The following is a 136,361-nucleotide window of genomic DNA, read 5'->3' as shown; positions in this document are numbered from 1 at the left end:
TGATTTCATTAAACTCTATATATTAGGCAAACTGAAATACACATTGTTCTTTTTTTTTTTTTTTTGAGATTTCTTTTTCTCTCTCTTTGCTTATACTGTCCCACATAACAATTTTTTTTTTTTCTTTTTAGGGCCACACCCATGGCATGTGGAAGTTTCCAGGCTAGGGGTGGAATCAGAGCTGTAGGTGCTGGCTTACGACACAGCTACAGCAATGCAGGATCCAAGCTGCGTCTGCAACCCACACCCTGTGCCATATAGTAAATCATTATTGCTTATCTATTTTATGTGTAGTAGTTTGTATGTTAATCCCATACTCCTAATTTGTCCCTCTGTTCCTCTCCTCTTTGGTAACCGTAAGTTTGCTTTCAATGTTCGTGAGTCTATTTCTATTTTATATATAGATTCATTTGTGTTTTTTAGATTCCACATATGTGATATCATATATTATTTGTTTTTCACTGTCTGACTCCCTTAACTACATGTAATATTCTGTAGATCCATCCATGTTGCTGCAAATGGCAATATTTCATTCCTTTTTATGGTTAATAATCTATTTTTTGCGTGTGTGTGTGTGTGTGTGTGTGTGTGTGTGTGTGTGTACATCACATACATGTTCCATCTTCTTAAGCCAGATATGTGTTGATGAGCACTTGGGTTGCTTCCATCTTGGCTGAAAATATTGCTGCTAAGAATATTGTATATTTTCGAATTAGCATTTTCATCTTTTCTGGATATATGCCCAGAAGTAGAATTGCTGAATCGTATGGTAGTTCTGTTTTTCATTTTTTTTTAGTTTTCCATACTGGCTGCACCAATTTACATTCCCACCAACAGTGGGAATTCCCTTTTTTCCACATCCTCTCTAGAATTTATTATTTGTAGACTTTTTGATGATAGCCATTCTGACCAGTGTGAAGTGATACCTCATTGTGGTTTTGATTTGCATTTCTCTAATAACTAGCAATGTTGAGCATCTTTTCATATGTCTGTTGGCCACCCGTATGCATTCTTTGGAAAATGTCTATTTAGGTCCTATGTTAGGATTTTTAAACATTTTCTCCATTGTATTAGACTATTTATACCCGACTTACATTTTTGCCAGATATATCACCATTTTCTCGTAACCTTTGTGATATCTAATACAGTTACTTATATATATTAAGTACTGATAAATAGCTGATCACATAATGAGAGTTAAATTGAGTTCTGTTAAATTTCAGTAAGGTATTAGAAGTTAGCAGAAACAACTTAAGAATTTTTTTTTTTTTTTTTAGTCTTTTTAGGGCATGGCATGTGGAAGTTCCCATGCTAGGAGTCTAATCAGAGCTGCAGTTGCAGGCCAACACCGCAGCCATAGTAACACAGGCTCTGAGCCACGTCTGTGACCTACATCACAGCTCACGGCAATGCTGGATCTTTTAACCCACTGAGCAAGGCCAGGGAGTCAAACCTGTGTCCTTATGGATACTATTTGGATTCTTAACCTGCTGAGCCACAGTGGGAAGTCCAACTTAAGAATTTAATAAGATGGAGTTCCCGTTGTGGCACAGTGGTTAACGAATCCGACTAGGAACCAGGAGGTTGCGGTTCGGTCCCTCCCCTTGCTCAGTGGGTTAACAATCCGGCGTTGCCGTGAGCTGTGGTGTAGCTTGCAGACGCAGCTCAGATCCTGCGTTGCTGTGGCTCTGGCGTAAGCCGGTGGCTACAGCTCCGATTAGACCCCTAGCCTGGGAACCTCCATATGCTGCAGGAGCGGCCCAAGAAATAGCAAAAAAAGACCAAAAAAAAAAAAAAAAGAATTTAATAAGAGTTTCAAATGTGACATTGATATATCTATTTTTGGTGTTAAGAGATAACAGGCTTTATGCTAAGAACAAAGGGGAACCTTTGGAGGGTTTTAAATAGGGCAAGATTAGAGAATTGATGTAAAGAGGTAAGATTATAGATGGGAAGTTATTGTGAGCCTCTTAGAATAATCTAGGTGATGAACTTTAGTGTCAAAACTAGAGCCCTGGGTGTGAGGATATAAAAAGTACACAGATTAATAGCTGTGTACTTAAAGAGATGGTATTATAGGACTTAGTGTCTGACTAGGTATGAGGGGATGAGGAGTTACAGTGACAACTGAGTAGGTGATGATACCTTCCACTGAGATAGAAAACTGAGGAGGAAAGAGGTTAGCAGGGTTCAGGAAGCAGGGGGAAATAAATTTTGAAAGTGCTGCATTTGAGGTGTCTGTGAAGAGGTTCACATGTCTAATCTAGACAGTAGGATATATGGTTCTGAAGCTCGAGAAAAAAATATAAACTAGAGCAAGAGATTTGAGTGTCTTCCACATTCATCTGGAACATGGGACATTTGATATTTAACGAAATATGGTTTGGAATGGTTTTTTCTTAAGTAGCTAGCACACATGAGTTAGTAGACTAGGCAGTGTATACTTCCTGCCTGCCACTACAGTTATAGGACTGACTATCTATCATCGTGTCAAATTCAAAAGGTTTGGATTAATATATAAGCTATATGCAGTTAAATATGTAATTCCAATCTATTCAAGGTCAAGACTTCTAAACTTACTGTGTGAAACTAAGCCATGAAAAAAATTTTAACAGTGATAACAAAAAATATATCTGAATAAAGCTTCCATGTGTGCTCAACTCACATTTTTATGATATCCAAAAGTTTTAATCCCTTTCTGGGCTTTCTCCACTTGCCATTGTTAATAACATTCCATATTTGGGGAGATACTGATTACATATCAGTCACTATTCTAGTTATCTTAAGTACATTATCTTTTTTTTGGGGGGGGGTCTTTTTCTAGGGCTGCACCTGAGGTAAATGGAGGTTCCCAGCCTAGGGCTAGAATCAGAGCTGTAGCCGCTGGCCTACACCACAGCCACAGCAATGCCAGATCTGAGCCGCATTTGCAGCCTATACCACAGCTTACCACAACGCCAGATCCTTAACGTACTGAGCAAGGCCAGGGATTGAACCTGCAACCTCATGGTTCCTAGTCAGATTCATTAACCACTGAGCCACGACAGGAGCTCCTTAAGTACATTGTCTTATTTAATTTTCACAATATATCTATGAGGAGAGTGCCATTATTATCCTCTTTTAACAGATAAGGCTCAGAGATGTGAAGCAGTTTACTGAGGTTGTATAACTGGTAGTTAAATGCAAGTCTGTCTTACTCTGAAGTTAGTTTTCATAACTATTTTATATTCTCTCTTGGTCTAATTTTTTTTTTTTTGGTCTTTTTATGGCCACAGCTGTGGCATATGGAGGGTTCCAGGCTAGGGGTCCAATCAAAGTTACAGCTGCCGGCCTATGCCATAGCCACAGCAATGCCAGATCCGAGCTGCATCTACGACCTATACCACAGCTCACGGCAGAGTTATGGATTCTGCGTTGCTGTGAGCTGTGGTGTAGGTCATAGACAAGACTCGGATCCCTCGTTGTTGTGGCTGTGGCATAGGCCGGCAGCTGTAGCTCTGATTAGACCCCTAGCCTGGGAATTTACATATGCCGCAAGTGTGGCCCTAAAAAAACAAAACAACTTGTAGGGCTCAGAGACATATGAATTTCTGCTTCAATATATGTACTGGAAAAACTTGAGCCTTCAGATTTATAGATTTAAGATTACTCAGAGATATGGTATCAATTGCAAGTAATATAATGGCAGAAAAATAGAAGTATCATAAGGCATAGGCCATATTATATTTCTCCAGTTTTATTTTGGGGCCTGGGAAAGCAGCAATTTAGTAGATGTGTTCAGAGTGCAGGCCAACAACATGGAGTACAATTAGAGGATATTCACAGATTGATGTATTGTTCCTTCACTGATAATTTTGGGGCTGGTTTATTTTATTTTATTTTTTTTTTCTTTCCTGTGATTTTGGCAAAATTGTTTATTCACTGTAAATTACTTTTTTCAGTTTGTTTTTGTTTACACTGAGTGCCACATCAGAGCATTACTTCAATTGTGATTGCTAACTACTACAATTAATGATCCACGTACAACACTATAATAACAGTGAATACATTACTTGTTTCCTTTCAAATAAATGTACATCACTGATAATATTGTGATGTTGTATTTGTTTTTTTTTTTTGTTTGTTTTTGTCTTTTTTGCCATTTCTAGGGCCGCTCCTGTGGCATATGGAGGTTCCCAGGCTAGGGGCCTAATCGGAGCTGTAGCCACTGGTTGGCACCAGAGCCACAGCAACATGGGATCCGAGCCGCATCTGTGACCTACACCACAGCTCACTGCAATGCTGGATCCTTAACCCACTGAGCAAGGCCAGGAGCAGGGACCAAACCCGCAACCTCATGGTTCCCAGTCAGATTCGTTAACCACTGTGCCACCGTGGGAACTCCAGTGATGTTGTATTTGAAAACTTCTTTCAGGTTGCTAAAGAACTGAACTGAATGAAGATATTTAATAATCAAGTGTAATATAGTTATCTATACAGAATCACTACTCTATAAACATGTTATGTAATAATGTGAAATTTACATCCACATAAACTATTTTAATTTTGCCTAGCACACAACACTGTACTAGGTGCTTAAGGATAAGTGTGTTGACACATGAAATATATGGTCTCTAAACTCATATTGCCATTTTGAACTTTGATTTCCTCCAATAGTTTCATATTCTCTCAGCTCCCAGTTGTTGATAATTTATTCATTCTAGACAATATTTTTTCTTTTTTTTGCCTGAGTTCTACTTATCTTTCAATCTCAGCATAGATATTACTTTGTCTGGAAAGCATTCCTTCATCCTGCCTTCCTCTCTCCCATCTCCTCTGCTCCTATGGCACATTGTACTTGTCATCAGGTAAATCCATTAAAAAAAAAGTCATACCTATTTTGTTCTCTTTATCTCTGCCATGTATAGTAGATGCCAGTAGACAACCTTTTGAGAGAAGGAATAAATGAGTGAATGATCATTTGAATTAAGGGCCAGGTAAATAGCATTAGCTTTGCAGACTACAAATACATATTTGCTATAATGGCAATTTTATTTCAGTGTCTTAAGGAGAAAATAAACTTTAAAAGTATGTATTGCCTCCAATTATATGAGGAAATTATGAGCAAAAAAGATAGCTATATTAATTTCCTTTTGGTGCTATAGTAAATATTGATACTATAAAAAAGTTTGTTGGGAAATAATTATTGCACGCCTTTTAGGCCAGAGAAACTTATTGGAAACTCTGAGAAAGATACAAAAAATTATATAATAGTCCTGAAAGAATGCATCAGATATTTAAAATAATTTTTGACATGATATTCCTCTCCATAGACTTTTGTTTTCTTCTTGTTATTGGGGAAAACAGACTTAGTATGGGACCTACATGTGATATAAAACTCTGAGTGGAAGAATTAGAACAAGAATATTTTTATATCCTCACCCATTTTCCAGAGAATAATTCCCCATCAGTGTTTCCTTATATCCTTTTGCTACAGTTATTTATGAACCCTTCTCTGAATCCAGAAACTGTTAATTTAGTATAAGATAAATTATACATATATGAAGAAAAGTGATAAAAATGTAAAGTAATATGCCAACTTCTATAAGATGATATAGAGATATAAAATTAATTTATTATCAATGAAGAAACAGTAAAGGAGTGAATGCATAGGTTGACGTTAAGCAGGAAAGACTTGCTGAAATTAGTTTTAAAGATTTTAAGATTTTTTCTGAGGATTGTCAGGAAGGAAAAATAAATTTATGGTGAAGAAATAGCAGAGTAAAAAAGATTATGAAACAGTAATTAGCAAATCATATACAGGAAATAGAAAGTAGGCGTATTTGACTAAAGCAGAGGCAAATCAATTAGAATATCCTGAAAATGAATTAGAATTTCCTTAAAGCAGCAAGGGGCCAGATCACTGGAGTTAAAAAATTAGAAGGAGCATATTGTTTGAGGGATTTCCTGGAAACCTTGTTTTTTTATTGTGCCTATAGAGAATTATCATGAACTCTAAATGGTTGTTTATAAAGTAAATTTTTGGAGATAGGCTATTTTAAATTAGAACCAGTCCACAAGGTAGCGTGGTGAGAGGGAAGAGTTGTGTATAATGGTCAAATGACCAATATGTAGTATCCCAAATAGAAATTCTATGAAAAGCTCCTGCAGGTGCAAGTTTATTTAAAAACAGACCACAACACAGGTGCAGGTGCAATTCTCCTTATAAACATTTAACCACAAAACACTACCCTAAAAGTCTATGTGAAAAGCTGTTGAGAAAAAGAGATAATTCAGTTTTTTTTTGTTTAATATTTTAATTTCTAAGGAGTGTTTAGGATAAGGTTTCTTTCTCATATTTTTAATTCTTTTTAAATTTGTTTTTTGCCTCCTGATACCTAATATAAATTTTACATATACTGTGATTGCATGCAGATCAATACTTGAAGAAATTCTGTATTCAAGAACCAAAATGTTTAGGGTTAAAAATATCAATTAGAAGAAATTTCTCCATATAGGTGTGAAAAAAATGATATTGATGGCTTTTGATTTTGTGGAAAGTGAAAGAGATTGAAAGTCAGGAGGCTTATGTTCTACCTTCAGCTTTAGAATAACTAAGATTAATTCAGATATTCAAAATAGGTTCTAAAGTTGCATGATTCAAACGGGAAAAAGGTTACTCTCATAAAGAAGTGCATGGTGTCATTGCTATGGTTCTCCCTCCAATTTGCTGTAGTGCCCGGGGGCCTTCCTTTCCACTACTTGTCTTGTGCAGGTGAAGCTCCTTCCTTTCTTAGGCCCTTTACTCAGTGTTTCCTTTCTTCTTGGGTCAGTGTTTGTCTGAGTGTGTGGAAGGCAGGATAATGTCCCCTCAAAAATGAACATGCCCTAAGCCCTAGCATCTGTGAGTCTGTTACCCATTACATAGCAAACAGACTTTCAAATGTGATTAAAGGTATGGGTCTTACAGTACTGAGATTATCCTTAACTATCTGGATGGGTTCAATCTAATCACATGAGCCCCTAAAGGCAGCGAACATTCACTAGAATGTTCCTGCTCCTGGAAGCAGGAGAGATGTAGCAAAAACCAAGATCAGAGAGATGTGAAGCATGAAACATACTTGACTCACTGTTGCTGACTTTGAAGATCAAGGGGGCCCCTGGCCAGGGCATGCTGTCAGGATCTAGAAGCAGAGACTAACCTCCAGCTGACAGCAGACACAGGGATGGGGACCTCAGCTCTAAAAGCACAACCATCAGAATGAGCTTGAAGTAGATTCTTTACCAGAGCCAAGATGAGAACTCAGGCTGGCTGACACCTCGGTTTCCACATTATGAAACAAGAGCAGGGAAGTTAGCTCACTCAGACTTCTGATTTATAGAACTGTGAGATAATTTGTATTGTTTTAAGCCATTCAATTTGTGGTAATTTGTTATAGTAGCATAGAGCGCTGGTACAGGCTCCTCATTTGCTCCTGTTTCAGCCGAGATGTTACCTCTTCAGAGAGTCCTTTCTGGAGTGTGTCTTCTAAAGTAAGCTACGTCTGGAGCTCTCTTGTGGCACAGTGGGTTAAGGATCTGGATTGGATTGTACTGCCGTGGCTCAGGTCCCTGCTGTCATACAGGTTCGATCCCTGGCCTGAGATCTTCCACATGCCTTGGGCTCGGCTGGAAAAAAAAAAAAAAAAAAAGAAGAAAGAAAAAGTAAGCTGTCTCAACTCCATCCCAGTGTGCTGTCACACTACAGTTGTCTTTTAGTATCCTCAGGGGATTGGTTCCAGGAACCCCCAGGGAAAATCTGTGGATGCTCAAGTCCTTTATATAAAATGGGACCTATACGAAATGGATTTGTGAATTGCAGATGTGGAACCTGTGGGTGCAGAGGGCTGACTGTACTTTATCTGTTTCATTGCATGTATCAAAAATTGTGATTATTTTGTTTTTCTTTTTTAAAAATTTATTTATTTATTTATTTTGTCTTTTTGCCTTTTTCTAGGGCCACTCCCGAGGCATATGGAGATTCCCTGGCTAGGGGTCCAATCTGAGCCTCAGCCTCTGGCCTACTCCAGAGCCACAGCAACACAGGATCTGAGCCGAGTCAGCAACCTACACCACAGCTCACGGCAATGCCGGATCCTTAACCCACTGAGCAAGGCGAGGGATCGAACCTGCAACCTCATGGTTCCTAGTCGGATTCATTAACTACTGTGCCACGACGGGAACTCCTATTTTATTTTTCTTATCTGTCTTCTTCACTACAGTATAGTCTCTGGAAAGGCAGGGCCAAGGTAGTCAGCTTTGTTTTAGCACCAAAGATATGACATACCAGACACATATTAGGCAACATACATTTTTTGAAAATGGCTTTTTATATATAGGCATGCATTGCTTTATTTCACTTTACTTATATTATTTATTTATTTATTTATTTTTATAAATTGAAGGTTTGTGGCAACTCTGCGTTGAGCAAGTATATTGGTGCCATTTTCCCAATAGTATTTACTCACTTTATGACTTTGTGTCTCATTTTTGTAATTCTTGCAATATTTCAAACTCTCCACCAGTATAAAGATTACAACTTAGTGAAGACTCAAATGATATTTAGTACTTTTTTTAATAGTTAAGTACTTTTAAATTAAGGCTAGAACTTTTTCTTAGATATAACGCTATCGCACATTTAATAGACTAGAAGTATAGTATAATATAACTTTTGTATGCTCTGGGAAACCAGATAATTTGTATGACTCACTAAATTGCATTTTTCATTTTGCTGCAGTGGTCTGAAACCAAATCTGCAGTATCTCTGAAGTATGAATGTAATAGTAAATGAAGTAACTCCAAGTGGGGTAGGAGAGACTTTATGGCAAACCATAGTATGTCTGACATGATGGAATAATATATAACTACTTCAAAGGCTAACATTTTTGGAAATTGGTATATAAAGTACACAAGTGTCAAAGAGGAACACAAAATAGTGTACACAAAAATACAGTCATATAAAATGCATTAGTATGTTAAAGATTAGAAGTTAATTTTGGAAATAAAGTTAAGTATTCTTAATTCTGCACTTAATTCTAAGCATTTGCTTAACCTACGATAATATACAAAATGTGATGCCATTATTTAATTCTTAATCTATAAAATAGATCCAAGGTTAAGATTTAAAAGGGAAGGAATAGGCACACACACTCCTTGGAGTGATAATCAGTTTTTCTTTAATAATGACTCAGTTTTTTTTTTTTTTTTTTTTTTTTTTTTTTTTGCTTTTTAGGGCTGCACCTATGGCATATGGAATTTCCCAGGCTAAGGGTCCAATGGGAGCTGTAGCTGCCAGCCTACCCACAGCCACAGCAGCAACGGAGGTTCCAAGCCACATCTGTGACCTACTCCACAGCTCACTGCAACACTGGATCCTTAACCCATTGATGACTGTGTTACTTTTCATTTATTATGAATATGTAAGGTGTAAAGGATAGTATAATAAACACCTATATATTAATACTCGATTCAAGAAATAAAGCATTACAGCAAAAAAAAAAAAAAAAAAAAAAAAAAAAAAGAGTTCCAGTCCTGGTGCAGCGGAAATGAATTGGACTAGGAACCATGAGGTTGCAGGTTCAATCCCTGGCCTCTATCAGTGGGTTAAGGATCTGGCGTTGCCATGAGCTGTAGTGTAGGTCGAGGACGAGGTTCAGATCCTGCATTGCTGTGGATGTGGTGTAGGCTTGCAGCTATAGCTCAGATTCGACCCCTACCTGGGAACCTCCATATGCTGCAGTTGCGGCCCTAAAAAGCAGGAAAAAAAAGAAAAAAAAAAGAAAGTGTTACAATTGTAATTGCTTGTTTACGTCTTAATATTATTAAGCTTATCTTTAAAATTTTGTTAATAATGATTCTCAATAAGTTATGTTTACTTTTGTGGAATTGGAAGAAGAGTGCTCTACAGGAATTGTGAGAATTTTGGAGCAACCCAGCCAGGAAGGATCTTTCCTTCCAGTGGAGAATAGATTACCAGTCAAATCAAGGACTTTAGCTCCCATTTTCATAGAAAATCTCCCTCTGTAGTCTTCGAGAGTAACTTTATGTCCAATGGATTTGTGGAACTTTGAGTGACTGTAGGATATTTTGGGACCTTTAGAATGTTTAAAATTGGACTGGTAGCAAGTGTATATTTATGATATTGTATATAAATATGCGAAGAATTTTTCGCTTTTGAATGCTTCACTTCCCTTGGAGATCATTTTTGCTGTTAGCTTCACTTAGATCTTTCCTCCAGTGCTAGTAGGATATTTCCTCAGTTTTTTTCCTGTGTTGATTCTACAGTTACTTTTGTATTGTCTAGAGTCTCAAAGGTATAGAAAGTAGATATATAGTATACATAGAGAAGATGTAAGGGCTGTGTTCCTGATGACTCTGTAACATATTTCACAAATTGTGTTTTTGGAGCTGATTTGGGTAATATTGTTCATTACCAAAACTTATTTTTTGTAATAAGTTCAAGGACTAAAGGGAACAATGAATTGTTACACTAAAAGTTGAATTTAATCTATTAGAAGGGAAATCAAGAGTTCAGCTACATCTTGGATTTAAAGCCAAGAAACCTATTTAAAAATATCGTCATCTTTTTTTTTTTTAAAAGTGTTTAACTGGCAAGATGCCAGTATATCAAGGATCCTTTTATATTATAGAAAACTTTCAAGGGGAGAAATCACATGATCTTAAAGATACAGGCTAAGGAGAGATTAGGATTTCCCATTGTAGCATAGTATGTTAAGAATCCAAATGCAGTGGCTTGGGTCTCTGTGGAGGTGTGTGTTTGATTCCTAGCCCAGTGTAGTGGGTTGAGGATCTTGCCTTGCCACAGCTATGGTGTAAGTTACAACTGTGACTTGGATTCAGTCCCTGGCCTGGGAACTTCCAAATGCTATGCATGCAGCCAAAGGGAAAAAAAAGATAGAGGCTAAAGAGAGATTGATTATTTATGATAAATATTCAGACTCACCTTATGGATGAAATGGAGAATTACAGACTGTGTGATACTATGGTATGATATTGATATTATGGTATTAACTTGATAGTATGGATTAACTTGAAATTAACTATTATATCCAAAATGTGCTTATTAAGTAATTGTTGTTAGCTTATTGTTAACTTGGTAATATGGATTAACTTGAACTACTGTAACCAAAGTGTGCTTATTAATAAATTATTGCAGTTAGGACTTTAGATGTATGCCGTAGAGGTCTATCTTTAGCACTGTCCCATTGTACATTTTTCCTAATGACATAAATGAGGATTCTGATGGCATGTGTGTCAAGTTTGTAGATACTGTGAAGCTGAGAGAAATAAGTAATGTTCTAGGTTTTAAAATCTGGACTCAAGGAGTTTCCATTGTGGTTCAACTGACTAGTATCCATGAAGATGTGTCTTCAATCCCTGGCCTTGCTCAGTGGGTTAAGGATCCGGTGTTGCCATGAGCTGTGGGGTAGGACACAGATGGGGCTTGGATCTTGAGTTGCTGTGGCTGTGGTGTAGGCTGGTAGCTGCAGCTCTGATTCAACCCCTAGCCTGGGAATTTCCACATTGTAATATTGATCTGAACTCAGTATGAGAAAACTCAGGAACCAATGCTAAATCTCATACACAAAGCCCAACTGTTTAAGTATTAAATGTGGGGAAGTTATTACTATATATATATATATATATATATATATATATATATATATATATATATATATATTTTTTTTTTGCATTTTAGGACCGTACCTGTCATATTTTCTTTATTTGTCTTATGTTGACACTTAGGTTATTTCCATGTCTTGACTATTGTGAATACTGCTTCAATGAACATGGGTGTGTAGATAACTCTTTGAAATAGTGATTTAATTTCTTCAGATACATACCCAAAAGTGGGTTTACTGGATCATATGGTAGTTCCATTTTTTTTTTTTTTTTTTTGCTTTTTAGGGCCTCACCTGTGGCATTTGGACAATCCCAGGCTAGGGGTCGAATCAGACTTGTAGCTGCTGGCCTACACCACAGCCACAGCAACTCAGAATCTGAGTTGCCTCTGTGACCTACACCACAGCTCACAGCAATGGTAGATCCTTAACCTGCTGAGTGAGGCCAGAGATCCAACTCGCATCCTCATGGATCCTAGTCGGATTTGTTAACCACTGAGCCACAAACTCCCGGTAGTTCTATTTTTAATTGTTTTAAAATCTTTATATTATTTTCCATAGTGGCTGTATCAATTTACATTCCCACCAACAGTACACCAGGGTTATGTTTTTCCACATCCTCAACCAGCATTTGTTATCTCTTGTCTTTTTCTTTTTTTTTGGCCATGCCTATGGCATGTGGAAGTTCCCATGCTAGGGACTGAATCTGCACCACAGCAGTGACCCAAGCCATTTCAGTGACAACACAGAATCCTTAACCTGCTGTGCCACAAGGGAAATCCTATCTCTTGTCTTTTTTCTTTTTTTTTTTTCTTTTTTTTGCTACCTGGAGGCATATGGAGGCCTGGGCCAGGGATCAGATCTGAGCCACAGTTTTGACCTAAGTCACAGCTGCAGCAACATCAGATCCTTAACCCACTGTGCCGGGCTGGGGTTCATACCTGCATCCCAGCACTCCCAAGGTGCTGCCAATCCTGTTGCGTCACAGTGAGAACTCTTCTCTTGTCTTTTTGATAGTTGCCATTTCAACAGGTATGATGTGATATCTCACTGTGGTTTGGGTTTGCTTTCCCATATATTAGTGATGTTGAGTACCTTTTCTTGTACTTCTTGGCCACTTATATGCCTTCTTTGGAGGAACGTCTATTTAAGTACTCTGCCCATTTTATTTAATTTATTAAAAATTTTTTTGGCCATGCCTGTGGCATGAAGAAGTTTTGGGGCCAGAGTTCAAACCCAGGCCACAGCAGTGACCCGAGCCATAGCAGTGACAACGCTGGATCCTTAGCCTGCTGAGCCACCAAGGAACTCTATCTCTGCCCATTTTAAAATAAGATATTTTTTTTTTTTGCTATTCAGTTCTATGAATTCCTTTTATATTTTATATATTAACTTCATATTAGACATGTAGTTTGCAAATATTTCCTCCCATTCTGTAAGATGAATTTTCATTTTATTAATTGTTTCTTTTGCTGTGTAGAAACTTTTTAGTTTGATGTGGTACAAGTTTTTGGGTTTTTTTTTCTTTTTTTTTTTTTCGCCTATGCTTTTTGTGTAATATCCAAAAAAAAATTATTGCCAAGACTGATTTCAAGAGTTATTTTCCTGTATGTTTTCTTCTAGGAATTTTATGGTTTTTAGGTCTTACATTTGATTCCTTAATCCATTTCAAAATAATTTTTTTTGGAGGCCCAGTAGGAAGACCTCTGCTGTGGGCTCAACAGGTGGAAAGAGCTGTTCTGAGATATGCCAGTCTGTATTTTTGCTGTGCTATTGAGGATCAGGACAATGAACTAATTACCCTGGAAATAATTCATCATTACGTGGAATTACTTGACAAGTATTTTGACGGTGTGTGTGAACTTGATATCATCTTTAATTTTGAGAAGGATTATTTTATTTTGGATGAGTTTCTTTTGGGAGAAGAAGTTCAGGAAACATCCAAGAAAAATGTCCTTAAAGCAACTGAGCAGGCCGATCTACTGCAGGAGGAAGTTGAAACCCCACGTAGTGTTCTTGAAGAAATTGGACTGACATAACTCTCCTCCCCTGTTGATGACTTCTTGTGGCATTTTACACATGGTAGATGGTCACTGCCTTCATGTCCATATTAGCTAGTGGTGTAAGATGATGTCATATCAGTATTATTCTGCTAAACTGCTTCATTCAGGCCTACATAATTTTTTTTCAAAGGGAACTTTGGTTAATCAGGTGATAACAAGGGAATTAATATAAATTAGAATGAATGCAGAAAAAGAAAGTTAACTTTTCTATTTTAAAGTTTACAGGTCTATTTCTCTTAAATCTGATTATGTGTATCTATGAAAATGACACAGTCAGGCATTATACCTTTATTAATTACTGTCTTTGGCAAAAAAAAAAAACCCCTTAATTATGTGAAGTCTGGTTATACGAAACCAAAAACTAGTGCAGCATTTCAGTATATGTGCAAATAAAGGGAAGTGACAGGTCACATGTCAAATGAATGAAAATTTCACACTATGTTGAAACTTAAAAAACAAAAACCAAATTTATACTAAAGACCATTATTAGAAACTAAATACCTTAAAACAGAGGGAAACACAAAAGCCTAAATTGGAATGATGCTGTTTTACAATAAGAATTTCTTAGGCATTCCAAATCTGTGATGAGGAATAGATCAGCTGTTTCATAATAGAAAGCACATTATTTTTAGGGCCAAGGAACATTTTTTTGACTCTTGGTCATAATCATTTAGTCACTTAGTTGGATTGTTTTTGATGCCCTCAAAATAAAATGGAAATATTGACTTACCAGGGATTCTTAATAATAGTATCTTATGGAAAATGTGTTACTCTCTTCACAAAGTGTTGCATAAGTCATTGTTTAAAGCACTAGTACTCCATCTGGGGTGCTTGTTACAGCCAAATTTCTTTTACTCCCTACTGCTTCCCTCCACTTAGAAGTGCAGTGAACTTTTGGGCAGCTTCCTTTCCTTCCATGGCCCTGCCTACTTATTAGAAGTCAAATATAAAAACAGACACCACCTTTAATATGAAAGTGTGAGCTGAATGAGGTAAAATGGTATTAGTGGGTTCTATATTTTTTAAGGCTGTACAGTTTTTTCAATGTCACCTTTATACATACTTCTACGTATGTAAACATGTCTTCAGGGTTTACACTTTCATTTGTATCTGCTGGGCTGGATTGAGCTTCGTTGTGATTGTGACCAATATTCAGGCCATGCAAGCACTGTCTTATTATCACATCACCAATTAGTTGTAATAAATGTTAAATGTACACCAAAAAAATAATTTTTTTGTGAGTGGTGTAAGATAAATGTCCAATTTCATTATTTTACATGTGAATATCCAGTTTTCCCCAACACATGTATTGAGGAGACTATTTCCATTGAGTATTCTTGTCTGTCTTGTCAAATATTAACTGACTGTATATGTGTGGATTTATTTTTGGGTTCTTGATTCTGTTTCATTGGTCTATATATCTGTTTTCATGCCAGTACTCTACCGTTTTGATTACTATAGCTTTGTTGGATCTTTTTCTCTTTTTCAGGCCGTACCTCAGGCATATGGAAGTTCCCAGGGTAGGGGTTGAATCTGAGCTGCAGCTGCCAGCCTGTGCCACAGCCACAGCAACGTGGGATCTGAGCCTCATCTGAGATCTGCTGGTGCAGCTTGTGGCAATGCCAAATCCTTAACCCACTAAGCAAGACCAGGAATAAATTCACATCCTCATGGATATTAATTGAGTTCTTAACCTGCTGAGCACAACAGGAACTCTGATTTGTTGGATATTTTCATTCTACATTGTAAGGGTCATATATAATGAGCTCATATCAATTTCTATGTTCCTACATGCCTGAAACCCAAGGGATATGTCAAGCTCTCTTAGGCATGTTTTCCTTAAACTTCATTGCAATTGATAACCCAAGGTTAGTTTTGCATTTTCTGCAAACCCAACAAAGATTGACTAACATATTGATGGTGATAAAATGTATGATGATGATAATAATTACTATACCTTTAGAGCACTTACCACATGCCAAGATCTGTTCTAATTTCTTACATGTAGTAATATATGTAAAACTTCACAACAATCCTATGAAATATGTATTATGTATTGTCATTATACCCATTTCATAGAGAGAGGAATTGAAACATGGGGGTTAAATGACTTGGCCAAGGTTTGCCTCATGTTACATTGCTAGTAAGTGGTGGATTTAAAGGTAAACCCAGGCAATCAGACTCAGAACCTTTCTCTTAACTATTATGTATATTTTTTCTCAGTACCCCCTCTTGCAGGGTCCCTGATCTGTTGTTATTTACTTGATTTTCTTCCTCTTTTGACTTTGCAGAGAGAATAGCTTGTCCTTCCCTCTCTCAAAAGTAAAAGGGGGAAAGTCTACTACCACAGAAAGTGCTATTTTTCAAGGCCAACAGTTCCTATCTTAGCATTCCCCCTTTCCCTCCAAAGTTCTCTAAAGACTGGAGGAGAGATCCTGGCAGTGATGGGGTGGTGATTGACTGCAGTAAGTTGAGTTTTATTACTTCTTGTTAAGCCTCAGAAGAAGTATCTAACTTTCTTTAGAGCTTAGGATACTTGGAGTTCCTGTTATGGCACAGGGAAAATGATCTGATTAGTGTCTATGAGGATGCGGGTTTGATCCCTGGCCTCACTCAGTGGGTTAAGGATCCGGTGTTGCTGTGAGCTGTGATGTAGGTTGCAGACGAGTTGGACCTTGAGTTGCTGTGGCTATGGTGTAGGCTGGCAGCTATAGCTCCAATTCGGCCTCTAGCCTGGGAACTTCCGTATGTCGTAGATGCATCCATTAAAAAACAAACAAACAAAAAAAAAAAACAAAAAAAAACAAAAAAAAAAAAAAAGAAGAAGGAGTTCCCGTCGTGGTGCAGTAGTTAACGAATCCGACTAGGAACCATGAGGTTTTGGGTTCGATCCCTGGCCTTACTCAGTGGGTTAAGGATCCAGCGTTGCCATGAGCTGTGGTGTAGGTTGCAGACGCGGCTCAGATCCCGCGTTGCTATGGCTCTGGCGTAGGCTGGTGGCTACAGCTCTGATTAGACCCCTAGCCTGGGAATCTCCATATGCCGAGGAAGTGGCCCTAGAAAAGGCAAAAAGACAAAAAAAGACAAAAAAAAAAAAGGGGGGGAAGAATTTAGGATACTTAGCCATTCTTGTTTGTCAGCTAGTGAACTCTGGGGCAAACGAAAATATTTTTTTATTACTAAAGCTATTGTAGTAGAAAGAGGTTAGAGGCTTGGACTAGGGTGGCAGTGAGAATGGAGAGAATCAGATAAAGTTGGGATATATTTTGAGAATAAAATCAAGAAGACACGATGGTAAATTAAATGTGAAGGGGAAGAATAGAAAGGGATCAAAGAAGAAATTTTGCTTTAAGGTGGACGGAGTTCCATTTACTGAGCTGAGGAAGACTAGAGAAGAAAGGTTGGAATGGAAATATGAAGGTAGCTTGGTCATCAAGAGTATGGTTTTGCCTGGTTGAGTTTTAGATACCTGTTAGATAGCCAGGTGAAGATATCCGATAGAAAGTTGTATACAGGAGTTTGCAACTCAGTGCTCAAGGTAAAGTCTACAGTTACACATTTGAAAGTCACAGCATGTCCTATATTCAAATCCATGGAATCAGATAAAATGAATCAGAGAGAGGATGAGGGAAAAGAAAAGGCTGTGTTAGTCTTAATATTCAGAGGAAAATTCAGCAAGTTGTCAATGAGATAAGAGGAAAAAACAAGGAGAGTGTATTCTCTGTGTCTCAAGAGAATCAAGTCTTTGTCATTATTTGAGTATACTAAATATAATAAGCTATGTACAGAGGAAGTGAAACATCCACCCATTTCAGATGGTTTTCCAAACTCGGGCTGTCTACTGTATAGGAAAAATTTGCAACAAAACTTGAGTGGGAGTAAAGAAGGTGAGACTAAATTACCCTCTTTTTTGGTGAAGAATTTAGAACATGTGGCTAAGCTCACAATTATTTAACTCATTATATACATATATATATATATATATATATATATATATATATATACAGGTTATGAAACAATCCCCCTATAAAACATAAATATAAATAAATAGAAGACTCAGCTAAGTGGTTTTTTCAAAATAAGCTCATTTGTTAAAAAAAAATTACCTTTATTAGCTTCTTGCTCTTCCATAGTTAATGTTGCTAGCTCTTACCCCCTTCCCCACGGGTTTCTAGTCTACTGATTTTCAAATTTTAGTGCACATCAGAGTCAACTGGAAGGCTTTTAAAAGTACATATTTCAAGGTCATATCTCCAGACATTGTGATTTGGTATAGCCAGAAAAATCCACATTTTTGAATAGTGCTCCAAGTGATTCTAGGGAAGATGATCCCTGGACCACACTTGACAAAACGCTGTACCTGATCTGATATTGCATGCATAGGTAGCACTTTTCTGGTGGCAAAAGTGCCGCCTGACACTGTCTATGCTTTATTTTTATTAAATTACTTACTTTTAGATTCATGACTTACATAATGGAATTACAAAACTATAAGGTTTAAAGAATGGAAACGTCAAATGTAGAGCTTTTCTTTAGCTTGGTAATTATATGTCAGTTTTTGCTTTTATAAAAAATAAGTTTTGGAGGATGCTTTAATTTGTCTCCAGGGATATATCTAACTTGCTTTGGGGGTACAATCTACCCTTGAGTTTATTTTCAAGGAGGTAATAGTTAAAAAAATGCATCTGGCTAACTTCTACTTACTTTTTTTTTTTTTGGAGTGGTAGATTAAATCAGTTATTTAGAAATGAGATGAGATGCCTTAAGATCTTAAGTGATTAATATTTGTTTTGACATCCTGATCATACACTAAAATAATGAGCTTTCAGATGTTTCTTTTTCTATCAGATATAATTATTCATGTGAATCCTGTATATTTTTCTTAACCTCAAATAGTTTCTAAGTCTCATGACAGAAGAAATTAAAATGAGGGAAAGTTTGACAGTGTAATGATATTGTATGTTTAGTGCCTGGCACTCGTTTTTGCTAGGTACTCAGTACATGTTGATTGAAGGAATACAGTTATGTGCCAGCCTTTTAATAGCTTTCATTCTGCCTTTTTTTAACTGAGGTCTGCTTGCTTACTCATGGTCCTGAAATATTTCTTTAGTAACTCTCAAAATGCTAAGAGACTATTAAAAACTTAGAGAACTGAGAACCTAAAGTAACGTAAATTTGATGTTGCATGTAACTGTAGCCAGCATATTCTTGGAACCAACCCAGCCTAAGAGACATTCTAGCATGTTGGAGTAGGAGATGATGCTCTTTCCAAAAGCTCATTAATACAAAAAAGTTTACAGGAAATAATTGCAGTGATTCCATTGTCCACAGAGGCATCCCAATTGAGCATCATTTCTTGGGTTTATAATTCTGAAGGTATACCAGGTGAGCAAACACAGGGTCTGCCTTAATACTATCAAATCAAAACATGGCAACTGATAAATCTAACATCCACCTGTTTCTAATTCCAGTTCCATGTTTGAGTTTATAAAATAGCTGAAAGTAGTGAGAATATGTATATATTATATATGTGGTCTATAATATATGTATATGTTAAACCTGGTAGCTTGGTTAATTAAGAACTAGAAGGAAAAGTTGGCATAAGATAAAACTGGAACTGAAGAATTAAGTGGCTTTAATTCTTTCCTCCTCCTTCTCTCTCCATCATTTATTGTTCCAGAAACAACAAATATCATATTATATTTGATTTAATTTAAAAACTTTATTATCTAGATAATAATGTTGAGACTCCTTATTTAAACATTCCTAATGGAATCCTTCCTTGAAATTATTATTGGCCTCCTGATTTAATTCCATAGAATAACCATAAAATAAAAAGTGATTGCACCAAAACATGGCTTTGGGGGATATTTTGGAAGAAAATACGTAAATATGAGCCATACATTTCTTTTCAGTGCAGCATTTAAATTTCAGACTTCAACCGCAGTGGTGATTGTTCTTAATTTGTTGGCTGTCTGGAGTGTTATTTTAAGAAAGCAGAAGCACCGTCATTTGCACAGTCCTCATAGATCACACACCTTAACTCTGACTCTTTAGCTCCAGTTTTTCAAAAGAAGTGAAGTCAAGATGAAGAACTCTTTGCTCTTCTGGGGAGTCCTGGTCATTTTTGTTGAGGCTGTTTTTGTGACAGGTATGTGGTATTTTGAAAATGAACCCAGATAAAGGGAAAAATAGAACACAGATCTGTTCTTCAGATTTAAACATTTATGTTTGTGCTCTGGTTGGACATCTAGCTGTCTACTTCTTTCTAACATGCTGTAAACTTTGTATGGGCAGTGATCTTTACATGGACAAGACTAGCATTGTAATTATTTTTATTCTTTTTTCTCTTCTCATATTTATTGCATATTACAGGCTAGAGAATAAGGAAATAGATATTTCTGGATAAGTTATCGATAGCTATAATTATACAAATAACCATACTGAATCTTGAAAATCAGTAATCCTCTCCTTGAATGTCTCAAATTTATAATCTGGATAAATGAGGTAATAATTACAGTAAATGCAGGTTAGAGTGCGATAGGATTTTATTTCCCCAAAGAGACTGGTATTAGTTCTACCAGCTTTCCTGGATCTGAGCCTGCAGATTTATTATGAACCTTTAACAATGTTTAATGTACAAATTTCATATAACTTAATGGCTGAATTTCAGTTATTTTATTTATTAACTTTTCAACTGCAGTAGCAAATGAATTATTTTCTGAATATAGAAGCACAGTGTTTAATTTATTTTCATCTAGAAGGGCCTTTGAAGTAGAAGTGATATAATTTGGCTGGATTGTTCTAACACTCACTGAGCTTATTTTTTTTTGTTGTTGTTGGGGGCTTATTCTTTTTTTTTTTTTAAGATGGGGTGTAGAGGGAATTTTATTTATTTATTTATTTATTTTGTCTTTTTGCCATTTCTTGGGCCGCTCCCGCGGCATATGGAGGTTCCCAGGCTAGGGGTCGATTGGAGCTATAGCCACTGGCCTACGCCAGAGCCGCAGCAACGTGGGATCCAAGCCACGTCTGTGACCTACACCACAGCCCACGGCAATGCCGGATCGTTAACCCACTGAGCAAGGCCAGGGATCGAACCTGCAACCTCATGGTTCCTAGTCGGATTCGTTAACCACTGCGCCACGACGGGAACTCCTGGGGGCTTATTCTTATTTCAAAACAGAGTATGATATAATTTAGAATAGTCATTTTACATATATTTTATACTAATTTAGAATTAATAATAATGAATTTTAATAATGTTTAAAACATAAAGATAGTAGTAGTAAACCATGTACAATATATGTACTATATATATATATATAAAATATGTTTATGAACATGCTTATATATCTATAAATATGTGTGTAAAACATATATAGCTATATATGTATAACAGAACTATCATTTATTGAGTACATACTATATTCTAGGCATTATGCTTTATGTATACTGCTCCATTTAATTTTCATAATAACCATTTGAGGTTAGGTATTATTATTATTTCTGACATATGATTGAACCTGTTGAAATTGAGAGAGCTGAAATAACTTACCTAAGGTCACACAACAAGCGTGTGGTAGGTAGAACCCAGGACATCTGCTGCTATAGTCCACACTCCTAACTAGTATCCTATTCTGCCTGCCTCACCTGTTAGTAAACTTATTATGTTCATATCTAGTATATGTTGTTAAGTCTATTTTCTTATTTGTTTGAACTGATTAATTAAATTAAATAAATGTTTATTAAGCCCCTACTATGTCTTAGCTGCTTTTGGAATAAAGTAGGGCACAGTCTATGATAACAGGTTTATTAGGAAAAATAGTACCTGTCAATGAAACAGAATGTTAGAATCTTTGTAACTCTTGGTGAGTTGAAAGTATTTGTACATTTTCTGGTAGATGTATAGGGTTGCATAATATTTTTATGTAATAGCAGTAATGATGTTTATTTCCCCTAGGTTTCTGGCAAGAAAATATAATATATACCATAAATAAAATACAGATATTTTCTATTTAAGACTTAATAGTCAAGTCACATACTCAATCTATATTTTGGTCATGCATTTCATGCTCATTTGTACTTTACTGAGAAAAACATTTAAGAGTCATGAATACAGGAGTAGGGAAGAGAACACAATTTAAGTCATCTTGAACTCTTTTTGAAATGTTAATAATTATATCATTATTTTAAACTGGCTTTGTAATGTTTCTTCTCCAATATCCAATAGACTTTTATCAGAAGATTTATTAAGAAATTATGAATAATGGCATAATAATGCATTTTAAAGTACTTCAAACAATTATAAGTACAATAACAATGATATTAAAATGTTTTTATAATGATTATTATCATTAAAACTGAAATTCTGCAATTAGGTCCTCTCTACTCTGGGATCATCTCTGGAATAATTAGAGTTCCAGTTATAATTATGTATCCTTATCACTTAACCTTTATAACTTGAATTCATGTGCTAAGTCTTTATTTTTTTAATTGAGGCTTGATGGAAGGAAATTTGAGAGGTCACTTAGCTAGAATTATAGGAATTGAGAAGATGCTTAACATCATTATTATTGTCTAGTTAGCACTATTAAAGCTTTTTATTGTTAACTCTTCAAGTATCTGTTAACTGATCTAAGTCTAGTCATTTGCGTATTTACTCATTCATTTATTTTTTATTATATTATTATTATTACAATATAATTATATTATATTATTATTTATTATTATTTTTTCTATATACATGCATATTCTATTAAATAAAATTTGCACCTCACAAATTTTCTAAATTGTTCTAGCAAACTTATAGCACTTTATAGTTAGATAAACTGTATCTTTAAAAATAATTCTTATAAGAAATATTAATAAATATAGCACTTGTTATTTTGCTGGATTAAATGATTATACTATGATAATCTGATTGTTATTATTCAAAAGAAGAATATATTTAAGTTTAGGAAAATTATAGTGGAGAATATTTAAAGTCTTACAAAATAAAGTTATCTTGGGGAAAACAGGCATATTCTTATTCAGTCTAAGGAAAAAATATGTACATGGGAGTTTAGGAAGGATGTGGCACTTCAAACTGGGTTTATAAAGGTTAATGTTATTTTTTGTTCGCTTTTGAATGAATTGCTTTGGTCTGGGAGAGATCCAGCCTAGATTTTTGTTTTCTCTATCATTTTGGCATTTGGTGCTGATTTTTACAAAGCTCCATCATGCAGAGCATTGTACTGCTATTAAAAGCATTAGATTAAAACCAGAATTCTTTCAGCTCAGGTTTCCACACACTGGTCAAAAGAAACAGAAAATTCCTTTTGGAGTTCATTTGAATTTCCTTCACTACTCTATGAGGTTCCACTTAGCTATTTTAGATTAGGAAAGAGAATAGTGGAGAATGCTGAAACCTGTCAAACATAAAACATAGAAGATAAATTAACTCAATACAAAGTATAAAGACAGACTTTCATTTCCCTCTCTTCTTAACCTGTTTTATCTTTCAAGCCCAAGATGAAGAAGAAAGTACCGTCCTTGTTGATAACAAATGTAAGTGTGCCCGGATTACTTCCAGGATCATCCGCTCTGCTGAAGACCCTAGTCAAGACATTGTGGAGAGAAACATCAGAATTATGTGCGTGCTGTTTCACATTTCATTTTTTCATGTTGTGAGCAGAGATAATTTCTGGTACAAGTGATTGGTTGTACCTGTATCTGTAATCCTCTTTTTGATGTGTAGCACCTTACACATTCAATCTGGTTAATGGGCTTGACTAAGTATGTAGAAATTACGAGCAGGAACAAAGTTTTCCAGACAACCTAAAGGTAGCCAGCTAGATCAAATAATAACTGAAGATTGGATCTAGTCATCAGCATGCCCTATTTATATGGAGTTATTTCAATTTGAATCAGAACTTTTAGTTGCCCTTGATCAGTTCAAATTGAAACTCCAGATAACACTAAAAGCTTTGTTTTGTACCACATGTGGACTACAGAGTATTTCACCTTGTACTCAACTGTCTAAAGGTGAGGTAAGGTAAATTAATCAAATCGACTAAATTGAACATTGGACTTCAGATATTCATTTCATTTTACACATAGTCTAAGTTATAAGCTGTGAGAGTCATATTCAAGTGAAAAAATGCTACTAGTATTTCAGAAATGAGATTCCTGTTGTATGCAGTCATTAATGTCTTTCTTTTGAACCACTTCTGCCTGGAATAGTCCCCTCCTCCCCAAAGCAAGAACCCTTTGTTGGAATAGAACAAAGCATTCAACCCCATTTAATCAATGGGAGAAGTATAATATATTTGAGAATTTGTTTCGCTGTGTCACTTAATAGCTATGTGCTCTGGTATGCTAGTTACTTTTCCACTCTAAACTTCAACTTTCTCATCTTTACATACTAATAGAAAAGTAATGTGTATCTTATAGGGTTACTGTAAAGATAAATTGGGAAGATCTATTCCTTTTAAAGACTGTGTAGTTCCTGGCACATTTTCTTCCTAAAATCCCTTTGGTGGTTCCCCCAACATTGTTTGTTAGTAGGATGAATTACACGTCTCAGCCTAACCTATAGCACTCAATGTAAGTCTTAAGCTCTTCCAGTACCACTTTTTTTTTTTTTAACCTTATGTTTGAAAATCCAGCAACACTGCAGTCCCTTTATTTCCCCACACTCACAGTCCTTCCTTCCTCTTCTCTTTTTTGCATATGCTAGTTCCTCTGCTTGAAGAACTCCTTCTCCCACCTCTCTTAGCCTGGCTGACTCCTCAACCTGCACATCTTAGCTTAGACATCACTTCCTCTAGCAAGTTTTCTTTGACCACTCAAAGTCCATATAACGTAGCTCCCTGTTAGGCATAGAATAATTAGAGAAGCATGTAACTTGGGGTGATGGCATTCATCACACTGGTGCCTAAACCATGTTGAAGAGGAATGACTATCTTATGTTTAAATCTCCAGGGGGCAGATTTAAAAATGGTACTCTAGAATTCTCTAATTCATTTTTTTTCTTCTGAGACATAATTCTTTTTATGATATATTTTTTATTGAAATCAGGTAATTCAGTTACTTCATGCCATTTCCCTGATGGGTATTGATGCTGCCCTAATCTTATTTTTGAGAGTTCTATTATCATTGCTGTATCATTATGGCATTATTTTCAGCTTCATACTTACTAATGACGTGACTTAGGGCAAGCTACTTAATAATTTGAGCCTGTTTCCTAAACTGAAAAAAAGGAAAAATTATGTAAATATGTATTATGTATGTATACATATATACTTAGGGTTGGGAGGATTAAATATAGTAGTGTATAAACACAGTGAAACACTCATACATATTTATTCCCCCTTCTTTTCTCGTTACTTAAAGCATTTTCTGATGTTACTAGAGATTTTGTAATGTAATAAGGAATAAATCCATTCATTCATTCATTTGACAAAGGTTTTTTTTTTTTTTTTTTTTTTCTTTTCTGTCTTTTTAAGGCCATACCCATGGCATATGGAAGTTCCTGGGCTAGGGATCGAATTGGAGCTTCAGCTGCAGGCCTACACCACAGCAACACAGCAACATGGGATCTGTGCTGCGTCTATGACCCACACCACAGCTCAGGGCAATGCCAGATCCTTAACTCACTGAGCGAGGTCAGGGATCGAACCTGCGTCTTCATGGATGCTAGTCGGGTTCGTTACTGCTGAGCCATGACAGGAACTCCGACAAATATTTATTGAGTGCTTATGAAAGCCACTGAGGATTGGAGCTGGGGATACAATATTTATACAAAACACAGTCCATGCCATCAAAGAATTTACAGTCTAGTAGGAAACTTTAAATAATTGGAAGGGCAATTACAATACAGTATTGTAAATGCTATGACAGCAACTGGCATAAGATGTTATAGGAGCATGAAGGAGGGACCTCCAGTCCAGTCTTTGGGGGAGGTGGGAGTCAGGAAAGGGGTATTTGGAGTAAGTGATGGATGTGGTAGTGGGTGGTGGCTGTTAGCTGGCTGAACTGGAGTTAGTTGGGCAAATGTGTGTGGAAAACGGCAGGGTTGATAGGTAAGGCAGATCATTCTAGGAAAAGGATCATGAGTTCATCAGGTTAACATGCTTAGCACAGTCCCAGGCACACTTAGTACTTAGTAAATGTTAGAACTGTCACAGTTTTTGTTATTTTTAAGCTTTGGAGAAAAGCAAGGTAAGCGTGTGGAATTGTAAGCAGTCTCTTTTTCAGCTGGCCCATGGTATTAAAAAGTGCAGCATGGTGAGAGATGAAGCTGGGATGATAGAGGTCTATCATGTAGTGCCATCTAAGCCATTTTAATGACACCCTGTTTTCTGTGGTGAGACAATGTAGGTTTTAAGTAGAGAAGGAAATCAGGCTTGTATTTTGGAAAGATCATTTTGGCAATAATGTGGCTAATATGTTGGAAGGGTCAAGACTGAAGGAAGGTATTGCTATATAATCTTGGAGAGAAACTATGGTGTCCTGAATTAAGTGGTTGGATTTCACAGATTCAAAGAATTAGAATCAACTGAACTGTGAGATGGACTAGGTATTCATATTCATGACAGGGAAGACTGCGGCATGGTATCCAAGTTTCTGGCTTAAATATCTACGTGGATGGTATTGCCAAATGCAAAGTTAGAAAACACACGTTTTTCTCTGTATCTTTTGGTAGAGAGGGGTGCAAATGAAAAGTAGCGATGACATAGATGAAAAAATGTGAAAGTTAATGAAATCACCTAAATGAATTGATGTGTTATCTAGTTTTTCATGGAACATCTCCAAATCAAGAGGTCTGGATTGCATGTAGTTCCAGCTTTATGCCCCTGATTTATAATTACTGCATTTCTAAAATGTAGATATTAATATATGTCTATTCATTTTACATTGAACATATCCTATATGCCACCCATATAGCAAGGCACTAGGAATACATAAATGTTCTTGCCTCAAGGAATTTATAGAGTCTAGAATCAACTCTGTAGATAAGCAACCCTGATGTGGCTTTGGTTAAAAAAGGCATACGAACTTTAATGACGGTACAGAGGAAGGAGTTTATTGATAGGTGTGGGTGGGATCAAGGTGATCATCACAGAGAAAGTAAAACTTGAGCTTCTTTTTAATGGAAAAGCAGGGATTTGCCAGGTAATCAAAGATAGTTGACAGAGGAGTTGCTGTGAGATGTATTTTGAAGTAACATGTTTAAAATTTAGCAATTACTGTGAACTCTGAATAAAAGTATTACTAAAGAGTGCTTATAGAGTGCTAAATTTCCTAAACGTCCAAATGAAATAGTAAGTATTGCTATTAATGTAGTTAATATTAATAGTAAGCAGTGCTTAATATAGCAATGTATCCATTACCAAAAATAGCAATATTTGTTAGTTTCATCGTTTTTCTTTTTTCCTTCTCTCTCTCTCTTTTTTTTTAGTGTTCCTCTGAACAACAGGGAGAATATCTCTGATCCCACCTCACCACTGAGAACCAATTTTGTGTACCATTTGTCTGACCTGTAAGAAATTTTCCTTCATACTAATGTAGATATTGAAGTCAATCACTTATAATTAAATTTGTTAGTAAGAATGTTTTGACAACATATTGGGGTATAAACATTTACCAATACATTTTGAACTTTTGAATATATTAATTCCTATGTTAATTATTAGATATCATAAATTCTTAAAACTTTATCACAATTAAATGTTAGCTATAAATTTATTCTAAAGAAGAAATCACTGCCATTGGTATAGAAAGGGCTGGTTTGTCTTTATAGTTCAATAGTTGGATTTCAGACATTAACATGTGGGTATTTCTTTGGAAATTATAGAATCCAACATAAAAATTAAAAAAAAAACCCTTCCTTCTTTGTTACTATAAGTAACTCATTTAATCCTAGTTTACAGTTGGGAATAAACCTAACAGAGTAGACGTTGTATGATGTACACAGTCATATAAGCTATTATTAATTATATTGCTTATTTCAACTAAAGATTGAAAAATTACATAAATAATTCTGTATTATAGAGCAGCTGAAGTCTGAAAGGAGTCACCCTTTGTTAGCACCAGTTGATTTTGGATAGAAGTAGTCACTTAGATTCTGACACAACATTTGATGCGGATTGTCTAAAGTGTATATTTGTTTTTCAGCTGTAAGAAATGTGATCTTACAGAAGTGGAGCTGGATAATCAAATCGTTACTGCCACCCAGAGCAATTTATGTGATGACGACATTGAGACCTGCTATGCTTATGACAGAAACAAGTGCTACACAAACACGGTCCCATTTACCTATGATGGACAGACCAAAATGGTGCAAACAGCCTTGACCCCGGATTCCTGCTATCCTGACTAATTTAATCCTTACAGGCTGCACAACTCCTTATCTTGAAAGGCTCTCCATTTCCATTCAGGTAGTTAATCAGTTTACTACCAATGAATTTGAAACTATGATTTTTTTTTTTTAGGGGGATAATGTAAAACTCATTCCTTCTCTCTGCCCAATGATTGAAATAATAACATTGTTATTTTAAAGGTAAATTACTACATTTAAAAAAACAGGCAAAGGGAGAAAATAAAACTCAGAGTAATTTTTCCTTCCTTTTTTTTTTTTTGGCTTTGCCCTGGAGAGCCTGAGCTTTTGCATATTCCATATTAATCTCTTTTAAAAAGTATCACTGTGTAGAGAAAATTTATATGTAAATATAAGTCAATGTATTTGTCTTCATTAGAAGAAGAATAATTGGAAAACATGTTTTAGAAAGATTCATAAAATTATTTAAAATGGGATCTCTAATATTTATGAAACCAATTATCCAAAAGTGACATAATTAAATGTATATTTGAAGGATATATTTTGCCATAACATATTTCGGAGAAAATGATACAGATTTTTTTAAAACAATTTTTATTTGATAATCAGGATAGTGTAAGAAATCCCCATTGGAAATCATCTCTGTTGTAACTTACTCTAACAAATTATGTATACCAAAATATGTGTTCTCTAGCACAGTTTGAACAATTAAATAGATTCATGAGCATATACCTGTGTGAAATAATTTATTGGAAAAAGTTTACTTGTGTTAACATTGCTGTATGTAAGTTGAAATATAATTTATTGCTCAGCAACAGTTTGTAAGTAGAGTGTAATTATGCATTAATCACTGAATTCAAACATATACATATTTGGGCTAGTTCTGTCATTTTATACCTAAAATTAAATAAAAAGGCAAAGTCCTTCGTGACAAATACAGTGCTGGAGTTCCTGTCCTGGCTCAGTGGTTAACAAACCCAACTAGCATCCATGAGGACACAGGTTTGATCCCTTTCCTCGCTCAGTGGGTAAAGGATCCGGTGTTGCCTTGAGCTGTGGTGTAGGTCACATATATGGCTAGGACCCCACATTGCTGTGGCTGTGGCTGTGGTGTAGGCCGGCAGCTATAGCTCTGATTGAACCCCTAGCCTGGGAACTTCCATATGCTGCTGGTGTGGCCCTAAAAAGACCAAAAAAAGGAGACAAATACGGTGTTTATCATGGTACATAAAACTTCTTTGGAAGAAAGCCAAGGCCAATTGAGAAACATATCTAAGGGTACCTTGGAAAGTAAGTGCTGACTGGAGATTTAAAATAATGGAAGGCTGATTAGTGAAAGTAAGTTTCTTGAGGAGATATTGTTCTGTTTTCTTTTTTTTCCCCCAAATGGTAATAGTCATTTATAATAACCTCCACTGTGTTCATACTGATTATTCAGTGTTTTCTTTTAGGAATAAGGCTCCGACACTCTGGTGCTTCAGTAGAAATCATAGTTTTGATATGCTAAAGACAAATCATTCTTGACCATCTTCAATCTGGTATGTGGTTTTAGCCAAGACCTTGAGCTTTGTTTAATCAGTAAACCGTTACTGAGTATTTACCACATACAAGTAACTCTGCTAGACTTTTGGTGATTAAGCTTTGATAGGTGCCCTCAAGAGAGTCACCATTACCATCCCTTCCTAGAACTCTGCCCAACTGGACCCCAGTCCATTTCAGTAATATCTTCTTCATGCAGCTCATCCTGACCACTTAAAAAATGCCACCCCCATTTCCTCGAGGTTTTTAAAGAACCCCCACATACTTAGTGTTCTCTAGCAGACTGTAATTACTTTTACACCGTGTTTATGGCTGGCCTCCCTCATCAAGTGCATAAGCTCCATAAGCACAGCCATTTTAGTTTTGCCCATGATGTGTCCCTGGTACTGGGAAGGGTGTCTGGCATGTGAAGGGGCTGGTGAAATATTTGTTGAATGAATGAATTTGAGTGCAGTTTAGTTGAGGAGATAAAATGTATACATAATTACAATCACTTAGCAGAACTGCTCACAAAGCAAGAAAATAGGTTCCAAAGTGTTATGAGAATTTATGGAAGACTTTCTCCCCAGTTTTATTGAGGTATAACTGACATACAACTTTGTATAAGTTTTAAGGTGTACAGCAGAATGACTTCATATATTTATGTATTGTGAAGTGATCAACACAATAAGTTAACGTCCATCCACTTATATAGTTACAATTTTTTTTCCCTTTGTGTTGAGAACTTTTAGGGGGAGACTTGTTTCTGAAGAAGCTCTTTTACTCTCTTCCCATCTTTACCTTAGTTTCTCTACATACCCAATAGAAAAAGTTTTTGGTACTATGTTGCAGATTCTTGTAGGAGAGAGCCCTAGGCCAGCATTATTGCCTCATTATATGCCAGCTGCAAACTTAAAGTCTCAGAGGTTTTCCTTCTTTCAGAAGTTCAGTTGAACTCTAAGATTATCATATTAATAACAATTTAGCACTTACACTATGTGCTAGGCACCAATCTAAGTGCTTTATTAAGCGTTAACTCAATGTGAATCCACAGTAGCTTGTGACTCTTAAATGAGAGTTACTGAAGAATAATTAAAGCCTCCTATTAGTTTTATTTATACATTTAAGTGGACAATTTAGAAAGGATACATGAGGAATCACCGTAGATAAGACAGCTGTGAAAGAAACCTCTCCTTTGTCTTTGTGTTTGTGTGAGGTCCATGGGCTGCTCCCAGACAATGACGATTGAGTATGGCAAGGATACTAAGACAGGATTTGGGGTGGCAGTGTAGTATAGTAGGTAAATCCATGGCTAACTGGTAAGTCACTATGGGCAAGTTCATCGATATAATGTTTGAAAAATGAGGATAAAAAGAACTATCTCATAAAATATAAAAGTAACTGTTATAAAAATAATAACCCATGCCATAATGTATGTATATCACTTAGTGTAGCTTTTGTAGCATTCAATTACCAGTTGGTATTCTGTGTTGTCTTTTAACTCTTCTCCCTGCCTAGGCAACACATCAGAGAAAAATGTGAAGATGTATTAGATCAGTGATCCTCAAACTTTAGGGTGTGTGAGACTCACTGGGAGGACTCATTGAAACAGGTTGCTGAGCCCCAACCTCAGAGATGCTGATTAGTAGTTCTGGGATTCTACAGAAGAAACTACAGTTCTCAAAAAATTCTCAGGTGCCGCTGTTTGGGAATTGCCCTAGAACCAGTACTTTAAAATTATAAACTGCCATCTCCACCTAGTGGTTGATTTTTGAAGTACTATGCATGTGCATTTTAACATGCTTCATTTAATCTCTCTAAATCCCCTATGAAATGAGTACTATCTTTTTTTTTTTTTTTTTTTTTGTCTTTTCTAGGACCGCACCCGCAGCACATGGAGATTCCCAGGCTAGGGGTCTAATTGGAGCTGTAGCTGGTGGCCTACACCACAGCCACAGCAACGCAGCTGCAACCTACACCACAGCTCATGGCAATGCTGGATCCTTAACCCACTGAGCAAGGCCAGGGGTGGAACCCACAGCCTCATGGTTCCTAGTCGGATTCATTAACCACTGAGCCATGATGAGAACTCCAGTACTATCTTCGTTTTACAAATGATGAAGCTAAGATGCAAAGAGATAAAGTAATCTTATTAAGGTTTGGCAAATAGTATATGGAGAACTGATAATTGGATCCAGACTTTCAGATTCCAAAGCCAGTGCTCTCATTCAGTATATTATCCTGTCTAAAATACATTTTCAGACAATTTCCCCCAGTAATTCCACTTCTGAGGAAGTAATCAGAAATATAGACAAAGAGGCATAAAGATATTTATCAGAACATTATTTATTATAGTGAAAATTCATAAGGAAACTTTAAGCCCATCATCGAAGGGAAATAATATAGTGTATATTTCAGAATATTTTACAGGCAACGGAAATGAAGCTTTAAGTATTTCTAATTGTGTGGAAATTCCTTATTTAATATGAAGAGGGAAATTTAGACTATTTCATAAAATAGTTACTCTCATATACACGTAAAAGGGAAAAATAAACCAAAATGTTAACACTGGATAGTGGGATTATGTTATTTTATTTGTTTCCTTTTACTTTTCATTATTTACCAAATATTCTACAATGAGTATTTTGGTAATTAGAAAAATATTGGTCGTTTTTAAACTTTATTGTATTAAAATTTGGTAAATTCTAAATTTTATTCATTTACAAAATGTATTTAAAGAGTGACGCTTATTTAGCATCTACTCTGCTCAGTACAATGCCAGTTGCTATGAGGGATACATAAGATGAATAAGATCTGGGCCTCGCTTTTTAGGAATTTTCTTCCCTCTTCTGTAGGTCGAACTAACACAGGAAAAAAAAAAATCAACACATGATACAAGACAATGGGTGATTAAGTATAAAAAATGATGTGCTGTGAGCCTTTGAGGATGCTGGGGATCTCAGGGCTGGGGTAATGTTGGAGGAGATCTTAGTGGAATGGGGCCTTCATGGAGAGAAATAGAACTTTCTAGAACTGCATGAGCCAGGCAAAGCGACAGGAAGAAGCATAACATACATATAGGAATATTGACAGAATTAGCTTGCCTGTCTTTCTCTTTGTGTTCTTTATTGAATCTGTTACATGCTTCATTGGTAAAAATCCCCTCAAATTGGTGATATTCAGTTTTTTCAGTGGTTGAGACTTTTCTGTTCCTTTTCTGGTGAGTGTGCAGTTATCTCTTATTTACGGGAAATAGCTTTGTACTTCGCCTCTCCAGGTCCGACCTACCAACTGGCTGATTTATCGTCACCTGGGAACATGTTCATAACAGAATTGCAGGCCCCACTCTAGAATCACAGAATCAAAACCTGCATTTTAACAAGGTGATTCATATATACATTAATGCTTGAGAAATGCGTTATAGCATGCAGTACTGTCAAATATAGCCTGAATCTTAGGGAAAGGAGGCAGCTCCCAGCGTGGTTCAATAGCTGGAGGACTGACAAGATGCCACCCAAAGTTTTTTTTACCATTACCATCTCTAAATATGGCATGATTAGACGGACTCTCTAAGGGCATGGTGGATGATGGGGAGGCCTACATATTCACCAACCCTTGAGGAAGAATATTTTTGCTAGTTTAACCACAGCAAATACCTGACAGTGCCAAAAGGAATGAGGCCTGGTTATTTGGATAGTACAGAGGAAATTACTGCCCCAGTTGCTGAAACACAGAAATAGAGGGTGTTGGGTTCCCATCGAGATGAAACGGGGTTGGGGGGTGGGGTGCTGTGAGAGCAGAGGATCTTGATTTGGGAGGTGAAGGGGTACTGAGGGAAGCTTCATCTATTTCACAATTATGTCTGTGTGGGATTACAGTTTAGCTTCCTCCTGGATCCTTTATTTAAAGAATTCTGCTTTTTCAGCATGGTATTCTGTTTGTTAACAGCTGAATCTTGTTTACTGAATTTAAAGGGGAAGCAGAAAAAAAAAATCCAGTGGCTAATATTGTTGAGCTAGGGATGAGGTACAGAAGCAAGGAAGAACAGGTGGACAAAACCAGTAGCTGTAACCTGTGGTGAAATGATGGTTACCTCTTTTCTATCAAGTGCAGTTTCTTCTGAGTTTTAATTGGGCAGTTGGTCTGAGTCACACTGAAACCTTTGAGATTTGCAAAGGAGGGACAGAACTGTTGACTTCAAGTCCTGCGTGTCTGGTTCTCTTTTTGGTTTTTAGAAATAAAATTTGGCAAAGGAAAAGAAAAAAAAAACCCCAACAGAAAGGGAGTTCCCTTTGTGGCTCAGCAGTAACAAACCCGACTAGTATCTATGAGGATGCAGGTTCAATCCCTGTCCTCGCTCAGTGGGTTAAGGATATGGCGTTGCCAGGAGCTGTGCTATAGGTCACAGACACAGCTTGGATCCTGTGTTTTTGTGGCTGTGGTGTAGGCTGGTGGCTACAGCTCTAATTCTCCCCCCTAGCCTGGGAACTCCATTTGCCGCAGATGTGGCCCTAAAAAGCAGAAAAAAAATTTTTAGTTTCCTGAGAGCAAGATGAATCTACTTTAGGGTTCTTAGAGTCATGACTGGAGGAGACTGGGTTAAGTGAGGGCAGAGATATGTCAAAACAAATGATAACTTACATATCATCTCGTGAGTTTTCTTTAAAGATGTACAAAGTAAAACTTTGATGTGAATGACTAAAGTAAAATATGTCCAAGGCACCCAGAAAGCCAGGGAAGAATCTCTGTGATAATGGCTCCTAAGTCTGTTTTCAGAGGTGACTGGACCCTATATTTCTATCATCTTATTTTGCTTCTTGCTTAAGTGAAAAAATGCAAGATTTCCTCCAGCCAACTGGATCAATGCTGAACTATTCCCTAGAGAAATCTCCTTTAGGCTGTGAGACAGAAAAGCTTACAAGTGTGTGTTAGCCTTTCTGGATTTTCTCTTATTTTCATCCTCAGATATTATATTTTTCTCCTTTCTCAGCTAGAGTCATCACCAGGATCTAACCAGGCATTTTAGAATCAGCAGGCGACGACCACTAGACATAGGAACTCACCATAGAGACATGTGGAGGCATGGGGTTGCCAGAGACAGGAGGGGATTGCTTTCAGGGCCTGCCACCTCACTGCAGGCACCTTAATCTTAGGCTGACTTTAAAGCTTAATCAATAACTTAGCAAGGGCACATAGAATAACTTCTTTACTGTGAGGAGCTCAGCCCAGGTATTCAGGTTTGCACAAGGGTACTGACAGTGATGAGATGAAGAGTTGTTTTCTGCTGGGATGTCCCTTCACCCCCCTTTCACTCTATATTCTCAGTTTCAGTAGCTGGTTTTGTCCCACTGTGCCTTTACATTTTGCATTACAGAGGTCTCGGATGGTAAGGGCCTCTCAGATGAAGGTCTGTCCACAGGCATATCGGCCAAAAGAAATATATGATCTATGCATTTTGATGAAGCATTGAAGTGAATGAGTGTTTTATGAGTATTCATATCTAAATTTTAAAAATCATTTGGAAAAAGTAGTGAAACATAATAATGTACTTTATTTTGACGAGGATAATTCTTGAGACAGTTTTATATAGAATAAGTCAATAATTTTTTGATGTGCAATTAAAATCTGGTGGTGGATTTAAACAACTAGTAGATGACCTAGATAGTGTAGCGCTAAGCTCCTTTCTTACCCTGAGATTCTACAATGCAAATGTTGCTGAAAAGGTAAAGCTTCAGAGTGTGGTGGCTCATTCATCATTCCAGATGCTTTACCCACAGGACAAGCACACTGGTATTTCCATGGGAGCTTTAAGGACTGCTTTAAAATCAGTCAATGAATAAATATTTATTGGCTATCTACTATGTGCAAGACACTCTGCAGGGAACTTGAGAAGACTCAAAGTTCCTTTCCTTAGGAAGTTTTCAACATTGTACTTTCCCAAATGTCGGAGAGCTTCTTACAAAATCTGTCCTAGGAAATTTTCTAAGAAACTCCCAAACTAGAAGGTAACTTTCTAGATAATTCTGAGAATTCTTCCTGTCCAAGAAGGAATATACAGAGAATAGGCCAAGGCACCATTAATAGAAACAAAACAAAACACCTCGATGTATTCTAAGCAAGGCAATATAGAAATATCTACTTTACAAAATAATTTACACAGTTTAATCAAGATATAAAGAAAGTGTGCCTGTGAATAATTTCACCAGGACATGAAGAATAAGTCCTTATGTTAGTAGCACATAATGGTAGGATCGTTTATATGGTACTGCTGAAGAAAATTAACCATGGAGTGCTTCTCTTACTTGTTTAGTTTTGTATTTACCCAACTGTATTCTCTAGGTCCTACGGATTATGAGTTGATGTTGGGGATTGGCAGGTCTTACTCTTTATCTGGATGCTCAGTCACAGACAGGGAGTCCTTCCCTCCCCACCTTCCTAAGCTTCATCACTAGGCTCCTAGTTCTGGGTAACCAGCCCCTCTTTCCCCATTCTTCTTAAATGTGTTCCCCTGGCTGAGCTGTGTCTACCTGGTAAAGATCATAAGAAAATTAAAAATAAAAGTAGGTAGTAGTATCTATTATTTTTGAAATAATATTCTACATTGATGGTTGGCTGGGCCAAGGAAAAAATTAAGACAGGATTTAGGGTAGACACAAAGAGAGAGAGATGTGCCATGTTAGGATATGCTAATGACGTAGCAGGGAAAAAGATACATGGATGGGAAGAAAGGAGTCAGAGAAGAAAGGGATTACAGAGAAGGAAAGTGGGAGATACATTGGGAGAAAGAATGGAAAGGTGAGAAGAGAAAAAGACGTAATGGAGAAGGTAGATGTAAGACTAGTGATGGTTAAAGATAGCTTACTATATAAGAAATAACAGATGGGGAAGGAAAAAATAGAAAACTAAACATGGATGGCTGAGAAAGAAAGAGAAGAAGGAAGATTAAAAAAGGAAATGAGGCGTTCCCGTTGTGGCTCAGCGGGTTAAGAACCCGACATATTGTGAGGATGTGGGTTCGACCCCTGGCCTTGCTCACTGGGCTAAGTGTCCAGTTTTGCTGCAAGCTGAGGTGTAGATCACGGGTGTGGCTCAGATCCCAGCATTGCTGTGGTTGTGGCATAGGCCTGCAGCTGTAGCCCAATTTGACCCCTAACCCGGGAACTTCCATATGCTACAGGTGGTGGCTGTAAAAAGAAAAGAATAAAAGTAAAAAAGGATATGATAAGGAAAAAAAGATAGTGGAAGAAAAAAGTTGAAAAGAAAATATTAACTGGGAAAAAAGAAAAGACAAGGACCAACAAGAACAAAAAAGTACAATGCATGAGGATTATACTAGATCTCCATACATAAAATGGAAAATCCATCTGCCTTTCTGTCTTGTTAAACAAGACAATTTTGCAGGTTTGGAACTTTGAGATTAAAAGGAAGAATCAGCAAGGAAAGGTAAACTAATCCATGTAAGTGGTTTCCAAGTTTTTAGGCAGTGGTGGTTATATAGCCTTCCTGCTTTTTAAAAATATTTATTTATTCATTCATTTTAGGTCTGTGTTAATTAGTAACAGTACAGGATCTAGCAAACCCCAGAGGCCCAACCTACTATTGCCGGAATGGCAAAAAACTTAAGCATCACCAAGAGCGTGAGATACTTAATTGAGTTTTACACGGGAAAATATCTGGAAACCACTGTAGAATAGCAGATATTTTTCCTTCCCCAAAGAATGTTTGGTTGAGATAATCCCTAGGCCTGAAGTAATAAGCAATCTTGCACCTGGTCCTGTGGATTGGTCCCTATTTGAAGAGAATCAAATGGAGTGTGTTCATCTTCATTAAGTGGGTCTACATTTATATTCTGAAACTGTGCCCCAGTAGCTAGCCCTGCCAAAGAGTTAGGAGTTTCAGTAGGCATAATTGGATCCCCATCAAATGAGTCTTGCCTTCCAAGGCTAGATGGGGTTCCAATGCTAGAGGTGTGATAATTTGCTAATTTGGAGCCAAAACATGGTAACTGTAGGATGCTAGATTGTCTTTGTTGCTGCCTTTCACTCTCATTGCCTTGCATTTCATTTGGGATTCCTTCTGGCCTGGGCTCTTCGTCAGGTGTACCAAAAACAAGCTGCTCAGGAGTAAGGTCAACAGTTCTTTCATTGAGCTGGTTGCCTTCAAATATTTGTTCCAAAACATTGTTTCCATCTCCCCCAAGATCACTTGTGAGGCAAGGTGTATTCTTTGATTGAAGGGAATTGGCTTCAGGCAAGGGCATAATTCCCCTTTGACTCAACTGACTCTTTACAGAGCATGGTGTGCTTCTCCTCAGAGTGGACACATCATCCTTGAAAGGACTTGGGTTTTGACTTTCTCCAGGCAGTATTTTTTCTGAGCTGTTTCTTTGGCCAGGTACAATGCTTGTCGGGGAGACAGTCTGTCTTGCATACTTAATATGACTATCTTCTGCATACCCAGTGCTGGTGTCTGGGTTCTCCCCTGGTGCAAGACCAAAGGATTGAGTATAGTCTTGTAGAGCAAGTGGATTGTTCTTGGGCCACATGGAGCCACCAGCACAGCAAGGGCCCCTCTGGCTTAGGTGAAAGACATGTGATTCTTTTTGACCTCCTGGGTAATCTGGAGGAATTAAATCTGGGAAAGCCAAATGATCTCTCTCTGGTGAATTTAACCTAGTGATTTGCATACCATAATTCAAATTCTCACCTTCATGCCATGTTGGATTTTTCTGAAGACCAGCTGGGGAGTTATTGGAATAAGGCTGGTTCTCTTTCTGGTGTGGTGAACTAGTAGGGGTCTTGTATAAATTTGTTGACTGATCCCAGAAATTTCTGTTTAAATATGGTCTCCCTTCTTTCTGCCCTTGGGCTTGAATCCTGGGATCCCAGGAGCTCCAAGAAGGAAACATAGTGCTTTCTTCTTGTCCAACAGCATTGTTGGCATAATAGCCCCTGCTCTCCACAGGTGATGATACAGTGGGAGCTGTATTATATGATGGGAAGTTCTCCTCTGGGTTCCAGGGGTAAAATTCACCATAAAGAAAATCCTCTCTGGGTTTTGATGGATTATCTAAGGAATAGGGAAGGTATTCTTTTGGCTGATTTGAGGTATATTGTTCACCTTCGTAGTGCCTGACTGTTGGGTCTTCTTTAAAGCTCAACTCCTCCATATCCCATCTACTTTGTCCTGGGAAATGTTCATCTCCAGTTGGATCAATTGGGTCTTCTTCATTATACGGGATTGTCTCTTTTGGGTCTGGAGTATTCATGGGGTAGTGTGGATTTTCAGGTTGCCCCATGGTATTGGGAGAATCATCTCTTTCATACCATGTATTGCTTCTAAGGTATGGTGAATTTTCCCTAGGATCATAGGGATTATAGTCAGGGTAGTAAACATGTACTCTAGAGCCATGAGAAAGATGAGGTAAGTGTTCTTCCTGCCTCCCAGGATCTTCTTTAAAAGGTGGAGAGATTTCTTGTTGATTCCAAGTATTTCTTCCAGCAGGAAAATGTTCCTTTGCAGGGGAAGGGATTCCCTCAGTGTACACAGGCTGATAGGCACTGTGCTTTAATTCTGGCTGATTAGTTTCTGATTCATATGGGATTCTTCTTGGCTCTAAAACAATCCCTTTGGGAATAATCTGGGTTTGGGTTTGTCCATCAGAATTTGGGGCTCTTTTGGACTCCCCTCTTGGGTAATAAGAGTTTTCACGTTGATCAATAGAATTAAAATTTGGGACTAGCATGTTATCCTCCGGCTGAGGCAGTTTATAGTTTGATTTATTAATCCCATAGTCTTGAGAGTTTCTCCAGGGGCCACTTGGATCCCTTGTGGGAACGACTGTTCTTTCTTTTTGACTTACTTGCTTCTCTCTTGGATTTTGGATGTTTTCATTTTGGTCAACAGTACCATGTTTGGGACCTGGAGGAGCAACATTGGTTACCATAGGGTTCTTATTTGGCCCCTCAGGCTTTCTTCTGAGATTCGCTGAATTTCCTGCATAATTGGGGGGATTACTTCTTGCAGTAGAACCATAAACTCTGCGATATGTTGGATATCCTGGACGAACTGCTTGTTTGCCTTCCAAAGTAAAAGAGTTCCACCGAGGACCCCTTTGAATTTGTTGATTTCGGTAAAAAGGCCCATTACGCCTGTGCCCCATAGCAGGACCAGGAGGACGCCATTGTCTTCTTGCAGGAAAACCTCGGATGTTAGGATTTGGATAATTTTCATGAATAATTGTCTGCCTTGGTCCCCATGGGCTTTGACTTCTTGGAACTCCCTGGCCTGAAACATTAACTGCAGGGCCGTTTTGACCTGTAGGGTTGCTTCTAGGGTTAGGCCCCTGGCCACTGGTTCCTGTTGGGCTGGTGTCATTTCCCCGGGGATTGGGTGCGTTTGGCTGGGTAGAATTTGTCTCAGGAACTGTTGTATTAACTGAAGGTTCAGTGGCTGGAGTCTCTGTTTTGGGAGGATCTTTTTCTTTTGGTTTTTCAAAATCTTGTTCAAACATCTCCTCTGAGTAATAAGGAGGACGGCCCCCAAATCCATGATATCCAAAAAATCCAAAGTAAGGATTCTATAGGGGAGAAGATGGACATTGATAATTACTCCCTGTTTCTTACCATGGTGCTGCTTGCAATTTTTTAAAGTGGTAGTAAATTTTTTTTTTTTTTAATTTTTAAAAATTTTCTTATTTTTTTCTTTCTTTTTTTAGTTTTTTTTTAATTTTTTTTATTTTCTTGCTACGCACTTCTTTTGAACACCATTGGCTATGCTTTCTTTCTTGAAATTTGATTCTTCCTTGGTTTCCATGACCCCTCTCCTTCTCTTACCTGGTACTCTAACTTTCTAACCATTACTTCTCAGTTTTCTCTTCCTAGGTCTGGATTCTAAATCTGAGTTTTTAAACAATTTTTTTACGTTTTTTTTTTATTAAAAAAAATTTTTTTTAGGATTTAATACGCTATTCACTGTATTCCTCTGTTCTCATTTTACACACCCACATTAAGCAATCTATTGCAGGCCAATTCTTTCAATATGGAAACAGGCCAATGACTTCTAGAGCTATAACTCTGGCTCATGACACTTTCTGCTGAGGCTGAGACAGACCTCTACACTGAAGATCTCATGAATACCTCCAGTTGAACATATCCAGACTGACTCATTTTCCCCAAACCCTCATTCTCCAGTATTCTGTATCTAACAGCATTCCACCACTATCTACCCAGCTTCCCAAGTTTCCACTCTCCCCTTTATTTTTTTCAGGCAGTTAATGACCAAATCACATAAAATCTAAACTTACATCCTTGTCCCCTCCTCCCTTATCCCTAGTACCCCTGAACTATTGCAACAGTTTTCTTACTGGTTGCTCTGGATATGATTTTACTTTCCTCTAATCTTGCCTATTGATTCCATCAGAGTGGTGGAGGTTGGGGGTATGTGCGGGAAAGTTCTGTCCCTTTCCTACTTAAATAGTAATTAAAGTTTCTCTTATCTTACAGGATATACTCTAAACCCATAGCATAACATACAAAGCATGGTGCTAAAGAGTGGAGGTTTAGACAAATAGGGGTTAAAATCCCCGTTCCAGAACTTTGTCTAGATACTCATGTTGCAACGGAAGAAAGGGTGGGGGAAAAAATGTAATTGTAATGTATACATGTAAGGATAACCTGACCCCCTTGCTGTACAGTGGGAAAATAAAAAAAATTATAAAAAAAAAAAATCCCCGTTCCAGTAGTCCTGAGGGAATGACTCTGGACTAATCTCAGTTTATTCTTTTGTAAAATGGAGATATTAATTAAGTCTACCTTATATATTATCATGATAGTCAAATGAGTTAACATATATAAAGCTCAGTGCCTGATGTGTTATACATTATATAATATTATGATAATTATTATTTTAAGCAATCATCTGGTCCATAAAGAATATATCCAGCCTCATTTCCTCCCCCTTGTACTTTATGCAGTTGTAATCACAGGTACGTGCAGTGCTAAACACAATGGCCTTAAAAAAGAAGGAAACTCTTCAGCATATACCAACTTGATGAGCCTTGAGGATATTATGCTAAGTGAAACAGGCCAGTCACAGAAACATAAATATGGCATGATTCCATTATAGGAAGTATCTAAACCAGTCAAATCCATAAAATCAAAGAGTAGAATGGTGATTGCCAGGGACTGAGGGGAAGGGGAAATGGAGAATTGCTAATCAACGGGCTTGGCTTGCCTTTTCAGTTAAGCAGGATGAATAAGCTCTAGAGGTCTGCGGTAGAACATAGTACCTATAGGCAACAACACTGCACTGCACTCTTCAATATTTGCTGAAAGGGTAGATCTCAGGTTGTGTTCTTACTATAATAAATAATAATTTAAAAATCACAACTACTACTAGTTCTCTGAATACCCTATGTTTCAGTGCCTTTGCACATGGCTTCTTCAGACTGCACTTTCTCTTCACCTGCGCATTCATCGCTCCTGGAGAACTGGATTCATCTTCAGGACTCAGCTTGAATGCCCCCTTCTCTCTCCTGGCTTCCTTGGGCAGAATTTGACTCTACTCCCAGGTGTCCATGGCAGTCTAGACTTCTGCTTTAACAGTTATCCCACTGAATTTTGGTTGCCTGTTTTTCAGTGATTCTCCCACTTGACACTCCCATGTGATGTTTTTGAGTGAAAACATTCTTCTCATCTTTGCCTAGCACTAGGGACGTGATTAATAAATGCTTGTTTAATGAATGATGTAATATCACGAGCTCTGTCCATATATTTTTTAGGGATTTGTGTGGCATTTAGGTCATTTAATTTTTCTTTGAAAACAATAAATACAATCTAGAGAAAAAGTTTTTTTATCCCTATTTGTGGGTAGAGATGAAGAGATAGATGGGTGAGGCTATGTCTTGGACCACAGGCAGGAAATCAGACAATGTGCCCAATTTCTTTCTCTTAGTGCCTGTGCTAACTGCCTGGGTCATCCCACTTCACTCTCTCATGAAATGTTTGTAAAAATGTAAAATGTCCATTTCTAGGTTGCATACACTTACCTGAATCACTTTTATTTGGGGTTATTTCACGATGATATATCTGAAAGCACCTCATGCCATTATTGACATACGCATTTTCAGTGTCATTATTTTAACTACTGAGCTCTCAGCCCCTGCCCCTGAGAGCTGTCAGGTTTCCACATTTCACTGAAGACACATTTTTTGGAAAAAGAGGAAGTACACTGCAGGGATGGGGTGCTACGCCACAGTCACTACAGTGACCATTTGAGATAAAGCGCTGGAATATTTAAACAGTATATACCTGCATTTGGTCCTTAGCGTGGTGAGTAAAAAACCATCGGAAAGAACATTAGAAGACTTTGGCTCTGGATCCAATTTATCCACTAACGCAGGAGATAAAACTGAATAGTACCTTATCTTCTCCGGGCTTCAATTTATTTGTATAATGACAACATTAGATGATTACTTAATTCTCTTCTGGGAATAACATTCTAAGATAACTTTACTTCATTCCTATTTATTAGTTGTTTCACCACTGTTTAGAGTCCAGTACCACCCTTGAGCAAATGTTATTTGGTTAACCTGTGGGGTGAGTATTTCAGTGCATGTAGAGGAGAAATGACATATTTATTTTTGGGGGGTTATTGACTTGGTTTATTTCATTTCTTTTTAAAAGCATGGATGCTTCAACTATAGGTTCATGTGTAACATTTTAACTTTCTTATTAATAAGCAGAGACTTTCGGATTTTAATTCCTTATGAGGAATGTAGCTTTTCTAGCACTTACCCCGCCTTCTTCATTGCTGGTTGGTGGACGTCCATAGCCTGGTGGTATCCTCTGAAAGGTGAAAAACACAACAAACACAGAGAAAAAAATCACTTCTCCGTTGCCATTTGTTTGTAAAACTCAAGATGTTTTAAAAAATAGGTCAAGTTCGTGTTAGCACTGTTGCCGGCTTTTAGCTTCTGAGTCATTAGCTCTTACAGTCTAGCTATTAATAATTATGTCATAACCACCATTGAATTCTGGTAAATACAAAAGCTTCCGCTGGATCCTGGGTTATCTTACTCAAAATACCATGTGTGCCTGCATCTCCTAGCAATCATCCCACCCCATCACCAATACACAAACACACCCACAGATATTTGAGTGCTATTAGGATCCAAATATCCATATTAGAATATTTAATAATGCATATTAAAAATGATGAAGTTATTTTTAGAATGTTTTGTTCACACTTCAGGTAACAAACTGACAAGCCTTCCTGGCTTATTACTAAAGTTTCTGCTCAGGGGATGGTTTAAAAAAGCAGTTCAGCTACCATAGACTTTGAAGAAGTTCTATGTAGATGAGATTAATAGCTCTTTCAGCAAGAGAATCATATTCATACGCTTTTAAAATCTTTACTTGGTATACTGCCTTAGTTTTCTTAGTTCAGTATATTCAGTAAAAAGGATGTCACTCTTTTAAGGAAAAAAATGTAAGGAATTTTTACTCCTTGAAATGAATTGTTCTTTGGTGATAAGAAGCCTTCTTGATTACAGAGTTGTAGACAAGAAAAACCAGTGTTATAGCTGAAAGAGGAGTCATGAAATATTTATTGTTGTTTTCATTAGTGTAACTGCAAATGGCTTTAATATTTCTTTAGTTCATGTAGTTTATTTTGCGATTCATATTTAAATACCTGTCATGCAATTTCAATATTATGTTTTATTTTAATGATTTTAAACTTTAAAAGATTCTTATAAATAATTTTTTATTATTTTGTGAGATGCTGTATAATAAAATATCTGTGGCTAGAAATAATAGTATATGATGGAAAGATCTTAGTCTAATCATAGCTCATCTTACAATTTTTAAACTCCATTTTGTCCTAATTTCCCCACTATATTAAGTGAGGATAATCTTTGTGCTTTCTAATTTCTTGGGTGAGGAACAGTAATGGAGGAGCACAACCCTTTGAAATTAATTCATTATTGAAGTTATTAGTAGTATTGAATGATTTAGGCTGTGTGTATGGCACCAATGTGTCTGAGTGAAAAATCCATTTAAAAAATTCTTTCTTTTCCTACGTGATTACTGATGTGATTTTGTTTCGTATTCTCTACTGATTGGCATATGACGTTCCATTTAGAATATATGAATTCAAATTAGCTGGAGATATATCATGCAAATACTATTTCTAAACTTTTAATTTAAGGAAAAAAACTCACATGTGGAACATGCCACAGTGGCTGTTGATAGGGAAATAGCCCATTGCCGAATGGTGGAAATGCCTAGAGAGAACAAAAGAATCAGAATGATGTGGAAATGATAAGATTAAACGAAAAATGAAAAAAACATATTAAAGACAATTATTTAGAATTTGGTCATCTACATCTTTCTTTGCATTAAACTGTGAATTGTTTAAATGGTAGAGCTAATGATAATAACAATTAGTATTATTGAGCACATGTGTTCTAGGTAATGTGCTGAGAATTTTATATTGGTAAGCTCATTTAATAGTCACATAACCATAAAAGATATGTTCTGTGATTATTCCCATTTCACCTAAGGTTCTGAAGAGAAACTGAGTCACTTGCCCAAAGTCTCATAGCTGTTAAATGATTAAAGCCAGCATTCAAATCCAGGGGTGTCTTTTTATTCAATTTGTATTCTCTACATCTGTAATAGATATGATAATGAAAACTAACTGACTCAAGACAATATTTTAGAAGCTCCACTTTGGATGAGATCTTGAAAAACCATTTGTATATCCTCTTGCCTTAAGTCAGGACTAGACTTAACGCCATCCTAAAATTCTGGAAGCAGTGTTAACTTTCAGGGCAATATTTCAGATGATCAAAGCATAGCTTGGAAGGGACTTAGAACGTTTCATTTACTCGAGATGAACTTGGAGTCTAGAAAGGCCAAGTGACTTGCTCAAAGTCATACCACTAATAAGGACTATAAAAGGACTTGAATCTCTGTTCTCTGACTCTTCTACTGTTGTTCATGTTTATACCTTGTTACTCTGTATTTTAAAAGGAGCTTCTTGAGGACAAAAGTATTTGGATAATTTTTCATCAAATAAAGGCTAGAAGAGACTCACCAGGCAGTTTTGGATAGGTGGTGGCACTATCACCTTGGAAGAAAGTGTCAAAGCTAATGGTTCTATTTTGCACACAGCAGTACTGGTATTGGGGAACACTGGAGGAAGTGTGTCTCGGGGGTGGCATGGCCCTCCCAGTCCCTCTGAGGCCATTTATGACTCTGGTGTGGAATTTTTATGGCCAAGCCTCACCTGAGGTGTCTGGGTTTCCTCTTCAGGCTGAGTTGGAGTAGGTGACGGCTCGTTTAAAGGCTGCTTTGGCGTGGGGGTTTTTGGTTGAGGCTGGTTGGGTTTCTGGCTCTCTGGGGCTGGATCAGTTTTGCTCTGCTGTTTGGATGCTGAAGGTTTCTGTGGGTGCTTCTTGTTGGGTGGTGGCTGAGGCCACATAGGCATCTGATACTGTGGGAAGAACTGAGGGAGCTGCATACCATTTCCATACAAGGTGCCCAGGTGTGCCATCTGCAAGGCAAAGAGGTAACAGTAAGATTACATGAGGGTGAGATTCCAGCTCTCCCCACTCTCTTCTGTCAGTATCTGAAACTGAGCCCAGGACCTTAAAAAGCCTAAAAAACTTAAGTTAACAGTAGAAACTTCAAGATCTTTAGCTAGCATTTCTTTACATGTTTTCTTACAGAAATGAATTTCAGTCTTTCAGAAAACCGACCAAACAAAGCAAAAGGCAGAATTAGGTGAGAAATCTCAGTTAAAGAATTTGGCTTATCATTTTCTAACTCTGAAGCCCTAATTCATGTAGGAAGTGTACAATTCAGGTTATAGAGGAGTTGATATCAAGTTCAAAATTCCTATGACTTGTTACAGGCTGCATGGACAAGGAGGCGAAAGAGCAAGAAGAAGACAAATGAAGTGAGAGTGTTTAAAAAAAAGAAAAAGAAAGAGAAGAATAAAACCTATGTGTCTAAACATCTTTATTTTGGGCCCTATGCTTCTTGATGACAGGTAAACCCTCATTAATTCCATTTTGATTATGAAAGTCTCCACAATTACATGGTTGGCAGGGAAGCAAAAGTAGTTATAATCTGAAGATGCTAATGTACGAATTGACTTTCTACAAAAGTTGTTTCCAAACATTCCCTCTCTGATTTAACACCAGTCTCTATCTGTGGGCTTCTTTAATCAGGCTGTCACTGTCTAGGGATGGCACACACAATACTGTGCAAATGCCACGTGCATACATGGAAGGCAAAATTGCAAATCTTGCATTAAGATGTAGGATTTCATGCCAAATAAGTTGGTGAAAATTTCACATCACTGGCAAATTTGCTAAAACTGAGAATGAGAATTTAAAAGAGTTGAGACAACCAGTAGCTAAAGAAGAGAAAATTGACAATGATGATGGTTTTAGGTGACAGGCTTTAAAGGAGAATGACTTGAATGAAGAATATTAAGGGAAAAATGGATGAAGTCCTTGATTCCCTCACCTCCCTACTGTCCAAATGGTTCCCATGATCATGACATAAAAGTCAAAAGTAATGTATAGTATTATTGTACTTATTAAACAGTTTTTTTAGAAGAGTTTATGCCAAAAGATTCAACTGATACTTGATTCATTATTAATTAATTGTAAGAGTTATCATGTAGTGGATAGTATAACCTAAATTTTAAAAATTAGATAAAAACTTATTTTATAATTTTAGGGTTATCTTTCAAGATAATCCAAATAAAAACTTTGCCCTCTCCCCTGTATTTACTGATGCTATTTTCTGTTCTCATTATTTGTAAATACATGTTGTGTATTCTTTTCTAAGAACCAATTTCTCTCATATATAAATAAACAATGTAATTAATAAGTGCTTTTATCTACAAGAAAGTAAAATATTAAAAAATAAGAAAATTTGGTGTAAGGGGACGGGTGAAATGATTTTTCTTCCTTGAAACTCTTATAATGATTAATTAAAACATGTCTTTATTAGCTATGACAAACCTCATAATATATTTATCTGTATATGAACAAGAAATCATTAGAAATAATATAAAGTGGAACTTACATGTGGGGCGTTCATAAAGTTGAAGTGACCATAGCGCATCATCTGTAACCAAAGAAATCCATTAATGTGGCACAAGGTGAAATTTTTTTTTTAAATTTTGCTTTCTAGTGCCTCACCTGCAACATATGGTGGTTCCCAGGCTAGGGGTTGAATCAGAGCTACAACTGCAGGCCTACACTACAGCCACAGCAACGCAGGATCTGAGCCGTGTCTGCAACCTATACCACAGCTCACAGTAACACTAGATCCTTAATCCACTGAGTGAGGCCAGGGATGGAACCCATGTCCTCATGGATGCTAGTCACATTTGTTAACCACTGAACCATGATGGGAGCTGCACAAAGTGAAATTTTTTATTCAATGAAATCACAAGAAATAAGCTAAATTTATGATTTTTAGGTACAGCAGTCACAATGTCTTTTACTAGTTACGCATGAATATAAAATAAATATGCAATTAAAGAAACTTCTATGGCACTTTTAAGTCAGATTTTATTTTGAAAAGAATCAATATGGAGTAATAGAGAATAAAATTCTTATCTACTTTGAAGTTTTTGAATGTTCTGCTTTACTTTTTTGGCCTTCAGGTTTTAAGAATGTGATAATCCTATGAAAGATGATTCTCCTTTCTGATGTGTTTTGGTTTTGGCTAATCATCCTGGTCATGAGTCATGTAGAATATATTTATATACTTAAGTATCTACCTTTTAACAAGCTCTGGTAAAAATGGCTACCTTCGCCAGTTTGAAAACTTTAACAAAGAAGAAAACAACAGATTCGCATTTACCTTGAAAAGCAATATTAAGCACATAGGTGAGATGACACTGGGGAAGTAACTACTTTGCCTTGACTTGAGAGTTTAAGAGTTAGAGTTTCTCTACCTCTTTTGTAAGAGGTTTTATATATCAGAAAGTTTTCCAATATTCTCCATTTAAAATGAATTCTCAGGACAGGGCTCTGGAAAATGTTTTTCCTGAGAAGGAACATACATACCTCCTCACTTTTACTGCTAAATCCAGGCATTCGGGGCATTTGCATCTGAAAGTGAGAGAATATTTGTGGCAAATTCAGAACATCAGTTGAAATAAACCCGATAATTGTCCCCCATATGCAAAAATAGAACATAATGAAAAGTCCTCAAAAAATTTTTAAATACTCACTGGCATAGCAGCAGAATAGCAAAGCAGACCTAGAAAGACCAGGAGAATCTTCATTTTTCCACTTGGTACCTAGAATACAAAACTGGACTTTATTTTTGAATTGTGAAGTAATTATGCTGGGGTCACTTGGTGCTTATCTAGGCACTAGGTGCTTATCTAGGCACTAGCCTACCTGCCTATCAAGGAGAGTACAGATATACACAGTGATAGGGGCTTCTGCTGCCATGTTTATTTTACATTAAGAAACTATTAGATGGTTATTTCCTGGTACTGTTCTAAGCTGCCAAAAGGGTCAGTTAAAAGGAAAGATAAAAGTAAGAGAGAGGGGGCAGAGAGAGAGAGAGAGAGAGAGAGAGAGAGAGAGAGAGAGAGAGAGAGAAAACATTGATGCTTGAAAAGATGGCTCATAGCACTGGGATGTGGAAATTAGAAATTAGGTGTTTATCTGAAAAATACAAATATTGTTATTTTGAATTTCTAGTTGCTAGGCTAATTTAGAAAGGCATAGTAGGGTCTGACTATATTTACTGTTCAGAATAATCTCAGTTTCAGTTACGGCATAATCCAAAAATCAGTACTCTGAGCTATTTTCTAAGGTGCTGTAGACTACCTTCCATTATATAGAGGCTAGTTATATAAACTGGAATATTCTACAATCCTATTGCTTTTCTTCTTTCCTCTACTATTGTTTCATTATTACTATTTCATCTTTTTACAAATCACTTCTACTCAAGGGCTGTTAAGAGAAATAGAAAAAAATAGGCAAAAATATAGCTTTATCTCTTTGTTAGACACAATGATTAAACACAGAGAAAAGATTGAAATTATAGACTTATATATGAAGTTTGGAGATGGCTTTCATGGATTTTACTTATCCTCCTCTAGTATGGTAATTATGCAAGGTTTGTATAATTAAGAGTTGCTATTTGGATCTTTGAACAAGGTTTATTCTAAACCATTTACGTGGGTAATTCCTTAAGAAAACTGTTCCCTTTGCATATACAGTAGACAAAAATAAAAGTTTTAATCAGAAACTTTTTATGGTATATCAGATACAATTCCTAGCACAAGGAAGACATAGATACCAGTATTTGCTCACTCCTTTTGTTTTTTCTTTTCTTTTTTTTTTTTTTGAGCATGAAATGCATCTAGTAGTGATTTGAGCCAGTGTTCACCCTTCTGCTTGCTTCCCATAGAAGCAATATAATTAAAAGACATTTCATCATTTTTCTAAACTGTAGGTGTCATCAATTACTTTTTATGTATCAGAGAAACTGAGAGAATGTAATTAAACAAAATAAACAGTAATATGCTTCTAAAGTAAATGCCTTTCCTGCTAATTGAAGATTTTCAGAATCATAACATTATAGAGAACTAAAAATAATTGAAACTAGTGTGTTTAGTATAGGCTACAACACAAGGAAGTTAATAAGGAGAATATTGGTGAATGCTTTCCTAAATTTACTTTCTCAGATTATGGCCCAAGATTTTGGGGGAATTGTTGTATGTTAATTTCTCTCTTGCTTAGTTATCCATCTAATCTTTATAGTAGCTTTCATTGAGAGTCTTGATAATGTTATGCACCCATGTAGGAAGAAGTGGTCTTTTATTTTGCAAATATAAAATGTCACTCATTTTCTCTTTTATAAAATTAATATATTATGTTGGATGATTTTTAAAATTCCTTCCATTTAAAAAAATTTACAATTGGATGAAAGTCTATGCTTCGCTGTTTTTCTTTTTAATTGGAGATAACACTTAAAATAATTGCTATGAAATATAATGACCATGTAAGTTCCTAGTTCTACTAGCCCATCGGTGAACTCGGATGCTCTTTGTGTCTTCTGATTTATTTAAATAGTGTTTTATCCTCTCAAGTGTACTTCTGACAATATTTGGTTTGATATGTGACCTGTTTGTATTAGGAAAAATAAATGAAAATACTCACCAAGTTATCTAGCTTAGGAGAAGAGGCTCCATGCCTGCACGAAAGCAGCATTTTTTCACCAAAATTTTCATAAGCCTTCAAGAAAAATGTAGATTTTGTATGAGAAGAAACTCAAATGTAGAAACTAAACAAATAAATGAATAAAGCTTCAACTCTACCTTTATTGAAGAGTCCTCAAAATCAAGCTTAATTTTTTGTTGCTTTAAGAGTAGAGGGAAAGCTAAATCAGAGAGAAAAATGACCTAAGCACTGCATTTAGAGATACTTTTAGTACGGTCAGTGTTGACAAAATTTGTCTGTTTGGAATTCCCACTGTGGCTCAGCAGTAACGAACCCAAATATTATCCATAAGGATGCGGGTTTGATCCCTGGCCTCACTCAGTAGGTTAAGGACATGGTGTTGCCATGCGCTGTGATGTAGGTCACGATATGGCTCAGATCTGGCGTTGCTATGGTTGTGACTGTGGCTGGCAGCTGCAGCTCTGATTTGACCCCTAGCCTGGGATCTTCCATGTGCCCTAAAAAAAGCAAAGCAAAAGCCCTAAAAAAGCAAAGCAAAACAAAAGAAAACAAAAAAACTTGTCTGCTTGATGGGGATGTGTACAAAAGCCCAGTGTTAAATGAGATCTAGGTAGGTTGGAAGAAAGTGTCTGAGAAAAATACATACACCAAATAAACCAAGAAGTTTAAAGTTTTATCAGAAGATTAGTCTGCAAAAAACAATTATCAGCCACCATCAAAGAATGCAATCAGGAAGTCAACCAGTATCTTTGAGTTCAGTTCATTATTTGGCAGTATATTATTTATGTTGATAATCTCTAATACTCACCCAATGCCAGTTAGAAGCTCCAATATATAAAAAATAACTTTTACTTAAATTTTGCTAGCCTGTCTTTGAAATAAATATTTCTTAATGGTCTATAATGGAAATGACTACAAGTTGTTGAAGCCAGGGAGATCTCAAGGAGCTAGACACATTTATTTCTTAGTGATGAAACAAAAATTCTTCATGAAGATTTCATGTTCTATACCAAAAAGGCTTAAAATAAAAAGATTCCTCCTTGCCAGGAATTTTCTTGGGTCACATTTAAGCACTGTTGTAGACCTGCACAGCCAATCAGCTTTGAGAAAAATGGTTTTGCCATTACAGGAGTTTAAGGTAAAAAAACACATCCAATGAAAAATTTGTAATGTGTTATTATAGGAGCTGTCAAATCAAGTCTCTCATTATGTGTAATAACAGCTCAGGAAAATGAGCTTACAGCAGTAAGATTTAGAAGATGCTTTCCTTGACGGATTTGGGTTTTTTTCAAGTATAGAAACTGTGTCTATGCAATGGTGCTTAGGGAACAAAGGTGAATATCAACCATATGCTTTTGTCATAAATCACTGACCATCATCAAAAGACAGGCCAATATATGTATTAGTTTAATATATTTAGTTAGTATATATTTAATATATAATTAAAATGAACTGGAATGTTATGTCAAGATTCAACCCAGTGACTTGATTGCATTCATATTGCATAAAGTTACCAGGACATAGTATTCTTTTTGAAGTCAAATATAGTTTAGTCACCAGGGATTCAGATTTGTAGAAGAGAAAGGCAAAATGACAAATGAACTCTCAGCTATTTATTATATTACAACCTTGTGAAAATAGGAGTTGAGAAAATCACTGAAGGAATTATGTTATGGATGTTTTTAGAAATATGACTTTCCATAATAAAGATTTCACTTCTAAATAAACAAATAGGGCAACTATACTTTCTTTGACAAGAGCAAGCTTTGCTATCTTTGCTGAACTTGCAATCCCCAGTTCTCTATGGTATCATTTGTAGTAGTGATGTTTGCTTAGTTTTTTTTTTGGCTGCTCCAAGGCATATGGAGTTCCCTGGCTAGGGATCGAATCTGATCCAGAGTGCAACCTATGTCACAGGTGCGGCAACACTAGATCCTTAACCCGATGTGTGGGACGGGGCATTGAACCTGCATCCCCACTGCTGCAGAGACACCCTTGATCTTGTTGTGCCATAGCAGGAATTCTGATGTTTGCTTATTGGCACTTAAATATTAAAAAATTTTGAATTTGATGCTGAAAGTTTGTTCCTACTTGGCATGACTGTACATCAGTTCATCCAGTGGTTGCACCAGGTGCTGTTCTTCCAAGGTATGAGAGGTGCCATATCCTTCCCTCTCGGGCCAAATAATACTGCATTATTTAGGCTAAAGTCCTTCAATTCCTTGAGTTTAGTGCCACAAAGAATAGAATTGCACTAGAATAGGTGACTTTACTTTCTAAATGTCCTTTCTGTATGTGTGTGAAGGTATATCTGCTCCCACTGTATGACTGTCTTTGTTTGCTTTTGTAGAAACTGAGTAGGAATTACAGTACTGAATGTACTGTGTGTGTGCTGAGATTGGTTTTTAAGTGGTGGGACCCCCTGGGGATGGTATATTTATGAAGGTGAAAGAGGAACTGTGGTGCTGGATGTCCTGGTCTCTGCTTGTGCTCTTCACGTACAGGCTAGAGTTTTGATTTCAGCCTTAGCTATATAAGTAATCGGAAGTTGCCACTAAACCTTATTTGATTGCTTCTCTACCCTTTTTCCCTCTGCCATAAGGCTCGTTAGTGGTCACCAAATAACCAGCCCACCTATTGGATGGGTGAACACTAAGAAGTAGTGGATCAGATTGAGAAAACAACCAAGTCTCTTTTTTCTTTAAAAATACTAAGGAAGTCTTAACTCCATAGAATATTTTGAAATGAGGCCTTTGTGACTTTTCCTTCTGTACTGCAATTAGCTTTACTTGTTTTATAAATTCTTTTTCTGTCCAAACAATTGCAACTGTTTTTGAATGTGCTTATGGTTTAGCTTTTTTTTTTTTTTTTTTTCCCTTATTTGGCTGCACCGGGCCAGGGATCGAATTCGAGCTGGAGCTGTGACCTATGTACACCACAGCTGCAGCAAGGCAGGATCCTTAAACCATTGCCCTGGGCAGAGTGAGGAGAGTGGGGACAAGCCGCATCATTAACCCACTGGGGGAACTCCTTTTTTTGCTTTTAAAAATTTTAGAACTTCTCTCTCTTTCTTTCCTCTATGTTCCCCCTTTTGTCCACAAAACAGGGCTCATTATTTGGGCTCTGAAAACCCATGATATTGTATATAAGAATTTGTGTGTTTGTATGCAGATGTACTTTTTTTTCCCCCAAAGGAGAACCTATATCCTTGAAGGGTCTTGTGGCCTCCCCAACCTCTTAAGATCTTCTTATTGCCCTAGACTTTAAGCCACTGGGAGCAGAAAAATCTTTTGATTTCTTACTCTAGATATGGTGGAAAGAGGCTGAGCTTTGGAGTTGCCAGTCTTGAGTTTTTAACCTTCCACAAATTATCCAACTGTTTAATTTCCTGTTCAGTAAAATGGGGGTAATAAGTTTCTTCTAAGAAGTAATTTAAATAATATATGTGAAGTGCCTAGCAGGTACTGAGTGGTAAACAGTGTCTGACTGATCAATACATTAAGGTACTTACGTGGTTCTACATTACACTTTGTAACTAAGGACTTAAAAGTAAGCAGGCAGTCATAATTCTCAGAGCAAATAGATCTTCTGAACACGATTGTCAAGCTGAAGTTCTGTGAATTATTAGTAGAACTTTCCCACGCTGTAGGATTACTGAATTTGGGACCCCTGAGATAAAGTAGGGTTACAGGGAACCACTATTTTTTTTTTTTTTGTCTTTTTGCCTTTTCTAGGGCGGTTCTTGCGGCATATGGAAGTTCCCAGGCTAGGGGTCTAATCAGAGCTGTAGCCACCAGCCAACGCCAGAGCCACAGTAACGCGGGATCCAAGTCGCGTCTGCAACCAACACCACGGCTCACGGCAATGCTGGATCCTTAACCCACTGAGCAAGGCCAGGGATTGAACCCGCAACCTCATGGTTCCTAGTAGTATTCGTTAACCACTGAGCCACGACGGGAACTCCGGGAGCCACTATTGGTGGCCAAATTGTGTCTAAGCATCCACAATCTTGATTTCTCTCTGGTACTGTACATATAGCAGATCCTCAGGCCCTAAATGTGGGACACCTTCCTTCATAGGGGAAGAGGAGGTGTAGTTTAATCTCTAAATAATTAATAATGTCTTATTCCATAGGCATTTCCTAGGCAGCTTTTTCATCCAGATCCCCAGCTGAGGTGCTAACCCATCTTGCATAAGATATTGTGATAGGAAATTTTCTAAGTCAGAACTCAGTAGTGGGATTGATTCTGGTTTCTATGATTTAATTATTTTAAAATCTTAGTCAAGTGACTTAAATAAACTCTTTAAGCCTCAGTTTCCTCATTTGTGAAGTGGGGAGGTAATAATAGCATTTTCTTCATTGGTTTGTTGAGAATTTAATGAGAGAATTCATTTAAAGTTCTTAGTAAATAGCTTTAATAAATGTCATAAGTAGATATATAAATGTCACCCATGATTATGATTAGAGCTTGCTCAGTATCTGCTTTGTTACTGACCATTGACACATATCCTAGAATTATTATTATTATTATTATTATTTTTTTGTCTTTTGTCTTTTTGTTGTTGTTGTTGTTATTGTTGCTATTTCTTGGGCCGCTCCCGCGGCATATGGAGGTTCCCAGGCTAGGGGTCCAATCGGAGCTGTAGCCACCGGCCTACGCCAGAGCCACAGCAACGCGGGATCCGAGCCGCGTCTGTAACCTACACCACAGCTCACGGCAACGCTGGATCGTTAACCCACTGAGCAAGGGCAGGGACCGAACCCGCAACCTCATAGTTCTTAGTCGAATTCGTTAACCACTGCGCCACGACGGGAACTCCTAGAATTATTATTTTTATTATTATTATTTTTTTAGGTCCACACCCATGCCATGTGGAGGTTCCCAGGCTAGGGGTCGAATTGGAGCTGTAGCTGCTGACCTACGCCAGAGTCATAGCAACGCAGGATCCAAGCTGGGTCTGCGACCTACACCACAGCTCATGGCAACACCAGATCCTTAACGCACTGAGTGAGGCCAGGGGTCAAACTCGCAACCTCATGGTTCCTAGTCGGATTCATTTCCGCTGCTCCACAATGGGAACTCTTATGCTATATATTTTTAAAAAGTTTATTTTTCTTGAAATATAGTTGACTTACAGTGTTAATTTCTACAGTACAGCACACGATTCAGTTATACATATCTATATATTAATATAGCAAGCTCTAATCATAATCTATATAGATATATACATTTCTGTTTCAAATTCTTTTCTATTATGGTTTATCACAGGATATTGAATATAGTTCCCAATGCTATACAATAGGACCCTGTTGTTTATTCTTTCGGTATATAATAGTTTGTATCGGCTAATCCCAACTCCCAATCCATCTCTCCCCCACTCCTCCTCCCTCTTGGCAACCACAAGTCTGTTCTCTATGTCTATGAGTCTGTTTCTGTTTTGTAGATAAGTCCATTTCTGTCATATTTTAAATTCCACATATCAGTTATATCATATGGTATTTATCTTTCTTTTTCTGACGTAACTTCACCTAGAATGATAACTTCTAGATCCATCCATGCTGCTGCAAATAGCATTATTTCATTATTTATGGCTGAGTAGAATTTCATTGTATATACATGCTACATCTTCTGTATCCATTCATCTGTTGGTAGACATCTAGGTTGTTTCCATATCTTTGCTATTGTAAATAGTGCTGCAATGAAACTTGGGGTTCATATATCTTTTCGAATTAGAGTTTTGTTCAGATATATGCCCAGGAATGGGACTGCAGGTTCATATGGTAGTTCTATTTATTTTTAGTGTTTTGAGGAACCTCCATGCTGTTTTCCATAGTGGCTACCCCAATTTACATTCCCACCAACAGTGGAGGAGGGTTCCCTTTTCTACACATCCTCTCCAGCATTTGTTACCTGTATCCTTTTTAATTATGGCCATTTTAAGCAGTGTGAAGTGGTGCCTCATTGTAGTTTTGATTTGCACTTCTCTGATAATCAGCAATGTTGAGTATCCTTTATAACTTCTTTGGAGAAATATCTATTTAGGTCTTTTGCCCATTTTGCTGTTGGGTTGCTTTTTTTGTTTGTTTGTTTTTGAGTCGTTTGAGCTGTTTGTATATTTTGAAAATTAAACCCTTATCAGTCACATCATTTGCAAATATTTTCTTCCAGTTTGTCCTAAGGATTTTTAAGGTTATTTCTTTCATCTTGTTGTGCCTATTGATGAAAAAAGAACAAAAAGACAGTAAGCAAACAAAAAAACCTCTCTAGGAGCAACCAAACATATACATAAATAAAATATAGAAAAAAACTGGATTACAGGGAATTCCCGTTGTGGCAGAGCAGGAGTGAATCCGGCTAGTATCCATGAGGATGCGGGTTCAATCCCTGGCCTCATTCAGTGGGGCAAGGATCCAGCATTGCCATGAGCTGTGGTGGAGGTCACAGACGTGGCTTGGATCCTGCATTATGGCTGTGGAGTAGACTGGCAGCTGCAGCTCCAATTCGACCCCTAGCCTGGGAACCTCCCTATGGTGATCTTCAGGTGCGGTCCTAAAAAGCAAAAAACAAACAAACAAAAACCAAGCAACCAAGCAACCAAGCAACCAACCAAACAAAAACCAACAAAACCCAAAACAACTGGATTATAAACTATATTAGATTTACTCAGTTCAGCTTTTGGTCTACAAATATAAAAGTTACTCTGTGATGCCATTGAGTTACTGCTGGCAGGTGGTTATTTCTTTGGACCACCCTCACAGGTAGTGTTTATATGTACTGAAAATCAGTTTAAAAATGACTCAGAATCTGAGGATATTATCTTGTCCTCCATATTATCTCTTCACTCTGAGAAGAAAATGTAACCCAATAGTTAAGAACACAGGCCTTGAGTTTCAAAATACTGAGTATTGTACACCCTGTACTTAGAATAAACCTGAATCATAGTGAGTTAGATTTTCAATATTATGGGTGAACGTTTATGGGTTAGACGTTTTTCTATTTGTTACACTTTGGGGAAGCTGGTTGTGATGTCATCTAATCATGGAAATAATATCATATTTTGTGACCATTTATTGTATACACTGGGTGCTGCTCTAAGCACTTTTCATGAATTAATTCTCACTTAATCCTAACAAAACCCTGATGAGATAGGTTCTACTATTATATACATTTTACTATAAGGAAACCAACACGCAGAAAGAATAAGTAGCTTTTCAGTTAGACAGCCAGTAAGTAGCTAAAGCCAGACAGACTGACTCCAGGGCCCCTGTTCAGTCCTCTAGTCCATGCTGTCTGGGCTTGAATTGAAGCCCTGATATTAAGACACAGCTTCTTTGGCCTTTCTTTCATAACAGTGGCTGCCATTGCCCATATCTGGGTATCTTGATGTTAATAGTGGAAAAAAATCACAGGGAATCAGAATACCTAGATTCTAGTTCTGTTTTTTTTTTGTTTTTGTTTTTTTTTTTTTTGTTTTTTTTTTTTTGTTTTTTTTTTTTTGCCACACCTGTGGCATGCAGAAGTTCCCAGGCCAGGGACAGAACCTGCCCTAGAGCAGTGACAATGCCAGATTCTTAACCCACTAAGCCCCCAGGGAACTCCCCCAGTTCTCGACTGATCACTTACCAACCCTGGAACTTTGGGAATGTCCTTAGACTTCACTACATTTCTGTTTCTTTAACAAGAACTTGCCTATTTATTTTCCAAGGCATGTGATGTTGTCCTTCATCAGCAGAGTAGGATATTAGCAGTCTGGACTTGCAATCCAAGAGAACCTTAAAATATTTGCAGTTGAATTCTGCTGAAATTCCTGGTTGAGAGGAGTGGTTTTTGGGAAAAGAACTATTTAACCCCTCTCCCGGGAACTCCAAAATCTGTCTCTGGATCAAGTCACATTATGGGTAGCCTACACCTTTAGATTAGTTAGCTCCTTTGAAGAATCACCTTCACTTAGGTGCATTTACTAAAGCTCACAGATGAGAGACCCTTGTAGGAAATCCACTCTCTCTCTCTCTCTTTTTTTTTTTTTTTTTTTGGTCTTTTTAGGGCCATACTTATGGCATGTGAAAGTTCCCAGGCTAGGGGTCGAATTGGTGCTGTAGCTGCCAGCCTACACCCCAACCACAGCAACGCAGGATCTGAGCTGCGTCTGTGACCTACACCTCAGCTCACGGCAATGCCAGATCTTTAACCCACTGATCAAGGCCAGGGATCAAACCCAAGTCCTCATGGACACTAATTGGGCTTGCTAACTACTGAGCCATGATGGGAACTCTGAAAACCTATTCTTATCAAGTGCCTGGCATGTGCTGGACACAGTAAGTGAGTGAGTTCATTATGATGGTGAACACCTCAGACACAAGTCTGTGCCATCATGGAGTTTATCCAACAGTGGATCTAGAGCTGGCAATGTCAGGTGTAATACTGTGTGGTGAGGAGTAAGACTGGAGCAGTTCAGAGCATGTAGGAGGATTTTATGGACGGTGTCCCAGAGAAAGTGAGATGTAAGCTATAGCCTGAGTTGAAGGTAGTCAGAACATAGGAAAGTGTTCAAGGCAGAGAATAGCATTGGTGAAGTCTGGAGGAAGAATAAACAAGGTGAATTCTAACAACTTAGAAAAGTCTAGAATGGCTGCAAAAGGATTCCAGTGAGAAAGACATAAGGCTAGAAGAGAGGAGCAAGGCTAGTCAAACAGAATCTCAAGCCTAGTGAAGGACTTTTCCATAAAATATTGTTGAAAGCTGAACTATATCACTTAATATGCATTATATAAAACTATACAGGGGAAATTCTTCCAGAATTCTAATTTAGGAAAAATCTTGTCCTTGCTATCTAATAACTTATTTTTCTGGAGTCGCATTGATTGTAGGGTATCCAGAGCAGTGCCTTTTCCTTCTGCATCTTATTTTAAGAATATTAATCATTTTTCTTACAACTATTGATATGATTTATTTCCTCCTTTGCTGTAATAAGAAATGTGTTAACATTCTGTGTTTTCCTATCACTCTGGTTACTAGAAAAGCTAAATATTTGATGCTTAATTAATAGTTGATACAGGATATATGAGGTCTTTAGTATAATCTGGGGGGCTTTAAGAAAAACAACACAAAAATTTAAGTAAGAAAAATGTTTGATTAAATAAGTAAAGAGGGGAGTCCCGTCGTGGCGCAGTGGTTAACGAATCCAACTAGGAACCATGAGGTTGCAGGTTTGGTCCCTGCCCTTGCTCAGTGGGTTAACGATCCAGCGTCGCCGTGAGCTGTGGTGTAGGTTGCAGACGTGGCTCGGATCCCGCGTTGCTGTGGCTCTGGCGTAGGCCAGTGGCTATAGCTCCGATTGGACCCCTAGCCTGGGAACCTCCATATGCCTCGGGAGCGGCTCAAAGAAATAGCAAAAAGACAAAAATAAAATAAAATAAAATAAAATAAATAAGTAAAGAAATTGCAAAAAAATTTCAGATTTTAAAGAGTTAACAAATAGTACAAACATTATAACATATGGAAAAACATCTTAATGTTTTTAGTAGCTGCCTGACCTCTATTACAGCATCCAGGCATCTGAAGCCCTATTTCTCCTCCTCTACTCATGTGTTTCCAGTGCCAGCTTCCAAGACATATTCATATCACGATATGATCTCTGGTCCTGCACCTTCAGGTCACGTGGAGAATGAGTAGGTATAGAGAGTTAGGCGTGGAAAGTAGGAATCTTTGTAGAAGCCATTCCCTCATGAGGATGGCTAGCCATGTTGTAACTCTCTATAAGAGTTTACTGTGTATCATACACATCTGTCACACTAAACCCAAACTAAATGTCTCCCCATCTCAGCTTCCCAGAATGCCCATGGCCATTCCAGTGCCATTTGAATTTAGGAGAAGCGTGATGGAGGAACCATGGGAGTGGAAAGAGACAGAGGGTTAACTAATTGTAGGTAACTGACAATTGAGCCTATGAACTTCCTTTCTGCTTTGTCTACCTTCTAACGTAACTAACCTTACTATTTTTTTTTGCTGTGAACTGTCTAAAATAGTTTTTGAGAAGAAATAGATATAAAAATTTAATCAATAGGGTAGTGACCATAAACCCTACCTAGTTATCATTCTTTTATAGTAATAATACCTTAAAATGTATGACAATAAATAACTTCATTCACTGTATGTTGGGCACTGGGCTAAGTGGTTTAGATGATTTATCCTATTTAATATTGACCAAAGCCCCATGTGATGGGTACTGTGATTCCCCCACCAACATTTTACTGTTGAAAAAAATGGAATCTTAATGAAGTCAAATAATTTGCCAAAGGCCAGGTGGTAGGATGAGAATTTGAACCCAGGTCTGCCTGCAGTAAAAAGTTTCCCTGAAAATGGTATGGACATACATGGTATGTTTATTTTTCACCAGTGGTGTGAGGACAGGAGGACCAAGTTTCTATAAAGAGCTTGTTTGTAAAAATGAAGTAGGAAGTGAACTTACATGAAATGGGTTTGTGAAATTTCAGTTCCAAATCCTAACCTGAATTATGATTTTTTAAAGTACAATTGCATGAAAAGTAAAAAAAAAAAAAAAATTGTCTTGCTTCTCCTGAAAACAAGAGGCTTTTTCTTGGAATTGGAAGTGTAGTGCATACTGGGCAAGATGAATCAACTTTTAAATAAACAGTTAGAGCAGACTAGATAATTGAGTAAGTTGAAGCTTGCTGAGTCTATCACATCATTTCTTACCAGACACCATCTAATCACTTGTTTCAGAAATGCTGGCATCTACACTGATACATCTACCCTGAAATCATGCACATATCTCAGCTCTCCTTCCTCAGTAGGCCCATAGACACAGGATGCAGCCCTCTGTTTACGGCTTTTGTGCTGTACAGGCTCCCTTTCCCACCTGCCACCATTGACATTCACCCATCTGCTTGCAGGGAGTGGGTCTCCTAGACCCACCTTTGGGATGCTAGACCAGTGTGAAGTTGGTGCTACCACCTGTTTGTTCAGCCCAAGATGTAGGGTTAGAATTGTATACTTCAGATATATTGTCTTTTCCTCATAACTATGAACGGTAGTTACTTAATACTGTTGATGACTGAGGCTCAAGGTGACTAAGTAACAAACAGAAGCTGAGGCTACACAGACAGAGCATGAGTTTGCACCAATGTCTGTGTCCTCCACTTTCTACTTTTCAAAATACTGTCAACATAGGACTGGGAAAATAGCAGCACAGAGGGTATCCTTTGACTGGAACCATCAGCATTAGTAAGTTAGCATTGCCCCCAGGCATTTTCCCTCTGTTTCTGGCCTGGGGTCCATAAATATTTTTTAAAATTAAAGTTAGTTGATTTAGAATATTGCGCCAATTTTTGCTGTATAGCAAAATGATTCAGTCATACATCTATATACAGTCTTTTTAAAAATATTATTTTCTATCATGGTTTATCCCAGGAGATTGGGCATATATCCCTGTGTTGTACAGTAGGACCTCACTGCTTATCCATTCTAAGTGTAATAGTTTGCATCTACCAACGCCAAACTCCTAGTACATCCCATTCCCTTCCCCTCCCCCTTGGCAACCACAAGTCTGTTCTGTATGTCTGTGAGTCTGTTTCTGTTTTGTAGATAAGTTCATTTGTGCCATATTTTAGATTCTACATCCAAGTGATATAATATGGTGTGTGTCTTTCTCTTTTACTTACTTCACTTAGTGTGATAATCTTTAATTGTATCCATGTTGCTGCAGACGGCATTATTTTATTCTTTTTTATAGCTGAGTAGTATTCCATTGTATATATGTACCACATCTTCTTTATCCATTAATCTGTTGATGGACATTTAGGTTGTTCCCATGTCTTGGCTACTGTGAATAGTGCTGCTATGAATATAGGGGTACATGTATCTTTTTGAATTATAGCTTTGTCTGGATATATGCCCAGGGGTGGGATTGCTGGAGCATATGATAGTTCTATTTTTAGTTTTCTGAGGAACCTCCATACTGTTTTCCATAGTGGTTGCACTGATTTACATTCCCATCTACGGTGTAGGAGGGTTGCCTGGGTTCATCTTAGTTCTCCTGCTTTCCTTTGATAACAAGATCATTCTGGGCCCAACGGCAATTAAGTATTTGCCTTATCTATAAGAAATCTAGGAACCCAGCATAATTTAGTGTTCAATAGATAAGTAACTGGAAAAGTTTTTTTTTTTTTTTTTAGGGCCACACCCACACCATATGGAAGTTCCCAGGCTAGGGGTCAAATCTGAGTTGCAGCTTCCAACCACAGCCACAGCAACGCCAGATCTGAGCCACATCTGTGACCTACCCCACAGCTCATGGCAACCCTGGATCTTTAACCCACTGACAGAGGCCAGGGATCAAACCTGTGTCCTCATGGATACTAGTTGGGTTTGTTACCGCTAAGCCACAACAGGAACTCCAAGATTGCGTTTCTTTCTTTCTTTCTTTTTTTTTTTTTTTTTTTTTTTTTTTTTTTTTTTGTCTTTTTGCCTTTCCTAGGGCCGCTTCCCTGCAGCATATGGAGGTTCCCAGGCTAGGGGTCTAATCAGAGCTGTAGCTGCCAAGCCTATGCCAGAGCCACAGCAGTGCGGGATCCGAGTGGCGTCTGCGACCTACACCACGGCTCATGGCAATGCCAGATCCTTAACCCACTGAGCAAGGCCAGGGATCGAACCCGCAAACTCATGGTTTCTAGTTGGATTCGTTAACCACTGCCCCACGATGGGAACTCCTCTTTCATTTTTTTTAAAAAAAAACTTTTGTCGTAGGTTTTCCTTTATTGTAAAGCTTCCTGAGGAGAGAAAATACTGTGAAAGAGATATCGTACATGTTCAGTTTTTTGAGAACTAGTTTCTAAATGAGTGGAAGATTCCACCATGAAGAAAGAGAAAAAGTTTCTCCAAATCATAGACTCTGTGAGTCAGAGGAGACCTTAGGATCATCTAAGGGATTGTGTCCCTGTCCTAGTTTCACAGACCTAAAACCTTGGGCCATCCTTGACTCATCACTCTTCCCGTTCCTTGGCACATCCTGTCAGCTCTCCCTCTGGAATGGATCCAGAATCAAACCATTTTGCATGACTTCCATCCACTGTGGCCCAGTCTTACCACCCTAGTGGTCCCTCTGCTTCTTGTTCCTTTTCAGTTTATTCTCTAGTCAGCAGCCAGAGTGACACATTAAATATATAAGCCAGATCAGGACCTTCCCCCAGTGGGCCCTCACGTCAGCCTATGTTAAAGACAGTCCTTATACAGCCACAAGGCCCTGCATGTCTGACCCCATCTGTCTGATGTCCTTCTTTTCCTACTTTGTATGCTGCTTCCTCTGCTCAGGCCACACTGGCTGTGCTACTTCATCTTGATCACACAAGGGTTGCTTCTGCCTCTGGACCTTTGAGGAGCCCTTGGCTTAGAGTGCTTTTCCCCAGAGCCTACATAGCTTACTCCTTTCCCTCCTTTAGGTCTTCACGCAAATTTTATCATCCTCACTAATCCCTGTCCTGCTTTATTTTTTTCCATTGCACTCACCATCAATTAATGTATACTTTCCTAACAAATTTTGTTGTCTGTCTTTCTCTTCTACAATAAATGCAGGGAATTTATCTGTTTTGTCTATTACTGAATCTCTAGCACATGAACCTAGTAGGGACTCAGTTAATATTTGTGGAATTAAGTAAAATCTGGTCATTCAGCCATTTTGTTGTGCAGATAAGGGGCATGAAGTTCTAGAGAGATTATTTTTTTCAGGGTTTCACTACTGGTTAGGGTCAGTGTTGGGAGCACTGACTTTCAATTTAGTGTCCATTTTACCACATGATATTTTGTTTTGAGCAGTTCTTAACTGATACCACATTCCAGGTTTGAGACTCAGTACATCAAAAAATGATAATGGAAGAGGCAGTGAGCCCGAGAGAGGGGGAGAGTGAAAGAAAGCAGAGAGGCAGTGGCTTAAGAATCTGACTGCAGCATCTCAGGTCACTGTGGAGGTGCAGGTTCCATCCCTGGCCAGGCCAGGTGCAGTGGGTTAAAGGATCTGTGCGTGTTGAAGATGTGGCTTGGATTCAATCCCTGTCCTGGGAACTTCCATATGCCTTGGGTGTGGCCATTAAAAAAAAGCAGAGAAGCCAGAAGGGGTGTGTGTGTGTGTGTGTGTGTGTGAGAGAGAGAGAGAGAGAGAGAGAGATGGAGAGAGAGAGAGAGATGGAGAGTCACACACACAGAGAGGGGGGAGAGAGAGGGAGAGAGAGAGAGAGAGAGAGAGAGGAGGGAGGGAGAGAAGTCAGGGAGACAGAGAGGAAATAAGACTCAGAGGACAGAAGCAGTTCTGTCAGGATTCATGCCTCCAGCTGCTCCCCATTCAGAGATATTCTCCAACCCACTTTACTGCTGTCACACTTAATTCCATTCAAACCAGTTCTGGCCCTGTATCCCTTCTCTGGGAGCTGCGGAACAAAATGTAAACTCCTTAGCTTGGCAAACAAGTCATCATCTGCCTCCTCTTGTTTTTCTTAACCCAACACTGAAGAATACTTCCTGACATCCTGACACTCCTGCCATATTGTTTCATTTCCCTTCCCCAGACTCTCCAGATCTTTCTGAATATTTGTCCATCTGCACTTGTGGTTCCTGAGTCTAGAATTCCCTCTTTACTTCTTCCACTTAAAAAACTCTGTATCTTGGAGTTCCTGTCCTAGCGCAGTGGTTAATGAATCTGACTAGGAACCATGAGGTTGAGGGTTTGATCCCTGACCTTGCTCAGTGGGTTAAGGATCTGACGTTGCCGTGAGCTGTGGTGTAGGTTGCAGACGTGGCTCGGATCCCGTGTTGCTGTGGCTCTGGTGTAGGCTGGAGGCTACAGCTCCGATTCGACCCCTAGCCTGGGAACCTTCATGTGCTGCAGGAGCAGCTCTCAAAAAGGCAAAAAGACAAAAAACAAAAAAACAAACAAACAAAAAAAACCCAACCTCTGTATCTTTTCAGAGGCAGCTCAAAAATCCCCTCTCCTGTGAAACTTCCCCCTTTTCTCCCAGCAGAGTCAGCTTTTCTGTTTTTTGAGTGCTTAAATAAGAGCAGTATGTCCCGCAGCATCTGAATTACCTAGTCATCTTAGTATCATTGTGTCTCTAGTAGCTAGTACAGTACAGGGCCTAGTAGGTGCTCAAAATGTGTTTGCTGAGTGAATTAAGTCCAATTGCAGAAGCTTAACTGAAGTTGGCTCTTATGATAACTAATTACGGGCAGTGTAAAGTAGAGGACCGAGCAGACTTAGCTGCTTATACAAAGTAGTCAGGCTATTGCTCACTTAAAGCCCTCTCTTGTGGCAACAAATAGTGAGTCTAAATTCGAGCCTCATTAAGTCAAAATCTGCAATGGCAGATTTTACTGGCAAAATTCTCTCCAACTTTGCTTTCTTTTCCAAAATCTATAGTAATTACACATTTTTAATTCGTTAATTCATTTGGTAAATCTTTATCAAGCAAATATTCTGAGTTAGGTACCATTCTAGCATCTGGAGATACTGGAGGTAAACAAAACAAGTATCCCTGTCATCAGAGAGCTTATGCGCTAGCAGGGGAGGCAGATTTTAAACAATTGTAACGATAAGTGATGTTACATATATTAGTAGTTCTAAAAAGCACAGTAATTCCTAGTGTTTATTGAACTCTTAATATGCAAGTCACTACTGTAAATTCTTAGCATGTTGATGTTTACTAGCTTTCTCAACCTTGTGTGTTTTGTTTTCAGGTAAGGAAGCTGGGGCACAGAGTGAAGAAGGAAAGGGGTCACAAGCCAGGAAGGGCAGAACTGGTCTGTTTAAACCATTGTATTATACCAATGTCATGACATGCAAGCGTGGAGTTGGGGTTACTTCACGTTTTCTTCCACCTCTATGACACCAGGACTCAGAAGATACTTCAGAATGTGGTTGAAGGTAGCACATGATCCCAGGCTGGTTTCTAATCTTTGTTCCTATGAGTCTCTTCTCTGTGTAAACTTGAGCAAGTTATTTAGCTTATTTAGCATGCACTGTTTCATTTTTAAAAAACGTAACGTATGGGTTTGAGTAGTTGTTCTCTAAGAACCTTTCCGTTTTGAAATCATCGCATTCAAATGTCACCTCCTCAGGGAGCTCCCTGGCCACCTGTAGTCTTTCTTCCTCTTTCTTCCCTCACTCTGTTTTAGTTTTCATTCAAGGGCTTGTCATTACTTGTCACCGATTTGGTGCTCTGTTTACTGCTGTTCTTTAAATGCCTAAAATAGCACTTAGTGCATGGTATTCACTATGTTGATCTTTGTTGGATGTGCTTTCCAGGAGATTGGGCTGGGTAACCATCCTTAGCTCTGGGGACCTTTTCACAGAAATGTGTGCTTGGCGCCAACATTTCTAAAACTGCAAAAAAGGAGACAAATGCTATATATATATTTATACACACACACCCACACTTCATAAACTTGGCTTGAAAGTAGCTGACTTGGCCTGTTTGGGTGTGGGATGGATATGATAGGAAGCATCAGAGGTCCAAGACAGAAGGACAGTCTCTATAAGGGTTTCTGTCTTTCTTTCTCCATTTTTCCAAGGTTATGACCTGAATAATGTTTCAGCTTCTGGCTGATGCAGCTTAGTCTTCCTTGCTTCATGGAGGTAGCATCCCCCAGACAGTCATTTTGAAATGATGTCCAAAGTGCGCCAGACACATAACTCCAGGGTTGATCTTTTCATGTAAGTTTTCTAAATACATCTTTAAATAGCACCCATACATTTCTAGTTCATGTATAAATTAGAATGTAAATCCCCATCCACTCTGGAAAACCCACAGTCATTTCCTTCTCCTTGCTCACCGCAGCTTATCTTTAAGTCATTATCAAACCGGTGGTTAGGTGGGTCTGTGGGCAGAAAGCTGCTGAGTCCTGGGAAAGATGAAAGTGCAGGGAGAGAGCTGAAAGCGTCAGCAGAAGTGTGATGACAATCAGTTTCATAACGACCATCTCTAACCTGGGAATTCTCTTTCTAGTGTCTGGCTTACGGAGTGTGGTTGCCAGTACTCTTACTTTTTCCCTTGTCTTTGGTGTTTATCAAAGAAAAGAAGTGTCCCAACTTTTGTGCCCCTCTTTGCAAAATGTAGTGCAACCTGTGTGTTGATGTCTTTTTTCTGGTAGTCATGTGCAGTCTATATGGGCCATCCCTTCAGAGCAAGCAGCTTTGTGTGAAAGAGGAACACACCTAGGGATTCATAGCTTTCATGTGTTTGAGACTTGTTTTCTCAAAGAGAGTATTTTCAAGTTCTAATAAAATTCAGACTGTGCATCTGGGTCAGTTTGAATATTTGCTTCAGCTCATACAATACCATATACTGGTAGGTATTTGAATGTTAGACTTTAGGCCATCTGTGTAATCACTGAAATTGTGGGCAGAATTTTTTGAGTTCTCTCCATTTACTTTTTTTTTTTTTTTTTTTTGGCTGCACCTGCAGCATATGGAAATTCCTGGGTCAGGGATTGAATTTGCACTGTAGTTGCAACCTGCGCCACAGCTGCAGCAATACCAGATCCTTAACCTGCTGCACCACATGGGAACGTTCCATTTACTTTTTTTTTTTTTTTTTTAAGAAAGATGATTCATAGCTTTCATTAGATTCTTGAATGAATGCTTGACTGCTGTGGAGGATCTGTGTGAGAGCACTGAATGAGAAATCTGAAGGCCTGGGTTTTTCAGGCTGTGAGGGTAAGTAGAATTTGAAGAAAGACATTACTCTTCTGGGTGTTAGATTCCTCACCCATAAGTGAGACAATTGAATTAAATAAGTGTTTTCCCAAACTTTATTCATGTACGTGGTCGTTTATGTACTATTGCCTTTGTGATTGTTGTCTTATTCTGCTCTAACCTGTACTGTTTACTTAAAAAATTTAAACACTTAAAAATAAAATATTTCATAAAGTTATTGCCTTTACACTGATTGTAGGTGTACCACATGTGAGGTCATTGGCATAATAGGTCTGTTATGTTTACCATTCCAGATTCACTCCCCACCCTTTTTCACCCAGAAGGGACCAGAAGACACTTCCTTGGCCAAAGCATTATCAGGAGCTCTGTGGTTTTATCCTCGGTAGGGCAGGTATGATGATGGGAGCTGCTAAGGAATCTCAATTTCCTATGGAAAAAATAGGCTTCTGAAATAACAGAGTCCAGGTAGTGATGCTTATCTCAGAGACAAGGAGGATGCAGTTACCACAAAACACCACAGGATGGAATGGTAGTTAAGGTGCTTTGACCAATAGGGATCTGCAGTGATGACTGGTAGATCAAGGGTCTCTAGGAAACAACAGATGGACATCTTGTTAAGGTGCTACTTGACATAAAAAGATAAAAGGAGGAATTATGGGGGACAGTGGATTAAGGATTCAGCATTGTCACTGTAGTGGCTTGGGTCACTGATGTGGCATGGGCTAGATTCCTGGCCTGGGAATTTCTGCATGCTGCTGGTGTGCCCCTCCCCAGCCCCCCCCAAAAGATAAAAGGATTCTAGGTTCACTGAGCCTAACTCAAGTAATCACAGTGGAATTCACAGTCTTTTATTTAGTTCCCAGACCTAGAGCCCCTTAACGGAGGGGAGGGGAAGTCTCTGTGAGCAAGATCTCGTATGTATATTATGGAAGTTTCCTTCAGCTAGAGAGACCTGAAGAAGTTTACTGTTGTGACTGTGTAGGGTGGAGTAGGGGAAGAGAAATACCCAGACTTTCTGGAGATTTTTAGCTAGAGATTCTGAACCTCATAGTTTCCCAGGTAATGCATGTCGACATCAGATGGGAGATGGAATCTTGTTCACATCCATCTAGCAGGGTGTCCAGTGGCTCTCTCTTGTGGTTATTTCCCCAATCCAAGAATGTATAGTGACAATAGATGAGCCTAACAACTGGCAGAATTCCCCACTGATTCCTACACCAGTGGAATGAAAGCCATAATGGTAGGAAGTGCCAAGTGAAAGGAAGCTCCCGGAACTGTATTCCTTCCTCCAGTCGCCTCAACAAGACAGTAAGTCCCATAGGAAGAATTACAGAGGTTAGTGTCATCCCTGAAGGCTTGGGAGATAGAGGGAAGGGGAAGGGGACCTATCACCTCCCCATTTAACTCACTTGTTTGGCTGATGCAAATGCTAAATGGGTCGTGAGGACACAGTGGATTATTGCAAAATCCGTCAGGTGGCGATGCCAGTTGTAGTTCTAGTTTTAGATGTGGTAGCTTTATTAGAGCAAATCAGCATATTTTATGGAACCTTGTGTGTAGTTATTTATTTGGCAGATGGTTTCTTTCTATCCTACTAGTAAGAAAAATTAGAAGCAATTTGCTTTTTTAAATTTTAATTTATTTAATTATTTTTGCTTTTTAGGGCTGCACCCATGGCATGTGGATTTTCCCAGGCTAGGGGGTGAAATCGGAGCTATAGCTGTCAGCCTACACCACATCTCAAAGCAATGTCAGATCCCGGATCCAACCTGCATCCTCGTGGACACTAGTTGGATTCATTTCTGCTGTACCACAACTAGAATTCCAGAAGCAATTTGCTTTTAAAGGGCAGGGACAATACAAACTTATACCGTATTGCCCAGGAGTGTGTCACCTCTCTTGCATCCTGTCATAAGATAGTCCTGAGGGTCCTTAATCATCTTCAAATCTCACAGGAAACCATGATAGTCCATTACATTGAAGACACAGTGCAACAGGTTTTGATTAGCATGAAGCAGCAAGCCAGAGGATGGAAGATAAATACTGAAAAAGTTCACAGGGATGCTGACATTTCTAGAGATCTGTAGTCTGAGGCATGTCAAGATAGCTAAACTAAAAGGCAAGTTGTAGCCACTTGCACCACCCTACAGGAAGAGAGAAGCACAATGCTTTGGGACTTCTTTGTGTTTTGAAGATGACATATACACGTATTGTATAACTTGAAAGGCTGCCAGTTTTGAGTGGGACTTGGACTTATGGAGATATCTATGGCTCTATGGGACCTCTGGCCAGGTTCTGACAGGAGAAAAAGCACATGGAACTTTAGGGTTTTCTTTGTGAAAAGAAGTTTTTGCTTTGTTTTGGACCCTAATACAGACAATGTGCTGATTTTGGGATGCTAAGTGATTATGCTGTTTGAGTTGCCCATCTTGAACTAAATGATTTATTTATTTATGTACTTATTTATGTATGTCTTTATGTCTTTATTTATTTACTTATTTATTTTGCTTTTTAGGGCCATACCCGTGGCAAACAGAAGTTCCCAAGCTAGGGGTTGAATTGGAGCTGCAGGTGCTGGCCTATACCACAGCCACAGCAATATGGGATCTGGGCTGTGTCTGTGACCTATGCCGCACCTCACAGCGACCTCAGATTCTTAACCCATTGAGCAAGGCCAGAGATAGAACACGAATCCTCTTGGAAACTAATTGGGTTCTCAACCTTCTGAGCCTCAACAGGAACTCCTAGATGATTTATGATCTGCTGAACCACAAAACTGAATATAATCTGCAGCATTCCATTGTAAGTGAAAATGACTAGGCTTCAGAAAGTCTGGAGGCCTCAAGTAATTTACTTAAGCAACAGATTCAGATGTTCACATACTTCTTCTTTATAACTTTGATGCCTTTCACTCAATCCACACATTTGGCTTCACAGGGAGTTCTAAATGATTAGAATAACCAGATATCTATGTTTGCCCTAGGTAGTACTGGCTTATACCTGTTGTCCAGTGTTCATTCATCATTCATGACACCACTTTTCATTGAGAATCATGACCATCCTACCTATGATCAATTAGTGGAGAGGAAAGAGTGGGTGCCTGGTTCATGAATTTCTATATTCTGGCATCTGCTGGGAGTGCACAGTTAATGTACCACAACCGCACTCAGTGGGCAGAACTTTAAATGTTGTGTCTAGGAGTTCCTATCGTGGCTCAGTGGTTAACGAATCCGACTAGGAACCATGTGGTTTTGGGTTTGATCTCTGGCCTCACTCAGTGGGTTAAGGATCTGGCGTTGCCGTGAGCTGTGGTGTAGGTCGCAGACACGGCTCAGATCCCGCGTTGCTGTGGCTCTGGTGTAGGCTGGCGGCTACAAGCTCTGATTGGACCCCTAGCCTGGGAACCCCCATGTGCTGTGGGTGTGGCCCTAGAAAAGACAAAATAAATAAATAAATAAATGTTGTGTCTAGTTGTCTATTTTGTCGGAAAGGGCAGATGGCCTGAGATACAGATCTACACTGACACAGGGTCAGCACTGGATTGGTCAGCTGGTCAAGGACTTGGAATGAACAAAACTGAAAGATTACCAGTAAGGAGGTCTGGAAGTCAGGCCATTTAAACAGATATCTTAGAATGGGATATAGTGAGAAGATATTTATTTCTCATATAAATATCTATTAGAGGGAAGCCGTGATGGGGGAAATTTTCAGTAATGAAGATGGTTCCTCCTATGGTGACATTTAGCCTCTTTCCCTGTCCCCTTGGTGTTTGCTAATGGACCAGTGTTTGGTGGCAGCGTATCAACAGCTTGGTATCCCTCCTTGTCAGAGTTGACCCAACTATTAACACAGTTAAGTGCCCAGCCTGCCAATAGCAGAGGGCAACCCTGAGCCCTTTCTAGGAAAACATTCATTAGGGAAATTAGCATATGTGGTCTCAAAAAAATGCATGCTCTGGATTACAAAGAAGGACAAAAAGGGCAGCATGTGGAATGTGAATGGAAAAGCACATATTCATCAGATAATGGGAAAATTCCATTTCTCCATTGTTACTGCTGCTGCTGTTTTGCTAGGTTCTCCTTATGAAAAGGATCAGTAAGAAAAGAAGGAAACTACTATGATTCAGCAATTTTATCTGTGTACTTTACCTCTTTTAGTTCTCACAACCATTTCGTTTGTTGCATTGGTTGTAGCTCCATTATAGAAATGAAAACACAGAAGTGGAGAGGTTAAGTCTCACTTCCAAAGACTCATAGGTGATTAGACGTGATGTCAAGGTTTGAACCTGTATTTGTCTATATGTCTTTTACTATATTGCTTTTAAGGAGACTGTCTGGAATGCTAAGGTGCATCTCAGTGGGCATCTTCTGGCTACTGTGGAGGTCATTCTCTTATCTCTGCACCTTTTCCAGAGCCACTATGGGACACTAACTGAATCGTGATCTCCTGCACCTCTCTTTCAGCTCTAGCCTATGGAGTAAGAGTGATCAGGGCTCTGCCTGAAAAGAGAGAGGAAACAGGAGGTGGCTGCATGCTCTTGTTAAGGCTCCTGAAGTATCCTAGGTTGGGAGGTATTTCAGGGCTCTCTTCCTTGGCTGCATCTCCAAAATCTTCAGAAGAGATGGAAGGGAATATGAGTTCCATGGATTCTAAGACCTGGGTTGGGCAACTTGGGAGGAGGTGGAGAGAATGGCGGAGGAGGCTACTCTTTTGAGGTGAGGCTACTTTTGACATCTGGCCTTGGAAACTCTTCATTTAGGCAAATAGCCCTGACTGATACATACCTAGTTTTGTGACAAGTAATGATCATTTTCTGGGTTCTCTTTTCCTACATTATATTTCACAGAAATGAGCTAATTTTCACAAGTTGCCCACATGACTTCTCTCTTGCGTTTCTTCCTTTCGGAGGCCTCATTCTGCAGATGCTTTCAATACTGTTTTGAGGAGACTTGTGTGATCCCTCCCAGCCCCTTCAATGCCCTGATCTTAGACTGGATTAGGGGCCTTCTCTGTGGCTCTGGAGTACCCTGTTCTTGGCCTTATCATAGAACCTTTCACACATGCTGTAAGTTTGGGAGTATCTGTTCTGCAGTGTTGTTGTAAGATTGTACATGCAGAGTACTTGAGCTTGGCCTAGAGTGGCTGTTTTTCTTATTATTGTGGTTTTTTGTCTATTTGTCAGTCATTCCCACTGAAAGCTCTAAGGGAAGAGGCTGTGTTCCTGCTCCCTAGCACAGTGTCTAGGACATCGGTAGATACTCAATAAACTTTTCAAGAAAGAAAAATGAGTTGAATAAAATGGATTAAAGAGTAGCAAAGGCAGGGGATGAGTATGCTTTTCTTAATGACTTAAATATATGTAAATAATAAGCGTATACTTCCTGATATTTTCAGTGAGAAAAATTCTTTATTTAAAATAGGCTAAATGTTTTTAGTAGATTAAATAAAATACTCTACAAATGAGAATTTAAAATCCAATATACCAAACCCAGTAATACCAGTCAGGGATTGTCCACCAAACCCTGTTTAATAACGTTTGAGTGAAATAACTTATAATTCTAAGAATATGTGCCTTTGCTTAGAGTAAAATTTCCAAAGCAGTGTCACATTTCCTGGATATAACAGTGTCATGCTAGTAAGAGAAATTCATAATGCCAAGACAGCTAAGAAACTGATTTTTGAATGCAGAGACCTTTAGACTTGCTCTCATGTCATTAAAAGTGTTTCTAAATCACAGTGACAGGTGACACATTTTATTTCAATAAGAGAATGAAAGCAAGAAGAGGACCTATACTATTTCTAGCCACTTGTATTTATTAATATGTGCTTAGCGCTTTTAATGCCTTTGCTGCAGAAGGGTAATAAGTGTTTTTGCAAAAAGATATACTATGGGGACAAAGCTGGGGAGCTTGTGCATACAGAAAGTAGCCGATATTTCAAGGCTCTCAGGGCTCTTGGAAACGCCACGCATCACGCTTAATCTGGGGCTGCTGGGCTTTGTTGCCTGGCATTGATGTATGCTCACTGTATGGGGTCGCTGTGGAATCCATGGTCATTTCTTCCTGGAGACCCAGAGTTGTGGTCTCATCGGCACCGTAGGTCTCATAAGCATCAGCTAATCCGGGGGTCATCAGTGGGTCAGCATCTGCTGGGGTCACCCCGGGGGGTCCCCTGCTCCGCCCTGCAGGGCCTCTTGCTAGGTTGGGAATTTTGCCCTTTGGATTAGCAAGAAGCCCTCCGAGGACACCAGATGCTACCTCTGAAAAGAGAGCTGGGCTTTCAGGATCAGCTGTGTTGGCCTCCGCCACTGGAGAGCCTTCTGCACCTCCTTCTCCCTTCTCGGGGCCTTTGGTTCCAGCAGCTGGGGAGTCAAACTCCAGAGTAAAGTCCCCACCCTTGGCTGAGTTGGGGGGCATCCCTCCAAGGTTGGGCCTCATGCCTCCAAATCCTGGGAACATGGCTCCATAGGCCAAGGGGCCTCCTCTTCCTCCCTGGAAAAAAACATTTACCAAAGACACTATTATCAAGTGCTGTTAACTGTACCATGCAGTTATATCAGGTCAAAATCACTGAGAAACCATAAAAAACCAATACGGAACAGGGACTTGACTGACAGCTTTGTGTAAGCACATTTCTCACTGTACTAGCTTCTGCACTTTTCTGGATGGTGGTGCTCACTTCTTCAAAGGGATATGAAGACCCTCTGAATTTCGAGTAAGCAGGGCAGAACGAAGTCTACAGGCAAATGTTAGTTTGAATTTAATTTTAAGAAAACAATAAGCAGCTGAAATGGGCAATACCATTAAAAAATAAACAAAAACAGATCCATTCCTGAGTTTGTTGAGCAAAGTTTTTTTTTCTCTATTTAATTTTATTTTAATGATTTTTATTTTTTCCATCATAGTGGTTTACAGTGTTCTGTCAGTTTTCTACTGTACAGAAAGGTGACCCAGTCACATGTACATTCTTTTTCTTACATTATCATGCTCCATCGTAATGTTAAGCAAAGTTTTGAAGGATCTTGTCAATATCATTTCTCACTATCCTCCAAATGAGTGAAGCCCCATACAGTGTTTTTCGCTTTCTAATTTTCTTCTTTCTTTTAAAAGAACAAGAAGCTTGGTATTGCTGGAGGAACTGAAATATTTTCTTTCTGTGGACAGTTGAAATTCTAGAACTGACCTTGTTTCTTTTTTTTTCCCTTTGTTGCCAAAAATATCAGGGCCAAAATCTCGGGCTACTTAACAGCAATTGTGCATGGCCTTGTAACTTGCATATCTGTATTCTCATTTCCTCATAATTTTGACTCATTTTAAATTCTGTCTTCAATTTTTTGGGGTTATGGTTTATTGTGTTTTTTGTAAGCTACAGGAAAATCTTTTAAGAATGAGGCAGAATATAAAACAGTTAATAGAAATTATAAAATGATGATTAACACTTTTTTTTTTTTTTTTTTTTTTTTTTTTTTGTCTTTTCCAGGCCACACTGAGGTTCCCAGGACAGGGGTCCAATCAGAGCTACAGAGGCCGGCCTACACCAGAGCCACAGCAATGCGGATCCGAGCCGTGTCTGTGACCTACACCACAGCTCACGGCAACGCTGGATCGTTAACCCACTGAACGAGGCCAGGGATTGAACCCACAACCTCGTGGTTCCTAGTCGGATTCATTAACCCCTGAGCCATGATGGGAACTCCTGATCTCAGATTTTATTTTATTTTATTTTATTTATTTTTGTCTTTTTGCCATTTCTTGGGCCGCTCCCGCGGCATATGGAGGTTCCCGGGCTAGGGGTCGAATCGGAGCTGTAGCTGCCAACCTACGCCAGAGCCACAGCAACACAGGATCCGAGCCATGTCTGCGACCTACACCACAGCTCACGGCAACGCCAGAACCTTGACCCACTGAGCAAGGGCAGGGATCGAACCCTCCACCTCATGGTTCCTAGTCGGATTCCTTAACCACTGCGCCACGACAGGAACTCCCTCAGATTTTAAAGTAAAGTGATATGTGTAGATAATGACAACAGAATAAGAATATGCTTAACTTGTTAATATATCTTGAGTTTTACACTAATATAATTTTAAACTTAGTTAACTTTTTTCTTTTTGATCTTTCAATTTTGAGGTCTAAATGATTTGCATTTTCTTGAACCTGTTTTGAGGGCTTAAGTAGTTTGAGAAGGAATGGGAACTCTATGAACTATGTGTATGTTTTTTGGTTTGAAATGTTTGCTGTTCATTAATGGTCGATTTTCAAGAATTTTCTCCTGTGCTCATATTCAAGAAATGGGGCAAAATCCTATGTGCAAGAATAGTCATCACTCAGAAATGACTGTACAGGAAATGTGATGAAATCTTTGCAGGCTGCTTCAGAATCAACTTTTGATTTTGGAGTGGAACAGCCCAAGTCCTGTGCTGTATATTTAGCTACATTCATGGCCGATGCCTCTTGTAGCCAGTGATTGTCCTCCCTTGGCTACTGTTTAAGAAGATTTTGAAAACATTACTCACCGCCATTTCTTCTGAGCTCAGGATGCCAAGTCTGGCAGGAGAGTTCTGCTCAAGAAGAAACACTGCATCATATTAGGAACCAGCATCTGATTCCTGTTATCTTTGAAGCTACTCAAGACAAAGTTAAAAGTCATTTGGTCTTATCTTAAGCTTAATATTAATGCTGTGTCCAGAAGCAGAGTAAATTGGAGAGATGAGTTCTTATTGAAGAAATGTAGCCAATTTGGATAATTCAGATAGAAAATTTACCTTTTCTTTAATGCTGGTGTGTGTGTGTGTGTGTGTGTGTGTGTGTGTGTGTGTGTGTGAGAGAGAGAGAGAGAGAGAGAGAGAGAGAGAGAGAGAGAGAGAGAGATAGAGAGAGAGAGACTGCCTGGCCAGAATTACCTGAATAGGAAGTGTGCCTCCTTGCCATTTCAGTTACTAACTTAGACATTCAGAGAATATGGAATCTATTGTGTAAGACCTGTGTTTTATAATAGTATAGCTTAAGATAGCTTAATTAAAATGGTGCTTTTTTTTTTTTTTTTGATTTTTAGGGCCGCACCTGAGGCACATAGAAATTTCCAGGCTAGGGCTCGAATTGGAACTGCAGCTGCTGGCCTACACCACAGCCACAGCCATGCAGGATCCAAGTTGTGTCTGTGACCTACGGCACAGCTAATGGCAACACCGTATCCTTAACTCACTGAGCAAAGCCAGGGATCAAACCCATATCCTCATGGCTATTAGTTGGGTTCATAACCTGTTGAGCCACAATGGAAGCTCCCTTAAAATGGTAATTTTTATAGGATAAACACTTACCAATTGATTTGCTCCGTAGGACATGTAAAACATTCCTGGATAAAGCTAAATATAAATACAATAATCATCAAAAAATGCATTTCCCAAGAGAAAAAATTTTAAGTAAATTATGAAGTGGTATTATAAAAAAAACTTACTGGAGATGGCTTATCTTGTGGCACTGGTCCCTGAGATATCAAACGGGCTATTGGAAACATCTTTAAGTGGTAGAAAAGAGATAAGCAATTGATATTTGCTATAACACAGGCAAACTTCCCATTACAGCCATTTCTGAGAGTTATGTGAAACACATTTTCAGATGGATTACTATGATAAACAACTATTTAATAGTTAAGAAAACAAAGGAACCCATTACACTTCATAGTCATAGATAAATGGGGCAATTAAAAATTTTTATTCTTCTTTCTGAAGGTATAGAAATGTATTTCCCAAAAAAGTGTCTTTGTACTTACCGATGGATCTTGTGGATCAGCAAAATCCAGTCCTGGTAGCTGCATCAGAAATATCAGAATTACTGAACAATCAAAACGGACAAAGTGTAACATTGTAAATCAGCTCTACTTTAATTTAAAAAAATGTGAAAAAAAGAAAAAATAGGCAAAGTGAACTGTCAAAGGTCTTATGATTATGACAAAGAAGTCTAAAACGAATTTCCCTATTTTTACTTTCATTTCGTCTTAGAGGGTACAACCTAAGAGATTACAGTTGCCCTTTACTGACATGACTCAAATGCGTGGCTGGGAGATGGGGCATGTCTGTCATGAATTTACTTTGTCTTGTAGAATAGAAAGTAGTGGATTTTGGAATCAGAGCATGCCTGCTTGGTTAGGAGGCTAGATCTGCCACTTAATTTTTATGTAATTGTGGGAAAATTGTATAATCTCTCAAAGTCTGTCTTTTCTTCTTCTTCTTTTTTTTTGGTCTTTTTGCCTTTTCTAGGGCTGCTCCCGTGGCATATGGAGGTCCCCAGGCTAGGGGTTTAATTGGAGCTGTAGCCGCCAGCCTACACCAGGGCCACAGCAACTTGGGATCCAAGCCATGTCTGCAACCTACACCACAGCTCAATGCAATGCCGGATCCTTAACCCACTGAGTGAGGCCAGGGATTGAACCCGCAACCTCATGATTCCCAGTCGGATTCATTAACCACTGAGCCACGACAGGAACCCCCATGTCTTGTCTTTTTTTTTTTTTAAAGGATGCTATTATCTATAGGATTGGAATCAGGACAATATGGGGGAATGTTAAATGCTTGCGACATACTGGTTACATGGTACCTTCTTTCCTGTCCACTGCTCTTTTCTTTCTGTTATTATAAGATATTTTTGCTTGATTCTCTTCTCTACTACCCAATAGAGAAAGAAGAATGCAAAAATACTTCTCACAATGCTGATGGATCAGTTACTCTTCTCAGTCTTTCTAACACTGAAAAAGAGCCTGATGATAGGAAGCCTGGACTTCTCTGGGCTGTCCTATTTCCTCTGAAAACTTTCATCTTTTACAACTAAGAAACCAATTTTTATAGGGGCAGGATCTTTTAGAATCCATGCCCCATCTTAGAAGGCAAAGGGCAGGAATGGATATTCATGTTCTTCTCCCAGATATGTCAATAGTATGAAAATGTATTTATACTTTCATGCATTATGCTTAAAGCTCTGATTATTTAAATGTGCTCTGAAAATTGGTTCTCTTTTATTAAGTTAGTGGATGACCCCCATCTGACTTCTGAGAAGAATTACCTCGGCCTCTGGTGGCTTTTCTGATGGTGCCACCTGCTGCTGAACCATTGGCCCCTCTACTTGCTGCAAGGGCGGATGTCCCTGGTAAATTGGAGGCTGAGGTACTCCCTTCTGGACTGGGTTCTGGATGGAGGTTACGACAGTGGGCTGGAGGAAAGGCTTCTGTCCCGGCTGTTGAGGCTGCAAGGATGGCTGCGATGGGAGAGGTGGGGGGTGCACAGGCAAAGAATATTCATACTGCAGAGAAATTTGAAAGGAGCGTCAGGAAGCGATGGCTCACTGAACTGTGGTGTCTAGAATTTCTACAGCAAAAGGGCTTGGGAAAGTTTCTAAGTAGAAGAGAGTCTAGGGGAATTGTTTTGGAGCTGTGTGACATGGGAAGTATCTCACTTTAAGTCAGTGTTATCTGGGCAGTCCGATAGGGGTCTGCCTCCCCTACTTCCTTTCGGACTGACTGCCACTGCTCACAGAGATGTGAAGCTAAATGATCTGGGTAGAATGAATCATTTCCTCCTCTCTGTCCCCTGAGCTGCCTCTGCTTATCTCTGTTTTACCACTTTCTCACTAGATTGCAATTATTTGTTATAAATCTTTGTCTCTTTGTCAACAGAGAGAAAATAATATATCTTATTTATTTTTCTAGCCCTAGAACTTAACACAGTTCCTAAGAAGTGCCTAGCCCATGATAGATAGTATATTTTTTGAGTTAATGAAAGGAAAAAGGGTAAGTAAATAAAGTACCAATCAAATTCCTGAATCACGAGTTCATTTTAGAAACAATCAAGTAGAGAAACAGTCACCATTAGCATAATTTACTGGCCCACTAAATGTGGCATGGTGAGTAATGCTGCTTATTGTAGAAAACCATCTGTTATCAGGCATTCTGATTAAAACAATCGTGTTTTGTTGCTCCTCTTTGAAATCACCTGTTGTGTATGCCTCCCTCCCAAATAGGTTTCAAGCTACTGAAAGTGGCTTAGGGGTCTCACAACAATCTGGCTGTACTTTATCTCTTCAACTACTGCCCATCTCCAAACTCCTTACCTCTCATTCATTACTTATATTTCACAATTTAGCACTTTGTAATATGTGGTCTTGTCTTATTCCCTAATCAGATGTGGAATTTCCTAAGCCTTGGAGCCATTCTTGAATGCCTTCACTTTCACTCCCAATCTACTGTTTGGTTTATGTATTTATTAGGTTAACTGATTGATATATTTATTCATTGTTGTAGGGCTCATAATGTCCTAACTAGGACTTTGGCAATATTTTAAATATGTCTTTGAGTAATTATTTAAGGAATCTTGACTAAAATCAAGTATTTTCCAGGATGTAGCCTGCTTTTATTTTGAGGATACTTTGTCTATTGTTATTTTCCATATTTTTATTGACCATACAGGTCTCTTATATTTTGAAGGCCATGTCTTCCTATTTGAAGTACATATAAATAAATGTACAAATGAGTGGAAACTTGGGAGCATTTTATTTTAAATTTTCCTAAACCCTAAAACAGTTATAGCTTTTGATTTACTGTTATTTGGGTAATTTTTTTGCTCATTATTATTACCTACTTGTGGTTAGTATAGGACAACTTAGAGAAGGAAAGTAGGGAGTATTTTAGAGCTTGAAGTTTCAGACAGATTGATGAAATTAACTTACCTGTTGAGTTTCATGTTCCCTTGGTCTCATCCATTGGAAGGAGGAGTGTGGTGGAAGGAGACCATGCATCCACAGAGAATTAAATGATTTCCCAAAGCCAAATCTTGAATACTAAAGACATGGAGAAAAAAGTATGCTTGAATTTCGGTGTTGTCTTAAACTTGGTTTCTATTTTCTAGAAAATCCAGAGTGTAGAGATTTTAATATGAATTTAATATGAATAGGTACATCTTCCAACAGACTTGCTTTCTATTCTGAAACAGCCCACAGTATTCCCATGAACTTATTTGCTATTTAACTTTTTAGGTATTCATATTTTGGGTTGTATAATAAAATTGATATTGCAAAAGATAATCTTTTTCTTACTAAAGAAAATTCAACATTGTTTTTATTTTCTCCTGTCATCCTATCCCAGGACCTTATTTCCTTTTAGGTTATCTTAATTACTCATTTGGTCTTTCAATATTTAGGATGTTGCTTATTTGCAAACAGATTTTATGAATTATAGTGCTGCTGCTGGTATCACTACCACCATGACCACACATACGCAAAAAGAAATATTTGAAGACAAGGTTACCTGAGAAAGCATGTTTAGTCCCTGCAAACTTCCCAACTGTCTCATTGTCTATAAAGAAAAAAAGGTGGGTTAGTGTTTGCCATATATTTTCTTTTATTTGTATAACACAATTTATTTCTCAGCATATGGTAGTGTTAGCACAAAGTTTGAGGTGGGTCAGTTTTTTTTTTTTTTTTAAATTGAATCATTGGAGTATAGTTGACTTACAATGTTATATTAGTTTCAGGTGTATAGTAAAGTGAATCAGTCATATATATAAATATATCCATTCTTTTTTGTGGGTGAGTCAATTTGAAAAAATAATAAGATACAAACCATCACTAAAAAGGGGAAATATTTGCTATAAAATAGTGAGCTTGCTTTTTGTCTTTAATTAAAGAGAGAAAATATCGCTTAACATGGAGGTCATGTTGAAACACGGGAAAATAGCTCATTCAACTAAAATCTCAATGTAATCATGAAGACGTTGTTTCACTGACTCTTTTTGTCCCATTTAACTTACTTTGCCTTTTACAAATTTAGCCCAAAGAGAAATTTGAAAAAAACAGGCAAACAAACCAAACCAAATCAAAACAAAATAACCCTGCCTCCTTCCCAAATAAAGAAGCCCTCAAAATAATAAATATAAAATCCTGGGGAAAATGACAAATATCTGGATAGATGGTCAAGAATGCTGCCAATTTTGGGAGTCCCTGGTGGCCTAGTGATTAAAAGATCTGGCATTGTTTCTACTGTTGCTCAGGTCACTGCTGTGGTGTGAGTTTGATCTGTGGCCCAGGAACTTCTGCATGTCACAGGCATGTCCAAAAACAAAACAAAACAAAACAAAATGCTGCCAATTTAACAGAAAGTCAATTTCATTTTTTCCTGGGAAGAGGTTTAGAGTGCTTTGAGTTGAGTTTAAACTAAAAAGTAAGAAAAAAACCACCCTTAATGAATTAGCTTCCATGTGAAATAAGCATCTAGCACATTACAAGTATCGATTGCCTTCAGATTGTTATGATACAAATACATTTTGCAAGGCCTTGTGAAAAATATGTAATTTCATAAATATTTTTCTTTTAATAACTTTATATCTTCTACTGATATTGTCAAACATACCTATTTTGCTGGGAGTTTATAAACAGAGTATATATTAGTTATGAACTGCAGTAAGACAAACACAGGCCATGTAGGAGGTACCATAGTACAGGGTCCATAGTACATAGCACAGAGTTAATGCTATTTACAGTCCTCATCAACAGTTACATTTTATAAGGTAAATTTTCTTCATGGGAACTTTATCATATACTATAAGGAGAAGGAACTAAATATAAATAAACCATTTCTGACTTCAGAACAATGTGTTTTAATTAATGTATAAACAATATCTATTAGGTATTAAATATTAGTATTGCTTTGATTCATATACAGATATATTTTAAAGACCAAAAACACCTGAAAGTTTAAAATTGCAGTAAAATTAAAAGATGAGGCTCTAATAAATGTCATAAACTTCCCTGAAACTGCACAAGAAGACAGCCACTGACTTCTGGCTAGGAAAACAGAAACAGCGTGTGTATTTCTCTGTTATAAGGAACATACCAATGTAAAGATCATATGTAAATACTCTGACAATACATACCTCAAGGCTCAAACTAGCCACACCTGGGGTTCCAGGTTGCCGAGGAAATGCCTGAAAGGAAATAGGAATAATTTTGTTTTCTCTCTCTCTCTCTCTCTTTTTTTTTTCTCTCTGATGAAAAACTTCCTTACCCACTGAAAATACAAAGCCATACCTGTACATGAGGGCCTACTGATATTGGTTTATCACCCTAATGACTTGAGCTTCTGGGTAGAATAAAGGAATTTAGATTGTTTGGGGTATTACCATGATATTTAATGATTTTGCTCACAGAAATCATCTACCCTTTGCCTGCCTCTTAGGGCTATGTTGCTTTAGAAGCAAAATTTGATTTAGTTTGAAAGTTACATTGAAAACAGAAGAGGAATGAAATAAAGCAACAAAATAGAAAACTAACAACTAAACTTAAATATTATCACATAGAAAAGCAAAGGGAACAAAATCAAACTCAATTTTCTTGTGAGTTTGACAAATGTACATGCTTTGCTTTGTGGAATGTGGCATGGGATCATGGCATTGGGTAAATCCATGTGCAAAACCTAACTTGTCTCCCATTCAAAGGGCTTCAACAAATTTTAGTGAAAGTTTACTTTTTTAATTTTTATTTTTTCTTCTTTTTGTTTTAATTTTTATTGTGAAAGATTATTTTATCTGTAAATCTGTTCACCTGTGTTTATATTTTTGGGATCATATCAAAGGCATTTTTTTCTTAAGTAAAAGACATTCTAGCATCAAATACTATTATACTTAATGTGTTCATTTAAAAGTTGTTAAAAAGTAGATTTTTTTTTTTCTTTTTTGGATCACACCAGCTGCATATGGAAGTTCCAAGGCGAGGGGTTGAATTGGAGCTACAGCTGCCGGCCTACACCACAGCCACAGCTGCTGGCCTACACCACAGACACAGCAACGTGGGATCTAAGCTGCATCTGCGACCTACACCACAGCTCGCGGGAATGCCGGATCCTTAACCCACTGAGTGAAGCCAGGGATTGAACCCACATCCTCATGGATACTCGTTGGATTCCTTTCCACTGCACCGCAACGGGAAATCCTCCCCTCCACTCCCCCTTTCTTTTTGCTTTTTAGGGCTGCACCTGTGGCATATACAGCTAGGTTTTTAAAGTGTAAGATATTTTCATTTCTAAGCCAATCCTTATTAATATGCATGAATATAAGTGGGGGAAAAAACCCAGAAAATGCAAGAGAAGAGTAACAATTAGAGTAAATTAGATTTCAAGGGTTTTTGGTTCTTTGGATATTCTTACCATCTAAGGTCAAGGAGTTTTAATGCCTTCCTTCCTTCATTTAAACCACAGATATTTTTGGAGTCTCTAGCAGTCTCTAGTAGAGCCTTTTTTCCTCTTATTGGCCAGTACATAAATAAAGTAATTGGGACAGATTCAACTACAGGACAAAGTATACTTTGCTTTCTGTTTGGTTCAAGTCATGAATTAATGAACAATATTGACATGAATGTAGGTGGACAGAGGATACCTTTCCCATGAGGAAGTAAAGGAGAAGAACATCTGATTTGGTAGGTGGTCAGTTGGCAGTTGTCCTCTTCCTCAGACTGGACCTGACCTACACAAGTATGGACCTTTATAGGTTCCCAGAATGTCAAGCTGTTAGACTGATGGTGATGGCTGAGGTGGCACCAATGTCAGTATCATATAGAAGTAAGCTAAGATGGCAGCTTCAGTTTTTCTCTCATTTAATATTCATGTTGAATAATGGAATAGAAACTTTTCTGCAGAATGGAGGTTTTTCATCCTCGTAGTCAGTTTTCATCACTCTTTCCCAAAACATTTTAATTTTAAGAGACCCAAACAGCTAATCCTCTGTATCAAGAGCTTAAATATTTTGAATTTCTTTTTAGGCCACCTATGAACTCCTTAAGACAAGTCCATGCCCCATTCATCTTGGTGTCTCCAGTGCCAGCATGTTGCTGGGTATGTGGTAGGTACTCAGTCAATATTTGCCAAATGCCTATTGCAGCTGAATGAAGTCTTTGTGTCAACAGAATCACACGCTATTGGCTGGACTGGTTCAGTGCTCAAAGGATTGTATTTGTATGAAATCATCTCAATATGTGACAGAGGGGACCAGTCGTGGTACTGTAACATAGAGTTAGCCCCATTGCCATGGCATGTTTTGATTTAAGAAACTTTAGCTCTCAGTCACACAATATCTCCCCATAAGACAAATTTGTTGGTTAATTATTAGCTTCAAAATGGAGTTACTTAGCTCATGGCTAATATTGTTCTTTTAAAATTGAGGAAGAAATACTTTACTTTTTGGAGAAATTTCCTTCTTCCACTTCAGTGTGATAGTGGTAGTAGGTAGTTGATTATAAATTTGTGTTTTGGTATTGTTGGAGACCACATGCATCTTTTAACTCTGAATGGATGGAGTAAGACTTAGAAGTTGTCTTTGGAATATTTAAAAGTTCTGCTTGAATAGGAAAATTATATATTTGCTATTTTTTGGGGGGTAGTAAGGGATGACATCTGGGCAACTATGACTTTTGACTCAGTGGGATGATACCCCTGGATTGACTCAAGTGAGGTCATTTATGGACACTCAGCCACATCCTTCAGGCAATGTCCCTACTAGGGCATCCTCTGCAAGACTCACTTACCGGCACTGCAGAACTCATTTTCAGGAGGCACAGGATCAGTACCATGTCCTTCATTTTGAAAAGTGGAATCTGAAACAGAGTTGGATTGGAGAATTAAATCAGATGAATTTTTATTTAGGATTGGTTAAAAGACAATATTTCCATGAATCAAGTCTCTGTTCTTCCAATACAGATAGATTTGAAACAAAAACAAAACAATTAAATGTTGCCAAACAACTGATGTGTATTTACTAGTTTTTGGAATGAATTGGTAAGCAATTAAAACATTTCTAAATACTTAAAAAAAAAACCAGAGCTACCACTTAAATGAACATGTGGGAACATCTCCATGAATATTCTTTAAATGCTGTTTGATTTCATAAAATAAATTATGAATTTAAAAATCCCTTCCACTATGTGAAATTTTGGTCTACTAAGGTGATGATTCACAGGATTTTATACTTTGTTTCCCTCCAGAGTAAATTTTGAAATGCATTTTAAATGTAATACAAGCAAAAATCATTATATAACAAACCTTTCTGTGCAGATACAAAGGTATGCAGTTCTATGTTGAGGTTATCCAGGAAACCATGCCAAAATTATCTTTTTGAAATAAAAATGAACTGTTTTAATTTCCTTTGATATTATTGGAAAATACATCTCAAAATTGAGTTTTCCTCTTTCTAAAATGAATTATCTCTTTAGATCTATAAATTCAAAAAGCTCTTTATTCTCACATGAACAGAAATCTGACTAGTCAAGAAATTTGCTCAACTTTTAATACTTTTCTAAATTAGGTACTGTCACTAATAACCACAAATAGTAAAAAAAAAAAAAAAAAAGTCTATAGATAAGTCTTTTTTTCCTTAGCTGGAAGGGTATTAGACATGTCTGCTCTGGAACATGCTAATAATGGTTTTACAATAAGCCATTATTCAGCTTCCGACAAATGAAGATAAATCCTCCTTATAAAGCTGCCTGGAGATAGGAAGAAAGAACTTAGAGGAATCACATGGAAATCATAAAATCACATTTTACCTTCAGTGCTGGCATGCACAGTGCTCTCAGGGCCTGGTGATGCCAACCAAGATAGCTCTAAGAAAAGAAGATTAAATTTTTTTTCTGGACTGTAGCCTGGGACTCACTCTGTATCTCTCATTCAAGGAAGACCTGAAACCTTTATTTAAAGTGCCAATCCACCAATCAAAGTTAAGCTAAATGGAGGAAAAAAAACGCAACAACTCTGCTCCTGCAATTAGCACACACCCTTTTATTTCATGCGAGGACATTGGCCCAGTAGAGTCTCATTACTTTTAATTGTAACTCAACCCCTGTATTTATTCAGAGAACGCGATTGCAGGGAAGACAGTAAAGGAATAATGAACATAAACTCTGAAGACAGTCATTTTAGTGAGCTGGGGAAAATATATGTGAAATAGGCAAAATAAACCGTTACCTGTTTTATGCAGGCCTTTTTTTTTTTTTTTTTTTTTTTCATCTTCAGGCAAACTAGTGACCCAGAGCCAGTATTCTCAAGATTTTCACTTTCATGTTTGTTGTGGTAAAAGTAATTCTCCTCCCTTCCCCTAACATAGACTCAGTCCAGAAGGAAACACTAAAATCACTTTCTGGATGTGGAAGAGAGGATGAAAAAATACTATATGGATAATGAGTATGTTATAATTTTTCTCTCAAATTTCCTAGATATTTTCATTTCTGAAGATTAGGAACTAGAGATAGACAAAATTTTGCAGTAAATTTCACTTGGATGCTCCTAAAGAATCACCTCAGGTAAACCTTTAATGCATGTTCTTTCAGAGTGAGAGGAATATAAACCAGAACATTCTCCATGAACCAATCAAGTCAATGGCTGCTACTTTCAGTTCACTCTTGAGATAGAACCATTTTTAGGCATTTAGTATCAAACAGGTTAGTAAGTCATAGTTCTGTCACTTTAAAGGCCAACATCCACATGAAAGGGGTTTTCTCCATGAACAAATAAAACATCTTGGGTGTAGACTGAGCTGGGTTGCTTTTGTTATTTTTCTGCCCCTTCTTGTCTTTCCAAAGGTATGATTTCAGATGTGGTAGAGCTAAGCATTTAAGATTAGTTTTTTAAGAAGGGATGATGAGTCAGTACACTCTTTAGGGAAGTAAAGATCTTGACAATTACAGGGAACATAGAGGAAGCTGGTATTTTGGGAGAGAGATTTCTTCAATCCTACGTTAATCCTAATGGCTTCAAATAATGTTATCTAAGAAGCTGTCCCTGAAAAACTCCATTTCCCATTGATAGTAGAATTATTTTTAGGAGGCAAAGAAATAAAGAAGGCGAGTGTTTTGTAAATAACGAATGTTTTTGAAGTGAAAAGCATTATTTTTGGTCTCTTTTTCTCTCTGTCTCTTTCTTTCTTCAAGTTCTGGTGCTTGATCGTGCCCCTTGATCCCTCTGAGCTCCACTTCTTTCCTCTATAATATAACGATAATATTTTACTTTTTATTACTTTTTTATTAGAGTATAGTTGATTTACATTATTCCTTCAGTTTCTGTTGTACAGCAAAGTGGCCCAGCCATACATATATGTACATTCTTTTTTTTTTCTTCATAGTATCTTCCATCATGTGCCAGAGGCTTGTTTTGAAGATTTGGTGAAATGATGAAAATACAACATCTTCCATACAGTGGCTGCTCAGTAAATGAGTTGATTGTCCTTTGTGTGGGAGCAACCATGTGAAACATGGGACCATGGAGACACTGTGTGTGTGTGTGTGTGTGTGTGTGTGTGTGTGTGTGTGTGTGTATAAGAGACAAGAGAGAGAGAGATAGGAGGAGGAATACTGGCAGTTAGGGCCATGACTGCAAGGAGGGTAGAAGAGGACCTGATGGAAGGCCTTTCTGTTGATTCTGTGGGATTAAGCTTCTTAGGGGATCATAGGGAAATGGGGTGTGTGTGGAGGTGTCTTTTATGGTTTATAAGCATGATCATGACATGTTAATAATGATGTTTTTGTAGGATTCATATGTTCCATCTTGCTCCTAAGCCAAATATCCAATATATTATAAGCAATATTGCTTCTAACTTTTAAAAAAAATGTCCTTCACACTCAGTCCTAGGGTTATTGTTTTTCGGATATTTACCTGTTAATTTCTTTCTCCTTCAGTTTCCTGCATACCAGCACCAAACTTACCTTCCTAGAATGTTGATTTCAGCATTTCACTGCCCCACTCAAAAACTTCTTAAGGATCCTTAAGGCTATAATATAATATTCACCCTCTGTAACCAAACAGTCAAATTAACATTTTAATTCACCTTTCCAATTAGATCTCCCACCTTATGTGAGATACTGTGCATTGATGTAGTAATAATGATTGTTCTAATCTGTTGAAGCTCGTTTCATTTTGCATATAGTACACAGTTTTTTATTTTTGGCTTATGTTACTGAGAAATTTAGTAAATGTAATCTTAATACATCCTATGAAAATGTTTTAAGTACAAAATTCTAGAAATAAGTATGTGAATGTATTTCTGATAGTGACTGTAGGTGTTAAGGAAACTACTGCAGCTAATGGAAACTTTGTAATGTTGATCAAGACTATAACTATATAAAGAACAACCAGAGGCCCAATTTAAAAAGACTCTGTGTCCAGAGTACAGCAAAAGTAAAAAAATCTCAGAATAACAGAAGTTTTGAACACCTGAGAGGACACAAGCCATGGAATAAGTTATAAAGAAAAATGTAGAGAAAGAAGTTAGTATAGTAACTGAGAGCATAGCTGCTTAAATCCCCCCTGTGACATTTATCAGTGACATTGGGTGAGCTATTCAACTTGAATATATATATATATTATATTCTTATCAGAATTTCATCTGTGAAATGTGGTTTACCATAGGACAACATTAATTTAATTTAATTTAAATAGAATGCTGAATATAATGTGCTCAGCACACTATCTAATATGAAGAAAATATTTACATGACCATGAATTATTATTATTATTATTATTGAAATAGAGAAACTTATATGTTGAAAGTCTGCTTCATATTAGACTGTGTGCCTTGGCTGTGGCTATTCCATTTACCAATGGGAACTATAGCAACTAACTAAAATGTATAGGAATGATTTTGACTGTATATTTGTCAATTGCATGTGACAAAACATGAACTTTGATTTTTGCTTTGTTTGGACACATGGTCCTTTCAACCTTCTTCTTCAGTCAGAATTATGTAGTTATTCTTCCTGGAATAGGCCATAGTTTTTCTCTTCCTGGGTTTTGGGTGAACCTTTCTCTCTGCCTAGATTCTTTTTCATCTCTTCACAACTTGTTTTTAAAGTTCTATTCAAATTTTACCTCTTCTGTGACTTCTTCCCCCACTATTCCTTTTCCCTGTGATTTTCTCTTCTCTGAATTCCAAATAATTTTCAGTCAGTTGACAGTTGTTGCATGGTGACAGATTGCTTGCTATAGAGCTTTTGCATTTCACTTTGTATGGGGGCCTCTAATTTTGGGGATATGGTTTTCATGTCTTTTCAACCACATAAAACACTCCTGTGAAATCAGAAATCACCTGTCCTACTGAGTTGCATCCTTTGGTTCTGTGCACATTATAACAAATAGTATTTGGATTGTATTTACTGTGGAAGGTATTATTTTAGTGTTTTACATGTGTTTTTAATTTATTTAATCCTCATAAGAATTTTATGAAGATACCATTCTCTCCTTTCTATATGTGATAGAACTGATCTGTAGAGAGGTGGAATAAATTGCCTGAGGTGACATTCAAGTAAGTGGTGGAACCAAACTTGAGATATAGGCATCTTGCTTTTATGCATTATGCTAAAATGAATCTATCATCCTGTGGCAGATGACATGGGCCAGTCATTGTCAGATATGAAGAAATACAACACAATATACTTGTCTGTAGGGAATTTATCAACTATTTACTCAAAGGAGAGAGATCCACAAAAATAGTTAATGAAACATACAACAAACCAACAATAATTTAAAGAACATATAATATCAAAAGCATAGTCCTACATGGATTAACTGCTAAAATAAGAAGGCTGCAGAGCAGTGATTCTTAATAACAGATGATCTTGCCACTCAGGGAATATTTAGAAATCTCTAGGTAAACAGGGGATATTTTTGGTTGTCACAGTTTGTGGGCAGGAAAGAGGGGAGGAGAGTTTTACCTGGTATCAGGTGAGTAAAGGTTAGAGATGCTGCCAAATCTTACAATGCACAGGATAGGCCCCTTCCTTCCACCAAAAAAAAAAAAAAAAAATTATTATTAAGCTCCAAATGCCAACATGGCAAGGTTGGGGAATTCTGCTGCAGAAGAATTTTATAAAATTTTTGAGGCTGGAGACATACTTTGGGGCTTTGGAGTCAGAATGGATTCATGTTGAGCCTTGAAAGGATAAGATTTGACAAGATGTTCAGCCAATAGCTGGTGACTGAGTGAATTAACAAGTATTAAGTTTTCCAGGGAAAGAATCTAATGGAGTGTCATGTGTTGAGCTTTAGTGGAAAGGAAAAAGGGCAGAGGGTATAAGGCCAACTTTTAGAGCTGATTTTGTATGTTAGAATAATAAAAGCAGTAATAAAAGTTACATGGAACTTATTGTATAATATATAATATTAATAGCTTATTTTTATTGGCCACTTACCATACACTAGATGCTGTGCTTTATATTCCTTATCTTAAATCATCTTCATTAACCACCATATGAGATAAGTACTGTGAAAACTGAAAGGAAAACTATGTCCTTTCAGAGTTAATAAGTAGCATAGCTGGGAGTCTATCTTCAAAGGCCATGCTCTGGACTTCTAAGACCACCCATATCCATTGTTAGTGCTTAGTGTTTTGGGGGCTCATAATCATGCTGGTTTAGACTAATGTTTATATCTGATTTTTAATTTGTGTAAAAAAAATGGATAATCAATTTTCGTGAAATCTGTCGATAACATCATTACCATATAGTTCTACAGCATAAAAATCAAATTTGATTTATTTTTTGCCAGCTAATAGGAGAGTAAGAGTTGTTTTGAAAACTGCAGAAAATATCAGAAAATAGTATTTTTATTGGTTTTTGTTTTCTCATAATCAAGAAAAATAACCAGAAAAATAAGATTATCATGATGATGATTGTATAAGTAAAAAAGAGAAACAAATTAGACAGGATTTTACTACTTTGCCAACTGTTTTTTCTCTTACAATACTTATTCATGTTGGACTCATATTTAGCTTAGTTATGATTTTAGTGTAAGTATAATTTTGTATTGGACTTTATGCTCCATAAATATTAATATGTAGGTATAGAGATAAATATTATATTTTGAGTTGCTTGGGTAATAGCTTCTCAAGTTGATGCTTAAGATTCTTATACTTTTTTTTTGTCTTTTGTCTTTTGAGGGCCACACCCGCAGTATATGGAGGTTCCCAGGCTAGGGTTCTAATTGGAGATGTAGCCGCCAACCTATGCCAGAGCCACAGCAACACAAGATCTGAGCCGTGTCTGCTGCCTACACCACAGCTCACAGCAGTGCTGGATCCTTAACCCACTGAGCGAGGCCAGGGATCAAACCTGCATCCTCGTGGATACTAGTTGGGTTCTTAACCACTGCGCCACAAAGTGAACTCCAAAAGTATGCATATTTTATGACTCTTGAAAAGTGTTGCTGATTTATCCAGCTTTATATGTTACCAACAATTTATGTATGCCGGTTCACTTGCTAGAATTTCTCCCTCTAATTAATTTTCTCCCATAATTCAATAGGTGTAATGCAATTTAATTTTTTTTTTAAATGCAAGTTTAATTTTTTTTTGGTTTTTCTTGTTTTGTTTTGAGGTATAATTGACATATAACATTATATTAGTTTCTGGTATATAATGTAATGATTCAATATTTGTTTATTGTCACTTCAATGGCTAGTTAACATCTTTCATCCTACATGATTACAACATATATTTTTTCTTGTAATGATAGCTTAATGTTTTAATTTGTATTTCCTTGATCATTATCAAGGTGAAATATTTTCCTCACATATTTATTTTCTAACTATATTTCTACTTTTGGTAAATTGTTCATGTTTTTGCCCCAAGGAAATTGATATTCTTATGAACTTGTATGTGTTTCATATATATCATTGGGCATATATTATGTAGCATTTTGTGTAACATACAAATTAATCTCTTGCCATGTTTGATGTAAACTTTTTGATAGACATTTGAAAAATATATGATAAAATGTCTTCTATGTAAAAATTTTTTTTTCATAGTAATTTCTTACTTAGTGTGCTTCATATATATTTATTGGAGTCAGGTTGAGCTCATTTTGTGCCCCACTTTCCTTTCCTTGCGTGGGGGATTCCAAAATCACATATCTGAAAACTCTTACAATGAACAAATTTGTCATTAGTCCTTTACAAGCAAAGGGATTTGTGACAAGTATTTGTAATGGATACAGTAGTTTTTGGCAAATCGCCAAGTAACATCCCCACTTGCTTGGTATGTTAACATGATGATTCATTTGTATCTCTTCTGGCTTATTATCTGCCAGCTGATACCCATTCAGAAGGTCCTGCTTCAGAAGGACTTTGGAAGAATGAGAGATTTGACCACAAGCCAATATAGAACAACTTCACGTGCTGACCTTACACAATAATATATGAGTTAGTTTTGCAGCAGAAACAACATTTCTATTGTAATGGTTTTTACTTTGCCCAGGAGAAGCCTCTGGTGTAAATAACTGGAAAGCAAGTGAGGAAACATGTCTTGTGCTAGTCACTTAACTCCTGAGTTGGTTGAAGATCCTTATTAAAGCGTCACTATGAACAGACCATCATATTAAATTTAGTGATGGAAAAGAGAGACACCCAAGCTCCTTTTCTTCAAAAAATGTTACAGTTGAAGAAACCATACATGACATTGATACATGAGCTGACATAAGCTTTATTATGAAAAATCTGGGAGTTCCCATCGTGGCACAGTCGTTAACGAATCCGACTAGGAAACATGAGGTTGTGTGTTCGATCCCTGGCCTAGCTCAATGGGTTAAGGATCTGGCATTGCCATGAGCTGTGGTGTAGGTCACAGGCAAGGCTTGGATCCTGCGTTGCTGTGGCTCTGGCCTAGGCCAATGGCTACAGCTCCGTTTAGACCCCTAGCCTGGGAACCTCCACATGCCGCAGGTGTGGCTCTGGGGGAAAAAAAAAAAAAAGGATAGTGAATGAAAGCAACCTTGTTCCTTAAAAAAAAAAAAAAAAAAAAAGGATATAGACTATAGTGTGAGAGATGCTTTCACATTGAAGGAATGACTTATGAAAAGGAAGGAAATGGTTGACTGGTGGTGAAAGAAAAGCAAATTGGCTGAGGTTAAATGATACTAGGGAATCTAGTGGAAAATGTATCCAGTTGGTAGGATATGTGATGTGATCATGATGTCAAACATACTGAACCTTAGTTTTTTCCATTTGGAAGATAGATATGGTAATACCTGCCCAGAACATTGAAGAACTTAATTTCTCTTCCTTTTTTTTTTTGGCCTATAAGTTACTTACAGCCAAAGGTTAGTACCATGAAAATGAAAACTTTATCCCAGCTATTGATTTTTTCTGTTCTCCATGATGTAAAAATCTGATATTGGGATATATACATTAAAAAATTTAGTGTACGTGAAAATAATAGATTATATTTATTAAGTTTTTTCTACGTATATGTCTTAGACATTTATTTCATTTTATCTGTATAACAACTCTATCAGGCAGGTACTATCATTATTTTCAATCTTTTATCGATAAAGAAAATGAGTTGAGTGGGGTTAAGTAATTTGCCCCAAGTCACACAGCTAGTAAATAACATTCTGAATTCAACCCAGATTTGTCTGACATTGAAGCCAGATTGCACCAAAGGATTAAAAATTTCTCAATGGAAAGTAACTGAATATTACAAAGAAATTATTATTCATTGGATTTTGAATTTTATTGCAGCTTAAATGAGAGGTTGAGGAGTTCCTCTTGAGGCTCAGTGGGTTAAGGATCCAGCGTTGCGGTGAGCTGTGGTATAGGTCGCCGACGCAGCTTGGATCCCCCGTTGCTGTGGCTCCAGTGTAGGCCGGCGGCTACAGCTCCAATTCCACCCCTAGCCTGGGAACCTCCATATGCAGCGGGAGCAGCCCAAGAAATGGCAAAAAGACAAAAAAAAAAAAAAAAAAAAAAAAGGAAAGTGAGAAAGAATGAAAGGAAGGAGGAAGGAAGGGAAGAAACAGTATTGAGGTTCCTCAAAAAACTAAAAATAAAGTTATCATATGATCCAGCAATTCCACTGCTAGCTATATAACTGGAAAAAAATGAAAACAATTTGAAAAGATACATGCACCCCCCCCATTCATAGCAGCACTACTTACAATAGTCAAGATATGGAAACAACCCAAGTTGCCTGTCAGCAGATGAATGGATAAAGAAGACATAGTATATACTTACAGCAGAACATTATTCAGCCATAAAAAAGAATAGAATTCTAGCATTTGCAACAATGTGGATGGACCTAGAGAATATTATGTTTAGTGAAATAAGTCAGACAGAGAAAGACAAATACCATATGATACCACTTATATGTGGAATCTAAAACAATAATACAAATGAATGCCTTGCAAGACAAAAACAAACTCACAGACATAGAAAACAAACTAGTGGTTACCAAAGGAGAAACGGTGAGCAGGGGCAAATTCAGAATATGGAATTAAGAGATACAAACTACTATATATAAATTAGATAAGTAACAAGGATATATAGTATAGCACAAAGAATTATAACTATTATCTTGTAATAACTTTTAATGAACTATAATCTGAAAAAAATACTGAATAACAATGTTGGACACCTGAAAATAATATAATAGTATAAATCAAATATACACACACAAAACAAACAAAACCAAAATAAAACAGCATGTACAGATTTTGGAGTCATACTATCCTGAATTCAAATTCTGATATGATTATCAGATACATATCTTCGGCAAGTTTATGTCTCAAAGCCTCTGTTATCATCTCTCAATATAGGAACAGTAAGGCTTATTTAACAAAGCTGATATGAGGGTTACATGATACAACATAGAAAAAGTTCTGTTCATTGTCTATCACTTAGCAGACATTTAATAAATGCTACTTCCATGTTTCCATACTATCTTCCTCCACTATAATGTGAAGATCAATCCAGTTTCACATGTATCTCAGAAAATATAAGAAGTGACTCCAGTGTCCTCAGACACAATACAGAAGGTGAAAGATCTTCCCTTTTATACCTTGAGTAAGGACAGATCTGCCCCTTCATCTCAGGTAGATCTGTCTGGAGTGCCCAGAGTGAGAGATAGTTTATTTATACAACAAGTCATTTATTTTAGAAATATTGAGCCCTGTTATATTGGGCTACATGTCTACAGAGGAAGAGCTGTGGACTTTGGACCCAGACTATATTGGAAATTGGATTCTACAATTTGCCTGCATGACCTTGAGCAAGTTGTAAAAGCTTCTTGATACTCATTTCCATATCTAAAGTGTAGGAATCATAACAATAGCTGCCTCCTGGGGTTATTATGGGGAATCAATGTAGTAACATAGGGAAAGTACAGGCATAGAGTAAGAGTAGACCCTAATAGTTAGTGTTGCCCTTTCCTTCATATTCTGTGCTAGATTTTATTCTATCCTGCAAAGCACAGTGCTACAATCAAGAGACAAACACATCTTGCTGGTTTAAAGAGCAAATATATGTGCTTCATCATGTGTACTTCCTCAGTTATTTTTCTTACAGTTTTGTACCTCTCTGTCCTTCTGTGTTTTAACCAGAAATACCGAGACAAGAGAAAGAAAGAGACAGGATCTTCCTCTTGTCTTAAGAAGAAATCCTGGCTGCTTTCTGGGAGAAGTTGTTCTTATATTTGCAGTCCAGTTGCTTTAGAGTCCTACATTTTTACATCAACCAAACATTACCTTGCTCTATCCAAAATTCAGTGAAATCCTCCAAATCCTTCATCCCTGGGATTCTCAGGAAAATTTTTTAATGATGTGTCATTAAATGTGACACTACAAAATGCAATGTCTCAGAGTCACAATAAGATTCCTCGGTCATTACTATAATCCATTTCTGTCTAGAAATAGTTGAAATTTACTTCTCAAAAAAAAGTAAATCTGAAAGAAATAATTACGTGGAACATGTCTTCATATACATTATGCAGCAATATTGCTCCATTTACGGAGGGTATCAGAGAATGAGCTATTCCATATAAACGAATTTCAGATAAGTTTACAATTGGCCCATTTACTATTCCTTTCACCCCACTTACTTAAAATGAGCTCTAGAAAGCAGAGAAGAAAATGGAGATATGGAGAAAGGGCGAATGTCTATATTATGAATTCGGGGCAGTGTAGATAGTTTGATTAGAGAAGATTAGGCAAAGGAAGCACATCCCTGCCCAAGGAAGAAAACACTGCTACAGGGCGCCCCCTTCTCCCCATCCAGGCTGGTGTGTCAGATATTGCAAGATTATGGCATATGGCCTTCAGCAGGAGGGGTAGAACTACAGATGGTGGCTGCAGAGGTTTGGAGAGAGAAGCTTTGAAATTATAGGTAGCTTGAGAGGAAATTTTGTGTGGCTTTTTAGTCTAGTTATTGACTTAAAACTGAAAGATATGAAGGAATTTGGTTCTAGCAGTGTTTGGGACTTACTGAGCGTTTGGGGGGCATCTATAAGCCTTTGGAATGTGTCAAGAAGTGTCTCAGAAAAAAGAAGACAAGGAATTCACTGATGCAGTTTGCTTTAAGTTCTAGTTTTAAAAGAAAGGGAAGTAAAAAGAACCTCTACACTGTCTTTGTTTAAGCCACCTCTCTGGAGAAGGAAAGGAGATCATAATTCTAGATGACCAAAGCTGTGTGTATCTACCAGAATTTGCTTGTGCTCACCCTAGAAACAGATAAAGGAAGAAATTCCAACACATTTCATTATTTTAGAGACAAATTTTGGTCTATAATTTTACCTCTATGCTTCTTACACTAAAAGATAAAAACATAATTTAACTTGTTTTTAGTAACACAGTGTTTTTTTTTTTTTTTTTTTTTTGGTCTTTTTAGGGCTGCACCTATGGCATATGGAGGTTCCCAGGCTAGGGGCTGAATCAGAGCTATAGCCACTGGCCTATGCCACAGCCACAGCAACACCAAATCCGAACCACATTTGCAACCTACACCACAGCTCATGGAAACACCAGATCCCCAAACCACTGAACAAGGCCAGGGATCAAACCTGCATCCTCCTAGATAATAGTCAGATTCGTTTCCGCTGAGCCACAATGGGAACACCAACAAAGGGACCATTTAAAACTTCCATTTCTATTTCAAGAGGTGCTTCTAAGGCAGTGAGAAATATTAGGTTCTGGATCAAGCATCCTCAGTCTGTTTTTAATGTTTCTGTTTTGTTTATTTTTATTTGTTCTTAGTCTCAGCTATTATTTCTGGTGACTACGTATTTCTAAAATTAGAAATATTTCTCCTTTCCGTCTTATTTTTTTATGATCTGAAAATAATAAAATGATATTTATTTGAACTGTAACTCAAATAAGAACAAAAAGGAACAAAGAAAAATCTCTTATAAGTGCATAGGCTTTAGGGTTATATGGTCTCTGTTTTGGTGGCTTTGAAGAGAATTTTTTGTTCACTTCTGAGTTCTTGAGTAGGTTCCAGATGCCTACATTTAAAGACAAATAATCTTCTAATTAAATGCACTAGATAAATGTTATGCCACCTTTGCTTGATTCCTTTCATTCTGTCACACCCTACATACACTCAGTAAATTTTACCAGATCTACCTTGAAAAATACCCAGAGTCCAGCCATGTCTCACCACTTCCACTATTACTCTTGTAGCCCAAACCACCACCATCTATTGCCTACTGCAATCTCTCCGAAACTACACTAGGCTTTTGCCTTTGGCCCCCTTCACGCTATGGAACCCAGCCAGAATGGTCTTATAAATATATTGTCAGAACGTGTTCTTCCTCTGTTCAAACTCCAGTGGTTTCTTACTTCCCTCAGAGTAAAGCCAAAGTCTTTACCATGAGCTATGAGATCCATGATTTCATTCGCTATGACTTTTTCTCATCCAATCCTTTCCAACCAAACCTGGTCTCCATCAGTGGTCTTTAAACACCACTGGGGGGAAAAAACAAACAAACAAACAAAAAACTCTCTGCACTGGCTGTTTCTTCTGCATGGAACACCCTTTCCTCAAATACCTCTATGGCCTTCTCCCTCACTTCTTCCCCAGATGACCTCTGCACAGTGAAACCTTCCATGGCCACACTCCTTAAAATTTTAATACATACCCTCAACAATTCCTATGCTTGTTTCCTTTTTAATTTTTTCTCCTTGGCACTCATCACATTCTATATTTAACCTATTTATCATATTTATTGACTGTTTTCCCCACTAATAGGTGAGCTCTGTGAAGAGTTTTGTCTGTTTTTTCACTGTCACATCTCAATACCTGGTACACATTAGATGTTCAGTTGTTAAATGCATAAGGGAGCAATTTCAGCCTCTCTCTCTCTCTCTCTCTCTCTCTCCCCTTATGGCTGCACCAACGGCATATTGAAGTCCTCGGGCTAGGGGTCAAATCAGAGCTATAGCCACCAGCCTATGCCACAGCTACAGCAACATGGGATCCCACCTGCATCTGCAACCCACACCACAGCTTGGGGTAAAGCTGGATTCTTAACCCACTGAGCAAGGCCAGGGGTAGAACCCACATCCTCATGGACACTGTATCGTTCTTAACCCACTGAGCCTCAAGAGGAACTCCTCAACCTCTCATTTAAGCTGCAATAAAATTCAAAATCCAATGAATAATAATTTCTTTGTAATATTCAGTTACTTTCCATTGAGAAATTTTTAATCCTTTGGTGCAATCTGGCTTCAATGTCAGACAAATCTGGGTTGAATTCAGAATGTTATTTACTAGCTGTGTGACTTGGGGCAAATTACTTAACCCCACTCAACTCATTTTCTTTATCGATAAAAGATTGAAAATAATGATAGTACCTGCCTGATAGAGTTGTTATACAGATAAAATGAAATAAATGTCTAAGACATATACGTAGAAAAAACTTAATAAATATAATCTATTATTTTCACGTACACTAAATTTTTTAATGTATATATCCCAATATCAGATTTTTACATCATGGAGAACAGAAAAAATCAATAGCTGGGATAAAGTTTTCATTTTCATGGTACTAACCTTTGGCTGTAAGTAACTTATAGGCCAAAAAAAAAAAGGAAGAGAAATTAAGTTCTTCAATGTTCTGGGCAGGTATTACCATATCTATCTTCCAAATGGAAAAAACTAAGGTTCAGTATGTTTGACATCATGATCACATCACATATCCTACCAACTGGATACATTTTCCACTAGATTCCCTAGTATCATTTAACCTCAGCCAATTTGCTTTTCTTTCACCACCAGTCAACCATTTCCTTCCTTTTCATAAGTCATTCCTTCAATGTGAAAGCATCTCTCACACTATAGTCTATATCCTTTTTTTTTTTTTTTTTTTTTAAGGAACAAGGTTGCTTTCATTCACTATCCTTTTTTTTTTTTTTTCCCCCAGAGCCACACCTGCGGCATGTGGAGGTTCCCAGGCTAGGGGTCTAAACGGAGCTGTAGCCATTGGCCTAGGCCAGAGCCACAGCAACGCAGGATCCAAGCCTTGCCTGTGACCTACACCACAGCTCATGGCAATGCCAGATCCTTAACCCATTGAGCTAGGCCAGGGATCGAACACACAACCTCATGTTTCCTAGTCGGATTCATTAACCACTGAGCCATGACGGGAACTTCCTCTCTTTCTCACTTTTTTTTTTTTTTTTGTCTTTTTGTCTTTTTTGTTGTTGTTGTTGCTATTTCTTGGGCCGCTCCCGCGGCATATGGAGGTTCCCAGGCTAGGGGTCCAATCGGAGTTGTAGCCACCAGCCTACGCCAGAGCCACAGCAACGCGGGATCCGAGCCGCGTCTGCAACCTACACCACAGCTCACGGCAACGCTGGATCGTTAACCCACTGAGCAAGGGCAGGGACCGAACCCACAACCTCATGGTTCCTAGTCGGATTCGTTAACCACTGCGCCACGACGGGAACTCCTCTTTCTCACTTTTTAAAGTAAGTTGATGTACAGTGGTGTGCCAATTTCTGCTGTACAGCAAATATACTGTTTTCCGTAGTGGTTGTACCAATTACATTCCCACCAAAAGTGTGCAAGGATACCCTTTTTCCATATCCTCTCCAACATTTGTTATTTGTAGGTTTTTTGATGATAGCCATTCTAACAAGTGTGAGGTGATATCTCGTTGCATTTATTTGTATTTCTCTTATAATTAGAGGTATTGGGAACATCTTTTCATGTGCCTGTTGTCATTTGTATGTCTTTGGAAAAATGTCTCTTCAGGTCTTCTGCCTATTTTTTGATTGGGTTGTTTTTTAAATTTTTTTATTAAAGTATAGTTGATTTACAATGTTGTGCCAATTTCTGCTATACAGCAGAGTGACTCAGTCATATATATGTTCTTTTTAAATTTTTATTTATTATTTATTTTATTTTATTTTATTTTATTTTTCGTCTTTTTGCCTTTTCTTGAGCCGTTCCCATGGCATATGGAGGTTCCCAGGCTAGGGGTCAAATCGGAGGTGTAGCTGCCAGCCTACGCCACAGCCACAGCAACTTGGGATCCAAGCTGCCTCTGCGACCCACACCATAGCTCACAGCAACGCTGGATCCTTAACCCACTGAGCACAGCCAGGGATCGAATCCGCAACCTCATGGTTCCTAGTTGGATTCGTTAACCACTGAGCCACGACAGGAACTCCTATATGTTCTTTTTAAAAAAATATTATTTTTCATCATCATCTATCCCAGGAGTTTGGATATAGTTCCCTGTGCTATACAGTAGGACCTCATTGCTTATTCATTCTAAATGTAATAGTTTGCGTCTATTGACCCCAAACTCCCATCCATCACACCCTCTCCTGTAACCTCCTTGACAACAATAAGTTGTTTGTTTTCCATGTCTGTGAGTCTGTTTCTGTTTTTTAGATAGGTTCATTTGTGCCATATTTTAGATTCCACATATAAGTGATATCATATGGTATTTGTCCTTCTCTTTCTGACTTACTTCACTTAATATGATAATCTCTAGTTGCTTCCATGTTGTTGTAAATGGCATTATTCATTCCTCTTTTTTTTTTTTTTTCCTTTTTTTGGCCACCCCATAGCATATGGAGTTCCCAGGCCAGGGATCAGATCTGAATGGCAGTTGCAGATCTACAGCCACACTGGATCCTTTTTTTTTTTTTAATTTTATAATGATTTTTATTTTCTCCATTATAGCTGGTTTACAGTGTTCTGTCAATTTTCTACTGTACAGCACACACTGGGTCCTTAACCCACTTTGCTGGGGGATCGAACCTGTGTCCCAGTGCTCCAGAGACGTTGCCAATCCCGTTGTGCCACAGTGGGATTTTTTATGGCTGAGTTTTATTCTATTGTGTATATGTGCCACATATTCTTAATCCTTTCATCTGTTCATGGATATTTAGATTGTTTCCATGTTTCCATTCATGATAGCCAAGAATGGTGCTGCTGTGAACACATGGGTGCTTGCATCTCTTTGAGTTCTAGTTTTGTCTAGGTATATACCCATGAGTGAGATTGCTGGATCATATGGTAGTTCTATATTTAGTTTTCTGAGGAACTACCATACTATTTTCCATAGAGTTTATAAGGTGGTTTGGTTTTTTCATGTTGAGTAATATGGCCTATTTATATATGTATGTGCTGTTTTACCCTACATCACACTGTCCTTATGTCGGAAACTGAGTCTGAATAGATTATATTAATCAGCATTATATATTTTGAAACTTGAAGTGCTTTGAATATGTTGTATATTAATTAATAACGTTATTTCACAATATTAATTAGTAGTACTTGTTAAAGTGGAAGGAAGCCTGGACACTTGATTCAGTTATCTTCATTTTGGTGATGGAATCTTGTACCTTAAAAAAAACAAAACAACCACAAGTCTATTCTGCTTGGGGTTAATAGATACAAACTATTGCCTTTGGAGTGGATTAACAATGAGATCCTGCTGTGTAGCACTGGGAACTATGTCTAGTCACTTGTGATGGAGCATGATAATGTGAGAAAAATGAATGTATACATGTGTGTGTAACTGGGTCACCATGCTGTACAGAAGAAAAAAAGTTGTATTGGGGAAATAACTATTTAAAAAAATAAGAAAAACAAACAAAAAACAAAAAAAACAAACAAACAAGAAAATCTTCTACTTAAAGCCTGGAGTTGTAAATTATGGTGTGAGTGCTCTGCATGTGTATATATTGTGCTGCGATGCTGCTTTTTAGAGAGTGTCTTCTTGTCACTTCTTAGCTAAATTTCATCATTTGTTTCAATCCTTCAAAGGCAAGAAAACTTACTGATCTGTTTTGGAAGAGCTGGTCAGGACTGGCAGTCTTTGATTAAAGACCTAAACCAACTTCGAAAAAAATTACATTTATTTTAAATTCATATTTCTGCCTGATAGACAACGTCTGAAAGGTGTATATGGGGTAATTACCAGGGAAAATATAGGCTAGAAAAACCAAGAAATGGATAGACCATCTTTCCTCCAAAAACCAAAGAAATGAATCAACAGAAATTAAATCGGTAGAGTCAGCGTACCTTAAATTTTAGGGTTTTTGTGATTAATCTGAGACCAGTTAAAACTGGAGAAGCATTTAAAGAGTATGATCAAAAAAGTTTTGTGAGATAAATATATATTAAGGAATTAGAAAACATAAATTTTCCAAGCACTTTCACTTTTTCAGATGATTTCTATAGATCTGTAACTGCTAATGATGACTATAAATGACATAAGACAATCATAGTGAATATTAATGAGCTCTGGCAATGTGATGGGTACATAGTATGCATTCGACATGCCTTAGGCCATTTAACACTTAAGTTCTAGCAAATTGTCTTTTTTTTTTTTTTTTTTTTCCTTTTAGGGCCTCACTTGTGGCATATGGAAATTCCCAGGCTAGGGGTCCAATTGGAGCTGCAGTTGCTGGCCTACATCACAGCCACAGCAATGCCAGATCCGAGCTGAGCCACATCTGCGACTTACACCACAGCTCACTGCAACGCCAGATCCCCAACCCACTGAGCAAGGCCAGGTAATCAAACCTGTGTCCTTATGGACACTAGTTGGATTTGTTTCTACTGTGCCACAATGGGAACTTTCCAAATTGTCTTTCTAAATGGTGACTATGACCGGTGTTAGGGTGCAGTTGTTCCCTTTAGTGGGGCAAGTATCTCTCCTCATTTTCTCAGCCATCTGGCTTCACTCATATGTGTTACCTGCCTTGCCCAGGTAGGCATTTTGGCTTTTGATGCTTGCCCTAAACCTTAAGTGCTTTTCACTACAGCATGCAGAATGACTGGCTAAACTGACTTTCTGTTCTCTCACTGAGCTTACGGTGTAATGTGGCTTCACTGTTTCAAGTTGTAAGAGCCAAAAATGCTTCTTAATTAATAAAAACAAAATAGGAAGAGATGCAATTTAAGGCCTCATGGAGATGGGATGTCATCCAATACCTTGTCTGCCAGCAGCTTCACAATTCAGCAGGCTCTGCAGCTTTGTCCTCTAGGAGCCATGTCTTCTTACAGTGACACAGCCTCTGTGCTGCTTTGCACGATCCAGCTGTTTATTAACTGCCCCTTTCTAAGTCTCCAGTTTAAATTGCCTAAGAGAGAGGACCTGACTGATTTAACTAGTCACCATCCCATATGGGAGATCTGAATTGGACAGAACTTTTGAGTCAGGGCACCTCATAGATTGTTGGCTGGAAAGAGTATACCCATTCCTTATCCAGTCTTTTGTGTCCAGGAAGGTAGGGTGAGAGTTACAAAGCATGATTAAGGAAATCTTTAGAAGGGGAGGTGGGTCTGGCCGGCATTTTGAAGCTCTCTGAATGGGTTATGGATGTAAGATACCATTCTTGGCCTGATCAGTGTAAGCTTCTTGACACAATGGTAATATTAAAACAGTTACAATCAGGAGTTCCCTCCATGGTGCAGTGGGTTGACAATCTGACTGTAGCAGCTCAGGTCATAGCTGTGGCTTGGATTCAAACCCTGGCCCAGGAACTTCCAAATGCCTCAGGCACAGCCATAAAAAAAATGTTAAAATTTAAAATAAATAACTAAATAAAGTTAAAATTAATTTTATTAATTTATAACAAGCATCAGAGCTCTTTCTGGTCAGACTCTTCATTATCACTCTAATATTGCCCCATAGAAAGACCTACATCAAAAGCTAAATCATAATCACATAATTCTTTGTGAATATAGATGGCAAAAGACTAAGTTAGTCTGGCAAATATAGCTAACAAGAGGGATAGATTTGTCACTGGACCTAGAATACATGGGGTAGCTTAGCCATAGCCTCCTGCATCTTTCCTGCATTAGAGATGGCCTTACTAATGGTTTGGAAATTTGAATAATCACTGGGAAGAGCCCTTACAGTAGGTGATATTTGGCTGGACACTACCAGGGTTTGTGACTTGCCTTTTTCTAAGGATAGTGTTTAATTTTTTATTTTTATCTGAAGAATTTTGATATTTTTCAAAATGAGAATATTTTGATTTTTATTGTAAAAAGTAATATATGGCTTGCTTTGGTACTTCCAGTCACAAGCCTTTACCCAGCTAGACTCTGGTCATTCACCGTACCATTGTGGTGGTGGGCCAGAGTTGCAGTGGTCCATGTGCAAATTATCATCCCCCAAGTCTGTGATGTGATCAAGCCAAGGCTGGCATTCTGAGGTCTTCCAGGAATAGCATGGCCAGTGTGGTGTTCCTAGAGCATTTGGAGCAGAATCTGTGCTGGAAGGAGAGGCCTATCATCCATATCTGGTCTATAGGACTACACATTCTCAAAGTGCAGTCTGGGAACAGCTGAGTGTTCCCGAGACCATTTTGGGGGTGCCAAATTCAAACTATTTTTTTAAAAATAGTAATACTAAGATGTTATTTTCCCTTTTCACTTTCATTCTCTTCTCTCACAAGTGCCTGATGGAGTTTTTCAGAGACGGCATGGTGTATAATATAAGTGAATGAAGAAAGAGATGGGTGAATCTAGTTATTTTATGAAGTCAGACATTAAAGTGATTTACAAATATATGAAAACAATGTCCTTAATCTTAATAAGATTTTTGTTTTGAGAAATATGTTTTTTTCATATAAAATTTTATTTTATTTTTTTGTCTTTTTAGGGTCGTACCTGCGGCATATGGAGGTTCCCAGGCTAGGGGCTGAATTGGAGCTATAGCTGCTGACCTATACCACAGCCATGGCAGTGTGGGATCTGAGCCGTATCTGCGACCTAGACCGCAGCTCACAGTAACGCCAGATCCTTAACTCACTAAGCAAGGCCAGGGATCCAACCCATGTCCTTATGGATTCTAGTCAGATTTGTTTCCACTGAGCCATGAAGGGAACTCATAAAATTTTGTTTATGTTAACATGTAATTGATTTATTATTGTTATTTCAAAATAGTTGATAAATAAATGTTGAAAAAATTTCTAATTTTAACCCACAAAGCCCTTTGGGGTCTTCAATAATTTAAAAGAGTATAAAGGAGTCCTGACACTGAAAAGACCTCTGTTATAAATTTTTTTTAACCGTTATATGATTTAAAAATTGGAAAAACATATGTTTACATTATATGATCCTAATTCTGTAAAATTGTAGACATAGATGCATAGGAAAAAGACTGGAAAGGAATACACAGAAACAGTGATCGTTTTTGTTAGGAAAATGGATGATTTAAATTTTGAAAATATCTGTCTTTTCAAAATTTGTACAATGAATGTTATTTGTTTTATTGTTAAAATGATTCATTTGATAGCATTTAAAATATAGGGTATGCTACTTCTGTGGTAATGCATATGTGGTAAATTGAATAAGAATAAACTCGTTTAGACATTTAGAATTACTTCCAAGTCTATAAAATCTAGTCTGCAAAATATACTTCCTCTCACTTTTCAAGGAGGATAAAGACTTTCTAACCTCGATATGGGCTTCATTTTTTTTTTTAACATCTATTTTCTTTCAGATCTCTTTCAAAGAATTACCTTGTGAGAAAATTTCTGCAGGGGAGAGGATTGAAAATGAGACACAAATTTACAACAAAATGGTAATGTGAATTTGAAGGTAAAATTCTGGGAACCTCTATTCCAGGTTTTTCCTGTTGCAATGACTTTAATTAATTGCATTCATTCCCTTAAAATTGCTTCCACATAATCTATAGTTACACCAGGATCCTCCTATGGATTTGATTAAATGAATCCATCTGGTAAACTCTCGCTGGGTGATTTCTATGAACTAATCAGTGGGCTCTGATTCTATGTTTACAAGGGTGAATAATCTCGGTCCCTTTCTTCTCTAACAGTTTGTGAGAGACTCAGACATAAAAAGAACTAATTGAAGTTTGTTCTGACAAGTGGCATGTGTCAAGAGCAATGCTACCATGTGAAGTTTAGGAGTTGGTTTATTTCCTCAATCAAAATGTATTGAGTTCTAACTTTGTGCAAAGTATAGTGCTAAGGATGTAGGGCCTAGCAAACCATTTTGCTTTCAAGAAGCTCACGGTCCAGTGGGGGAAACAATAATGCACACACTCTTAAGATCAGCACTGGTGATTCAAGGCAGTATGAGACTAATGTCCAACTACTTATAGTGAGTAGAGCCATAGGATTTCAAAGAAGAGAACTTCAAAGGCAGGAGAAGTTTCAAAAATCTAATTGCAAAGCTCCCTGAATGAGCCTTGAAGAACAAAGAGGAGGGACTAGTTGATTAAATGGATGCATTTAGTCAAATCCATTGGAGGATCCTGGTGTAACTATAGATTATGTGGAAGCAATTTTAAATACAGAAATATTTCATTTTATGAGATTAAACTCATTCCAAACCTACATGTATAAATAATTAAAAACTAAATTACATTAAATATAAATATATCCTTACTGTTATTTAAAGAAGCAAAAGTATAGTAAGTGGTATGCATTTCAGCATGTAACACTTGAACATGACTACACAGGTAGCGAAAATGAAGTAGTCAGATGTTTGTACCTGCTTGTAATGACTAAGAATTTGGAAGAAGTAAAATTAAAGGCCATGCTGAGCAAGAAGTAGAGGAAAATGAAAGAGCAGACGCATGGTAGACCCTAGAATAAAAACTAGTGTTAGGATAAGTAATGACAGACTAGATCTGTTGATATATGATAAGAGAAAGAAGGAAAAAACCTTAATTGCAGTAGAGATAACATGTCAAGACAAATTATAGATTGTTGAAGTGATAAAATGAGGAAATGTGATATTCTTGCAAATGAGCCTGAACTTACTGATAAGTGTGTGTCAAAATAATTCCCTGTATTGTGTGGGAAAGAGAGGGGACACATTATTTCAATAAACAAATCCTATCTTAAACCCACATATTGAGGTGTCCATTCTGTCTTGAATATCCAAAGGGACCATAGAGACCATATGCTTGATAGTTGATAGGAAATTAGAGATTATTGAAAAAAGAAATAGCAATTCAAGGGATAATAGAGACGTTTTGTGGCAGATCACTGGGGACTATGAGGCTGAAAATAAAGCTGGATTGAAGAACAGTGGGTGATTTCAAGTTGTAATTTCTATAACATACATAATCAGAAAACATTATGCCTTCAATTAAAATAATAGAATTATTAATAAAATGAGATGAAGTCTTTGTATCTCACATATCTCAATTAACATTACTGGTATCTAAAATCTTCACTGTAAAATATTGGCAAGTACCAGCTACAAATGCAGATGGTGTAAGTGTTGGCCGTTGGCACAAATGCCATGAATGGTGCTTGCTTTTGGGGACATACGTTTCCGTAAGGGTTAACAACTCTTGGAAAAGTTTGAGCAAAAACAAAGTATACTCTTTCCATTATTAAAAGGAAAGTGCCGGCCTAAAATATTCTGTATATATTAACATTCAAAAAGAGTTGGATCCTAGCCTGGTATAAACAAATTGTTTTATTTACCTCCATGAAAATCTGATGGACATTTGAAAGGTGTGTAGGATATGAACCAAATCTCCCTTGTTGGGCGTTCCCATGTATTGCAGAGCATTTAGCAACACTGGCCTTTGCCACTGTACCTCAAGAGGAGCTTTAATTATCATTACAGACAAAAATGCCTGCAAAAGTTGCCAACATACCCCCAAAGAGTTGTCCCATCTGCATTACGAGGTCCTGTTTCTATACAGCAATGAAAAAGGCTCAAGCTAAACTAAATTACTGCAAAACTAATGGATTATAGTGGATTTGAAGGAAAGGGAGGAGGCCTTCTGTTGTGTTGGGCCAACTGGTAGAGACTCTTATTTATTTATTTATTTATTTTGTCTTTTGTTGTTGTTGCTATTTCTTGGGCCGCTCCCACGGCATATGGAGGTTCCCAGGCTAGGGGTCGAATCAGAGCTGTAGCCACCAGCCTACGCCAGAGCCACAGCAACGTGGGATCCGAGCCGCGTCTGCAACCTACACCACAGCTCACGGCAACGCCAGATCGTTAACCCACTGAGCAAGGACAGGGATCGAACCCACAACTTCATGGTTCCTAGTCGGATTCGTTAACCACTGCGCCACGATGGGAACTCCGGTAGAGACTTTTAAATTGAAGCCTTCAGATTTTATTCAAGAAGTCTTGAGACATTACTGGAATGCTCTAATGTCTTAAATTCACATCTCTGTAGTTTTTCATGTTTCTGTAATTTTTATATTATCTCAGCTTGAAAGGAGCAAACCCCTTGGGTAAAAAACAGTGACTTTGCAAGTTCTATTGACTCATTAGTAGATGTTTAAGCAAAGATCAAATCCCAGCTGTCTGCTTCAGCCACTTGTGGCTAAAATGTCAGTTGTAGGGAAGGTTCACTCCTGGTGTAGCAGGTCTGCTACCACATCAAACAGCTAACTACTGGTAATGTAATGAAGGGGGTAAGAATAGAGCATCTCTAGGATTTTTGTTTTGTGAAATTTTATAGCCTTGAAATTATGCAAATCTTTAAATCATGTCTAAGTTAGGAAAGAATCAAGAACATAACTGATTTTTCTTGGGATAGCTGACCATATTTTTACCCCAGACTTCTCATGGTCTTGGGTTACTTTTCTCCTTGAGTGTTTAGACCTCCTACTTTATGCCGACTGTCTTAATTTAGGGCATTTTGAAGCTTGAATATTTTAGTATTTTCTAGAGAACATTGTAGACGGATGTCCCTGCTTTTCACAGAAACGTGTTATTTTCAGAATGCAGTACGAATACTCACCAGTCATCCTTTCTAGGCGGAGAGTTGATGTTTTTTCTTGAGTCCTAGGCCCAAGAAATCTTCTGTGACTTGGTAATTTCCAGGAGAAAAGTATAGGTTGATTTCAAGGACAGGGATTGTATCTGATTTCTTTTGTATATTTACAGCGCCAGGTTTGTGTCTAGCACATAATGGGTGTTCAGTAAATGTCTTTGGTTGAATGAATGAAGGGCAAGGGTGTAGGGTAGTTGCTGTGCTTTGTGATTTTCCAGTTTTATTCTCTATTCAATCTTCTTTTGTTGATGCTGTCTGGCCAGCAGAGGGAGACCAAGATCCATCTCAGATAGAGAACACAGTAGGGAAAGAGGAAATTTCTAAGCCATAGAAAAGAAACTATCAACAAAGAAAACAGATAAACTCAAGATGGCTTAAAGACTTAAATATAAGATAAGACACCATCAAACTTCTGGAAGAGAACATAGGCAAAACATTCTCTGACATCAACCTTACAGATGTTTTCTTAGGTCAATCTCCCAAAGCAACAGAAATATAAGCAAAAATAAACCAATGGGACCTCATCAAACTGACAAGCTTTTGCACAGCAAAGGAAGCCAAAAAGAAAACAAAAAGACAACTTACAGAATGGGAGAAAATAGTTTCAAATGATGCAACTGACAAGGGCTTAATCTCTAGAATATACAAACAATTTATACAACTCAGTAGCAAAAAAGTCAACAACCCAAATGAAAAATGGGCAAAAGACCTGAATAGACTTTTTCAAAGGAAGATGTATGGATGGCCAACAAGCACATGAAAAAATGCTCAACATCCCTGATTATTAGAGCAATGCAAATCAAAACTACCATGAGATACCACCTCACACCAGTCAGAGTGGACATCGTTAATAAGTCCACAAATAGCAAATGCTGGAGGGGCTGTGGAGAAAAGGGAACCCTCCTGCATTGTTGGTGGGAATGTAAGCTGGTATAACCACTATGGAGATCAGTATGGAGATACCTTAAGAATCTATACATAGAACTACCATATGACCCAGCAATCTCACTTTTGGGCATATATCTGGAAAAAACTTTCCTTAAAAAAGACACATGTGCCCGCATGTTCATTGCAGCACTAGTCACAATAGCCAAGACATGGAAACAACCCAAATGTCCATCGACAGATGATTGGATTCAGAAGATGAGGTATATATACACAATGGAATACTACTCAGCCATAAAAAGAACGAAATAATGCCATTTGCAGCAACATGGATGGGACTAGAGATTCTCATACTGAGTGGAGTAAGTCAGAAAGAGAAAGACAAATACCATATGATATCACTTTTATCTGGAATCTAATATACAGCACAAATGAACCTTTCCACAGAAAAGAAAATTATGGACTTAGAGAATAGACTGGTGGTTGCCAAGGGGGAGGGGGAGGAGGAGGGAGCGGGATGGATGGGGAGCTTGAGGTTAATAGATGCAGACTATTGCCTTTGGAATGGATTAGCAATGAGATCCTGCTGTGTAGCACTGGGAACTATGTCTGGTCACTAATGGTGGAGCATGATAATGTGAGAAAAAAGAATGTGTATATATATATGTGTGTGTGTGTGTGTGTGTGTGTATGTAACTGGGTCACCATGCTATAGAGCAGAAAATTGACAGAACACTGTAAACCAGCTATAATGGAAAAAAAAATCATAAAAAATAAATAAAAAATAAATTTGAATTTGCCAAGAGGGCTTAATTTAAGTCTTTCAAGGAAAGATTACTTTTGGACTGTTAACTAATCTTTATACATATGGGTAATATGTTTGAGGAAAACCTCTATTTGTATGATTTTGAAACATGGAACCATCAAAAAGTTTAAAGGAGAAAGTAAAGATTGCCCAGAACTTACTTTGACTCACATTTGTTTGTATCCACTTTTGTTTTTAAATGCCTTATATATAGAATGTAAACTCTTTAAGGAAAGGGATTTTTGTATTTATTTACTAAATTATTCCAAGTACCTATTAGAATAGTGCCTGGGACATATAGGCACTAAATAATTAAGTTCTTGAATTAATTTAAAAATAATTAAAATTATATGTACATTAACTAATTTTTAGATAAGCATTTTTTTGTTGTTATTAAAAATCCATCCTTGAGCTGTATGATTTAATTGTATTTAGTGCTTAAATTCTGTCTACATGAAAATTACATTTATAAAGACTATATAAGTGTTAGTGATATGGTAGTAATAAAAAGAATACCAACTGTTGGATAAAATTCCAATTCTATTTTTTAAATGTTTATGAAAAAGACTGTATATGTATATAAAAAATTAACAACATTTCTGGATTCTTAGTTTAGATGTAGTCTAAAGTTTCCTATAGTTATGTTATTTTTAAATTTAACATTATATTATCCATCAATGGAAGGATGGATAAAGAAGATGTACACACACACATTATTGTGTGAGGAAATATTATTAAACTATAAGAAAGAAGGAAATCCTGCCATTTGTGACAACATGGGTGGACCTTGAGAGCATTATGCTAAGTAAAATGAGTCAGACAGAGAAAGACATACTGCATGGTATCACTTATATGTGGAATATTAAAAAAAAAAAAAGTCAAACTCAGAGCAGAAAAGTGGTTGCCAGGGGCTGGGGGCTGGTTGGAAAAATAGGAAAAGGCTGGTAAAATGGTACAAACTTTCATCTATCAGATAAAAGAAGTCTGAGGATCTAATATATACATTGATAAGACTATTGTATAATTGAAATTTGCTAAGAGAGTAGAACTTAAATGTTCTCACAAAAGAAAAGAAAAAAAAGAAAAAAGGATATGTTAATTAACTGGATGGGGGAAATCTTTTCATAATGTTTGTCTACCAAATCACTACAATGTACACTGTAAATACCTTATAATTTTACATGTCAACTACATCTTTATGTAGTTGAATAAAATTAGCATTATATTATTATATTTTCCTAATTTATATTTTTAACACATAATATTTTATTAATTATCCATATAATCACAATTTTGTTTATTCAATAAAATTTTAATTTTCATTTGATTGAAAATATTCACTACTGGACCTCACTCCCAGAGATTTTGATTTAATTTTTCTAGAATGGAGTCGGCACAGATCCTTTGTAAAGTTTGCCAGGAAAGTTTAATGTACAGCCAGGACTGGGAAGCACTGCTTTAAGTTACACAGCCAAACTACTTTCCAAAAGGCTGTATTGATTTATAGCAGAGGGAGTAACATCCAACCCACAACTGTTTTCACTAACACTCATTATGGTTACAGCTCATCTGAGAGGTCAGAGTGTGGTGCTCAGGCTCAGCAACACTGACATTGCTGGGAGATCATGAGAAATGCAGAATATCCGATCCTTTCTTTGCCCTAATGAAACGGGATCTAAGTTTCAACAAGATCCTCTGGTGGCATGATCACACATTACAAGTTGAGATGATCTGATATAAAATACCTTAATTTGACAAGGCAAAAAGGGTATCTTTTTTTTGGAACTTGCAGAAGTTCAACTTTTGAAGTTAAACTTTCCCTTCTACATGTTTATTGTGCATTTTCGGCTTTTCTTTTAGAATCATCCATTTCCTTCCTTTGCCTCTTTTAAAGTTAGGCCTATTTTCTTAAATATTTTGAAGATATGAAAAAACTGATAGATTTTAAAAAGGAACATGAATGAAGTATGAAATAAAGATCTATTGACATTGAAGTTTACATCTATCTAGAAGCAAATGATGCAAAAGAGAGATAAGGGGAATGTTTGAACAAAGGAAGAATATTTAAACTGATCCTTATTTAGGGCTCTTAGCATTGATATCTCTCCTATTAGCATTTATCAAATACCTAGTCATCCATTCATTCAGTACATTTTCTGCTTGTCTCTATATAGTACACTGTACAAGCACATCTCCCTGGCCAGGAGGATGTCTGTTTGCTCATCTTGGGGCCTTAAAATCTATTTGGTGAGGTTCCATGTATGCAAAGTTAACTGACACTAAAAGGTCATGGATTGTGATTGACTGAGTGCTAACTGTTTGGCTCAGCCATTGAGCTTGTCTAGACATTAGACAATGAGTAGTGGAAGGAATGGAATGCACATCCATTGAATGTTTACCATGTATGTGTTCCATCTTATTCAGTTTCCATGATAGCTCCACGGGGTTGTCAGGACATCTGGATCATAAATTGTGCGAACAGTTGAACAGTGATTGCTGTTGGTGACAAATCAAATAAATCTTATTTGGGGGAGAAGAGAGTTGACAAATGCAGAAGGAAGAGGAAAACAGTAGATTACCATCAGAATTCCACAGTAATCACAGCTGCAGGCAAGATCTACAGATGAATGCTAAAATTAGTGGCCAAAACTTCAAGAAGAAACAGAGTATTTGCATTACCAAAAAATTATCTTTCCCCCACCCAATATTTAGTCTAGTGGGATATGTAGTAAATTTTTGTGGAAATACCTAGCAGATACCATGTCAACATCATATAAGACACATTGATACCATTTACCTCCTGAGGAGGGGCATGTTACCTCTATGGTATTTTTCCTCAAAATTTATAACCTCAGTCTAATTGTGGGAAAACACCGTGCCCTTGCTCTGTGGGTTAAGTATCCAGCATTGCTATGAGCTATGGTGTAGATCACAGGCGCAGCTTGGATCTGGTGTTGCTGCGGCTGTGGTATAGGCCAGCAGCTGTAGCTCTGATTCGATTCCTAGCCTGAGAACTTCCATATGCCACACCTATGGCTCTTAAAAAAAAAAAAAAAGATTTGGCAAAACGTCAGAAAAATCCAAATTAGGATAGTCTACAAAATGTCTGACCAGTACTCTTCAAAAATGTCCAGGTTGTTAAAGACAAGGAGAGACTGAAGAGTTGTCATCAATTGGAAGTGGTTAAGGAAACATGGCAACTAAATGAAGTGTGAGGCCATGAATTGTATCCTGGAACAGAAACAGAACAGCAGAGGAAAAACTGGTGAAACCTGTGTCAAGTGTGTAGTTTTGCTTATAGTATTGTGCAAAGGTGAGTTTCTTAATTTTGAGTTAGGTGAGATGTTAACACTATGGGAAGTTGACTGAATAGTATTTGGAAACTCATTGTACTATCTTTGCAATGCTTCTATAAGTTTAAAATTATTTCCAAATAAAAAGTTAAAACATAAAATAACTTTATATTACAAAGGAAAGTTTCACTATGCCTCTTCATCATGATTTAGTCCTCAACATAGGACTGCAACCCTATGCAGCCATCTTCATGACAAGGAAGAAATGAAAAAATGTAAATGTAATTAGGTTTTGTTTGGTGAAGACTGACCATGTCTTTATGGAATACAGAAGTACTGGCTGTGTAGAGCCACTCCTTCACCGTCAGAACGTCTGCAAAGCATTGTTTCTGAGATGAAAGTTACATATTGTACAGAATCATAGACATTTCTGAAACTTTTCACAATCAAGAGTGTTTCTTGGTCATCACGTATCTCAGCCTGCTTACTTTCACTTTGTAATTTAAAAAGAGGACAGAAATAACAGTATGTTTGTATCTTACTTTATATTTTGCAAAGGAGTTTTAAATTTTATATTTCATTTTATCCTCATCAACCCTATGAGATAGGGTAATTATTATCAGCAATCTTGTTTTGTGATTTCAAAATATAGGCTCTGGGATATTAAGTTCTAAAGACACAGAGCTAGTTATTGGGTGGTACTCTTCTACTTCCCTGAAGCTTTTCTACACTTTCTGAAAGTGAAAGAGGAAAGTCAAATTCTTTGTCCTTATAGGTCAGAATGTAATACTTAGAATGTAATAATAATAATAATAGTAATAATAATAGTAACTTCCAGCCTTTATTGCATTCTTAAAATGAGCTAAAGAGTTTACCAAGTATTTCTAAATATGTAATCTCCTTTAAACGTTTTTCAATTTTGCTGGATGGTTGAAGCAGACATGGAAAGGACTGGCATGTGGATGTGATGGGCAAGAGAAGAGGGAAGCATAAAGAATCATGATGATTATAAACTTTGGTGACGTGGAGTATGTTGGGACTACTAAGAAAAATAGAATATTCAGGGAGTTGCTGTCATGGCGCAGTGGAAAGGAATCCGACTAATATCCATGAGGATACAGGTTTGATCCCTGGCTTGCTCAGTGGGTCGGGGATCCGGCGTTGCCATGAGCTGTGGTGTAGGTTGCAGATGCAGCTCAGATCTGGCATTGCTGTGGCTGTGGTGTAGGCCAGCAGCTGTAGCTCGGATTCAACCCCTAGTCTGGGAATTTCCATATGCCTCAGGTATGGCCCTAAAACACACACACACACACACACACACACACACACACACACGCGAATATTCAGAAAGAGGAGCATGAGGGAAAACGATTTGATTTTTGAGTATGTTTGTGCACTATTGACTCTACAGTGTGTTCCTATTTGGCTTCTTTAAAGCACTTAGAATAATTTGTTAAGATTCAAAAAAATTTAAATGTGCGTTTTATTATAGTGGTTCACATCTCATCAGATATAAGAATGTAAGCTGGTAACTTTCATCCTGTAGCCACTTGCTTGGCATGGTGCGAAGTCTTTCCTAAGCTAGTTTCTGTAGATTGTGTTGGTGCAGCTCTTCAATTAGTCTGGTGAGACATTTCTTTGAAAAGCAAATCAGACTACAATTACAGTGTGTGGGGCAGACGGGGCGTGGAGGGGTTAAATGATTGATAATTAACCTTGAGAAGCTTGCTGACACAAAGTCTGATTTGAAGAGTGATAAAGCTGTCTATAGTTATTATAGTTACATGGGTTTTCCCTCTCTGCAACCCCACAACTACATCCCAGGAGTGGAGGAGGGTAAGGAGAGACACTGCATTATTAAGCAATCTTACATCAGCTGATCAAGCACACAGTGCCCACAAGAATGTACAAAACAGTTTTTCAGGTCAGAGACAAGTTCCTCAACCCACACAACTCCTCAGGGGCCAAGGGTTCAGTCATCCTCACCAGTCATTCACAGACAAGAGACCTTTCATCTCTCGTGGAAATAACAGTTTATGCTTCTATATTGCTCTACATTTTGTAGGAGAAAAAGCAAATCTTCTCTTGGGTCTTAAATCTTTTCCATGGCCTCTACATTCCTTTAATTAGGTCCCCACCACCCTTTCTTGTCCCAGGTTTCCAGGTCAAGTTGTCAGTTCCATCTGATTCCCCATTGGGTGGGGCTTATTGAGGGGGGTCTCGTCCATTGAGGGTGGAGTACCTACCAGCCAGTCAGACCTTCCACACTGCCAAGACAGACCATCTCTTAGCTGGTTTTGCATCTGATGTTATTCTTCTCAACACCTTCTCTTAATTTCCTTTTCTTCTCTACCAAATGCTGCCCCTCTTCTCCTGTTACCATTGGTAGGCACGTCATAGAGAGGGAGAAGGATGAGGGAAAATATACCAAATCATCTCACTGATAACTAATTTTCAGGTAGGCAGAAGGAGGAAAAGAGACAGTGATAAATTCCAACTTCACTTTTCAAGTAGTTTGATCAACAAAATTCATTAAAGTTTTCTTACTGTGCAAGATCTCTTAAAAATCCTCAGGAATTGGTTGTATAAATTATGGTTAATTGATAAAGTAGAACATAGATTTCTTTCTTTTTTTTTCTTTTTAGGGCCACACCTGCAGCATATGGAAGTTCCTGGGCCAGGAGTCAAATCTGAGGTGCAGCTAAGACCTACGCCACAGCCACAAGCAATGTAAGATTTGAGCTACCTCTGTGACCTACACCTCAGTTTGTGGCAATGCTGTATCCTTAACCCACTAAGAGAGGCCAGGGATCAAACCTGTATTCTCTTGGATACTAGTTGGGTTCTTAACCTGCTGAGCCAGAACAGGAATTCCTAGAATATAGCTTAGGCAGTATAAGTATTTTTTAGCAATATAATGACAGGAGAAAACATTTGTGGTATAGAAAGTGGAAAATACATGTTACATAACAATATATACTACTACAGAATAGACTCAACTTTGTGAAAAAATATGTAAAATTTACTCAGAACAAAATGACTAGAAAGTATTCATCAAAGCGTTAACATTAGTAACATATGGATGGTGGGATTTGGGTGACTGATTTTCTTTCTTAAAATTTTCTGCATTTAAAATTTTTTCTATCTGCTTCTGCTTTAAAAAACAAAGTCATAAGACTGGAGACTGGCTGAAAGTCTTATTTGATCAACTCCACCAGCTCCAAAAAATAGTGGAGGAGTTCCCGTCATGGCTCAGTGATTAAGGAATCCACCTAGGATCCATGAGGAAGCAGGTTCGATCCCTGGCCTTGCTCAGTGGGTTAAGGATCTGGTGTTGTCCTGAGCTGTGGTGTAGGTTGCAGATGTGGCTCGGATCCCGAGTTGCTGTGGCTGTGGTGTAGGCCGGTGGCTACAGCTCTGATTAGCCCTAGCCTGGGAACCTCCATATACCGCGAGAGCGGCCCAAGAAATGGCAAAAAGTCAAAAAAACAAAAACAAAAAAACCCCCAAAATAGTGGATATTTTTACAGTCCTGGTATGATACTGTATTTTACTTTTTATTTATTTTTTTGTCTTTTTGCCTTTTCTAGAGCTGCTCCTGTGGCATATGGAGGTTCCTAGGCTAGGGGTCTAATTGGAGCTACAGCTGCCGGCCTACACCGCAGCTCACGGCAACGCCAGGTCCTTAACCCACTGAGCAAGGCCAGGGATCGAACCCGCAACCTCATGGTTCCTAGTCAGATTCATTAACCACTGAGCCATGACGGAACTCCTATTTTACTTTGTAAATGAAAACATGTATATATATTCAAAGTGAACAATAACTTGTGCAATATTTTGGAGTCTAGTATACACACAAATACACACACCTTCCATGTCAAAATTTCGTTCATTTTTCCTTTGTTCAGGAAAAAAGGGGACCATTAACACTTAATTTTTGAGAATTCCAGTTGTATTTTTAATGAGTAATCACTTCTTATTTTATATAGGGTGATGTGAGGCACCATGTGGATCAGTTCCTACTGTATCAGAATCAGCAGCCAAGCCCTAGCTGAGGACAGGGGTGAGTATCCACATTCTCAGTTTCAGGGAACCATCAGGTATTGGGATTGGCCATTTCCTTGAGCATCGTACACCTTTTGTTGGTAGCCTTATTGCTTTTTTAAAAAATTAAAGCATAGTTGATTTACAATGTTGTGCCAATTTCTGCTGTACAGGGAAGTGACCCAGTCTCTCTCTTTCTCTCACACACAGACACGTTTATATATATTCTTTTTCATATATATGCATTCTTTTTCTTTTATTATCTTCCATCCTGGTCTATCCCAGGAGATTGGATGTGGTTCCCTGTGCTGTACAGTAGGACCTCATTGCTTGTCCATTCTAAATGTAATAGTTTGCATCTACCAACCCCAAATTTTCCATCCATCCCACTTCCACCCTCTCCCCTATGGCATCTACAGGTCTGTTCTCTATGCTTGTTAAGTCTGTTTATATTTTATAGATAGGTTCACTTGTGCCATATTTTAGATTCCACATATAAATGATATTGTATGTTATTTGTCTTTCCTTTCTGACTTACTTCACTTAATATGAGAATCTCTAGTTCCATCCATGTTGCTGCAAATGCATTATTTTGTTCTTTTTTATGGCTGAGTAGTATTCCATTGTGTATATATACCACATCTTAATCCATTCATCTATCGATGGACATTTAGGTTGTTTCCATGTCTTGGCTATTGTGAATAGTGCTGCAATGAACATACAGGTGCATGTATCTTTTTTTCCCCCTTACTTTCTGTTTTTAATGGTATTTATTGTTTTCTTTTTAATTTTTGAAACAATACATGTTCATTACAGACAACTAGAAATACACAAAAGCATAAAGTAAAAAACCCAATCATCCACAATTCCCACCCCCAGTGACAACCCATTAGCATTTTAATGCCATATCTTCCCACTGTCTGAATTTTTTCTAATAATTGAAGTATAATTGCCTTGCAACATTATGTTAGTTTCAGGTGCAGAGCAGAATGAGTTGATGTTTCTATACATTACAAAATGATCACCATGATAAGTCTAGTTACCATCTGTCACCATTCAAAGATTTTACAATATTCCTGTAAAATAGAATAGCCTATATTCCCTATGCTATACATTTCATCCTAGTGACTCATTTATTTTGTAACTGGAAGCTTGCACCTCTTAAACTCCCTCTCCTATTTCACCTATCATCTTACCCCTGCTTCACTTTGGCAACCACCTATTTTTTTTTGTGAGTCTATTTATGTTTAGTCATATTTGTTCATTTGTTTTGTTTTTTAGATTCCACATATAAGGGAAAGCATATGACTTTTTTCTTTGAGTTATTTCTCTTAGTTATTTCTGACTATGTTGTTGAAAATGGCAGTATTTCATTCTTTTTTTGTGTCCAAGTAAGATTCCATTGTACATATACATATAACATATCTTCTTTATATTCATGTCTATTGATAGACACTTAGGTTGCTTCTGTATCCTAGCTAAGCAAATAATGCTGCAGTGAACGTAGGTGGTGCATAAATCTTTTCAAACTAGTTTTTTGTTCCCCTCTCTTAGGAAAAATACCCAGAAGTAAACCTGTTGGATCTTATGGGAATGCTACTTTAAAATTTTTAATTAACTTCCATACTGTTTTCCATAGTGGCTATACCAGTTTACATCCCCACCAACAGTGCACAAGAGTTCCCTTTTCTCCGCATCCATGTCAATTCTTGTTATTTGTTGTCTTTTTATAATGGGCATTATGACAGATGTGAGGTGATATATCTCACTGTGGTTTTGATTTGTATGTCCCTGATGATGAGCGATGTTGAACATCTTTTCATGTGTTTCTCTGTGTCTTCTTTGGAGAAATGTCTGTTCAGGTCCTCTACCTATTTTCTAAGTGGTTTGTATTTTTGAAGTTCTTTTATGAGTTCTTTGCATGTTTTGGATATTAATCCCTTATCAGATATACCCGTTGCAAATATTTTCTCCTATTCAATAGGTGGACTTTTTGTTTTGGTGGTATTTCCTTTGCTGTCCAAAAGCTTTTTAGATTCATGTTGAAATAGCTTTTGTTTTTTTCAGGAGACATATCCAAAAACATGTCAGTAAGGCCAGTGTCAAAGAACATACTGCCTATGTTTTCTTCTAGGAGTTTTATTATTTTAAGTCTTACGTTTAAGTCTTTGATCCATTTTTGAGTTTATTTTTGTGCATTGTGTAAGAAAGCAGTGCAGTTTGATTATTTTGTGTGTAGCCGTCCACTTTTCCCAGCATTCTTTTTTTTCTTTTTATTTATTTTTTTATTACTCAGTGAATTTATTACATTTGTAGTTGTACAATGATGCATGTATCTTTTTGAATGAAAGTTTTGTCTGGATATATGCCCAGGAGTGGGGGTGCTGGATCATATGGTAGTTCTATATTTAGTTTTCTGAAAAACCTACATACTGTTTTCCATAGTGGCTGAACCAATTTATATTCCCACCAACAGTGTAGGAGGTTTCCCTTTTCTCCACACCCTCTCCAGCATTTGTTATTTGTAGAGGATGGCCATTCTGACAGGTGTGAGGTGATACCTTATAGTAGTTTTGATTTGCATTTCTCTAAATGGTTATTGATGTTGAGCATTTTTTTCATTATCTTTTTGAATTATAGTTTTGTCTGGATAGATGGGCAAAATATACATTCTGATTTTTTTAATTAAAAAATTTAAAAATTATTTTCTTAAATTGTAGTTGATTTACAGTGTTGTGCCAATTTCTGCTATGCAGCATAGTGACTCAGTCATTCATATATATATATGTGTGTGTGTGTATGTGTGTGTGTGTGTGTGTATGTATACACACACATTCTTTTTCTCATTCTGTCTTCCATCTGTTCTCTCCCAAGAGACTGGATGTGGTTTCCTGTGCTGTAAAGTAGGATATCATTGCATATCCAGTCTAAATGTAATAGTTTGCATCTACCAACCCCAAACTCGCCATTCATCTCACTTTCTCCCCCTTCTTCCTTGGCAACCTCAAGCCTCTATGTCTGTGAGTCTGTTTCTGTTTTGTTATTTGTAGAGGATATGTTCATTTGTGCCATATTTCACCTTTTGATTGTTAATAGATTCTCCCCCTGCCAAAGATATGTGGATTGGGTTAGGAATAAAAGTCAAGAATGGAATTCTCGGAGTTCCTGTCGTGGCGCAGTGGTTAACGAATCTGACTAGGAACCATGAGGTTGCGGGTTCGGTCCCTGCCCTTGCTCAGTGGGTTAAGGATCCGGCGTTGCTGTGAGCTGTGGTGTAGGTTGCAGACGCGGCTCGGATCCCGAGTTGCTGTGGCTCTGGTGTAGGCCGGTGGCTACAGCTCCGATTGGACCCCTAGCCTGGGAACCTCCATATGCTGCAGGAGCGGCCCAAGAAATAGCAAAAAAAGACAAAAAAAAAAAAAAAAAGAATGGAATTCTCATTTCAGTAATGGTAGGTTAAGTTATTTGGATTGATTTTCCCTACTTAAGACAAACTGAAAACTGAAGGATACCTAAAAATTTTAAAACCGTCAAAGTGTTAAACAGATAGTGAGGAATTACTAGACCAAGATCCAGGAGAGGGTGGAAATCTACAGAGGAGAATCCAGCATTTAGGACCACTTATGTGCTGATGCTAGTTGCTGATCTGGAAGTGGTTGAGAGCTTGTTCAATAGGCTGGCCAGCCTGAAGGGACAATGGTTAGAGTCCGGGACCCACCAATGGTGGGATCCCTGGAAAGCTACTCCTCTGGTCGATTAGGGTGTAGTAGGGGTGAACCAGAAGTAAGTCAGCTCTTGAGAGACTGCAGCCTGCCTTTCTGTTATCTGAGGGTGCAGAAAAAAAACCCTCAAACTCTAAACTTGGATTAGGATGATCCAGGTTGTAGTTTCCCTGGGCTTCTGGCAGAAATGAACCAAAATGCTCTCTAGACCTGTTTCTACAAAAAAAATTTTTAGAAGCAAAATTTGACATGTTGTCAATGATAATCTGATTCACTAGGAGGCAGGATCCCACAGGAAGAATGAGAAGAAAAACAGACAATAGGAAGAAACAGATGAGAATCAAGATAATTAGAATTATATCTTGTTTTGAGAAAACTAAGACTATATTCAAAGAGATCAAAGAAAACTTTGATAGGGAACAGGAAACTCTAAATTATGGTGTAGCAGATTTCAAGAAGAGCCAAATAGAAATTCTGGAACTGAAAATGCCAATAAACAAGATTAAGAGAACTCAATGGATAGGCTTAACACCAGGTTAGATATGGCTGGAGAAAGAACTCATGAATGACATGTAGGTCCAAAGGTTAGAATATACAGTGACAATGAACTTTCTTAGCTATGTATATATATGGCTATATATACATGGCCACATATATATGTACACACACACACACACACATATATATAAAATACACACACACACTCATATATATGCACAATAATTTTTGTTTTTTCCATTATAGTTGGTTCACAGTGTTGTGTCAATGTGTACGGCACAGCAGAGTGACCCAGTCACACATCTATATATGTTCTTTTTCTCACATTATCCTCCATCATGTTGCATCTTAAGTGGCTAGATATAGTTCCCTGTGCTATACAGCAGGATCTCATTGCTTATCCATTTCAAAGGTGATAGTTTGCATCTATTAACCCCAGACTCCCAGTCCAGCCCACTCCCTCCCCCTCCCCCTTGGCAACCATAAGTCTGTTCTTCAAGTCCATGAGTTTCTTTTCTGTAGAAAGATTCATTTGTGCTGTATATTAGATTCCAGGTATAAGTGATATCATATGGTATTTGTCTTTCTCTTTTTGACTTATTTCACTTAGTATGAGAGTCACCCATGTTAATGCAAATGGCATTATTTTGTTGTTTTTTATGGCTGAGCAGTATTCCATCGTCTATATATACACCACATCTTAATCCATTCATCTGTTGATGGACATTTAGGTTGTTACTATGTCTTGGCTATTGTGACTACTACTGCAATGAACATATGGGTGCATGTATCTTTTTTAAGGAAAGTTTTGTCTGGATATATGCCCAAGATTGGGATGTCTGGATCATATATTGGTTCTACTTTTAGTTTTCTGAGGTACCTCCATACTGTTTTCCATGGTGGTTGTGCCAATTTACATTCCCACCAACAGTGCAGGCAGGTATCCTTTTCTCCACACCCGCTCCAGCATTTTCTATTTGACGACTTATTAATGATGGCCATTCTGACAGGTGTGAGGTGGTACCTCATAGTAGTTTTGATTTGCATGTCTCTAATAGTTAGTGATGTTGAGTATTTTTTTCATGTGCTTATTGGCCATCTGTATATCTTCTTTGGAGAAATGTTTATTCAGGTCTTTTGCCCACTTTTAGATTGGGTTGTTAATTTTTTTTTTTTTTGCTGTTAAGTTGTATAAGTTGTTTGTATATTTGAGAGATTAAACCCTTGTCAGTTGCATCATTTGAAATTATTTTCTCCCATTCTGTGAGTTGTCTTTTTTTTTTTTAATGGTTTCTTTTGCTGTGCAAAAACTTGTCAGTGTGATTAGGTCCCACTAGTTTGTTTTTGCTTTTATTTCTGTTGCCTTGGGAGACTGACCTAAGAAAACATTTGTAAGGTGATGTCAGAGAATGTTTTGCCTATGTTCTCTTCTAGGAGTTTGATGGTGTCTTGTCTTATGTTTAAGTCTTTAAGCCATTTTGAGTTTATTTTTGTGCATGGCATGAGGGTATGTTCCAGTTTCATTGATTTGCATGTGGCTCTCTAGTTTTCCCAGCACCATTTGCTGAAAAGACTTTTTCCCATTTTATATTCTTGCTTCCTTTGTCAGAGATTAATTGTCTGGATTTCCTTAGCAGTATATATTGTTATCCAGGAGGTAGCACTCAAAATACTGAGGATGCAATTTGCAACATGAACATGTCCACTACATCAGTGGTGGTTATTTACCTTGAATGGTAGAGGGAGGCAGTTGTTTATCTGCACAGAAAGTGATGTTGTATGTGTTAACTTCCTTCTGTGACTTTTCTTTGACTTCTCAAATTGTTCTATTTTCAGTTACATAGGGACACTGAGATAAAATAGGATCTTTGGGTCCTAAAAATATTTAGTAGATTCTGTAAGAGAGTCTATAAAATTCTATAATCTTACTAGTTGAGATGTTCTTTTGTTCCTTTTTTTTTCTTTTTTAATTTCCTGGCTGTGCTGGGGGCATATGGAAGTTCCCAGGCCAGACACTGAATCTGAACTGCAGCTGCTGTGACCTACACCACAACAATGTTGGATACTTTTAACCCACTGCGCCAGTCCAGGGATCCAACCTGCACCTCCACAATAACTGGAGCCACTGCAGTTGGACTTTTTTCTTTTTTCTTTGCTTTTCTTTCTTTCTTTTTCTTTTTCTTTCTTTCTTTTTTTTTTTTTTTTTTTTTTTTGCTTTGTAGGGCCACACCTGTGGCATATGGAAGTTCCCAGGCTAGAGGTCGAATCAGAGCTGCAGGTGCCAGCCTACACCACAGCTACAGTAATGCTTGATCTGAGCCAAGTCTTCAACCTACACCATAGCTCACGGCAATGCCAGATACTTAAACCAATCAGTGGGACCAGGGATCGACTCCACATCCTCATGGATACTAGTAGGGTTCATTACCACTGAGCCACAGTGGGAACTCCTTTTTTTTTTTTTTTTAAATGGCAGCCCCTGCAGCATATGAAATTCCTGGGCTAGTGGTTGAATTGGAGCTGCAGCTGCAGCTGCAGTCTATACCACAGCCATGGCAATGCCGGATCTGAGCTGCTTCTGCGACCTACACTACAGCTTGTGGCAATGCCATATCCTTAACTGACTGATCAAGTCTGGGAATCAAACCCGTATACTCATGGACACCATATTGTGTTCTTAACTCACTGAGCCACAGTGGGAACTCCTGCAGTCAGATTGTTAGCCCACTGCACCACAGCAAGAACCCTATGTTCTTATATGTAATGCCTTCTTGGAGTTGAAAGTTGAAGTTTAATTCAAATTGGTTGTTTTTAAAATTTTACTCTGAAGTGAATAATTGTTTCAATTATTTCTCTTATGTGTTGATCTAAAATCTGTCATAAGCCATTTCATATTGGGTATATAGTTACCTGTTTTTGTTTAACAGATTTAAGGTTTTAAGTACATTAATAATTAAAAGTTCAACTTGTGTTTTCTTAGTCCTGTTGTGCTTCCTGAATGTGACTTCTTAACATCTTAGATTTGATGTCTACTGGGCAGGTCTACCAATGTTACTGTGAGGACGCACCTGCACTTTTACAGCCCTTTTAGTGTGAGGAGGTCTTCTTGCCCCAGGGATACTTAGACCATTGAAGGAGTTCTGGAATTTGGTTTCTTTCTTTCTGAGTCACTTCCACGATATTCTAAGGTGTCAATTACTTATATACTTCGCTCACACATGCTCTGATTTTCCTTAAGTGTTGTCCTTAACTATCCTTCCTCTTGACTACTTGCATTTTTCTTTGGATTTATGGATGGCTATCATATTTGAGACTTAATTTGTTTCTAAAAGTGTGTCGCCTAAAGGGGCTGCTGTTGCCTTTTCCTTGACTCCTGCTGGTTCATTACACTTGTAGTCTTTCTTTCCCAGGGCCACGAGGGGGCGATATTTTCCACCGCTTAGTCGCAGTTCCTAGCAAACCATATCAATTTGCTATTGTGGGCTAATATTTGTAAATACTAGCCAGTAATTTTGGTGGTATATTTAAAAAAATAATAGACTTAAAAAAGCAATTTTATGTTTATAGAAAAACTGAGCAGAAAGTACAGAGAATTCTTGATCCTCTTTTCCTCTGCCCCCAGTTAATCTTGTTAACAGTTTTCATTAGTGTGGTATTTTTTGTTACAATTGATGATCACAAATGACACATTTTTACTAACTAAATTCTATAGTTTTCATTAGGATTCACTCTTGATGTTGTATATTATGTGAGTTTTGACACATGTATAATTATGTGTACCTGCTGTCTCAGTATCATACAGAATGGTTTCATTGCCCTAAAAATCCCTTATGCTTCACCTGTTCATCCTTCCTTCCTCCCAAAACTCTGGCGGCCACTGGTCATTTTACTGTCTCCACAGTTTTGCCTTTTCCAAAATGTCATCTAGCTGGAATCATAGTGTATATCCTTTACAGATTGGCTTCTTTTATTTAGCAATATGCAGTATTACTTCATGTCTTTCCGTGGCTCAATAGCTGAGCAATATTCCATTGTATGTCAAACCACAGTTTGTTTATCCATTCTATTATTCATTCTAATTATCCAACTATTGGAAGACATCTTGCTTGCTTCCAAGTTTGGCAATTATGAGTAAAGCTGCTAAAACATTTGCATGCAGACTCTTATGTAAACCTAAGTTTTCTTGTGTGAATGCAAGTTTTCAACTCATTTGGTAAATACTCAGGAGTGCAGTTACTGGCGAAGGGTACTTCAAGTTTTGTAAGAAACTATCAAACTGTCTTTCAAAGTGACTGTACCATTTTGCATTTCTATCAGTGATAAAGTTCCTGTTGTTCCACATCCTTACCAGCATTTAATATTGCTGGTGTTGTGGATTTTAACCTTTATGATAGGTGTTTCGTGGCATCTCCCTTTTTTGAATTCGCACTTTCATGCTGCTGTATGATGTTGAGTAGTTTTTCCATACTCCAAATAGCATCCTCCTGTAGGTCTTCTTTGGTAAGTTATCTCTTCAGATTTTTTGCCCCCATGGAAAAAAAATTGTGTTGCTTGTTTTCTTATGGTTGAATTTTATAAATTCATTGTATATTTTGGATACCAATTCTTTATCAGATGTATGTTTTGCTAAGATTTTATCCCAGTCTATGACTTGTCTTTTATTCTCTTAACACTATCTTTTGCAAAGCAGAAGAACTAACTTTAATTAAAGTTTAATTTACCAGTTTTTTTCATGGATAGTACTTTTGGTAGTGTATCTAAAAAGTCATCACCAAATCCAAGGTCATCTAGATATTCTTTTGTATATTACAGGAATATTTATTTTGCATTTTACATCTTGGTCTATGAGCCATTTTGAGTTAATTTTTGTGAAGGGCGTAAGGTCATTGTCTAGATTCTTTTCTGTCTCTTCACATGACAATGATTTTATATTATAATCTGATCTTTCCTCTAGCACTATTAAGTTTGGTTTTTATTTTTGGCAATTTAGAAAAGTTTCTTGCAACTTTGTAACATATGCAAACCCAAGTTCAAATCCCATCTCTATCAAATGCTAGCTCCTGAGTGACCGTGTAAATGTTATTTATGTCAAGCTTTATAGATTCCTCATTGTTTAAATAGGGGGTTACATTTAACCCTGTGGCTCTTCTTCCATTGTATTTAGACCTGCACTGTCCTATATGGTACCCACTAGCCAAATGTGGCTGTTAAGCACCTGAAAAAGTAGCTAGTTTAAATTGAGATGCAAATGGAAATACACATCTAATTCCAAATATTTAGTAACCAAAAGAGTAAAATAAATAATTAATTTTTTGAATTACATGTATGTCAGGCTATACTATTTTTTATATATTGAGTTAAATAAAATGTATTATCAAAATTAACCTCACCTACTTCTTTTTAACTTTTTCATGTGGCTACTCGAAAATTTTAAATTACATATGTGGTTCATATTGTATATGCATTGGATGGAACTTCTCTAGACTTTGATATCCATCACCTTACCAAGAGTAAACTGGAGTTCAGTTTTCCAAAAATATTTTTCACTTCCCACATAGAATGCTGTCAGTTTGTATTTTTTTAAAAAAATATTTATTTATTTATTTTTAATCATTTATTTATACATATTTTTCTACTGTACAGCATGGTGATCCAGTTACACTTAACACGTATACATTATTTTTTCTCACATTACATGTTCCATCATAAGTGACCAGACAGAGTTCCCAGTGCTGCACAGCAGGATCCCATTGCTAATCCACCCGAAGGTAACCTTCTACATCTATTTGCCCCAAGCTCCCAGTCCCTCCCAGTCCCTCCCCTTTCCCCTTGGCAACCACAGGTCTATTCTCCAAGTCCATGATTTTCTTTTTTGTGGAAAGATTCCTTTGTGCTGTATATTATTTTCCAGATATAAGTGATATCATATGGTATTTGTCAGTGTGTATTATTTCCCTTTACTTTATACTCCAAGCAGATCATGCAACCTAGAACAAGGAAGGCGTTATTATGACCTTTTTGCCTTCTAATTAGGACATAAATAGGATTTTTTTTTGCTTTTTTAAAAATTTTTTTAGGGCCACACCTGTGGCATATGGGAGTTCAAAGGCTAGGTGCTGAATGGGGCTACAGCTGCAGGCCTTTGTCACAGCCACAGCAACGCCAGATCCAAGCCGGGTCTGTGACCTTCACCACAGCTTACAGCAACACCAGATGACCTGAGTGAGGCCAGGGATCGAACCCTCATCCTCATGGATACTAGTTGGGTTCCTGACCTGCTGAGCCACAATGGGAACTCCCAGGATTATTGCAAAAATAACACAAAATACAGGGGAAGGAAGGGCAAATACACCTGGGTAAAGGTGGTTAGGCAGAGATGGATAGATTCTAAAGCTAATAAAAAAAGTTTAAGCTGCAGGGACTTTCACTTACACAGCCTCCTTCCAAGACTCTACGAGGATGCTAGCAATGTGTTCATGGGGTGCTGTGTTTGTAGCTCTTGAAAATGTATAATATGTTTAACTACAGCCAGTGAAGACATGTTGACTTTTATCATACTTCGTGTCAAATGACATTGGAGTGATCACAGGCATTTTTGAGATCTGCCTTAGAAGGTTGAACTGGGGAGACATTGATCTACCATGGGGCTCAGTGGGGGATATATGTATGTGGCTTGTGAATAGTTAAGTTGCTCTGGTTGTTCCATTTTAGTAATGGCTTTCAGGAGTGCCCCTACACCCCCCACCTACCACTGTCTCAATGCACCGAGTGCTGGGACACCAGAGTGAAAGGTGAGAGTGGGTACCACCATATCAACTTGTCTCGTGGTTCTTGGTAGCAGAAGTATGAGTAATGAAAGGGAAAAAAGATCTATAATGTTTGAAGCCAGAAACTAGTCTGTGGGCAGTTCTACCAATCAGACAGTAAAATTGGAAGCAAGGTTTTCATTTTCATTGATGCTTTATTTAAAGGGAAGATCTTTTCTGCCAGGAATATATTTGATATTCAGCACATACAATTATGCATTTACTAAGGCTTTTCTTTTTTGGGTGGGAATTGAATAAAATTGATTTTATCGGAATCATTGTGTTTGTAGGGCATAGACTGTAGCTGTACAATTAAGCAATGAGAATGTCTGTGTGTGACGTTACACACATGGTAGATCACTATGCAATTTTCAATATATAACCAGAGAGAGGATTAAATAAAATGAATGCAACATCACTCAAAGTTATTCTCAAAATTTGTGAGGATTCTTGGGGGTCCCTGAGATTCTTTTGATGGGTCAGTGATGTAAAACTATTTATGTGATAATATAAAGATTGTTTTTATCCTTTGTCATTCTTTTTTTTTAAAAAGGGGGGTGGCCAGGTTCAGCATATGGAAGTTCCCAGGGTAAGGGTTGAATTGGAGCTAAGGCTGCAGGCCTATACCACAGCCACAGAGACTCGGGATCTGAGCCGTGTCTGTAACCTATACCACAGCTCAGGGCAATGCCAGATCCTTAACCCAATGAGTGGAGCCAGGAATGGAAACTGCATCCTCAAGGATACTGGTTGGGTTTGTTTCCATTGAGCCACAGTGGGAACCTTCATTCTCATTCTATGAAGTGTACACAGTAGAATTTTCCAGCAACTACATTTGTGATATTTTGACAAATATAGATTGAATGCAGAAGTGGATAAGAGAATTCTAATATCATTTATTGTCAGACATGAAAGAGAGTTCAAAGATAAAACCATTCTACTCACTAAATTTTGTTAATTAAATTAAGCATTCTCACGAAATGTAAAAATTAAGCTTGGGCTTATCAGACACAACTTAGAATAGATTTACAAGGAGATCCTGCTGAACAGCATTGAGAACTTTGTCTAGATACTCATGTTGCAACAGAAGAAAGGGTGGGGGAAAAAATGTAATTGTAATGTATACATGTAAGGATAACCTGACCCCCTTGCTGTACAGTGGGAAAATAAAAAAAATTATTAAAAAAAATTAGACATTTTTAATTTAAAAATTAAGGTATGTTATTTGTATTGACATGTAATTTATGTATTATTTTTAAATGAATTAATAACTGAACATTTAAAATTTTGTGGTTTTGATTTCTGCTATCAACAGTGTTTTCAGTGATCAAATTCTCCTTCTGGTAGGTCCTCACTTAATTTTGTTGAAAACTAAGAACAGGAAACTACCTGAGTTGAAAAGGCCATTGTCATTCTCAACCAGCTCCAGTATTTGAATGTCTTCATTTGTTTTATGTCCCCGGAGGTTTTCCAGAGTGATGTTTCACAGTGAGATCAGTGAAAGATGAGGCATAGGTGTTTCATCTGGAATGTGGGAAAAGAGTTACATATGAAAGAAGAGGAAGAAAAGGAGAAAGGGTTCTCAGCCAGATCTGTCTTAGGAAAGTATGTGTATGGAAGGTAAGAGTGGGAATTGAGCTCTTAATCCACTGTTAGCTTGTAGCCTTTGGAAAGTCTTCAGGTTCCCAAAGGAGGAGTATAGCTAGGAAGACACCTGATCCTGAAAGTTCAGCTGGCAATTGTACACCTACGCTAGAAACTGAAGTTCAGTGAGGAAGTACAGGGAGAAGATGTGGGGCTGGAAGGACAGGTGATTTTAGTTGGTTTGAAGGATATTGAAAGTAAGCAAATGAGTTTCTGTAGTGCTTTGGGGTTTACAGAGCACTTTCATGTATTATTTACTTTGATTGTCATGTTAACCTTGTAGGATGTTTACAACAGGGGTTTTTGTCCCCGGTTTATATAAGAAAAAGATCAGAGAGAATTTTTTTTTTTGGATAGAGGGTTGCCTAGGAAATCTTTTCATTAGCACTTTTAATTAGTATTCCATGACACTAGTAGCAAAATATTTTTGGAAAATTGAATCCTAATTTACTCTAGTTTGGCTATGAAAATGTTTTTTTTTTTTTTCCCACTGTACAGCAAGGGGGTCGGGTTAGCCTTACATGTATACATTACAATTACATTTTTTCCCCCACCCTTTCTTCTGTTGCAACATGAGTATCTAGGCAAAGTTCTCAATGCTATTCAGCAGGATCTCCTTGTAAATCTATTCTACGTTGTGTCTGATAAGCCCAAGCTCCCGATCCCTCCCACTCCCTCCCCCTCCCATCAGGCAGCCACAAGTCTCTTCTCCAAGTCCATGATTTTCTTCTCTGAGGAGATGTTCATTTGTGCTGGATATTAGATTCCAGTTATAAGTGATATCATATGGTATTTGTCTTTGTCTTTCTGGCTCATTTCACTCAGAATGAGATTCTCTAGTTCCATCCATGTTGCTGCAAATGGCATTATGTCATTCTTTTTTATGGCTGAGTAGTATTCCATTGTGTATATATACCACCTCTTCCGAATCCAATCCTCTGTCGATGGACATTTGGGTTGTTTCCATGTCTTGGCTATTGTGAATAGTGCTGCAATGAACATGCGGGTGCACGTGTCTCTTTTAAGTAGAGTTTTGTCTGGATAGATGCCCAAGAGTGGGATTGCGGGGTCATATGGAAGTTCTATGTATAGATTTCTAAGGTATCTCCAAACTGTTCTCCATAGTGGCTGTACCAGTTTACATTCCCACCAACAGTGCAGGAGGGTTCCCTTTTCTCCACAGCCCCTCCAGCACTTGTTATTTGTGGATTTATTAATGATGGCCATTCTGACTGGTGTGAGGTGGTATCTCATGGTAGTTTTGATTTGCATTTCTCTTATAATCAGCGATGTTGAGCATTTTTTCATGTGTTTGTTGGCCATCTGTATATCTTCTTTGGAGAAATGTCTATTCAGGTCTTTTGCCCATTTTTCCATTGACTGATTGGCTTTTTTGCTGTTGGGTTGTATAAGTTGTTTATATATTCTAGAGATTAAGCCCTTGTCAGTTGCATCATTTGAAACTATTTTCTCCCATTCTGTAAGTTGTCTTTTTGTTTTCTTTTTGGTTTCCTTTGCTGTGCAAAAGCTTTTCAGTTTGATGAGGTCCCATGGGTTTATTTTTGCTCTAATTTCTATTGCTTTGGGAGACTGCCCTGAGAAAATATTCATGATGTTGATGTCAGAGAGTGTTTTGCCTATGTTTTCTTCTAGGAGTTTGATGGTGTCCTGTCGTATATTTAAGTCTTTCAGCCATTTGGAGTTTATTTTTGTGCATGGTGTGAGGGTGTGTTCTAGTTTCATTGCTTTGCATGTTGCTGTCCAGGTTTCCCAGCAATGCTTGCTGAATAGACTTTCCTTTTCCCATTTTATGTTCTTGCCTCCCTTGTCAAAGATTAATTGACCATAGGTGTCAGGGTTTATTTCCGGATTCTCTATTCTGTTCCATTGGTCTGTCTGTCTGTTTTGGTACCAGTACCACACTGTTTTGATGACTGTGGCTTTGTAGTATTTCTTGAAGTCTGGGAGAGTTATGCCTCCTGTTTGGTTTTTGTTTCTCAGGATTGCTTTGGCAATTCTGGGTCTTTTGTGGTTCCATAGAAATGTTTGGATTGTTTGTTCTAGTTCTGTGAAAAATGTCATGGGTAATTTGATAGGGATTGCATTGAATCTGTAGATTGCTTTGGGTAGTATGGCCATTTTTACAATATTGATTTTCCTAATCCAGGAACATGGAATATCTTTCCAATTCTTTACATCTTCTTTGATTTCTTTGATTAAAGTTTTATAGTTCTCGGTATATAGGTCCTTTACCTCCTTGGTCAGGTGTATTCCGAGGTATTTGATTTTGTGAGGTGCAATTTTAAAAGGTATCGTATTTTTGTATTCCTTTTCTAATGTTTCATTGTTGGTATACAGAAATGCAACTGACTTCTGAATGTTAATCTTATATCCTGCTACTTTGCTGAATTTATTAATCAGTTCAAGTAGTTTTGGGGTTGAGTCCTTAGGGTTTTCTATGTATAGTATCATGTCATCTGCATACAGTGACAGTTTGATCTCTTCTCTTCCTATATGGATGCCTTTTGTTTCTTTTGTTTGTCGAATTGCTGTGGCCAGGACTTCCAGAACTATGTTCAATAGCAGTGGTGAGAGTGGGCATCCCTGTCTTGTTCCAGATTTGAGTGAGAAGGCTTTCAGTTTTTCCCCATTGAGCATTATATTTGCTGTGGGTTTATCATAAATGGCTTTGATTATATTCAGGAATGTTCCCTCTATACCCACTTTGGCGAGGATCTTGATCATGAATGGATGTTGAACTTTGTCAAATGCTTTTTCTGCATCTATTGAGATGATCATATGATTTTTGACTTTTTTTTTGTTAATGTGGTGTATGATGCTGATTGATTTGCGTATGTTGAACCATCCTTGTGAACCTGGGATGAACCCAACCTGGTCATGGTGTATAACTTTTTTGGTATGTTGTTGAATTCGGTTGGCTAAGATTTTGTTGAGAATTTTTGCATCTATATTCATCAATGATATTGGGCGATAGTTTTCTTTTTTGGTGGTATCTCTGCCTGGTTTTGGAATGAGGGTGATGGTGGCATCATAGAATGTCTTTGGGAGTATTCCTTCTTCTTCAACCTTTTGAAACAGTTTAAGGAGGATGGGCACCAATTCCTCTTTATATGTTTGATAGAATTCACCTGTGAAGCCATCTGGTCCTGGACTTTTATTTGTAGGGAGTGATTTTATGACCTCTTCAATTTCATTTCTAGTGATCGGTCTGTTCAGTTGGTCTGTTTCTGCTTGATTCAGTTTTGGCAGGCTGTAAGATTCTAGAAAATTGTCCATTTCTTCCAGATTGTCAAACTTATTGCCATATAGTTGTTCATAGTATTCTCTTATGGTTTTTTGTATTTCTGCTGTATCCGTTGTGATTTCTCCTTTTTCATTTATAATTTTGGTGATTTGGGTTCTTTCTCTCCTCTTTTTAGTGAGTCTGGCCAGGGGTGTATCAATTTTGTTCACCTTTTCAAAGAACCAGCTCTTGGTTTTATTAATTTTCTCTATTGTTTTTTGAGTCTCTATTTTATTGATTTCTTCTTTGATCTTTATAATTTCCTTCCTTCTGCTGACTTTAGGACTTTTTTGTTCTTCTTTTTCTAATTCATTTAGGTGGAGGGTTAAGTTGTCATTTTGGGATCTTTCTTCTTTTTTGAGAAAGGCCTGGATTGCTATAAATTTCCCTCTGAGCACTGTTTTCGCAGCATCCCATAGATTTTGAGAGGTTGTGTCTTCATTATCATTTGTTTCAAGGTAGTTTTTAATTTCCTTCTTGATTTCCTCATTGACCCACTGGTTTTTTAGTAGCATGTTGTTTAGTCTCCATGTAGTAGGTTTTTTCTCTTTCCTTTTCCCATGGTTGATTTCTAATTTCATGGCATTGTGGTCAGAGAAGATACTTGAGATAATTTCTATGCTCCTAAATTTATTGAGATTTGCTTTGTGTCCCAATATGTGGTCGATTCTTGAGAATGTTCCATGAGCATTTGAGAAGAATGTGTATTCTGCTTTTTTTGGATGTAGTGTCCTGAAGATATCAATGAAGTCTAACTTTTCTATTGTTTCCTTTAGGATCTCTGTTGCTTTATTGGTTTTCTGTCTAGAGGA

At 37.6% G+C, this 136,361-nt stretch overlaps 3 protein-coding genes and 1 long non-coding RNA gene across 5 annotated transcripts; 2 read left to right on the top strand and 2 right to left on the bottom strand.

Annotated features, from left to right (window-relative positions):
- The first annotated feature begins 19,792 nt into the window (after window positions 1-19,792).
- Window positions 19,793-28,775, top strand: JCHAIN (joining chain of multimeric IgA and IgM). The gene is made up of 4 exons (XM_003356961.4): window positions 19,793-19,874; window positions 23,231-23,357; window positions 27,168-27,248; window positions 27,884-28,775. Exons 1-4 carry the CDS (start codon window positions 19,811-19,813, stop codon window positions 28,086-28,088), a joined length of 477 nt encoding a protein of 158 aa, XP_003357009.1. The 5' UTR covers window positions 19,793-19,810; the 3' UTR covers window positions 28,089-28,775.
- An 8,293-nt stretch (window positions 28,776-37,068) lies between these two features.
- Window positions 37,069-51,828, bottom strand: ENAM (enamelin). The gene is given in 9 exon segments (NM_214241.1): window positions 37,069-40,143; window positions 43,361-43,411; window positions 44,788-44,850; window positions 45,858-46,124; window positions 47,672-47,713; window positions 48,664-48,708; window positions 48,831-48,899; window positions 50,779-50,853; window positions 51,608-51,828. Coding segments are annotated over 8 exon segments (3,429 nt in total). The 5' UTR covers window positions 50,830-50,853; window positions 51,608-51,828; the 3' UTR covers window positions 37,069-37,302.
- LOC146400856 (uncharacterized) lies at window positions 46,485-68,735 on the top strand. Its single transcript, XR_014812661.1, has 2 exons — window positions 46,485-46,622; window positions 66,543-68,735. It is a non-coding gene; the product is annotated as an uncharacterized LOC146400856 (long non-coding RNA).
- A 5,172-nt stretch (window positions 68,736-73,907) lies between these two features.
- On the bottom strand, window positions 73,908-87,195 carry AMBN (ameloblastin). Of its 2 annotated transcripts, NM_214037.1 has the most exon segments (11): window positions 73,912-75,011; window positions 77,033-77,077; window positions 77,837-77,881; window positions 77,974-78,033; window positions 78,289-78,327; window positions 79,575-79,811; window positions 81,234-81,344; window positions 81,811-81,858; window positions 83,435-83,485; window positions 86,076-86,144; window positions 87,093-87,195. In NM_214037.1, coding segments are annotated over 11 exon segments (1,266 nt in total). In that variant the 5' UTR covers window positions 87,108-87,195; the 3' UTR covers window positions 73,912-74,465.
- Between the last annotated feature and the right edge of the window lie 49,166 nt (window positions 87,196-136,361).

The sequence above is a fragment of the Sus scrofa genome, chromosome 8, assembly GCF_054392235.1.
Source record: "Sus scrofa isolate SSC_HxYL_T2T_F1_AM1 chromosome 8, Sscrofa_HxYL_maternal_Yorkshire_Landrace_v2.0, whole genome shotgun sequence".
In the NCBI taxonomy this organism is placed as follows: domain Eukaryota; kingdom Metazoa; phylum Chordata; class Mammalia; order Artiodactyla; family Suidae; genus Sus; species Sus scrofa.
Note: the sequence above shows the minus strand (reverse complement) of the source record. Positions and strands in the feature narration are given on the sequence as shown.

Excerpts from the sequence above, each read along its gene's own strand:
- JCHAIN (XM_003356961.4), top strand. The coding sequence starts at position 19,811 with ATGAAGAACTCTTTGCTCTTCTGGGGAGTCCTGGTCATTTTTGTTGAG. Across the intron at positions 19,875-23,230 it reads TGAGGCTGTTTTTGTGACAG|CCCAAGATGAAGAAGAAAGT; the intron begins GTATGTGGTATT and ends TTATCTTTCAAG. Across the intron at positions 27,249-27,883 it reads GTGTACCATTTGTCTGACCT|CTGTAAGAAATGTGATCTTA; the intron begins GTAAGAAATTTT and ends TTTGTTTTTCAG.
- AMBN (XM_084970972.1), bottom strand. The coding sequence starts at position 78,381 with ATGTTACACTTTGTCCGTTTTGATTGTTCAGTAATTCTGATATTTCTG. Across the intron at positions 78,034-78,288 it reads CTGATCCACAAGATCCATCG|ATGTTTCCAATAGCCCGTTT; the intron begins GTAAGTACAAAG and ends TACCACTTAAAG. Across the intron at positions 75,012-77,836 it reads CCTACGGAGCAAATCAATTG|GGAGGAAGAGGAGGCCCCTT; the intron begins GTAAGTGTTTAT and ends GTTTTTTTCCAG.